This window comes from Pleurodeles waltl, chromosome 1_1 (assembly GCF_031143425.1).
Source record: "Pleurodeles waltl isolate 20211129_DDA chromosome 1_1, aPleWal1.hap1.20221129, whole genome shotgun sequence".
NCBI lineage: Eukaryota > Metazoa > Chordata > Amphibia > Caudata > Salamandridae > Pleurodeles > Pleurodeles waltl.
In genome coordinates, this window is record NC_090436.1 from 678857233 (window position 1) to 679001411 (window position 144179).

The following is a 144179-nucleotide window of genomic DNA, read 5'->3' on the forward strand; positions in this document are numbered from 1 at the left end:
CTTGCGGGGCTCGGACCAGGTTCTGTTACCCAGAATCCTTTGCAAACCTCAGAATTTGGCAAAAAAACACATGTTCCTCACATATCTGTGGCAGAAAGTCCTGGAATCTGAGAGGAGCCACAAATTTCCTTCCACCCAGCGTTCCCCCAAGTCTCCCGATAAAAATGATACCTCACTTGTGTGGGTAGGCCTAGCGCCCGGTACAGGAAACGCCCCAAAGCGCAACGTGGACACATCAAAATTTTTGAAAGAAAACAGTGCCTACCTGTGGATTTTGGCCTGTAGCTCAGCCGGCACCTAGGGAAACCTACCAACCCTGTGCATTTTTGAAAACTAGAGACCTAGGGGAATCAAAGATGGGGTGTCTTGTGGGGCTCGGACCAGGTTCTGTTACCCAGAATCCTTTGCAAACCTCAAAATTTGGCTAAAAAAACACATGTTCGTCATATTTCTGTGGCAGAAAGTTCTGGAATCTGAGAGGAGCCGCAAATTTCCTTCCGCCCAGCGTTCCCCCAAGTCTCCCGATAAAAATGATACCTCACTTGTGTGGGTAGGCCTAGCGCCCGCGACAGGAAACGCCCCAAAGCGCAACGTGGACACATCAAAATTTTTGGAAGAAAACGGGAGGTGTTTTTTGCGAAGTGCCTACCTGTAGATTTTGGCCTCTAGCTCAGCTGGCACCTAGGGAAACCTACCAAACCTGTGCATTTCTGAAAACTAGAGACCTAGGGGAATCCAAGGAGGGGTGATTTGTGGGGCTCGGACCAGGTTCTGTTACCCAGAATCCTTTGCAAACCTCAAAATTTGGCTAAAAAAACACATGTTCCTCACATTTCTGTGGCAGAAAGTTCTGGAATCTGAGAGGAGCCACAAATTTCCTTCCACCCAGCGTTCCCCCAAGTCTCCCGATAAAAATGACACCTCACTTGTGTGGGTAGGCCTAGCGCCCGCGACAGGAAACGCCCCAAAGAGCAACGTGGACACATCCAAATTTTTGGAAGAAAACAGGAGGTGTTTTTTGCGAAGTGCCTACCTGTAGATTTTGGCCTCTCGCTCAGCCGGCACCTAGGGAAACCTACCTAACCTGTGCATTTCTGAAAACTAGAGACCTAGGGGAATCCAAGGAGAGGTGATTTGCAGGGCTCGGACCGGGTTCTGTTACCCAGAATCCTTTGCAAACCTCAAAATTTGGCTAAAAAAACACATGTTCCTCACATTTCTGTGGCAGAAAGTTCTGGAATCTGAGAGGAGCCACAAATTTCCTTCCACCCAGTGTTCCCCCAAGTCTCCCGATAAAAATGATACCTCACTTTTGTGGGTAGTCCTAGCGCCCGCAACAGGAAATGCCCCAAAGCGCAACGTGGACACTTCCAAATTTTTGAAAGAAAACAGTGCCTACCTGTGGATTTTGGCCTGTAGCTCAGCCGGCACCTAGGGAAACCAACTGACCCTGTGCATTTCTGAAAACTAGAGACCTAGGGGAATCCAAGGAGGGGTGACCTGTGGGGCTCGGACCAGGTTCTGTTACCCAGAATCCTTTGCAAACCTCAAAATTTGGCTAAAAAAACACATGTTCCTCACATATCTGTGGCAGAAAGTTCTGGAATCTGAGAGGAGCCACAAATTTCATTCCGCCCAGCGTTCCCCCAAGTCTCCCGATAAAAATGATACCTCACTTGTGTGGGTAGGCTTAGCGCCCGTGACAGGAAACGCCCCAAAGCGCAACGTGGACACATCCACATTTTTGGAAGAAAACAGGAGGTGTTTTTTGCGAAGTACCTACCTGTAGATTTTGGCCTCTAGCTCAGCTGGCACCTAGGGAAACCTACCAAACCTGTGCATTTCTGAAAGCTAGAGACCTAGGGGAATCCAAGGAGGGGTGACTTGCGGGGCTCGGACCAGGTTCTGTTACCCAGAATCCTTTGCAAACCTCAAAATTTGGCTAAAAAAACACATGTTCCTCACATTTCTGTGGCAGAAAGTTCTGGAATCTGAGAGGAGCCACAAATTTCCTTCCACCCAGCGTTCCCCCAAGTCTCCCGATAAAAATTATACATCACTTGTGTGGGTAGGCATAGCGCCCGCGACAGGAAACGCCCCAAAGAGCAACGTGGACACATCCAAATTTTTGGAAGAAAACAGGAGGTGTTTTTTGCGAAGTGCCTACCTGTAGATTTTAGCCTCTAGCTCAGCCGGCACCTAGGGAAACCTACCAAACCTGTGCATTTCTGAAAACTAGAGACCTAGGGGAATCCAAGGGGGGTGACTTGCGGGGCTCGGACCAGGTTCTGTTACCCAGAATCCTTTGCAAACCTCAAAATTTGGCTAAAAAAACACATGTTCCTCACATTTCTGTGGCAGAAAGTTCTGGAATCTGAGAGGAGCCACAAATTTCCTTCCACCCAGCGTTCCCCCTCGTCTCCCGATAAAAATGATACCTCACTTGTGTGGGTAGGCCTAGCGCCCGCGACAGGAAATGCCCCAAAGCGCAACGTGGACACATCCAAATTTTTGAAAGAAAACAGTGCCTACCTGTGGATTTTGGCCTGTAGCTCAGCCGGCACCTAGGGAAACCTACCAACCCTGTTCATTTTTGAAAACTAGAGACCTAGGGGAATCCAAGATGGGGTGACTTGTGGGGCTCGGACCAGGTTCTGTTACCCAGAATCCTTTGCAAACCTCAAAATGTGGCTAAAAAAACACATGTTCCTCACATATCTGTGGCAGAAAGTTCTGGAATCTGAGAGGAGCCACAAATTTCCTTCCACCCAGCGTTCCCACAAGTCTCCCAATAAAAATGATACCTCACTTATGTGGGTAGGCCTAGCGCCCGTGACAGGAAACGCCCCAAAGCGCAACGTGGACACATCCAAATTTTTGAAAGAAAACAGTGCCTACCTGTGGATTTTGGCCTGTAGCTCAGCCGGCACCTAGGGAAACCTACCAACCCTGTACATTTTTGAAAACTAGAGACCTAGGGGAATCCAAGATGGGGTGACTTGCGGGGCTCGGACCAGGTTCTGTTACCCAGAATCCATTGCAAACCTCAAAATTTGGCTAAAAAAACACATGTTCCTCACATTTCTGTGGCAGAAAGTTCTGGAATCTGAGAGGAGCCACAAATTTCCTTCCACCCAGCGTTCCCCCAAGTCTCCCGATAAAAATGATACCTCACTTGTGTGGGTAGGCCTAGCGCCCGCGACAGGAAACGCCCCAAAGCGCAACGTGGACACATCCAAATTTTTGGAAGAAAACAGAGGTGTTTTTTGCGAAGTGCCTAACTGTAGATTTTGGCCTCTAGCTCAGCCGGCACCTAGGGAAATCTACCAAACCTGTGCATTTCTGAAAACTAGAGACCTAGGGGAATCCAAGGAGGGGTGACTTGCGGGGCTCGGACCAGGTTCTGTTACCCAGAATCCTTTGCAAACCTCAAAATTTGGCTAAATAAACACATGTTCTTCACATTTCTGTGGCAGAAAGTTCTGGAATCTGAGAGGAGCCACAAATTTCCTTCCACCCAGCGTTCCCCCAAGTCTCCCGATAAAAATGATACCTCACTTGTGTGGGTAGGCCTAGCGCTCGCGGCAGGAAACGCCCCAAAGCGCAACGTGGACACATCCAAATTTTTGGAAGAAAACAGGAGGTGTTTTTCGCGAAGTGCCTACCTGTAGATTTTGGCCTGTAGCTCAGCCGGCACCTAGGAAAACCTACCAAACCTGTGCATTTCTGAATACTAGAGACCTAGGGGAATCCAAGGAGAGGTGACTTGCGGGGCTCGGACCAGGTTCTGTTACCCAGAATCCTTTGCAAACCTCCAAATTTGGCTAAAAAAACACATGTTCCTCACATTTCTGTGGCAGAAAGTTCTGGAATCTGAGAGGAGCCACAAATTTCCTTCCACCCAGCGTTCCCCCAAGTCTCCTGATAAAAATGATACCTCACTTGTATGGGTAGGCCTAGCGCCCGCGACAGGAAACGCCCCAAAGCGCAACGTGGACACATCCAAAGTTTTGGAAGAAAACAGGAGGTATTTTTTGCAAAGTGCCTACCTGTAGATTTTGGCCTCTAGCTCAGCCGGCACCTAGGGAAACCTACCAAACCTGTGCATTTCTGAAAACTGGAGACCTAGGGGAATCAAAGGAGGGGTGACTTGCGGGGCTCGGACCAGGTTCTGTTACCCAGAATCCTTTGCAAACCTAAGAATTTGGCAAAAAAACACATGTTCCTCACATATCTGTGGCAGAAAGTCCTGGAATCTGAGAGGAGCCACAAATTTCCTTCCACCCAGCGTTCCCCCAAGTCTCCCGATAAAAATGATACCTCACTTGTGTGGGTAGGCCTAGCGCCCGGGACAGGAAACGCCCCAAAGCGCAACGTGGACACATCAAATTTTTTAAAAGAAAACAGTGCCTACCTGTGGATTTTGGCCTGTAGCTCAGCCGGCACCTAGGGAAACCTACCAACCCTGTGCATTTTTGAAAACTAGAGACCTAGGGGAATCCAAGATGGGGTGACTTGTGGGGCTCGGACCAGGTTCTGTTACCCAGAATCCTTTGCAAACCTCAAAATTTGGCTAAAAAAACACATGTTCCTCAAATTTCTGTGGCAGAAAGTTCTGGAATCTGAGAGGAGCCACAAATTTCCTTCCACCCATCGTTCCCCCAAGTCTCCCGATAAAAATGATACCTAACTTGTGTGGGTAGGCCTAGCGCCCGCGACAAGAAACGCCCCAAAGCGCAACGTGGACACATCAAAATTTTTGAAAGAAAACAGTGCCTACCTGTGGATTTTGGCCTGTAGCTCAGCCGGCACCTAGGGAAACCTACCAACCCTGTGCATTTTTTAAAACTAGAGACCTAGGGGAATCCAAGATGGGGAGTCTTGCGGGGCTCGGACCAGGTTCTGTTACCCAGAATCCTTTGCAAACCTCAAAATTTGGCTAAAAAAACACATGTTCCTCACATTTCTGTGGCAGAAAGTTCTGGAATCTGAGACGAGCCACAAATTTCCTTCCACCCAGCGTTCCCCAAGTCTCCCGATAAAAATGATACCTCACTTGTGTGGGTAGGCCTAGCGCCCGCGACAGGAAACGCCCCAAAGCGCAACGTGGACACATCCACATTTTTGGAAGAAAACAGAGGTGTTTCTTGCGAAGTGCCTACCTGTAGATTTTGGCCTCTAGCTCAGCCGGCACCTAGGGAAACCTACCAAACCTGTGCATTTCTGAAAACTAGAGACCTACGGAAATCCAAGGAGGGGTGACTTGCGGGGCTCGGACCAGGTTCTGTTACCCAGAATCCTTTGCAACCCTCAAAATTTGGCTAAAAAAACACATGTTCCTCACATTTCTGTGGCAGAAAGTTCTGGAATCTGAGAGGAGCCACAAATTTCCTTCCTCCCAGCGTTCCCCCTAGTCTCCCGATAAAAATTATACCTCACTTGTGTGGGTAGGCCTAGCGCCCGCAACAGGAAACGCCCCAAAGCGCAACGTAGACACATCCAAATTAATGGAAGAAAACAGGAGGTGTTTTTTGCAAAGTGCCTACCTGTAGATTTTGGCCTCTAGCTCAGCCGGCACCTTGGGAAACCTACCAAACCTGTGCATTTCTGAAAACTGGAGACCTAGGGGAATCCAAGGAGGGGTGACTTGCGGGGCTCGGACCAGGTTCTGTTACCCAGAATCCTTTGCAAACCTCAGAATTTGGCAAAAAAACACATGTTCCTCACATATCTGTGGCAGAAAGTCCTGGAATCTGAGAGGAGCCACAAATTTCCTTCCACCCAGCGTTCCCCCAAGTCTCCCGATAAAAATGATACCTCACTTGTGTGGGTAGGCCTAGTGCCCGGGACAGGAAACGCCCCAAAGCGCAACGTGGACACATCAAAATTTTTGAAAGAAAACAGTGCCCACCTGTGGATTTTGGCCTGTAGCTCAGCCGGCACCTAGGGAAACCTACCAACCCTGTGCATTTTTGAAAACTAGAGACCTAGGGGAATCCAAGATGGGGTGTCTTGTGGGGCTCGGACCAGGTTCTGTTACCCAGAATCCTTTGCAAACCTCAAAATTTGGCTAAAAAAACACATGTTCCTCAAATTTCTGTGGCAGAAAGTTCTGGAATCTGAGAGGAGCCACAAATTTCCTTCCACCCAGCGTTCCCCCAAGTCTCCCGATAAAAATGATACCTCACTTGTGTGGGTAGGCCTAGCGCCCGGGACAGGAAACGCCCCAAAGCACAACGTGGACACATCAACATTTTTGAAAGAAAACAGTGCCTACCTGTGGATTTTGGCCTGTAGCTCAGCCGGCACCTAGGGAAACCTACCAACCCTGTGCATTTTTGAAAACTAGAGACCTAGGGGAATCCAAGATGGGGTGTCTTGTGGGGCTCGGACCAGGTTCTGTTACCCAGAATCCTTTGCAAACCTCAAAATTTGGCTAAAAAAACACATGTTCCTCACATTTCTGTGGCAGAAAGTTCTGGAATCTGAGAGGAGCCACAAGTTTCCTTCCACCCAGCTTTCCCCCAAGTCTCCCGATAAAAATGATACCTCACTTGTGTGGGTAGGCCTAGCGCCCGCGACAGGAAACGCCCCAAAGCGCAACGTGGACACATCCAAATTTTTGAAAGAAAACAGGAGGTGTTTTTTGCGAAGTGCCTCCCTGTAGATTTTGGCCTCTAGCTCAGCTGGCACCTAGAGAAACCTACCAAACCTGTGCATTTCTGAAAACTAGAGACCTAGGGGAATCCAAGGAGGGGTGACTTGCGGGGCTCGGACCAGGTTCTGTTACCCAGAATCCTTTGCAAACCTCAAAATTTGGCTAAAAAAACACATGTTCCTCACATTTCTGTGGCAGAAAGTTCTGGAATCTGAGAGGAGCCACAAATTTCCTTCCACCCAGCGTTCCCCCAAGTCTCCCGATAAAAATGACACCTCACTTGTGTGGGTAGGCCTAGCGCCCGCGACAGGAAACGCCCCAAAGAGCAACGTGGACACATCCAAATTTTTGGAAGAAAACAGGAGGTGTTTTTTGCGAAGTGCCTACCTGTAGATTTTGGCCTCTCGCTCAGCCGGCACCTAGGGAAACCTACCTAACCTGTGCATTTCTGAAAACTAGAGACCTAGGGAAATCCAAGGAGGGGTGATTTGCAGGGCTCGGACCAGGTTCTGTTACCCAGAATCCTTTGCAAACCTCAAAATTTGGCTAAAAAAACACATGTTCCTCACATTTCTGTGGCAGAAAGTTCTGGAATCTGAGAGGAGCCACAAATTTCCTTCCACCCAGTGTTCCCCCAAGTCTCCCGATAAAAATGATACCTCACTTTTGTGGGTAGTCCTAGCGCCCGCAACAGGAAATGCCCCAAAGCGCAACGTGGACACTTCCAAATTTTTGAACGAAAACAGTGCCTACCTGTGGATTTTGGCCTGTAGCTCCGCCGGCACCTAGGGAAACCAACCGACCCTGTGCATTTCTGAAAACTAGAGACCTAGGGGAATCCACGATGGGGTGACTTGCGGGGCTCGGACCAGGTTCTGTTACCCAGAATCCTTTGCAAACCTCAAAATTTGGCTAAAAAAACACATGTTCCTCACATTTCTGTGGCAGAAAGTTCTGGAATCTGAGAGGAGCCACAAATTTCCTTCCACCCAGCGTTCCCCCAAGTCTCCCGATAAAAATGACACCTCACTTGTGTGGGTAGGCCTAGCGCCCGCGACAGGAAATGCCCCAAAGCGCAACGTGGACACATCCAAATTTTTGGAAGAAAACAGGAGGTGTTTTTTGCGAAGTGCCTACCTGTAGATTTTGGCCTCTAGCTCAGCTGGCACGTAGGGAAACCTACCTAACCTGTGCATTTCTGAAAACTAGAGACCTAGGGAAATCCAAGGAGGGGTGATTTGCAGGGCTCGGACCAGGTTCTGTTACCCAGAATCCTTTGCAAACCTCCAAATTTGGCTAAAAAAACACATGTTCCTCACATTTCTGTGGCAGAAAGTTCTGGAATCTGAGAGGAGCCACAAATTTCCTTCCACCCAGTGTTCCCCCAAGTCTCCCGATAAAAATGATACCTCACTTTTGTGGGTAGTCCTAGCGCCCGCAACAGGAAATGCCCCAAAGCGCAACGTGGACACTTCCAAATTTTTGAAAGAAAACAGTGCCTACCTGTGGATTTTGGCCTGTAGCTCAGCCGGCACCTAGGGAAACCAACCGACCCTGTGCATTTCTGAAAACTAGAGACCTAGGGGAATCCACGATGGGGTGACTTGCGGGGCTCGGACCAGGTTCTGTTACCCAGAATCCTTTGCAAACCTCAAAATTTGGCTAAAAAAACACATGTTCCTCACATTTCTGTGGCAGAAAGTTCTGGAATCTGAGAGGAGCCACAAATTTCCTTCCACCCAGCGTTCCCCCAAGTCTCCCGATAAAATTGACACCTCACTTGTGTGGGTAGGCCTAGCGCCCGCGACAGGAAATGCCCCAAAGCGCAACGTGGACACATCCAAATTTTTGGAAGAAAACAGGAGGTGTTTTTTGCAAAGTGCCTACCTGTAGATTTTGGCCTCTAGCTCAGCTGGCACCTAGGGAAACCTACCAAACCTGTGCATTTCTGAAAACTAGAGACCTAGGGGAATCCAAGGAGAGGTAACTTGCGGGGCTCGGACGAGGTTCTGTAACCCAGAATCCTTTGCAAACCTCAAAATTTGGCTAAAAAAACACATGTTCCTCACATTTCTGTGGCAGAAAGTTCTGGAATCTGAGAGGAGCCACAAATTTCCTTCCTCCCAGTGTTCCCCCAAGTCTCCCGATAAAAATGATACCTCACTTGTGTGGGTAGGCCTAGCGCCCGCGACAGGAAACGCCCCAAAGCGCAACGTGGACACATCCAAATTTTTGGAAGAAAACAGGAGGTGTTTTTTGCAAAGTGCCTACCTGCAGATTTTGGCCTCTAGCTCAGCCGGCACCTAGGGAAACCTACCAAACCTGTGCATTTCTGAAAACTAGAGACCTAGGGGAAACCAAGGAGGGGTGACTTGCGCGGCTCGGACCAGGTTCTGTTACCCAGAATCCTTTGCAAACCTCAGAATTTGGCAAAAAAACACATGTTCCTCACATATCTGTGGCAGAAAGTCCTGGAATCTGAGAGAAGCCACAAATTTCCTTCCACCCAGCGTTCCCCAAAGTCTCCCGATAAAAATGATACCTCACTTGTGTGGGTAGGCCTAGTGCCCGGGACAGGAAACGCCACAAAGCGCAACGTGGACACATCAAAAGTTTTGAAAGAAAACAGTGCCCACCTGTGGATTTTGGCCTGTAGCTCAGCCGGCACCTAGGGAAACCTACCAACCCTGTGCATTTTTGAAAACTAGAGACCTAGGGGAATCCAAGATGGGGTGTCTTGTGGGGCTCGGACCAGGTTCTGTTACCCAGAATCCTTTGCAAACCTCAAAATTTGGCAAAAAAAACACATGTTCCTCAAATTTCTGTGGCAGAAAGTTCTGGAATCTGAGAGGAGCCACAAATTTCCTTCCACCCAGCGTTCCCCCAAGTCTCCCGATAAAAATGATACCTCACTTGTGTGGGTAGGCCTAGCGCCCGGGACAGGAAACGCCCCAAAGCGCAACGTGGACACATCAAAATTTTTGAAAGAAAACAGTGCCTACCTGTGGATTTTGGCCTGTAGCTCAGCTGGCACCTAGGGAAACCTACCAACCCTGTGCATTTTTGAAAACTAGAGACCTAGGGGAATCCAAGATGGGGTGTCTTGTGGGGCTCGGACCAGGTTCTGTTACCCAGAATCCTTTGCAAACCTCAAAATTTGGCTAAAAAAACACATGTTCCTCACATTTCTGTGGCAGAAAGTTCTGGAATCTGAGAGGAGCCACAAATTTCCTTCCACCCAGCGTTCCCCCAAGTCTCCCGATAAAAATGACACCTCACTTGTGTGGGTAGGCCTAGCGCCCGCGACAGGAAACGCCCCAAAGAGCAACGTGGACACATCCAAATTTTTGGAAGAAAACAGGAGGTGTTTTTTGCGAAGTGCCTACCTGTAGATTTTGGCCTCTCGCTCAGCCGGCACCTAGGGAAACCTACCTAACCTGTGCATTTCTGAAAACTAGAGACCTAGGGAAATCCAAGGAGGGGTGATATGCAGGGCTCGGACCAGGTTCTGTTACCCAGAATCCTTTGCAAACCTCAAAATTTGGCTAAAAAAACACATGTTCCTCACATTTCTGTGGCAGAAAGTTCTGGAATCTGAGAGGAGCCACAAATTTCCTTCCACCCAGTGTTCCCCCAAGTCTCCCGATAAAAATGATACCTCACTTTTGTGGGTAGTCCTAGCGCCCGCAACAGGAAATGCCCCAAAGCGCAACGTGGACACTTCCAAATTTTTGAACGAAAACAGAGCCTATCTGTGGATTTTGGCCTGTAGCTCAGCCGGCACCTAGGGAAACCAACCGACCCTGTGCATTTCTGAAAACTAGAGACCTAGGGGAATCCACGATGGGGTGACTTGCGGGGCTCGGACCAGGTTCTGTTACCCAGAATCCTTTGCAAACCTCAAAATTTGGCTAAAAAAACACATGTTCCTCACATTTCTGTGGCAGAAAGTTCTGGAATCTGAGAGGAGCCACAAATTTCCTTCCACCCAGCGTTCCCCCAAGTCTCCCGATAAAAATGACACCTCACTTGTGTGGGTAGGCCTAGCGCCCGCGACAGGAAATGCCCCAAAGCGCAACGTGGACACATCCAAATTTTTGGAAGAAAACAGGAGGTGTTTTTTGCAAAGTGCCTACCTGTAGATTTTGGCCTCTAGCTCAGCTGGCACCTAGGGAAACCTACCTAACCTGTGCATTTCTGAAAACTAGAGACCTAGGGAAATCCAAGGAGGGGTGATTTGCAGGGCTCGGACCAGGTTCTGTTACCCAGAATCCTTTGCAAACCTCCAAATTTGGCTAAAAAAACACATGTTCCTCACATTTCTGTGGCAGAAAGTTCTGGAATCTGAGAGGAGCCACAAATTTCCTTCCACGCAGTGTTCCCCCAAGTCTCCCGATAAAAATGATACCTCACTTTTGTGGGTAGTCCTAGCGCCCGCAACAGGAAATGCCCCAAAGCGCAACGTGGACACTTCCAAATTTTTGAAAGAAAACAGTGCCTACCTGTGGATTTTGGCCTGTAGCTCAGCCGGCACCTAGGGAAACCAACCGACCCTGTGCATTTCTGAAAACTAGAGACCTAGGGGAATCCACGATGGGGTGACTTGCGGGGCTCGGACCAGGTTCTGTTACCCAGAATCCTTTGCAAACCTCAAAATTTGGCTAAAAAAACACATGTTCCTCACATTTCTGTGGCAGAAAGTTCTGGAATCTGAGAGGAGCCACAAATTTCCTTCCACCCAGCGTTCCCCCAAGTCTCCCGATAAAAATGACACCTCACTTGTGTGGGTAGGCCTAGCGCCCGCGACAGGAAATGCCCCAAAGCGCAACGTGGACACATCCAAATTTTTGGAAGAAAACAGGAGGTGTTTTTTGCGAAGTGCCTACCTGTAGATTTTGGCCTGTAGCTCAGCTGGCACCTAGGGAAACCTACCAAACCTGTGCATTTCTGAAAACTAGAGACCTAGGGGATTCCAAGGAGAGGTAACTTGCGGGGCTCGGACGAGGTTCTGTAACCCAGAATCCTTTGCAAACCTCAAAATTTGGCTAAAAAAACACATGTTCCTCACATTTCTGTGGCAGAAAGTTCTGGAATCTGAGAGGAGCCACAAATTTCCTTCCTCCCAGTGTTCCCCCAAGTCTCCCGATAAAAATGATACCTCACTTGTGTGGGTAGGCCTAGCGCCCGCGACAGGAAACGCCCCAAAGCGCAACGTGGACACATCCAAATTTTTGGAAGAAAACAGGAGGTGTTTTTTGCAAAGTGCCTACCTGCAGATTTTGGCCTCTAGCTCAGCCGGCACCTAGGGAAACCTACCAAACCTGTGCATTTCTGAAAACTAGAGACCTAGGGGAAACCAAGGAGGGGTGACTTGCGCGGCTCGGACCAGGTTCTGTTACCCAGAATCCTTTGCAAACCTCAGAATTTGGCAAAAAAACACATGTTCCTCACATATCTGTGGCAGAAAGTCCTGGAATCTGAGAGGAGCCACAAATTTCCTTCCACCCAGCGTTCCCCCAAGTCTCCCGATAAAAATGATACCTCACTTGTGTGGGTAGGCCTAGCGCCCGGGACAGGAAACGCCCCAAAGCGCAACGTGGACACATCAAAATTTTTGAAAGAAAACAGTGCCTACCTGTGGATTTTGGCCTGTAGCTCAGCCGGCACATAGGGAAACCTACCAACCCTGTGCATTTTTGAAAACTAGAGACCTAGGGGAATCCAAGATGGGGTGTCTTGTGGGGCTCGGACCAGGTTCTGTTACCCAGAATCCTTTGCAAACCTCAAAATTTGGCTAAAAAAACACATGTTCCTCACATTTCTGTGGCAGAAAGTTCTGGAATCTGAGAGGAGCCACAAATTTCCTTCCACCCAGCGTTCCCCCAAGTGTCCCGATAAAAATGATACCTCACTTGTGTGGGTAGGCCTAGCGCCCGCGACAGGAAACGCCCCAAAGCGCAACGTGGACACATCCAAATTTTTGGAAGAAAACAGGAGGTGTTTTTTGCGAAGTGCCTACCTGTAGATTTTGGCCTCTAGCTCAGCTGGCACCTAGAGAAACCTACCAAACCTGTGCATTTCTGAAAACTAGAGACCTAGGGGAATCCAAGGAGAGGTAACTTGCGGGGCTCGGACGAGGTTCTGTAACCCAGAATCCTTTGCAAACCTCAAAATTTGGCTAAAAAAACACATGTTCCTCACATTTCTGTGGCAGAAAGTTCTGGAATCTGAGAGGAGCCACAAATTTCCTTCCTCCCAGTGTTCCCCCAAGTCTCCCGATAAAAATGATACCTCACTTGTGTGGGTAGGCATAGCGCCCGCGACAGGAAACGCCCCAAAGCGCAACGTGGACACATCCAAATTTTTGGAAGAAAACAGGAGGTGTTTTTTGCAAAGTGCCTTCATGTAGATTTTGGCCTCTAGCTCAGCCGGCACCTAGGGAAACCTACCAAACCTGTGCATTTCTGAAAACTAGAGACCTAGGGGAAACCAAGGAGGGGTGACTTGCGCGGCTCGGACCAGGTTCTGATACCCAGAATCCTTTGCAAACCTCAAAATTTGGCAAGAAAAACAAGTTCCTCACATTTCTGTGGCAGAAAGTTCTGGAATCTGAGAGGAGCCACAAATTTCCTTCCACCCAGCGTTCCCCCAAGTCTCCCGATAAAAATGATACCTCACTTGTGTGGGTAGGCCTAGCGCCCGCGACAGGAAACGCCCCAAAGCGCAACGTGGACACATCCAAATTGTTGAAAGAAAACAGTGCCTACCTGTGGATTTTGGCCTGTAGCTCAGCCGGCACCTAGGGAAAACTACCAACCCTGTGCATTTTTGAAAACTAGAGACCTAGGGAAATCCAAGATGGGGTGACTTGTGGGGCTCGGACCAGGTTCTGTTACCCAGAATCCTTTGCAAACCTGAAAATTTGGCTAAAAAAACACATGTTCCTCAAATTTCTGTGGCAGAAAGTTCTGGAATCTGAGAGGAGCCACAAATTTCCTTCCACCCAGCGTTCCCCCAAGTCTCCCGATAAAAATGATACCTAACTTGTGTGGGTAGGCCTAGCGCCCGCGACAAGAAACGCCCCAAAGCGCAACATGGACACATCAAAATTTTTGAAAGAAAACAGTGCCTACCTGTGGATTTTGGCCTGTAGCTCAGCCGGCACCTAGGGAAACCTACCAACCCTGTGCATTTTTTAAAACTAGAGACCTAGGGGAATCCAAGATGGGGAGTCTTGCGGGGCTCGGACCAGGTTCTGTTACCCAGAATCCTTTGCAAACCTCAAAATTTGGCTAAAAAAACACATGTTCCTCACATTTCTGTGGCAGAAAGTTCTGGAATCTGAGACGAGCCACAAATTTCCTTCCACCCAGCGTTCCCCAAGTCTCCCGATAAAAATGATACCTCACTTGTGTGGGTAGGCCTAGCGCCCGCGACAGGAAACGCCCCAAAGCGCAACGTGGACACATCCAAATTAATGGAAGAAAACAGAGGTGTTTTTTGCGAAGTGCCTACCTGTAGATTTTGGCCTCTAGCTCAGCCGGCACCTAGGGAAACCTACCAAACCTGTGCATTTCTGAAAACTAGAGACCTACGGAAATCCAAGGAGGGGTGACTTGCGGGGCTCGGACCAGGTTCTGTTACCCAGAATCCTTTGCAACCCTCAAAATGTGGCTAAAAAAACACATGTTCCTCACATTTCTGTGGCAGAAAGTTCTGGAATCTGAGAGGAGCCACAAATTTCCTTCCTCCCAGCGTTCCCCCAAGTCTCCCGATAAAAATGATACCTCACTTGTGTGGGTAGGCCTAGCGCCCGCGACAGGAAACGCCCCAAAGCGCAACGTGGACACATCCAAATTAATGGAAGAAAACAGGAGGTGTTTTTTGCAAAGTGCCTACCTGTAGATTTTGGCCTCTAGCTCAGCCGGCACCTAGGGAAACCTACCAAACCTGTGCATTTCTGAAAACTGGAGACCTAGGGAAATCCAAGGAGGGGTGACTTGCGGGGCTCGGACCAGGTTCTGTTACCCAGAATCCTTTGCAAACCTCAGAATTTGGCAAAAAAACACATGTTCCTCACATATCTGTGGCAGAAAGTCCTGGAATCTGAGAGGAGCCACAAATTTCCTTCCACCCAGCGTTCCCCCAAGTCTCCCGATAAAAATGATACCTCACTTGTGTGGGTAGGCCTAGCGCCCGGGACAGGAAACGCCCCAAAGCGTAACGTGGACACAATAAAATTTTTGAAAGAAAACAGTGCCTACCTGTGGATTTTGGCCTGTAGCTCAGCCGGCACCTAGGGAAACCTACCAACCCTGTGCATTTTTGAAAACTAGAGACCTAGGGGAATCAAAGATGGGGTGTCTTGTGGGGCTCGGACCAGGTTCTGTTACCCAGAATCCTTTGCAAACCTCAAAATTTGGCTAAAAAAACACATGTTCGTCATATTTCTGTGGCAGAAAGTTCTGGAATCTGAGAGGAGCCGCAAATTTCCTTCCGCCCACCGTTCCCCCAAGTCTCCCGATAAAAATGATACCTCACTTGTGTGGGTAGGCCTAGCGCCCGCGACAGGAAACGCCCCAAAGCGCAACATGGACACATCCAAATTTTTGGAAGAAAACGGGAGGTGTTTTTTGCGAAGTGCCTACCTGTAGATTTTGGCCTCTAGCTCAGCTGGCACCTAGGGAAACCTACCAAACCTGTGCATTTCTGAAAACTAGAGACCTAGGGGAATCCAAGGAGGGGTGACTTGTGGGGCTCGGACCAGGTTCTGTTACCCAGAATCCTTTGCAAACCTCAAAATTTGGCTAAAAAAACACATGTTCCTCACATTTCTGTGGCAGAAAGTTCTGGAATCTGAGAGGAGCCACAAATTTCCTTCCACCCAGCGTTCCCCCAAGTCTCCCGATAAAAATGACACCTCACTTGTGTGGGTAGGCCTAGCGCCCGCGACAGGAAACGCCCAAAGAGCAACGTGGACACATCCAAATTTTTGGAAGAAAACAGGAGGTGTTTTTTGCGAAGTGCCTACCTGTAGATTTTGGCCTCTCGCTCAGCCGGCACCTAGGGAAACCTACCTAACCTGTGCATTTCTGAAAACTAGAGACCTAGGGGAATCCAAGGAGAGGTGATTTGCAGGGCTCGGACCAGGTTCTGTTACCCAGAATCCTTTGCAAACCTCAAAATTTGGCTAAAAAAACACATGTTCCTCACATTTCTGTGGCAGAAAGTTCTGGAATCTGAGAGGAGCCACAAATTTCCTTCCACCCAGTGTTCCCCCAAGTCTCTCGATAAAAATGATACCTCACTTTTGTGGGTAGTCCTAGCGCCCGCAACAGGAAATGCCCCAAAGCGCAACGTGGACACTTCCAAATTTTTGAAAGAAAACAGTGCCTACCTGTGGATTTTGGCCTGTAGCTCAGCCGGCACCTAGGGAAACCAACCGACCCTGTGCATTTCTGAAAACTAGAGACCTAGGGGAATCCAAGGAGGGGTGACTTGCGGTGCTCGGACCAGGTTCTGTTACCCAGAATCCTTTGCAAACCTCAAAATTTGGCTAAAAAAACACATGTTCCTCACATATCTGTGGCAGAAAGTTCTGGAATCTGAGAGGAGCCACAAATTTCATTCTGCCCAGCGTTCCCCCAAGTCTCCCGATAAAAATGATACCTCACTTGTGTGGGTAGGCTTAGCGCCCGCGACAGGAAACGCCCCAAAGCGCAACGTGGACACATCCAAATTTTTGGAAGAAAACAGGAGGTGTTTTTTGCGAAGTGCCTACCTGTAGATTTTGGCCTCTAGCTCAGCTGGCACCTAGGGAAACCTACCAAACCTGTGCATTTCTGAAAACTAGAGACCTAGGGGAATCCAAGGAGGGGTGACTTGCGGGGCTCGGACCAGGTTCTGTTACCCAGAATCCTTTGCAAACCTCAAAATTTGGCTAAAAAAACACATGTTCCTCACATTTCTGTGGCAGAAAGTTCTGGAATCTGAGAGGAGCCACAAATTTCCTTCCACCCAGCGTTCCCCCAAGTCTCCCGATAAAAATGACACCTCACTTGTGTGGGTAGGCCTAGCGCCCGCGACAGAAAACGCCCCAAAGAGCAACGTGGACACATCCAAATTTTTGGAAGAAAACAGGAGGTGTTTTTTGCGAAGTGCCTACCTGTAGATTTTGGCCTCTCGCTCAGCCGGCACCTAGGGAAACCTACCTAACCTGTGCATTTCTGAAAACTAGAGACCTAGGGGAATACAAGGAGGGGTGATTTGCTGGGCTCGGACCAGGTTCTGTTACCCAGAATCCTTTGCAAACCTCAAAATTTGGCTAAAAAAACACATGTTACTCACATTTCTGTGGCAGAAAGTTCTGGAATCTGAGAGGAGCCACAAATTTCCTTCCACCCAGTGTTCCCCCAAGTCTCCCGATAAAAATGATACCTCACTTTTGTGGGTGGTCCTAGCGCCCGCAACAGGAAATGCCCCAAAGCGCAACGTGGACACTTCCAAATTTTTGAAAGAAAACAGTGCCTACCTGTGGATTTTGGCCTGTAGCTCAGCCGGCACCTAGGGAAACCAACCGACCCTGTGCATTTCTGAAAACTAGAGACCTAGGGGAATCCACGATGGGGTGACTTGCGGGGCTCGGACCATGTTCTGTTACCCAGAATCCTTTGCAAACCTCAAAATTTGGCTAAAAAAACACATGTTCCTCACATTTCTGTGGCAGAAAGTTCTGGAATCTGAGAGGAGCCACAAATTTCCTTCCACCCAGCGTTCCCCCAAGTCTCCCGATAAAAATGACACCTCACTTGTGTGGGTAGGCCTAGCGCCCGCGACAGGAAACGCCCCAAAGCACAACGTGGACACATCCAACTTTTTGGAAGAAAACAGGAGGTGTTTTTTGCGAAGTGCCTACCTGTAGATTTTGGCCTCTAGCTCAGCCGGCACCTAGGGAAACCTACCAAACCTGTGCATTTCTGCAAACTAGAGACCTAGGGGAATCCAAGGATGGGTGACTTGCGGGGCTCGGACCAGGTTCTGTAACCCAGAATCCTTTGCAAACCTCAAAATTTGGCTAAAAAAACACATGTTCCTCACATTTCTGTGGCAGAAAGTTCTGGAATCTGAGAGGAGCCACAAATTTCCTTCCTCCCAGTGTTCCCCCAAGTCTCCCGATAAAAATGATACCTCACTTGTGTGGGTAGGCCTAGCGCCCGCGACAGTAAACGCCCCAAAGCGCAACGTGGACACATCCAAATTTTTGGAAGAAAACAGGAGGTGTTTTTTGCAAAGTGCCTACCTGTAGATTTTGGCCTCTAGCTCAGCCGGCACCTAGGGAAACCTACCAAACCTGTGCATTTCTGAAAACTAGAGACCTAGGGGAAACCAAGGAGGGGTGACTTGCGCGGCTCGGACCAGGTTCTGTTACCCAGAATCCTTTGCAAACCTCAAAATTTGGCTAAAAAAACACATGTTCCTCAAATTTCTGTGGCAGAAAGTTCTGGGATCTGAGAGGAGCCACAAATTTCCTTCCACCCAGCGTTCCCCCAAGTCTCCCGATAAAAATGATACCTAACTTGTGTGGGTAGGCCTAGCGCCCGCGACAAGAAACGCCCCAAAGCGCAACGTGGACACATCAAAATTTTTGAAAGAAAACAGTGCCTACCTGTGGATTTTGGCCTGTAGCTCAGCCGGCACCTAGGGAAACCTACCAACCCTGTGCATTTTTTAAAACTAGAGACCTAGGGGAATCCAAGATGGGGAGTCTTGCGGGGCTCGGACCAGGTTCTGTTACCCAGAATCCTTTGCAAACCTCAAAATTTGGCTAAAAAAACACATGTTCCTCACATTTCTGTGGCAGAAAGTTCTGGAATCTGAGACGAGCCACAAATTTCCTTCCACCCAGCGTTCCCCAAGTCTCCCGATAAAAATGATACCTCACTTGTGTGGGTAGGCCTAGCGCCCGCAACAGGAAACGCCCCAAAGCGCAACGTGGACACATCCACATTTTTGGAAGAAAACAGAGGTGTTTTTTGCGAAGTGCCTACCTGTAGATTTTGGCCTCTAGCTCCGCCGGCACCTAGGGAAACCTACCAAACCTGTGCATTTCTGAAAACTAGAGACCTACGGAAATCCAAGGAGGGGTGACTTGCGGGGCTCGGACCAGGTTCTGTTACCCAGAATCCTTTGCAACCCTCAAAATGTGGCTAAAAAAACACATGTTCCTCATATTTCTGTGGCAGAAAGTTCTGGAATCTGAGAGGAGCCACAAATTTCCTTCCTCCCAGCGTTCCCCCAAGTCTCCCGATAAAAATGATACCTCACTTGTGTGGGTAGGCCTAGCGCCCGCGACAGGAAACGCCCCAAAGCGCAACGTGGACACATCCAAATTAATGGAAGAAAACAGGAGATGTTTTTTGCAAAGTGCCTACCTGTAGATTTTGGCCTCTAGCTCAGCCGGCACCTAGGGAAACCTACCAAACCTGTGCATTTCTGAAAACTGGAGACCTAGGGGAATCCAAGGATGGGTGACTTGCGGGGCTCGGACCAGGTTCTGTTACCCAGAATCCTTTGCAAACCTCAGAATTTGGCAAAAAAACACATGTTCCTCACATATCTGTGGCAGAAAGTCCTGGAATCTGAGAGGAGCCACAAATTTCCTTCCACCCAGCGTTCCCCCAAGTCTCCCGATAAAAATGATACCTCACTTGTGTGGGTAGGCCTAGCGCCCGGGACAGGAAACGCCCCAAAGCGCAACGTGGACACATCAAAATTTTTGAAAGAAAACAGTGCCTACCTGTGGATTTTGGCCTGTAGCTCAGCCGGCACCTAGGGAAACCTACCAACCCTGTGCATTTTTGAAAACTAGAGACCTAGGGGAATCCAAAATGGGGTGTGTTGTGGGGCTCGGACCAGGTTCTGTTACCCAGAATCCTTTGCAAACCTCAAAATTTGGCTAAAAAAACACATGTTCATCATATTTCTGTGGCAGAAAGTTCTGGAATCTGAGAGGAGCCACAAATTTCCTTCCGCCCAGCGTTCCCCCAAGTCTCCCGATAAAAATGATACCTCACTTGTGTGGGTAGGCCTAGCGCCCGCGACAGGAAACGCCCCAAAGCGCAACGTGGACACATCCAAATTTTTGGAAGAAAACGGGAGGTGTTTTTTGCGAAGTGCCTACCTGTAGATTTTGGCCTCTAGCTCAGCTGGTACCTAGGAAAACCTACCAAACCTGTGCATTTCTGAAAACTAGAGACCTAGGGGAATCCAAGGAGGGGTGACTTGCGGGGCTCGGACCAGGTTCTGTTACCCAGAATCCTTTGCAAACCTCAAAATTTGGCTAAAAAAACACATGTTCCTCACATTTCTCTGGCAGAAAGTTCTGGAATCTGAGAGGAGCCACAAATTTCCTTCCACCCAGCGTTCCCCCTCGTCTCCCGATAAAAATGATACCTCACTTGTGTGGGTAGGCATAGCGCCCGCGACAGGAAATGCCCCAAAGCGCAACGTGGACACATCCAAATTTTTGTAAGAAAACAGTGCCTACCTGTGGATTTTGGCCTGTAGCTCAGCCGGCACCTAGGGAAACCTACCAACCCTGTGCATTTTTTAAAACTAGAGACCTAGGGGAATCCAAGATGGGGTGACTTGTGGGGCTCGGACCAGGTTCTGTTACCCAGAATCCTTTGCAAACCTCAAAATTTGGCTAAAAAAACACATGTTCCTCACATATCTGTGGCAGAAAGTTCTGGAATCTGAGAGGAGCCACAAATTTCCTTCCACCCAGCGTTCCCCCAAGTCTCCCGATAAAAATGATACCTCACTTATGTGGGTAGGCCTAGCGCCCGTGACAGGAAACGCCCCAAAGCGCAACGTGGACACATCCAAATTTTTGAAAGAAAACAGTGCCTACCTGTGGATTTTGGCCTGTAGCTCAGCCGGCACCTAGGGAAACCTACCAACCCTGTACATTTTTGAAAACTAGAGACCTAGGGGAATCCAAGATGGGGTGACTTGCGGGGCTCGGACCAGGTTCTGTTACCCAGAATCCATTGCAAACCTCAAAATTTGGCTAAAAAAACACATGTTCCTCACATTTCTGTGGCAGAAAGTTCTGGAATCTGAGAGGAGCCACAAATTTCCTTCCACCCAGCGTTCCCCCAAGTCTCCCGATAAAAATGATACCTAACTTGTGTGGGTAGGCTTAGCGCCCGCGACAAGAAACGCCCCAAAGCGCAACGTGGACACATCAACATTTTTGAAAGAAAACAGTGCCTACCTGTGGATTTTGGCCTGTAGCTCAGCCGGCACCTAGGGAAACCTACCAACCCTGTGCATTTTTTAAAACTAGAGACCTAGGGGAATCCAAGATGGGGTGACTTGTGGGGCTCGGACCAGGTTCTGTTACCCAGAATCCTTTGCAAACCTCAAAATTTGGCAAGAAAAACAAGTTCCTCACATTTCTGTGGCAGAAAGTTCTGGAATCTGAGAGGAGCCACAAATTTCCTTCCACCCAGCGTTCCCCCAAGTCTCCCGATAAAAATGATACCTCACTTGTGTGGGTAGGCCTAGCGCCCGCGACAGGAAACGCCCCAAAGCGCAACGTGGACACATCCAAATTGTTGAAAGAAAACAGTGCCTACCTGTGGATTTTGGCCTGTAGCTCAGCCGGCACCTAGGGAAAACTACCAACCCTGTGCATTTTTGAAAACTAGAGACCTAGGGAAATCCAAGATGGGGTGACTTGTGGGGCTCGGACCAGGTTCTGTTACCCAGAATCCTTTGCAAACCTGAAAATTTGGCTAAAAAAACACATGTTCCTCAAATTTCTGTGGCAGAAAGTTCTGGAATCTGAGACGAGCCACAAATTTCCTTCCACCCAGCGTTCCCCAAGTCTCCCGATAAAAATGATACCTCACTTGTGTGGGTAGGCCTAGCGCCCGCGACAGGAAACGCCCCAAAGCGCAACGTGGACACATCCAAATTTTTGGAAGAAAGCAGAGGTGTTTTTTGCAAAGTGCCTACCTGTAGATTTTGGCCTCTAGCTCAGCCGGCACTTTGGGAAACCCACCAAACCTGTGCATTTCTGAAAACTAGAGACCTAGGGGAATCCAAGGATGGGTGACTTGTGGGGCTCGGACCAGGTTCTGTTACCCAGAATAATTTGGAAACCTCAAAATTTGGCAAAAAAAACACATGTTCCTCACATTTCTGTGGCAGAAAGTTCTGGAATCTGAGAGGAGCCACAAATTTCCTTCCACCCAGCGTTCCCCCAAGTCTCCCGATAAAAATGATACCTCACTAGTGTGGGTAGGCCTAGCGCCCGCGACAGGAAACGCCCCAAAGCGCAACGTGGACACATCCAAATTGTTGAAAGAAAACAGTGCCTACCTGTGGATTTTGGCCTATAGCTCAGCCGGCACCTAGGGAAATCTACCAAACCTGTGCATTTCTGAAAACTAGAGACCTAGGGGAATCCAAGGAGGGGTGACTTGCGGGGCTCGGACCAGGTTCTGTTACCCAGAATCTTTTGCAAACCTCAAAATTTGGCTAAATAAACACATGTTCCTCACATTTCTGTGGCAGAAAGTTCTGGAATCTGAGAGGAGCCACAAATTTCCTTCCACCCAGCGTTTCCCCAAGTCTCCCGATAAAAATGATACCTCACTTGTGTGGGTAGGCCTAGCGCCCGCGACAGGAAACGGCCCAAAGCGCAACGTGGACACATCCAAATTTTTGGAAGAAAACAGAGGTGTTTTTTGCGAAGTGCCTACCTGTAGATTTTGGCCTCTAGCTCAGCCGGCACCTAGGGAAACCTACCAAACCTGTGCATTTCTGAAAACTAGAGACCTAGGGGAATCCAAGGAGGGGTGACTTGCGGGGCTCGGACCAGGTTCTGTTACCCAGAATCCTTTGCAAACTTCAAAATTTGGCTAAATAAACACATGTTCCTCACATTTCTGTGGCAGAAAGTTCTGGAATCTGAGAGGAGCCACAAATTTCCTTCCACCCAGCGTTCCCCCAAGTCTCCCGATAAAAATGATACCTCACTTGTGTGGGTAGGCCTAGCGCCCGCGACAGGAAACGCCCCAAAGCGCAACGTGGACACATCCAAATTTTTGGAAGAAAACAGAGGTGTTTTTTGCAAAGTGGCTACCTGTAGATTTTGGCCTCTAGCTCAGCCGGCACCTAGGGAAATCTACCAAACCTGTGCATTTCTGAAAACTAGAGACCTAGGGGAATCCAAGGAGGGGTGACTTGCGGGGCTCGGACCAGGTTCTGTTACCCAGAATCCTTTGCAAACCTCAAAATTTGGCTAAATAAACACATGTTCCTCACATTTCTGTGGCAGAAAGTTCTGGAATCTGAGAGGAGCCACAAATTTCCTTCCACCCAGCGTTTCCCCAAGTCTCCCGATAAAAATGATACCTCACTTGTGTGGGTAGGCCTAGCGCCCGCGACAGGAAACGCCCCAAAGCGCAACGTGGACACATCCAAATTTTTGGAAGAAAACAGGAGGTGTTTTTTGCGAAGTGCCTACCTGTAGATTTTGGCCTCTAGCTCAGCTGGCACCTAGAGAAACCTACCAAACCTGTGCATTTCTGAAAACTAGAGACCTAGGGGAATCCAAGGAGGGGTGACTTGCGGGGCTCGGACCAGGTTCTGTTACCCAGAATCCTTTGCAAACCTCAAAATTTGGCTAAAAAAACACATGTTCCTCACATTTCTGTGGCAGAAAGTTCTGGAATCTGAGAGGAGCCCCAAATTTCCTTCCACCCAGCGTTCCCCCAAGTCTCACGATAAAAATGATACCTCACTTGTGTGGGTAGGCCTAGCGCCCGCGACAGGAAACACCCCAAAGAGCAACGTGGACACATCCACATTTTTGGAAGAAAACAGGAGGTGTTTTTTGCGAAGTGCCTACCTGTAGATTTTGGCCTCTAGCTCAGCCGGCACCTAGGGAAACCTACCTAACCTGTGCATTTCTGAAAACTAGAGACCTAGGGGAATCCAAGGAGGGGTGATTTGCAGGGCTCGGACCAGGTTCTGTTACCCAGAATCCTTTGCAAACCTCAAAATTTGGCTAAAAAAACACATGTTCCTCACATTTCTGTGGCAGAAAGTTCTGGAATCTGAGAGGAGCCACAAATTTCCTTCCACCCAGTGTTCCCCCAAGTCTCCCGATAAAAATGATACCTCACTTGTGTGGGTAGGCCTAGCGCCCGCGACAGGAAATGCCCCAAAGCACAACGTGGACACATCCAAATTTTTGAAAGAAAACAGTGCCTACCTGTGGATTTTGGCCTGTAGCTCAGCCGGCACCTAGGGAAACCAACCAACCCTGTGCATTTTTGAAAAGTAGAGACCTAGGGGAATCCAAGGAGGGGTGACTTGCGAAGCTCGGACCAGGTTCTGTTACCCAGAATCCTTTGCAAACCTCAAAATTTGGCTAAAAAAACACATGTTCCTCACATATCTGTGGCAGAAAGTTCTGGAATCTGAGAGGAGCCACAAATTTCCTTCCACCCAGCGTTCCCCCAAGTCTCCCGATAAAAATGATACCTCACTTATGTGGGTAGGCCTAGCGCCCGCGACAGGAAACGCCCCAAAGCGCAACGTGGACACATCCAAATTTTTGAAAGAAAACAGTGCCTACCTGTGGATTTTGGCCTGTAGCTCAGCCGGCACCTAGGGAAACCTACCAACCCTGTGCATTTTTGAAAACTAGAGACCTAGGGGAATCCATGATGGGGTGACTTGCGGGGCTCGGACCAGGTTCTGTTACCCAGAATCCATTGCAAACCTCAAAATTTGGCTAAAAAAACACATGTTCCTCACATTTCTGTGGCAGAAAGTTCTGGAATCTGAGAGGAGCCACAAATTTCCTTCCACCCAGCGTTCCCCCTAGTCTCCCGATAAAAATGATACCTCACTTGTGTGGGTAGGCCTAGCGCCCGCGACAGGAAACGCCCCAAAGCGCAACGTGGACACATCCAAATTTTTGGAAGAAAACAGAGGTGTTTTTTGCAAAGTGCCTACCTGTAGATTTTGGCCTCTAGCTCAGCCGGCACCTAGGGAAATCTACCAAACCTGTGCATTTCTGAAAACTAGAGACCTAGGGGAATCCAAGGAGGGGTGACTTGCGGGGCTCGGACCAGGTTCTGTTACCCAGAATCCTTTGCAAACCTCAAAATTTGGCTAAATAAACACATGTTCCTCACATTTCTGTGGCAGAAAGTTCTGGAATCTGAGAGGAGCCACAAATTTCCTTCCACCCAGCGTTCCTCCAAGTCTCCCGATAAAAATGATACCTCACTTGTGTGGGTAGGCCTAGCGCCCGCGACAGGAAACGCCCCAAAGCGCAACGTGGACACATCCAAATTTTTGGAAGAAAACAGAGGTGTTTTTTGCAAAGTGCCTACCTGTAGATTTTGGCCTCTAGCTCAGCCGGCACCTAGGGAAATCTACCAAACCTGTGCATTTCTGAAAACTAGAGACCTAGGGGAATCCAAGGAGGGGTGACTTGCGGGGCTCGGACCAGGTTCTGTTACCCAGAATCCTTTGCAAACCTCAAAATTTGGCTAAATAAACACATGTTCCTCACATTTCTGTGGCAGAAAGTTCTGGAATCTGAGAGGAGCCACAAATTTCCTTCCACCCAGCGTTCCTCCAAGTCTCCCGATAAAAATGATACCTCACTTGTGTGGGTAGGCCTAGCGCCCGCGACAGGAAACGCCCCAAAGCGCAACGTGGACACATCCAAATTTTTGGAAGAAAACAGAGGTGTTTTTTGCAAAGTGCCTACCTGTAGATTTTGGCCTCTAGCTCAGCCGGCACCTAGGGAAATCTACCAAACCTGTGCATTTCTGAAAACTAGAGACCTAGGGGAATCCAAGGAGGGGTGACTTGCGGGGCTCGGACCAGGTTCTGTTACCCAGAATCCTTTGCAAACCTCAAAATTTGGCTAAATAAACACATGTTCCTCACATTTCTGTGGCAGAAAGTTCTGGAATCTGAGAGGAGCCACAAATTTCCTTCCACCCAGCGTTTCCCCAAGTCTCCCAATAAAAATTATTCCTCACTTGTGTGGGTAGGCCTAGCGCCCGCGACAGGAAACGCCCCAAAGCGCAACGTGGACACATCCAAATTTTTGGAAGAAAACAGAGGTGTTTTTTGCGAAGTGCCTACCTGTAGATTTTGGCCTCTAGCTCAGCCGGCACCTAGGGAAACCTACCAAACCTGTGCATTTCTGAAAACTGGAGGCCTAGGGGAATCCAAGGAGGGGTGACTTGCGGGGCTCGGACCAGGTTCTGTTACCCAGAATCCTTTGCAAACCTCAGAATTTGGCAAAAAAAAACATGTTCCTCACATATCTGTGGCAGAAAGTCCTGGAATCTGAGAGAAGCCACAAATTTCCTTCCACCCAGCGTTCCCCCAAGTCTCCCGATAAAAATGATACCTCACTTGTGTGGGTAGGCCTAGCGCTCGCGGCAGGAAACGCCCCAAAGCGCAACGTGGACACATCCAAATTTTTGGAAGAAAACAGGAGATGTTTTTCGCGAAGTGCCTACCTGTAGATTTTGGCCTCTAGCTCAGCCGGCACCTAGGAAAACCTACCAAACCTGTGCATTTCTGAAAACTAGAGACCTAGGGGAATCCAAGGAGAGGTGACTTGCGGGGCTCGGACCAGGTTCTGTTACCCAGAATCCTTTGCAAACCTCTAAATTTGGCTAAAAAAACACATGTTCCTCACATTTCTGTGGCAGAAAGTTCTGGAATCTGAGAGGAGCCACAAATTTCCTTCCACCCAGCGTTCCCCCAAGTCTCCCGATAAAAATGATACCTCACTTTTGTGGGTAGGCCTAGCGCTCGCGACAGGAAACGCCCCAAAGAGCAACATGGACACATCCAAATTTTTGGAAGAAAACAGGAGGTGTTTTTTGCGAAGTGCCTACCTGTAGATTTTGGTCTCTAGCTCAGCCGGCACCTAGGTAAACCTACCAAACCTGGGCATTTCTGAAAACTAGAGACCTAGGGGAATCCAAGGAGGGGTGACTTGCGGGGCTCGGACAAGGTTCTGTTACCCAGAATCCTTTGGAAACCTCAAAATTTGGCTAAAAAAACACATGTTCCTCACATTTCTGTGGCAGAAAGTTCTGGAATCTGAGAGGAGCCACAAATTTCCATCCACCCAGCGTTCCCCCAAGTCTCCTGATAAAAATGATACCTCACTTGTGTGGGTAGGCCTAGCGCCCGCGACAGGAAACGCCCCAAAGCGCAACGTGGACACATCAACATTTTTGAAAGAAAACAGTGCCTACCTGTGGATTTTGGCCTGTAGCTCAGCCGGCACCTAGGGAAACCTACCAACCCTGTGCATTTTTTTAAACTAGAGACCTAGGGGAATCCAAGATGGGGAGTCTTGCGGGGCTCGGACCAGGTTCTGTTACCCAGAATCCTTTGCAAACCTCAAAATTTGGCTAAAAAAACACATGTTCCTCACATTTCTGTGGCAGAAAGTTCTGGAATCTGAGACGAGCCACAAATTTCCTTCCACCCAGCGTTCCCCAAGTCTCCCGATAAAAATGATACCTCACTTGTGTGGGTAGGCCTAGCGCCCGCGACAGGAAACGCCCCAAAGCGCAACGTGGACACATCCAAATTTTTGGAAGAAAGCAGAGGTGTTTTTTGCAAAGTGCCTACCTGTAGATTTTGGCCTCTAGCTCAGCCGGCACCTAGGGAAACCCACCAAACCTGTGCATTTCTGAAAACTAGAGACCTAGGGGAATCCAAGGATGGGTGACTTGTGGGGCTCGGACCAGGTTCTGTTACCCAGAATAATTTGGAAACCTCAAAATTTGGCAAAAAAAACACATGTTCCTCACATTTCTGTGGCAGAAAGTTCTGGAATCTGAGAGGAGCCACAAATTTCCTTCCACCCAGCGTTCCCCCAAGTCTCCCGATAAAAATGATACCTCACTAGTGTGGGTAGGCCTAGCGCCCGCGACAGGAAACGCCCCAAAGCGCAACGTGGACACATCCAAATTGTTGAAAGAAAACAGTGCCTACCTGTGGATTTTGGCCTATAGCTCAGCCGGCACCTAGGGAAATCTACCAAACCTGTGCATTTCTGAAAACTAGAGATTTAGGGGAATCCAAGGAGGGGTGACTTGCGGGGCTCGGACCAGGTTCTGTTACCCAGAATCTTTTGCAAACCTCAAAATTTGGCTAAATAAACACATGTTCCTCACATTTCTGTGGCAGAAAGTTCTGGAATCTGAGAGGAGCCACAAATTTCCTTCCACCCAGCGTTTCCCCAAGTCTCCCGATAAAAATGATACCTCACTTGTGTGGGTAGGCCTAGCGCCCGCGACAGGAAACGGCCCAAAGCGCAACGTGGACACATCCAAATTTTTGGAAGAAAACAGAGGTGTTTTTTGCGAAGTGCCTACCTGTAGATTTTGGCCTCTAGCTCAGCCGGCACCTAGGGAAACCTACCAAACCTGTGCATTTCTGAAAACTAGAGACCTAGGGGAATCCAAGGAGGGGTGACTTGCGGGGCTCGGACCAGGTTCTGTTACCCAGAATCCTTTGCAAACTTCAAAATTTGGCTAAATAAACACATGTTCCTCACATTTCTGTGGCAGAAAGTTCTGGAATCTGAGAGGAGCCACAAATTTCCTTCCAACCAGCGTTCCCCCAAATCTCCCGATAAAAATGATACCTCACTTGTGTGGGTAGGCCTAGCGCCCGCGACAGGAAACGCCCCAAAGCGCAACGTGGACACATCCAAATTTTTGGAAGAAAACAGAGGTGTTTTTTGCAAAGTGGCTACCTGTAGATTTTGGCCTCTAGCTCAGCCGGCACCTAGGGAAATCTACCAAACCTGTGCATTTCTGAAAACTAGAGACCTAGGGGAATCCAAGGAGGGGTGACTTGCGGGGCTCGGACCAGGTTCTGTTACCCAGAATCCTTTGCAAACCTCAAAATTTGGCTAAATAAACACATGTTCCTCACATTTCTGTGGCAGAAAGTTCTGGAATCTGAGAGGAGCCACAAATTTCCTTCCACCCAGCGTTTCCCCAAGTCTCCCGATAAAAATGATACCTCACTTGTGTGGGTAGGCCTAGCGCCCGCGACAGGAAACGCCCCAAAGCGCAACGTGGACACATCCAAATTTTTGGAAGAAAACAGGAGGTGTTTTTTGCGAAGTGCCTACCTGTAGATTTTGGCCTCTAGCTCAGCTGGCACCTAGAGAAACCTACCAAACCTGTGCATTTCTGAAAACTAGAGACCTAGGGGAATCCAAGGAGGGGTGACTTGCGGGGCTCGGACCAGGTTCTGTTACCCAGAATCCTTTGCAAACCTCAAAATTTGGCTAAAAAAACACATGTTCCTCACATTTCTGTGGCAGAAAGTTCTGGAATCTGAGAGGAGCCCCAAATTTCCTTCCACCCAGCGTTCCCCCAAGTCTCACGATAAAAATGATACCTCACTTGTGTGGGTAGGCCTAGCGCCCGCGACAGGAAACACCCCAAAGAGCAACGTGGACACATCCACATTTTTGGAAGAAAACAGGAGGTGTTTTTTGCGAAGTGCCTACCTGTAGATTTTGGCCTCTAGCTCAGCCGGCACCTAGGGAAACCTACCTAACCTGTGCATTTCTGAAAACTAGAGACCTAGGGGAATCCAAGGAGGGGTGATTTGCAGGGCTCGGACCAGGTTCTGTTACCCAGAATCCTTTGCAAACCTCAAAATTTGGCTAAAAAAACACATGTTCCTCACATTTCTGTGGCAGAAAGTTCTGGAATCTGAGAGGAGCCACAAATTTCCTTCCACCCAGTGTTCCCCCAAGTCTCCCGATAAAAATGATACCTCACTTGTGTGGGTAGGCCTAGCGCCCGCGACAGGAAATGCCCCAAAGCACAACGTGGACACATCCAAATTTTTGAAAGAAAACAGTGCCTACCTGTGGATTTTGGCCTGTAGCTCGGCCGGCACCTAGGGAAACCAACCAACCCTGTGCATTTTTGAAAAGTAGAGACCTAGGGGAATCCAAGGAGGGGTGACTTGCGAAGCTCGGACCAGGTTCTGTTACCCAGAATCCTTTGCAAACCTCAAAATTTGGCTAAAAAAACACATGTTCCTCACATATCTGTGGCAGAAAGTTCTGGAATCTGAGAGGAGCCACAAATTTCCTTCCGCCCAGCGTTCCCCCAAGTCTCCCGATAAAAATGATACCTCACTTGTGTGGGTAGGCCTAGCGCCCGCGACAGGAAACGCCCCAAAGCGCAACGTGGACACATCCAAATTTTTGGAAGAAAACAGGAGGTGTTTTTTGCGAAGTGCCTACCTTTAGATTTTGGCCTGTAGCTCAGCCGGCACCTAGGGAAACCTACCAAACCTGTGCATTTTTGAAAACTAGAGACCTAGGGGAATCCAAGATGGGGTGACTTGCGGGGCTCGGACCAGGTTCTGTTACCCAGAATCCTTTGCAAACCTCAAAATTTGGCTAAAAAAACACATGTTCCTCACATATCTGTGGCAGAAAGTTCTGGAATCTGAGAGGAGCCACAAATTTCCTTCCACCCAGCGTTCCCCCAAGTCTCCCGATAAAAATGATACCTCACTTATGTGGGTAGGCCTAGCGCCCGCGACAGGAAACGCCCCAAAGCGCAACGTGGACACATCCAAATTTTTGAAAGAAAACAGTGCCTACCTGTGGATTTTGGCCTGTAGCTCAGCCGGCACCTAGGGAAACCTACCAACCCTGTGCATTTTTGAAAACTAGAGACCTAGGGGAATCCAAGATGGGGTGACTTGCGGGGCTCGGACCAGGTTCTGTTACCCAGAATCCATTGCAAACCTCAAAATTTGGCTAAAAAAACACATGTTCCTCACATTTCTGTGGCAGAAAGTTCTGGAATCTGAGAGGAGCCACAAATTTCCTTCCACCCAGCGTTCCCCCTAGTCTCCCGATAAAAATGATACCTCACTTGTGTGGGTAGGCCTAGCGCCCGCGACAGGAAACGCCCCAAAGCGCAACGTGGACACATCCAAATTTTTGGAAGAAAACAGAGGTGTTTTTTGCAAAGTGCCTACCTGTAGATTTTGGCCTCTAGCTCAGCCGGCACCTAGGGAAATCTACCAAACCTGTGCATTTCTGAAAACTAGAGACCTAGGGGAATCCAAGGAGGGGTGACTTGCGGGGCTCGGACCAGGTTCTGTTACCCAGAATCCTTTGCAAACCTCAAAATTTGGCTAAATAAACACATGTTCCTCACATTTCTGTGGCAGAAAGTTCTGGAATCTGAGAGGAGCCACAAATTTCCTTCCACCCAGCGTTCCTCCAAGTCTCCCGATAAAAATGATACCTCACTTGTGTGGGTAGGCCTAGCGCCCGCGACAGGAAACGCCCCAAAGCGCAACGTGGACACATCCAAATTTTTGGAAGAAAACAGAGGTGTTTTTTGCAAAGTGCCTACCTGTAGATTTTGGCCTCTAGCTCAGCCGGCACCTAGGGAAATCTACCAAACCTGTGCATTTCTGAAAACTAGAGACCTAGGGGAATCCAAGGAGGGGTGACTTGCGGGGCTCGGACCAGGTTCTGTTACCCAGAATCCTTTGCAAACCTCAAAATTTGGCTAAATAAACACATGTTCCTCACATTTCTGTGGCAGAAAGTTCTGGAATCTGAGAGGAGCCACAAATTTCCTTCCACCCAGCGTTTCCCCAAGTCTCCCGATAAAAATTATACCTCACTTGTGTGGGTAGGCCTAGCGCCCGCGACAGGAAACGCCCCAAAGCGCAACGTGGACACATCCAAATTTTTGGAAGAAAACAGAGGTGTTTTTTGCGAAGTGCCTACCTGTAGATTTTGGCCTCTAGCTCAGCCGGCACCTAGGGAAACCTACCAAACCTGTGCATTTCTGAAAACTGGAGGCCTAGGGGAATCCAAGGAGGGGTGACTTGCGGGGCTCGGACCAGGTTCTGTTACCCAGAATCCTTTGCAAACCTCAGAATTTGGCAAAAAAAAACATGTTCCTCACATATCTGTGGCAGAAAGTCCTGGAATCTGAGAGAAGCCACAAATTTCCTTCCACCCAGCGTTCCCCCAAGTCTCCCGATAAAAATGATACCTCACTTGTGTGGGTAGGCCTAGCGCTCGCGGCAGGAAACGCCCCAAAGCGCAACGTGGACACTTCCAAATTTTTGGAAGAAAACAGGAGGTGTTTTTCGCGAAGTGCCTACCTGTAGATTTTGGCCTCTAGCTCAGCCGGCACCTAGGAAAACCTACCAAACCTGTGCATTTCTGAAAACTAGAGACCTAGGGGAATCCAAGGAGAGGTGACTTGCGGGGCTCGGACCAGGTTCTGTTACCCAGAATCCTTTGCAAACCTCTAAATTTGGCTAAAAAAACACATGTTCCTCACATTTCTGTGGCAGAAAGTTCTGGAATCTGAGAGGAGCCACAAATTTCCTTCCACCCAGCGTTCCCCCAAGTCTCCCGATAAAAATGATACCTCACTTTTGTGGGTAGGCCTAGCGCTCGCGACAGGAAACGCCCCAAAGAGCAACATGGAGACATCCAAATTTTTGGAAGAAAACAGGAGGTGTTTTTTGCGAAGTGCCTACCTGTAGATTTTGGTCTCTAGCTCAGCCGGCACCTAGGTAAACCTACCAAACCTGGGCATTTCTGAAAACTAGAGACCTAGGGGAATCCAAGGAGGGGTGACTTGCGGGGCTCGGACAAGGTTCTGTTACCCAGAATCCTTTGGAAACCTCAAAATTTGGCTAAAAAAACACATGTTCCTCACATTTCTGTGGCAGAAAGTTCTGGAATCTGGGAGGAGCCACAAATTTCCATCCACCCAGCGTTCCCCCAAGTCTCCTGATAAAAATGATACCTCACTTGTGTGGGTAGGCCTAGCGCCCGCGACAGGAAACGCCCCAAAGCGCAACATGGACACATCCAAATTTTTGGAAGAAAACAGGAGGTGTTTTTTGCGAAGTGCCTACCTGTAGATTTTGGCCTCTAGCTCAGCCGGCACCTAGGGAAACCTACCAAACCTGTGCATTTCTGAAAACTAGAGACCTAGGGGAATCCAAGGAGGGGTGACTTGCGGGGCTCGGACCAGGTTCTGTTACCCATAATCCTTTGCAAACCTCAAAATTTGGCAAAAAAAACACATGTACCTCACATTTCTGTGGCAGAAAGTTCTGGAATCTGAGAGGAGCCACAAATTTCCTTCCACCCAGCGTTCCCCAAGACTCCCGATAAAAATGATACCTCACTTGTGTGGGTAGGCCTAGCGCCCGCGACAGGAAACGCCCCAAAGCGCAACGTGGACACATCCACATTTTTGGAAGAAAACAGAGGTGTTTTTTGCGAAGTGCCTACCTGTAGATTTTGGCCTCTAGCTCAGCCGGCACCTAGGGAAACCTACCAAACCTGTGCATTTCTGAAAACTAGAGACCTAGGGAAATTCAAGGAGGGGTGACTTGCGGGGCTCGGACCAGGTTCTGTTGCCCAGAATCCTTTGCAAACCTCAAAATTTGGCTATAAAAACACATGTTCGTCATATTTCTGTACCAGAAAGTTCTGGAATCTGAGAGGAGCCGCAAATTGCCTTCCGCACAGCGTTCCCCCAAGTCTCCCGATAAAAATGATACCTCACTTGTGTGGGTAGGCCTAGCGCCCGCGACAGGAAACGCCCCAAAGCGCAACGTGGACACATCCAAATTTTTGGAAGAAAACAGGAGGTGTTTTTTGCGAAGTGCCTACCTGTAGATTTTGGCCTCTAGCTCAGCTGGCACCTAGGGAAACCTACCAAACCTGTGCATTTCTGAAAACTAGAGACCTAGGGGAATCCAAGGAGGGGTGACTTGCGGGGCTCGGACCAGGTTCTGTTACCCAGAATCCTTTGCAAACCTCAAAATTTGGCTAAAAAAACACATGTTCCTCACATTTCTGTGGCAGAAAGTTCTGGAATCTGAGAGGAGCCACAAATTTCCTTCCACCCGGCGTTCCCCCAAGTCTCACGATAAAAATGAAACCTCACTTGTGTGGGTAGGCCTAGCGCCCGCGACAGGAAACGCCCCAAAGAGCAACGTGGACACATCCACATTTTTGGAAGAAAACAGGAGGTGTTTTTTGCGAAGTGCCTACCTGTAGATTTTGGCCTCTAGCTCAGCCGGCACCTAGGGAAACCTACCTAACCTGTGCATTTCTGAAAACTAGAGACCTAGGGGAATCCAAGGAGGGGTGATTTGCAGGGCTCGGACCAGGTTTTGTTACCCAAAATCCTTTGCAAATCTCAAAATTTGGCTAAAAAAACACATGTTCCTCACATTTCTGTGGCAGAAAGTTCTGGAATCTGAGAGGAGCCACAAATTTCCTTCCACCCAGTGTTCCCCCAAGTCTCCCGATAAAAATGATACCTCACTTGTGTGGGTAGGCCTAGCGCCCGCGACAGGAAATGCCCCAAAGCGCAACGTGGACACATCCAAATTTTTGAAAGAAAACAGTGCCTACCTGTGGATTTTGGCCTGTAGCTCAGCCGGCACCTAGGGAAACCAACCAACCCTGTGCATTTTTGAAAAGTAGAGACCTAGGGGAATCCAAGGAGGGGTGACTTGCGAAGCTCGGACCAGGTTCTGTTACCCAGAATCCTTTGCAAACCTCAAAATTTGGCTAAAAAAACACATGTTCCTCACATATCTGTGGCAGAAAGTTCTGGAATCTGAGAGGAGCCACAAATTTCCTTCCGCCCAGCGTTCCCCCAAGTCTCCCGATAAAAATGATACCTCACTTGTGTGGGTAGGCCTAGCGCCCGCGACAGGAAACGCCCCAAAGCGCAACGTGGACACATCCAAATTCTTGGAAGAAAACAGGAGGTGTTTTTTGCGAAGTGCCTACCTGTAGATTTTGGCCTCTAGCTCAGCCGGCACCTAGGGAAACCTACCAAACCTGTGCATTTCTGAAAACTAGAGACCTAGGGGAATCCAAGGAGGGGTGACTTGCGGGGCTCGGACCAGGTTCTGTTACCCAGAATCCTTTGCAAACCTCAAAATTTGGCTAAAAAAACACATGTTCCTCACATTTCTGTGGCAGAAAGTTCTGGAATCTGAGATGAGCCACAAATTTCCTTCCACCCAGCGTTCCCCCACGTCTCCCGATAAAAATGATACCTCACTTGTGTGGGTAGGCCTAGCGCCCGCGACAGGAAATGCCCCAAAGCGCAACGTGGACACATCCAAATTTTTGAAAGAAAACAGTGCCTACCTGTGGATTTTGGCCTGTAGCTCAGCCGGCACCTAGGGAACCTACCAACCCTGTGCATTTTTGAAAACTAGAGACCTAGGGGAATCCAAGATGGGGTGACTTATGGGGCTCGGACCAGGTTCTGTTACCCAGAATCCTTTGCAAACCTCAAAATTTGGCTAAAAAAACACATGTTCGTCATATTTCTGTACCAGAAAGTTCTGGAATCTGAGAGGAGCCGCAAATTTCCTTCCGCCCAGCGTTCCCCCAAGTCTCCCGATAAAAATGATACCTCACTTGTGTGGGTAGGCCTAGCGCCCGCGACAGGAAACACCCCAAAGCGCAACGTGGACACATCCAAATTTTTGGAAGAAAACAGGAGGTGTTTTTTGCGAAGTGCCTACCTGTAGATTTTGGCCTCTAGCTCAGCTGGCACCTAGGGAAACCTACCAAACCTGTGCATTTCTGAAAACTAGAGACCTAGGGGAATCCAAGGAGGGGTGACTTGCGGGGCTCGGACCAGGTTCTGTTACCCAGAATCCTTTGCAAACCTCAAAATTTGGCTAAAAAAACACATGTTCCTCACATTTCTGTGGCAGAAAGTTCTGGAATCTGAGAGGAGCCACAAATTTCCTTCCACCCGGCGTTCCCCCAAGTCTCACGATAAAAATGAAACCTCACTTGTGTGGGTAGGCCTAGCGCCCGCGACAGGAAACGCCCCAAAGAGCAACGTGGACACATCCACATTTTTGGAAGAAAACAGGAGGTGTTTTTTGCGAAGTGCCTACCTGTAGATTTTGGCCTCTAGCTCAGCCGGCACCTAGGGAAACCTACCTAACCTGTGCATTTCTGAAAACTAGAGACCTAGGGGAATCCAAGGAGGGGTGATTTGCAGGGCTCGGACCAGGTTTTGTTGCCCAGAATCCTTTGCAAACCTCAAAATTTGGCTAAAAAAACACATGTTCCTCACATTTCTGTGGCAGAAAGTTCTGGAATCTGAGAGGAGCCACAAATTTCCTTCCACCCAGTGTTCCCCCAAGTCTCCCGATAAAAATGATACCTCACTTGTGTGGGTAGGCCTAGCGCCCGCGACAGGAAATGCCCCAAAGCGCAACGTGGACACATCCAAATTTTTGAAAGAAAACAGTGCCTACCTGTGGATTTTGGCCTGTAGCTCAGCCGGCACCTAGGGAAACCAACCAACCCTGTGCATTTTTGAAAAGTAGAGACCTAGGGGAATCCAAGGAGGGGTGACTTGCGGGGCTCGGACCTGGTTCTGTTACCCAGAATCCTTTGCAAACCTCAAAATTTGGCTAAAAAAACACATGTTCCTCACATTTCTGTGGCAGAAAGTTCTGGAATCTGAGAGGAGCCACAAATTTCCTTCCACCCAGCGTTCCCCCACGTCTCCCGATAAAAATGATACCTCACTTGTGTGGGTAGGCCTAGCGCCCGCGACAGGAAATGCCCCAAAGCGCAACGTGGACACATCCAAATTTTTGAAAGAAAACAGTGCCTACCTGTGGATTTTGGCCTGTAGCTCAGCCGGCACCTAGGGAACCTACCAACCCTGTGCATTTTTTAAAACTAGAGACCTAGGGGAATCCAAGATGGGGTGACTTGTGGGGCTCGGACCAGGTTCTGTTACCCAGAATCCTTTGCAAACCTCAAAATTTGGCTTAAAAAACACATGTTCCTCACATTTCTGTGGCAGAAAGTTCTGGAATCTGAGAGGAGCCACAAATTTCCTTCCACCCAGCGTTCCCCAAAGTCTCCCGATAAAAATGATACCTCACTTGTGTGGGTAGGCCTAGCGCCCGCGACAGGAAACGCCCCAAAGCGCAACGTGGACACATCCAAATTTTTGGAAGAAAACAGAGGTGTTTTTTGCAAAGTGCCTACCTGTAGATTTTGGCCTCTAGCTCAGCCGGCACCTAGGGAAATCTACCAAACCTGTGCATTTCTGAAAACTAGAGACCTAGGGGAATCCAAGGAGGGGTGACTTGCGGGGCTCGGACCAGGTTCTGTTACCCAGAATCCTTTGCAAACCTCAAAATTTGGCTAAATAAACACATGTTCCTCACATTTCTGTGGCAGAAAGTTCTGGAATCTGAGAGGAGCCACAAATTTCCTTCCACCCAGCGTTCCCCCAAGTCTCCCGATAAAAATGATACCTCACTTGTGTGGGTAGGCCTAGCGCTCGCGGCAGGAAACGCCCCAAAGCGCAACGTGGACACATCCAAATTTTTGGAAGAAAACAGGAGGTGTTTTTCGCGAAGTGCCTACCTGTAGATTTTGGCCTCTAGCTCAGCCGGCACCTAGGTAAACCTACCAAACCTGTGCATTTCTGAAAACTAGAGACCTAGGGGAATCCAAGGAGGGGTGACTTGCGGGGCTCGGACCAGGTTCTGTTACCCAGAATCCTTTGCAAACCTCAAAATTTGGCTAAATAAACACATGTTCCTCACATTTCTGTGGCAGAAAGTTCTGGAATCTGAGAGGAGCCACAAATTTCCTTCCACCCAGCGTTCCCCTAAGTCTCCCGATGAAAATGATACCTCACTTATGTGGGTAGGCCTAGCGCCCGCGACAGGAAACGCCCCAAAGCGCAACGTGGACACATCCAAATTTTTGAAAGAAAACAGTGCCTACCTGTGGATTTTGGCCTGTAGCTCAGCCGGCACCTAGGGAAACCTACCAACCCTGTGCAGTTTTGAAAACTAGAGACCTAGGGGAATCCAAGATGGGGTGACTTGCGGGGCTCGGACCAGGTTCTGTTACCCAGAATCCATTGCAAACCTCAAAATTTGGCTAAAAAAACAGATGTTCCTCATATTTCTGTGGCAGAAAGTTCTGGAATCTGAGAGGAGCCACAAATTTCCTTCCACCCAGCGTTCCCCCAAGTCTCCCGATAAAAATGATACCTCACTTGTGTGGGTAGGCCTAGCACCCGCGACAGGAAACGCCCCAAAGCGCAACGTGGACACATCCAAATTTTTGGAAGAAAACAGAGGTGTTTTTTGCGAAGTGCCTACCTGTAGATTTTGGCCTCTAGCTCAGCCGGCACCTAGGGAAACCTACCAAACCTGTGCATTTCTGAAAACTAGAGACCTAGGGGAATCCAAGGAGGGGTGACTTGCGGGGCTCGGACCAGGTTCTGTTACCCAGAATCCTTTGCAAACCTCAAAATTTGGCTAAATAAACACATGTTCCTCACATTTCTGTGGCAGAAAGTTCTGGAATCTGAGAGGAGCCACAAATTTCCTTCCACCCAGCGTTCCCCCAAGTCTCCTGATAAAAATGATACCTCACTTGTGTAGGTAGGCCTAGCGCTCGCGGCAGGAAACGCCCCAAAGCGCAACGTGGACACATCCAAATTTTTGGAAGAAAACAGGAGGTGTTTTTCGCAAAGTGCCTACCTGTAGATTTTGGCCTCTAGCTCAGCAGGCACCTAGGAAAAACTACCAAACCTGTGCATTTCTGAAAACTAGAGACCTAGGGGAATCCAAGGAGAGGTGACTTGCGGGGCTCGGACCAGGTTCTGTTACCCAGAATCCTTTGCAAACCTCTAAATTTGGCTAAAAAAACACATGTTCCTCACATTTCTGTGGCAGAAAGTTCTGGAATCTGAGAGGAGCCACAAATTTCCTTCCACCCAGCGTTCCCCCAAGTCTCCCGATAAAAATGATACCTCACTTTTGTGGGTAGGCCTAGCGCTCGCGACAGGAAACGCCCCAAAGAGCAACGTGGACACATCAAAATTTTTGGAAGAAAACAGGAGGTGTTTTTTGCGAAGTGCCTACCTGTAGATTTTGGTCTCTAGCTCAGCCGGCACCTAGGGAAACCTACCAAACCTGTGCATTTCTGCAAACTAGAGACCAAGGGGAATCCAAGGAGGGGTGACTTGCGGGGCTCGGACCAGGTTCTGTTACCCAGAATCCTTTGGATACCTCAAAATTTGGCTAAAAAAACACATGTTCCTCACACTTCTGTGGCAGAAAGTTCTGGAATCTGAGAGGAGCCACAAATTTCCTTCCACCCAGCGTTCCCCCAAGTCTCCTGATAAAAATGATACCTCACTTGTGTGGGTAGGCCTAGCGCCCGCGACAGGAAACGCCCCAAAGCGCAACATGGACACATCCAAATTTTTGGAAGAAAACAGGAGGTGTTTTTTGCGAAGTGCCTACCTGTAGATTTTGGCCTCTAGCTCAGCCGGCACCTAGGGAAGCCTACCAAACCTGTGCATTTCTGAAAACTACAGACCTAGGGGAATCCAAGGAGGGGTGACTTGCGGGGCTCGGACCAGGTTCTGTTACCCAGAATCCTTTGCAAACCTCAAAATTTGGCTAAATAAACACATGTTCCTCACATTTCTGTGGCAGAAAGTTCTGGAATCTGAGAGGAGCCACAAATTTCCTTCCACCCAGCGTTCCCCCACGTCTCCCGATAAAAATGATACCTCACTTGTGTGGGTAGGCCTAGCGCCCGCGACAGGAAATGCCCCAAAGCGCAACGTGGACACATCCAAATTTTTGAAAGAAAACAGTGCCTACCTGTGGATTTTGGCCTGTAGCTCAGCCGGCACCTAGGGAACCTACCAACCCTGTGCATTTTTGAAAACTAGAGACCTAGGGGAATCCAAGATGGGGTGACTTATGGGGCTCGGACCAGGTTCTGTTACCCAGAATCCTTTGCAAACCTCAAAATTTGGCTAAAAAAACACATGTTCGTCATATTTCTGTACCAGAAAGTTCTGGAATCTGAGAGGAGCCGCAAATTTCCTTCCGCCCAGCGTTCCCCCAAGTCTCCCGATAAAAATGATACCTCACTTGTGTGGGTAGGCCTAGCGCCTGCGACAGGAAACACCCCAAAGCGCAACGTGGACACATCCAAATTTTTGGAAGAAAACAGGAGGTGTTTTTTGCGAAGTGCCTACCTGTAGATTTTGGCCTCTAGCTCAGCTGGCACCTAGGGAAACCTACCAAACCTGTGCATTTCTGAAAACTAGAGACCTAGGGGAATCCAAGGAGGGGTGACTTGCGGGGCTCGGACCAGGTTCTGTTACCCAGAATCCTTTGCAAACCTCAAAATTTGGCTAAAAAAACACATGTTCCTCACATTTCTGTGGCAGAAAGTTCTGGAATCTGAGAGGAGCCACAAATTTCCTTCCACCCGGCGTTCCCCCAAGTCTCACGATAAAAATGAAACCTCACTTGTGTGGGTAGGCCTAGCGCCCGCGACAGGAAACGCCCCAAAGAGCAACGTGGACACATCCACATTTTTGGAAGAAAACAGGAGGTGTTTTTTGCGAAGTGCCTACCTGTAGATTTTGGCCTCTAGCTCAGCCGGCACCTAGGGAAACCTACCTAACCTGTGCATTTCTGAAAACTAGAGACCTAGGGGAATCCAAGGAGGGGTGATTTGCAGGGCTCGGACCAGGTTTTGTTACCCAGAATCCTTTGCAAACCTCAAAATTTGGCTAAAAAAACACATGTTCCTCACATTTCTGTGGCAGAAAGTTCTGGAATCTGAGAGGAGCCACAAATTTCCTTCCACCCAGTGTTCCCCCAAGTCTCCCGATAAAAATGATACCTCACTTGTGTGGGTAGGCCTAGCGCCCGCGACAGGAAATGCCCCAAAGCGCAACGTGGACACATCCAAATTTTTGAAAGAAAACAGTGCCTACCTGTGGATTTTGGCCTGTAGTTCAGCCGGCACCTAGGGAAACCAACCAACCCTGTGCATTTCTGAAAACTAGAGACCTAGGGGAATCCAAGGAGGGGTGACTTGCGGGGCTCGGACCAGGTTCTGTTACCCAGAATCCTTTGCAAACCTCAAAATTTGGCTAAAAAAACACATGTTCCTCACATTTCTGTGGCAGAAAGTTCTGGAATCTGAGAGGAGCCACAAATTTCCTTCCACCCGGCGTTCCCCCAAGTCTCACGATAAAAATGAAACCTCACTTGTGTGGGTAGGCCTAGCGCCCGCGACAGGAAACGCCCCAAAGAGCAACGTGGACACATCCACATTTTTGGAAGAAAACAGGAGGTGTTTTTTGCGAAGTGCCTACCTGTAGATTTTGGCCTCTAGCTCAGCCGGCACCTAGGGAAACCTACCTAACCTGTGCATTTCTGAAAACTAGAGACCTAGGGGAATCCAAGGAGGGGTGATTTGCAGGGCTCGGACCAGGTTTTGTTACCCAGAATCCTTTGCAAACCTCAAAATTTGGCTAAAAAAACACATGTTCCTCACATTTCTGTGGCAGAAAGTTCTGGAATCTGAGAGGAGCCACAAATTTCCTTCCACCCAGTGTTCCCCCAAGTCTCCCGATAAAAATGATACCTCACTTGTGTGGGTAGGCCTAGCGCCCGCGACAGGAAAAGCCCCAAAGCGCAACGTGGACACATCCAAATTTTTGAAAGAAAACAGTGCCTACCTGTGGATTTTGGCCTGTAGCTCAGCCGGCACCTAGGGAAACCAACCAACCCTGTGCATTTTTGAAAAGTAGAGACCTAGGGGAATCCAAGGAGGGGTGACTTGCGAAGCTCGGACCAGGTTCTGTTACCCAGAATCCTTTGCAAACCTCAAAATTTGGCTAAAAAAACACATGTTCCTCACATATCTGTGGCAGAAAGTTCTGGAATCTGAGAGGAGCCACAAATTTCCTTCCGCCCAGCGTTCCCCCAAGTCTCCCGATAAAAATGATACCTCACTTGTGTGGGTAGGCCTAGCGCCCGCGACAGGAAACGCCCCAAAGCGCAACGTGGACACATCCAAATTCTTGGAAGAAAACAGGAGGTGTTTTTTGCGAAGTGCCTACCTGTAGATTTTGGCCTCTAGCTCAGCCGACACCTAGGGAAACCTACCAAACCTGTGCATTTCTGAAAACTAGAGACCTAGGGGAATCCAAGGAGGGGTGACTTGCGGGGCTCGGACCAGGTTCTGTTACCCAGAATCCTTTGCAAACCTCAAAATTTGGCTAAAAAAACACATGTTCCTCACATTTCTGTGGCAGAAAGTTCTGGAATCTGAGAGGAGCCACAAATTTCCTTCCACCCAGCGTTCCCCCACGTCTCCCGATAAAAATGATACCTCACTTGTGTGGGTAGGCCTAGCGCCCGCGACAGGAAATGCCCCAAAGCGCAACGTGGACACATCCAAATTTTTGAAAGAAAACAGTGCCTACCTGTGGATTTTGGCCTGTAGCTCAGCCGGCACCTAGGGAACCTACCAACCCTGTGCATTTTTGAAAACTAGAGACCTAGGGGAATCCAAGATGGGGTGACTTGTGGGGCTCGGACCAGGTTCTGTTACCCAGAATCCTTTGCAAACCTCAAAATTTGGCTTAAAAAACACATGTTCCTCACATTTCTGTGGCAGAAAGTTCTGGAATCTGAGAGGAGCCACAAATTTCCTTCCACCCAGCGTTCCCCAAAGTCTCCCGATAAAAATGATACCTCACTTGTGTGGGTAGGCCTAGCTCCCGCGACAGGAAACGCCCCAAAGCGCAACGTGGACACATCCAAATTTTTGGAAGAAAACAGAGGTGTTTTTTGCAAAGTGCCTACCTGTAGATTTTGGCCTCTAGCTCAGCCGGCACCTAGGGAAATCTACCAAACCTGTGCATTTCTGAAAACTAGAGACCTAGGGGAATCCAAGGAGGGGTGACTTGCGGGGCTCGGACCAGGTTCTGTTACCCAGAATCCTTTGCAAACCTCAAAATTTGGCTAAATAAACACATGTTCCTCACATTTCTGTGGCAGAAAGTTCTGGAATCTGAGAGGAGCCACAAATTTCCTTCCACCCAGCGTTCCCCCAAGTCTCCCGATAAAAATGATACCTCACTTGTGTGGGTAGGCCTAGCGCTCGCGGCAGGAAACGCCCCAAAGCGCAACGTGGACACATCCAAATTTTTGGAAGAAAACAGGAGGTGTTTTTCGCGAAGTGCCTACCTGTAGATTTTGGCCTCTAGCTCAGCCGGCACCTAGGGAAACCTACCAAACCTGTGCATTTCTGAAAACTAGAGACCTAGGGGAATCCAAGGAGGGGTGACTTGCGGGGCTCGGACCAGGTTCTGTTACCCAGAATCCTTTGCAAACCTCAAAATTTGGCTAAATAAACACATGTTCCTCACATTTCTGTGGCAGAAAGTTCTGGAATCTGAGAGGAGCCACAAATTTCCTTCCACCCAGCGTTCCCCTAAGTCTCCCGATGAAAATGATACCTCACTTATGTGGTTAGGCCTAGCGCCCGCGACAGGAAACGCCCCAAAGCGCAACGTGGACACATCCAAATTTTTGAAAGAAAACAGTGCCTACCTGTGGATTTTGGCCTGTAGCTCAGCCGGCACCTAGGGAAACCTACCAACCCTGTGCAGTTTTGAAAACTAGAGACCTAGGGGAATCCAAGATGGGGTGACTTGCGGGGCTCGGACCAGGTTCTGTTACCCAGAATCCATTGCAAACCTCAAAATTTGGCTTAAAAAACACATGTTCCTCACATTTCTGTGGCAGAAAGTTCTGGAATCTGAGAGGAGCCACAAATTTCCTTCCACCCAGCGTTCCCCAAAGTCTCCCGATAAAAATGATACCTCACTTGTGTGGGTAGGCCTAGCGCCCGCGACAGGAAACGCCCCAAAGCGCAACGTGGACACATCCAAATTTTTGGAAGAAAACAGAGGTGTTTTTTGCAAAGTGCCTACCTGTAGATTTTGGCCTCTAGCTCAGCCGGCACCTAGGGAAATCTACCAAACCTGTGCATTTCTGAAAACTAGAGACCTAGGGGAATCCAAGGAGGGGTGACTTGCGAAGCTCGGACCAGGTTCTGTTACCCAGAATCCTTTGCAAACCTCAAAATTTGGCTAAATAAACACATGTTCCTCACAATTCTGTGGCAGAAAGTTCTGGAATCTGAGAGGAGCCACAAATTTCCTTCCGCCCAGCGTTCCCCCAAGTCTCCCGATAAAAATGATACCTCACTTGTGTGGGTAGGCCTAGCGCCCGCGACAGGAAACACCCCAAAGCGCAACGTGGACACATCCAAATTTTTGGAAGAAAACAGGCGGTGTTTTTTGCGAAGTGCCTACCTGTAGATTTTGGCCTCTAGCTCAGCTGGCACCTAGGGAAACCTACCAAACCTGTGCATTTCTGAAAACTAGAGACCTAGGGGAATCCAAGGAGGGGTGACTTGCGGGGCTCGGACCAGGTTCTGTTACCCAGAATCCTTTGCAAACCTCAAAATTTGGCTAAAAAAACACATGTTCCTCACATTTCTGTGGCAGAAAGTTCTGGAATCTGAGAGGAGCCACAAATTTCCTTCCACCCGGCGTTCCCCCAAGTCTCACGATAAAAATGAAACCTCACTTGTGTGGGTAGGCCTAGCGCCCGCGACAGGAAACGCCCCAAAGAGCAACGTGGACACATCCACATTTTTGGAAGAAAACAGGAGGTGTTTTTTGCGAAGTGCCTACCTGTAGATTTTGGCCTCTAGCTCAGCCGGCACCTAGGGAAACCTACCTAACCTGTGCATTTCTGAAAACTAGAGACCTAGGGGAATCCAAGGAGGGGTGATTTGCAGGGCTCGGACCAGGTTTTGTTACCCAGAATCCTTTGCAAACCTCAAAATTTGGCTAAAAAAACACATGTTCCTCACATTTCTGTGGCAGAAAGTTCTGGAATCTGAGAGGAGCCACAAATTTCCTTCCACCCAGTGTTCCCCCAAGTCTCCCGATAAAAATGATACCTCACTTGTGTGGGTAGGCCTAGCGCCCGCGACAGGAAAAGCCCCAAAGCGCAACGTGGACACATCCAAATTTTTGAAAGAAAACAGTGCCTACCTGTGGATTTTGGCCTGTAGCTCAGCCGGCACCTAGGGAAACCAACCAACCCTGTGCATTTTTGAAAAGTAGAGACCTAGGGGAATCCAAGGAGGGGTGACTTGCGAAGCTCGGACCAGGTTCTGTTACCCAGAATCCTTTGCAAACCTCAAAATTTGGCTAAAAAAACACATGTTCCTCACATATCTGTGGCAGAAAGTTCTGGAATCTGAGAGGAGCCACAAATTTCCTTCCGCCCAGCGTTCCCCCAAGTCTCCCGATAAAAATGATACCTCACTTGTGTGGGTAGGCCTAGCGCCCGCGACAGGAAACGCCCCAAAGCGCAACGTGGACACATCCAAATTCTTGGAAGAAAACAGGAGGTGTTTTTTGCGAAGTGCCTACCTGTAGATTTTGGCCTCTAGCTCAGCCGACACCTAGGGAAACCTACCAAACCTGTGCATTTCTGAAAACTAGAGACCTAGGGGAATCCAAGGAGGGGTGACTTGCGGGGCTCGGACCAGGTTCTGTTACCCAGAATCCTTTGCAAACCTCAAAATTTGGCTAAAAAAACACATGTTCCTCACATTTCTGTGGCAGAAAGTTCTGGAATCTGAGAGGAGCCACAAATTTCCTTCCACCCAGCGTTCCCCCACGTCTCCCGATAAAAATGATACCTCACTTGTGTGGGTAGGCCTAGCGCCCGCGACAGGAAATGCCCCAAAGCGCAACGTGGACACATCCAAATTTTTGAAAGAAAACAGTGCCTACCTGTGGATTTTGGCCTGTAGCTCAGCCGGCACCTAGGGAACCTACCAACCCTGTGCATTTTTGAAAACTAGAGACCTAGGGGAATCCAAGATGGGGTGACTTGTGGGGCTCGGACCAGGTTCTGTTACCCAGAATCCTTTGCAAACCTCAAAATTTGGCTTAAAAAACACATGTTCCTCACATTTCTGTGGCAGAAAGTTCTGGAATCTGAGAGGAGCCACAAATTTCCTTCCACCCAGCGTTCCCCAAAGTCTCCCGATAAAAATGATACCTCACTTGTGTGGGTAGGCCTAGCTCCCGCGACAGGAAACGCCCCAAAGCGCAACATGGACACATCCAAATTTTTGGAAGAAAACAGAGGTGTTTTTTGCAAAGTGCCTACCTGTAGATTTTGGCCTCTAGCTCAGCCGGCACCTAGGGAAATCTACCAAACCTGTGCATTTCTGAAAACTAGAGACCTAGGGGAATCCAAGGAGGGGTGACTTGCGGGGCTCGGACCAGGTTCTGTTACCCAGAATCCTTTGCAAACCTCAAAATTTGGCTAAATAAACACATGTTCCTCACATTTCTGTGGCAGAAAGTTCTGGAATCTGAGAGGAGCCACAAATTTCCTTCCACCCAGCGTTCCCCCAAGTCTCCCGATAAAAATGATACCTCACTTGTGTGGGTAGGCCTAGCGACCGCGACAGGAAGCGCCCCAAAGCGCAACGTGGACACATCCAAATTTTTGAAAGAAAACAGTGCCTACCTGTGGATTTTGGCCTGTAGCTCAGCCGGCACCTAGGGAAACCTACCAACCCTGTGCAGTTTTGAAAACTAGAGACCTAGGGGAATCCAAGATGGGGTGACTTGCGGGGCTCGGACCAGGTTCTGTTACCCAGAATCCATTGCAAACCTCAAAATTTGGCTTAAAAAACACATGTTCCTCACATTTCTGTGGCAGAAAGTTCTGGAATCTGAGAGGAGCCACAAATTTCCTTCCACCCAGCGTTCCCCAAAGTCTCCCGATAAAAATGATACCTCACTTGTGTGGGTAGGCCTAGCGCCCGCGACAGGAAACGCCCCAAAGCGCAACGTGGACACATCCAAATTTTTGGAAGAAAACAGAGGTGTTTTTTGCAAAGTGCCTACCTGTAGATTTTGGCCTCTAGCTCAGCCGGCACCTAGGGAAATCTACCAAACCTGTGCATTTCTGAAAACTAGAGACCTAGGGGAATCCAAGATGGGGTGACTTGCGGGGCTCGGACCAGGTTCTGTTACCCAGAATCCATTGCAAACCTCAAAATTTGGCTAAAAAAACACATGTTCCTCACATTTCTGTGGCAGAAAGTTCTGGAATCTGAGAGGAGCCACAAATTTCCTTCCACCCAGCGTTCCCCCAAGTCTCCCGATAAAAATGATACCTCACTTGTGTGGGTAGGCCTAGCACCCGCGACAGGAAACGCCCCAAAGCGCAACGTGGACACATCCAAATTTTTGGAAGAAAACAGGAGGTGTTTTTCGCAAAGTGCCTACCTGTAGATTTTGGCCTCTAGCTCAGCAGGCACCTAGGAAAAACTACCAAACCTGTGCATTTCTGAAAACTAGAGACCTAGGGGAATCCAAGGAGAGGTGACTTGCGGGGCTCGGACCAGGTTCTGTTACCCAGAATCCTTTGCAAACCTCTAAATTTGGCTAAAAAAACACATGTTCCTCACATTTCTGTGGCAGAAAGTTCTGGAATCTGAGAGGAGCCACAAATTTCCTTCCACCCAGCGTTCCCCCAAGTCTCCCGATAAAAATGATACCTCACTTTTGTGGGTAGGCCTAGCGCTCGCGACAGGAAACGCCCCAAAGAGCAACGTGGACACATCCAAATTTTTGGAAGAAAACAGGAGGTGTTTTTTGCGAAGTGCCTACCTGTAGATTTTGGTCTCTAGCTCAGCCGGCACCTAGGGAAACCTACCAAACCTGTGCATTTCTGCAAACTAGAGACCAAGGGGAATCCAAGGAGGGGTGACTTGCGGGGCTCGGACCAGGTTCTGTTACCCAGAATCCTTTGGATACCTCAAAATTTGGCTAAAAAAACACATGTTCCTCACACTTCTGTGGCAGAAAGTTCTGGAATCTGAGAGGAGCCACAAATTTCCTTCCACCCAGCGTTCCCCCAAGTCTCCTGATAAAAATGATACCTCACTTGTGTGGGTAGGCCTAGCGCCCGCGACAGGAAACGCCCCAAAGCGCAACATGGACACATCCAAATTTTTGGAAGAAAACAGGAGGTGTTTTTTGCGAAGTGCCTACCTGTAGATTTTGGCCTCTAGCTCAGCCGGCACCTAGGGAAGCCTACCAAACCTGTGCATTTCTGAAAACTACAGACCTAGGGGAATCCAAGGAGGGGTGACTTGCGGGGCTCGGACCAGGTTCTGTTACCCATAATCCTTTGCAAACCTCAAAATTTGGCTAAAAAAACACATGTTCCTCAAATTTCTGTGGCAGAAAGTTCTGGAATCTGAGAGGAGCCACAAATTTCCTTCCACCCAGCGTTCCCCAAGGCTCCCGATAAAAATGATACCTCACTTGTGTGGGTAGGCCTAGCGCCCGCGACAGGAAACGCCCCAAAGCGCAACGTGGACACATCCACATTTTTGGAAGAAAACAGAGGTGTTTTTTGCGAAGTGCCTACCTGTAGATTTTGGCCTCTAGCTCAGCCGGCACCTAGGGAAACCTACCAAACCTGTGCATTCCTGAAAACTAGAGACCTAGGGGAATCCAAGGAGGGGTGACTTGCGGGGCTCGGACCAGGTTCTGTTACCCAGAATCCTTTGCAAACCTCAAAATTTGGCTAAATAAACACATGTTCCTCACATTTCTGTGGCAGAAAGTTCTGGAATCTGAGAGGAGCCACAAATTTCCTTCCACCCAGCGTTCCCCCAAGTCTCCCGATAAAAATGATACCTCACTTATGTGGGTAGGCCTAGCGCCCGCGACAGGAAACGCCCCAAAGCGCAACGTGGACAGATCCAAATTTTTGAAAGAAAACAGTGCCTACCTGTGGATTTTGGCCTGTAGCTCAGCCGGCACCTAGGGAAACCTACCAACCCTGTGCAGTTTTGAAAACTAGAGACCTAGGGGAATCCAAGGAGGGGTGACTTGCGGGGCTCGGACCAGGTTCTGTTACCCAGAATCCTTTGCAAACCTCAAAATTTGGCTAAATAAAAACATGTTCCTCACATTTCTGTGGCAGAAAGTTCTGGAATCTGAGAGGAGCCACAAATTTCCTTCCGCCCAGCGTTCCCCAAAGTCTCCCGATAAAAATGATACCTCACTTGTGTGGGTAGGCCTAGCGCCCGCGACAGGAAACGCCCCAAAGCGCAACGTGGACACATCCAAATTTTTGGAAGAAAACAGAGGTGTTTTTTGCAAAGTGCCTACCTGTAGATTTTGGCCTCTAGCTCAGCCGGCACCTAGGGAAATCTACCAAACCTGTGCATTTCTGAAAACTAGAGACCTAGGGGAATCCAAGGAGGGGTGACTTGCGAAGCTCGGACCAGGTTCTGTTACCCAGAATCCTTTGCAAACCTCAAAATTTGGCTAAATAAACACATGTTCCTCACAATTCTGTGGCAGAAAGTTCTGGAATCTGAGAGGAGCCACAAATTTCCTTCCGCCCAGCGTTCCCCCAAGTCTCCCGATAAAAATGATACCTCACTTGTGTGGGTAGGCCTAGCGCCCGCGACAGGAAACACCCCAAAGCGCAACGTGGACACATCCAAATTTTTGGAAGAAAACAGGCGGTGTTTTTTGCGAAGTGCCTACCTGTAGATTTTGGCCTCTAGCTCAGCTGGCACCTAGGGAAACCTACCAAACCTGTGCATTTCTGAAAACTAGAGACCTAGGGGAATCCAAGGAGGGGTGACTTGCGGGGCTCGGACCAGGTTCTGTTACCCAGAATCCTTTGCAAACCTCAAAATTTGGCTAAAAAAACACATGTTCCTCACATTTCTGTGGCAGAAAGTTCTGGAATCTGAGAGGAGCCACAAATTTCCTTCCACCCGGCGTTCCCCCAAGTCTCACGATAAAAATGAAACCTCACTTGTGTGGGTAGGCCTAGCGCCCGCGACAGGAAACGCCCCAAAGAGCAACGTGGACACATCCACATTTTTGGAAGAAAACAGGAGGTGTTTTTTGCGAAGTGCCTACCTGTAGATTTTGGCCTCTAGCTCAGCCGGCACCTAGGGAAACCTACCTAACCTGTGCATTTCTGAAAACTAGAGACCTAGGGGAATCCAAGGAGGGGTGATTTGCAGGGCTCGGACCAGGTTTTGTTACCCAGAATCCTTTGCAAACCTCAAAATTTGGCTAAAAAAACACATGTTCCTCACATTTCTGTGGCAGAAAGTTCTGGAATCTGAGAGGAGCCACAAATTTCCTTCCACCCAGTGTTCCCCCAAGTCTCCCGATAAAAATGATACCTCACTTGTGTGGGTAGGCCTAGCGCCCGCGACAGGAAAAGCCCCAAAGCGCAACGTGGACACATCCAAATTTTTGAAAGAAAACAGTGCCTACCTGTGGATTTTGGCCTGTAGCTCAGCCGGCACCTAGGGAAACCAACCAACCCTGTGCATTTTTGAAAAGTAGAGACCTAGGGGAATCCAAGGAGGGGTGACTTGCGAAGCTCGGACCAGGTTCTGTTACCCAGAATCCTTTGCAAACCTCAAAATTTGGCTAAAAAAACACATGTTCCTCACATATCTGTGGCAGAAAGTTCTGGAATCTGAGAGGAGCCACAAATTTCCTTCCGCCCAGCGTTCCCCCAAGTCTCCCGATAAAAATGATACCTCACTTGTGTGGGTAGGCCTAGCGCCCGCGACAGGAAACGCCCCAAAGCGCAACGTGGACACATCCAAATTCTTGGAAGAAAACAGGAGGTGTTTTTTGCGAAGTGCCTACCTGTAGATTTTGGCCTCTAGCTCAGCCGACACCTAGGGAAACCTACCAAACCTGTGCATTTCTGAAAACTAGAGACCTAGGGGAATCCAAGGAGGGGTGACTTGCGGGGCTCGGACCAGGTTCTGTTACCCAGAATCCTTTGCAAACCTCAAAATTTGGCTAAAAAAACACATGTTCCTCACATTTCTGTGGCAGAAAGTTCTGGAATCTGAGAGGAGCCACAAATTTCCTTCCACCCAGCGTTCCCCCACGTCTCCCGATAAAAATGATACCTCACTTGTGTGGGTAGAGCTAGCGCCCGCGACAGGAAATGCCCCAAAGCGCAACGTGGACACATCCAAATTTTTGAAAGAAAACAGTGCCTACCTGTGGATTTTGGCCTGTAGCTCAGCCGGCACCTAGGGAACCTACCAACCCTGTGCATTTTTGAAAACTAGAGACCTAGGGGAATCCAAGATGGGGTGACTTGTGGGGCTCGGACCAGGTTCTGTTACCCAGAATCCTTTGCAAACCTCAAAATTTGGCTTAAAAAACACATGTTCCTCACATTTCTGTGGCAGAAAGTTCTGGAATCTGAGAGGAGCCACAAATTTCCTTCCACCCAGCGTTCCCCAAAGTCTCCCGATAAAAATGATACCTCACTTGTGTGGGTAGGCCTAGCTCCCGCGACAGGAAACGCCCCAAAGCGCAACATGGACACATCCAAATTTTTGGAAGAAAACAGAGGTGTTTTTTGCAAAGTGCCTACCTGTAGATTTTGGCCTCTAGCTCAGCCGGCACCTAGGGAAATCTACCAAACCTGTGCATTTCTGAAAACTAGAGACCTAGGGGAATCCAAGGAGGGGTGACTTGCGGGGCTCGGACCAGGTTCTGTTACCCAGAATCCTTTGCAAACCTCAAAATTTGGCTAAATAAACACATGTTCCTCACATTTCTGTGGCAGAAAGTTCTGGAATCTGAGAGGAGCCACAAATTTCCTTCCACCCAGCGTTCCCCCAAGTCTCCCGATAAAAATGATACCTCACTTGTGTGGGTAGGCCTAGCGACCGCGACAGGAAACGCCCCAAAGCGCAACGTGGACACATCCAAATTTTTGAAAGAAAACAGTGCCTACCTGTGGATTTTGGCCTGTAGCTCAGCCGGCACCTAGGGAAACCTACCAACCCTGTGCAGTTTTGAAAACTAGAGACCTAGGGGAATCCAAGATGGGGTGACTTGCGGGGCTCGGACCAGGTTCTGTTACCCAGAATCCATTGCAAACCTCAAAATTTGGCTTAAAAAACACATGTTCCTCACATTTCTGTGGCAGAAAGTTCTGGAATCTGAGAGGAGCCACAAATTTCCTTCCACCCAGCGTTCCCCAAAGTCTCCCGATAAAAATGATACCTCACTTGTGTGGGTAGGCCTAGCGCCCGCGACAGGAAACGCCCCAAAGCGCAACGTGGACACATCCAAATTTTTGGAAGAAAACAGAGGTGTTTTTTGCAAAGTGCCTACCTGTAGATTTTGGCCTCTAGCTCAGCCGGCACCTAGGGAAATCTACCAAACCTGTGCATTTCTGAAAACTAGAGACCTAGGGGAATCCAAGATGGGGTGACTTGCGGGGCTCGGACCAGGTTCTGTTACCCAGAATCCATTGCAAACCTCAAAATTTGGCTAAAAAAACACATGTTCCTCACATTTCTGTGGCAGAAAGTTCTGGAATCTGAGAGGAGCCACAAATTTCCTTCCACCCAGCGTTCCCCCAAGTCTCCCGATAAAAATGATACCTCACTTGTGTGGGTAGGCCTAGCACCCGCGACAGGAAACGCCCCAAAGCGCAACGTGGACACATCCAAATTTTTGGAAGAAAACAGGAGGTGTTTTTCGCAAAGTGCCTACCTGTAGATTTTGGCCTCTAGCTCAGCAGGCACCTAGGAAAAACTACCAAACCTGTGCATTTCTGAAAACTAGAGACCTAGGGGAATCCAAGGAGAGGTGACTTGCGGGGCTCGGACCAGGTTCTGTTACCCAGAATCCTTTGCAAACCTCTAAATTTGGCTAAAAAAACACATGTTCCTCACATTTCTGTGGCAGAAAGTTCTGGAATCTGAGAGGAGCCACAAATTTCCTTCCACCCAGCGTTCCCCCAAGTCTCCCGATAAAAATGATACCTCACTTTTGTGGGTAGGCCTAGCGCTCGCGACAGGAAACGCCCCAAAGAGCAACGTGGACACATCCAAATTTTTGGAAGAAAACAGGAGGTGTTTTTTGCGAAGTGCCTACCTGTAGATTTTGGTCTCTAGCTCAGCCGGCACCTAGGGAAACCTACCAAACCTGTGCATTTCTGCAAACTAGAGACCAAGGGGAATCCAAGGAGGGGTGACTTGCGGGGCTCGGACCAGGTTCTGTTACCCAGAATCCTTTGGATACCTCAAAATTTGGCTAAAAAAACACATGTTCCTCACACTTCTGTGGCAGAAAGTTCTGGAATCTGAGAGGAGCCACAAATTTCCTTCCACCCAGCGTTCCCCCAAGTCTCCTGATAAAAATGATACCTCACTTGTGTGGGTAGGCCTAGCGCCCGCGACAGGAAACGCCCCAAAGCGCAACATGGACACATCCAAATTTTTGGAAGAAAACAGGAGGTGTTTTTTGCGAAGTGCCTACCTGTAGATTTTGGCCTCTAGCTCAGCCGGCACCTAGGGAAGCCTACCAAACCTGTGCATTTCTGAAAACTACAGACCTAGGGGAATCCAAGGAGGGGTGACTTGCGGGGCTCGGACCAGGTTCTGTTACCCATAATCCTTTGCAAACCTCAAAATTTGGCTAAAAAAACACATGTTCCTCAAATTTCTGTGGCAGAAAGTTCTGGAATCTGAGAGGAGCCACAAATTTCCTTCCACCCAGCGTTCCCCAAGGCTCCCGATAAAAATGATACCTCACTTGTGTGGGTAGGCCTAGCGCCCGCGACAGGAAACGCCCCAAAGCGCAACGTGGACACATCCACATTTTTGGAAGAAAACAGAGGTGTTTTTTGCGAAGTGCCTACCTGTAGATTTTGGCCTCTAGCTCAGCCGGCACCTAGGGAAACCTACCAAACCTGTGCATTCCTGAAAACTAGAGACCTAGGGGAATCCAAGGAGGGGTGACTTGCGGGGCTCGGACCAGGTTCTGTTACCCAGAATCCTTTGCAAACCTCAAAATTTGGCTAAATAAACACATGTTCCTCACATTTCTGTGGCAGAAAGTTCTGGAATCTGAGAGGAGCCACAAATTTCCTTCCACCCAGCGTTCCCCCAAGTCTCCCGATAAAAATGATACCTCACTTATGTGGGTAGGCCTAGCGCCCGCGACAGGAAACGCCCCAAAGCGCAACGTGGACAGATCCAAATTTTTGAAAGAAAACAGTGCCTACCTGTGGATTTTGGCCTGTAGCTCAGCCGGCACCTAGGGAAACCTACCAACCCTGTGCAGTTTTGAAAACTAGAGACCTAGGGGAATCCAAGGAGGGGTGACTTGCGGGGCTCGGACCAGGTTCTGTTACCCAGAATCCTTTGCAAACCTCAAAATTTGGCTAAATAAAAACATGTTCCTCACATTTCTGTGGCAGAAAGTTCTGGAATCTGAGAGGAGCCACAAATTTCCTTCCACCCAGCGTTCCCCCAAGTCTCCCGATAAAAATGATACCTCACTTGTGTGGGTAGGCCTAGCGCTCGCGGCAGGAAACGCCCCAAAGCGCAACGTGGACACATCCAAATTTTTGGAAGAAAACAGGAGGTGTTTTTCGCGAAGTGCCTACCTGTAGATTTTGGCCTCTAGCTCAGCCGGCACCTAGGAAAACCTACCAAACCTGTGCATTTCTGAAAACTAGAGACCTAGGGGAATCCAAGGAGGGGTGACTTGCGGGGCTCGGACCAGGTTCTGTTACCCAGAATCCTTTGGATACCTCAAAATTTGGCTAAAAAAACACATGTTCCTCACATTTCTGTGGCAGAAAGTTCTGGAATCTGAGAGGAGCCACAAATTTCCTTCCACCCAGCGTTCCCCCAAGTCTCCTGATAAAAATGATACCTCACTTGTGTGGGTAGGCCTAGCGCCCGCGACAGGAAACGCCCCAAAGCGCAACATGGACACATCCAAATTTTTGGAAGAAAACAGGAGGTGTTTTTTGCGAAGTGCCTACCTGTAGATTTTGGCCTCTAGCTCAGCCGGCACCTAGGGAAGCCTACCAAACCTGTGCATTTCTGAAAACTACAGACCTAGGGGAATCCAAGGAGGGGTGACTTGCGGGGCTCGGACCAGGTTCTGTTACCCATAATCCTTTGCAAACCTCAAAATTTGGCTAAAAAAACACATGTTCCTCAAATTTCTGTGGCAGAAAGTTCTGGAATCTGAGAGGAGCCACAAATTTCCTTCCACCCAGCGTTCCCTAAGGCTCCCGATAAAAATTATACCTCACTTGTGTGGGTAGGCCTAGCGCCCGCGACAGGAAACGCCCCAAAGCGCAACGTGGACACATCCACATTTTTGGAAGAAAACAGGAGGTGTTTTTTGCAAAGTGCCTACCTGTAGATTTTGGCCTCTAGCTCAGCCGGCACCTAGGGAAACCTACCAAACCTGTGCATTTCTGAAAACTGGAGGCCTAGGGGAATCCAAGGAGGGGTGACTTGCGGGGCTCGGACCAGGTTCTGTTACCCAGAATCCTTTGCAAACCTCAGAATTTTGCAAAAAAACACATGTTCCTCACATATCTGTGGCAGAAAGTCCTGGAATCTGAGAGGAGCCACAAATTTCCTTCCACCCAGCGTTCCCCCAAGTCTCCCGATAAAAATGATACCTCACTTGTGTGGGTAGGCCTAGCGCCCGGGACAGGAAACGCCCCAAAGCGCAACGTGGACACATCCAAATTTTTGAAAGAAAACAGTGCCTACCTGTGTATTTTGGCCTGTAGCTCAGCCGGCACCTAGGGAAACCTACCAACCCTGTGCATTTTTGAAAACTAGAGACCTAGGGGAATCCAAGATGGGGTGTCTTGTGGGGCTCGGACCAGGTTCTGTTACCCAGAATCCTTTGCAAACCTCAAAATTTGGCTAAAAAAACACATGTTCGTCATATTTCTGTGGCAGAAAGTTCTGGAATCTGAGAGGAGCCGCAAATTTCCTTCCGCCCAGCGTTCCCCCAAGTCTCCCGATAAAAATGATACCTCACTTGTGTGGGTAGGCCTAGCGCCCGCGACAGGAAACGCCCCAAAGCGCAACGTGGACACATCCAAATTTTGGGAAGAAAACAGGAGGTGTTTTTTGCGAAGTGCCTACCTGTAGATTTTGGCCTCTAGCTCAGCTGGCACCTAGAGAAACCTACCAAACCTGTGCATTTCTGAAAACTAGAGACCTAGGGGAATCCAAGGAGGGGTGACTTGCGGGGCTCGGACCAGGTTCTGTTACCCAGAATCCTTTGCAAACCTCAAAATTTGGCTAAAAAAACACATGTTCCTCACATTTCTGTGGCAGAAAGTTCTGGAATCTGAGAGGAGCCACAAATTTCCTTCCACCCAGCGTTCCCCCAAGTCTCCCGATAAAAATGATACCTCACTTGTGTGGGTAGGCCTAGCGCCCGCGACAGGAAATGCCCCAAAGCACAACGTGGACACATCCAAATTTTTGAAAGAAAACAGTGCCTACCTGTGGATTTTGGCCTGTAGCTCAGCCGGCACCTAGGGAAACCAACCAACCCTGTGCATTTTTGAAAAGTAGAGACCTAGGGGAATCCAAGGAGGGGTGACTTGCGAAGCTCGGACCAGGTTCTGTTACCCAGAATCCTTTGCAAACCTCAAAATTTGGCTAAAAAAACACATGTTCCTCACATATCTGTGGCAGAAAGTTCTGGAATCTGAGAGGAGCCACAAATTTCCTTCCGCCCAGCGTTCCCCCAAGTCTCCCGATAAAAATGATACCTCACTTGTGTGGGTAGGCCTAGCGCCCGCGACAGGAAACGCCCCAAAGCGCAACGTGGACACATCCAAATTTTTGGAAGAAAACAGGAGGTGTTTTTTGCGAAGTGCCTACCTGTAGATTTTGGCCTGTAGCTCAGCCGGCACCTAGGGAAACCTACCAAACCTGTGCATTTTTTAAAACTAGAGACCTAGGGGAATCCAAGATGGGGTGACTTGCGGGGCTCGGACCAGGTTCTGTTACCCAGAATCCTTTGCAAACCTCAAAATTTGGCTAAAAAAACACATGTTCCTCACATATCTGTGGCAGAAAGTTCTGGAATCTGAGAGGAGCAACAAATTTCCTTCCACCCAGCGTTCCCCCAAGTCTCCCGATAAAAATGATACCTCACTTATGTGGGTAGGCCTAGCGCCCGCGACAGGAAACGCCCCAAAGCGCAACGTGGACACATCCAAATTTTTGAAAGAAAACAGTCCCTACCTGTGGATTTTGGCCTGTAGCTCAGCCGGCACCTAGGGAAACCTACCAACCCTGTGCATTTTTGAAAACTAGAGACCTAGGGGAATCCAAGATGGGGTGACTTGCGGGGCTCGGACTAGGTTCTGTTACCCAGAATCCATTGCAAACCTCAAAATTTGGCTAAAAAAACACATGTTCCTCACATTTCTGTGGCAGAAAGTTCTGGAATCTGAGAGGAGCCACAAATTTCCTTCCACCCAGCGTTCCCCCTAGTCTCCCGATAAAAATGATACCTCACTTGTGTGGGTAGGCCTAGCGCCCGCGACAGGAAACGCCCCAAAGCGCAACGTGGACACATCCAAATTTTTGGAAGAAAACAGAGGTGTTTTTTGCAAAGTGCCTACCTGTAGATTTTGGCCTCTAGCTCAGCCGGCACCTAGGGAAATCTACCAAACCTGTGCATTTCTGAAAACTAGAGACCTAGGGGAATCCAAGGAGGGGTGACTTGCGGGGCTCGGACCAGGTTCTGTTACCCAGAATACTTTGCAAACCTCAAAATTTGGCTAAATAAACACATGTTCCTCACATTTCTGTGGCAGAAAGTTCTGGAATCTGAGAGGAGCCACAAATTTCCTTCCACCCAGCGTTCCCCCTAGTCTCCCGATAAAAATGATACCTCACTTGTGTGGGTAGGCCTAGCGCCCGCGACAGGAAACGGCCCAAAGCGCAACGTGGACACATCCAAATTTTTGGAAGAAAACAGAGGTGTTTTTTGCGAAGTGCCTACCTGTAGATTTTGGCCTCTAGCTCAGCCGGCACCTAGGGAAACCTACCAAACCTGTGCATTTCTGAAAACTAGAGACCTAGGGGAATCCAAGGAGGGGTGACTTGCGGGGCTCGGACCAGGTTCTGTTACCCAGAATCCTTTGCAAACCTCTAAATTTGGCTAAAAAAACACATGTTCCTCACATTTCTGTGGCAGAAAGTTCTGGAATCTGAGAGGAGCCACAAATTTCCTTCCACCCAGCGTTCCCCCAAGTCTCCCGATAAAAATGATACCTCACTTTTGTGGGTAGGCCTAGCGCTCGCGACAGGAAACGCCCCAAAGAGCAACATGGACACATCCAAATTTTTGGAAGAAAACAGGAGGTGTTTTTTGCGAAGTGCCTACCTGTAGATTTTGGTCTCTAGCTCAGCCGGCACCTAGGTAAACCTACCAAACCTGTGCATTTCTGAAAACTAGAGACCTAGGGGAATCCAAGGAGGGGTGACTTGCGGGGCTCGGACAAGGTTCTGTTACCCAGAATCCTTTGGAAACCTCAAAATTTGGCTAAAAAAACACATGTTCCTCACATTTCTGTGGCAGAAAGTTCTGGAATCTGAGAGGAGCCACAAATTTCCATCCACCCAGCGTTCCCCCAAGTCTCCTGATAAAAATGATACCTCACTTGTGTGGGTAGGCCTAGCGCCCGCGACAGGAAACGCCCCAAAGCGCAACATGGACACATCCAAATTTTTGGAAGAAAACAGGAGGTGTTTTTTGCGAAGTGCCTACCTGTAGATTTTGGCCTCTAGCTCAGCCGGCACCTAGGGAAGCCTACCAAACCTGTGCATTTCTGAAAACTAGAGACCTAGGGGAATCCAAGGAGGGGTGACTTGCGGGGCTCGGACCAGGTTCTGTTACCCATAATCCTTTGCAAACCTCAAAATTTGGCTAAAAAAACATATGTTCCTCACATTTCTGTGGCAGAAAGTTCTGGAATCGGAGAGGAGCCACAAATTTCCTTCCACCCAGCGTTCCCCAAGACTCCCGATAAAAATGATACCTCACTTGTGTGGGTAGGCCTAGCGCCCGCGACAGGAAACGCCCCAAAGCGCAACGTGGACACATCCACATTTTTGGAAGAAAACAGAGGTGTTTTTTGCGAAGTGCCTACCTGTAGATTTTGGCCTCTAGCTCAGCCGGCACCTAGGGAAACCTACCAAACCTGTGCATTTCTGAAAACTAGAGACCTAGGGAAATTCAAGGAGGGGTGACTTGCGGGGCTCGGACCAGGTTCTGTTGCCCAGAATCCTTTGCAAACCTCAAAATTTGGCTAAAAAAACACATGTTCCTCACATTTCTGTGGCAGAAAGTTCTGGAATCTGAGAGGAGCCACAAATTTCCTTCCACCCAGCGTTCCCCCACGTCTCCCGATAAAAATGATACCTCACTTGTGTGGGTAGGCCTAGCGCCCGCGACAGGAAATGCCCCAAAGCGCAACGTGGACACATCCAAATTTTTGAAAGAAAACAGTGCCTACCTGTGGATTTTGGCCTGTAGCTCAGCCGGCACCTAGGGAACCTACCAACCCTGTGCATTTTTGAAAACTAGAGACCTAGGGGAATCCAAGATGGGGTGACTTGTGGGGCTCGGACCAGGTTCTGTTACCCAGAATCCTTTGCAAACCTCAAAATTTGGCTTAAAAAACACATGTTCCTCACATTTCTGTGGCAGAAAGTTCTGGAATCTGAGAGGAGCCACAAATTTCCTTCCACCCAGCGTTCCCCAAAGTCTCCCGATAAAAATGATACCTCACTTGTGTGGGTAGGCCTAGCGCCCGCGACAGGAAACGCCCCAAAGCGCAACGTGGACACATCCAAATTTTTGGAAGAAAACAGGAGGTGTTTTTCGCGAAGTGCCTACCTGTAGATTTTGGCCTCTAGCTCAGCCGGCACCTAGGGAAACCTACCAAACCTGTGCATTTCTGAAAACTAGAGACCTAGGGGAATCCAAGGAGGGGTGACTTGCGGGGCTCGGACCAGGTTCTGTTACCCAGAATCCTTTGCAAACCTCAAAATTTGGCTAAATAAACACATGTTCCTCACATTTCTGTGGCAGAAAGTTCTGGAATCTGAGAGGAGCCACAAATTTCCTTCCACCTAGCGTTCCCCCAAGTCTCCCGATAAAAATGATACCTCACTTGTGTGGGTAGGCCTAGCGCTCGCGGCAGGAAACGCCCCAAAGCGCAACGTGGACACATCCAAATTTTTGGAAGAAAACAGGAGGTGTTTTTCGCGAAGTGCCTACCTGTAGATTTTGGCCTCTAGCTCAGCCGGCACCTAGGGAAACCTACCAAACCTGTGCATTTCTGAAAACTAGAGACCTAGGGGAATCCAAGGAGGGGTGACTTGCGGGGCTCGGACCAGGTTCTGTTACCCAGAATCCTTTGCAAACCTCAAAATTTGGCTAAATAAACACATGTTCCTCACATTTCTGTGGCAGAAAGTTCTGGAATCTGAGAGGAGCCACAAATTTCCTTCCACCCAGCGTTCCCCTAAGTCTCCCGATGAAAATGATACCTCACATATGTGGGTAGGCCTAGCGCCCGCGACAGGAAACGCCCCAAAGCGCAACGTGGACACATCCACATTTTTTAAAGAAAACAGTGCCTACCTGTGGATTTTGGCCTGTAGCTCAGCCGGCACCTTGGGAAACCTACCAACCCTGTGCAGTTTTGAAAACTAGAGACCTAGGGGAATCCAAGATGGGGTGACTTGCGGGGCTCGGACCAGGTTCTGTTACCCAGAATCCATTGCAAACCTCAAAATTTGGCTAAAAAAACACATGTTCCTCACATTTCTGTGGCAGAAAGTTCTGGAATCTGAGAGGAGCCACAAATTTCCTTCCACCCAGCGTTCCCCCAAGTCTCCCGATAAAAATGATACCTCACTTGTGTGGGTAGGCCTAGCACCCGCGACAGGAAACGCCCCAAAGCGCAACGTGGACACATCCAAATTTTTGGAAGAAAACAGAGGTGTTTTTTGCGAAGTGCCTACCTGTAGATTTTGGCCTCTAGCTCAGCCGGCACCTAGGGAAACCTACCAAACCTGTGCATTTCTGAAAACTAGAGACCTAGGGGAATCCAAGGAGGGGTGACTTGCGGGGCTCGGACCAGGTTCTGTTACCCAGAATCCTTTGCAAACCTCTAAATTTGGCTAAAAAAACACATGTTCCTCACATTTCTGTGGCAGAAAGTTCTGGAATCTGAGAGGAGCCACAAATTTCCTTCCACCCAGCGTTCCCCCAAGTCTCCCGATAAAAATGATACCTCACTTTTGTGGGTAGGCCTAGCGCTCGCGACAGGAAACGCCCCAAAGAGCAACATGGACACATCCAAATTTTTGGAAGAAAACAGGAGGTGTTTTTTGCGAAGTGCCTACCTGTAGATTTTGGTCTCTAGCTCAGCCGGCACCTAGGTAAACCTACCAAACCTGTGCATTTCTGAAAACTAGAGACCTAGGGGAATCCAAGGAGGGGTGACTTGCGGGGCTCGGACAAGGTTCTGTTACCCAGAATCCTTTGGAAACCTCAAAATTTGGCTAAAAAAACACATGTTCCTCACATTTCTGTGGCAGAAAGTTCTGGAATCTGAGAGGAGCCACAAATTTCCATCCACCCAGCGTTCCCCCAAGTCTCCTGATAAAAATGATACCTCACTTGTGTGGGTAGGCCTAGCGCCCGCGACAGGAAACGCCCCAAAGCGCAACATGGACACATCCAAATTTTTGGCAGAAAACAGGAGGTGTTTTTTGCGAAGTGCCTACCTGTAGATTTTGGCCTCTAGCTCAGCCGGCACCTAGGGAAACCTACCAAACCTGTGCATTTCTGAAAACTAGAGACCTAGGGGAATCCAAGGAGGGGTGACTTGCGGGGCTCGGACCAGGTTCTGTTACCCATAATCCTTTGCAAACCTCAAAATTTGGCTAAAAAAACATATGTTCCTCACATTTCTGTGGCAGAAAGTTCTGGAATCGGAGAGGAGCCACAAATTTCCTTCCACCCAGCGTTCCCCAAGACTCCCGATAAAAATGATACCTCACTTGTGTGGGTAGGCCTAGCGCCCGCGACAGGAAACGCCCCAAAGCGCAACGTGGACACATACACATTTTTGGAAGAAAACAGAGGTGTTTTTTGCGAAGTGCCTACCTGTAGATTTTGGCCTCTAGCTCAGCCGGCACCTAGGGAAACCTACCAAACCTGTGCATTTCTGAAAACTAGAGACCTAGGGAAATTCAAGGAGGGGTGACTTGCGGGGCTCGGACCAGGTTCTGTTGCCCAGAATCCTTTGCAAACCTCAAAATTTGGCTAAAAAAACACATGTTCCTCACATTTCTGTGGCAGAAAGTTCTGGAATCTGAGAGGAGCCACAAATTTCCTTCCACCCAGCGTTCCCCCAAGTCTCCCGATAAAAATGATACCTCACTTGTGTGGGTAGGCCTAGCGCCCGCAACAGGAAACGCCCCAAAGCGCAACGTGGACACATCCAAATTTTTGGAAGAAAACAGAGGTGTTTTTTGCGAAGTGCCTACCTGTAGATTTTGGCCTCTAGCTCAGCCGGCACCTAGCGAAACCTACCAAACCTGTGCATTTCTGAAAACTAGAGACCTAGGGGAATCCAAGGAGGGGTGACTTGCGGGGCTCGGACCAGGTTCTGTTACCCAGAATCCTTTGCAAACCTCAGAATTTGGCAAAAAAACACATGTTCCTCACATATCTGTGGCAGAAAGTCCTGGAATCTGAGAGGAGCCACAAATTTCCTTCCACCCAGCGTTCCCCAAGGCTCCCGATAAAAATGATACCTCACTTGTGTGGGTAGGCCTAGCGCCCGCGACAGGAAACGCCCCAAAGCGCAACGTGGACACATCCACATTTTTGGAAGAAAACAGGAGGTGTTTTTTGCAAAGTGCCTACCTGTAGATTTTGGCCTCTAGCTCAGCCGGCACCTAGGGAAACCTACCAAACCTGTGCATTTCTGAAAACTGGAGTCCTAGGGGAATCCAAGGAGGGGTGACTTGCGGGGCTCGGACCAGGTTCTGTTACCCAGAATCCTTTGCAAACCTCAGAATTTGGCAAAAAAACACATGTTCCTCACATATCTGTGGCAGAAAGTCCTGGAATCTGAGAGGAGCCACAAATTTCCTTCCACCCAGCGTTCCCCCAAGTCTCCCGATAAAAATGATACCTCACTTGTGTGGGTAGGCCTAGCGCCCGGGACAGGAAACGCCCCAAAGCGCAACGTGGACACATCCAAATTTTTGGAAGAAAACAGAGGTGTTTTTTGCAAAGTGCCTACCTGTAGATTTTGGCCTCTAGCTCAGCCGGCACCTAGGGAAATCTGCCAAACCTGTGCATTTCTGAAAACTAGAGACCTAGGGGAATCCAAGGAGGGGTGACTTGCGGGGCTCGGACCAGGTTCTGTTACCCAGAATACTTTGCAAACCTCAAAATTTGGCTAAATAAACACATGTTCCTCACATTTCTGTGGCAGAAAGTTCTGGAATCTGAGAGGAGCCACAAATTTCCTTCCACCCAGCGTTCCCCCTAGTCTCCCGATAAAAATGATACCTCACTTGTGTGGGTAGGCCTAGCGCCCGCGACAGGAAACGGCCCAAAGCGCAACGTGGACACATCCAAATTTTTGGAAGAAAACAGAGGAGTTTTTTGCGAAGTGCCTACCTGTAGATTTTGGCCTCTAGCTCAGCCGGCACCTAGGGAAACCTACCAAACCTGTGCATTTCTGAAAACTAGAGACCTAGGGGAATCCAAGGAGGGGTGACTTGCGGGGCTCGGACCAGGTTCTGTTACCCAGAATCCTTTGCAAACTTCAAAATTTGGCTAAATAAACACATGTTCCTCACATTTCTGTGGCAGAAAGTTCTGGAATCTGAGAGGAGCCACAAATTTCCTTCCACTCAGCGTTCCCCCAAGTCTCCCGATAAAAATGATACCTCACTTGTGTGGGTAGGCCTAGCGCTCGCGGCAGGAAACGCCCCAAAGCGCAACGTGGACACATCCAAATTTTTGGAAGAAAACAGGAGGTGTTTTTCGCGAAGTGCCTACCTGTAGATTTTGGCCTCTAGCTCAGCCGGCACCTAGGAAAACCTACCAAACCTGTGCATTTCTGAAAACTAGAGACCTAGGGGAATCCAAGGAGAGGTGACTTGCGGGGCTCGGACCAGGTTCTGTTACCCAGAATCCTTTGCAAACATCTAAATTTGGCTAAAAAAACACATGTTCCTCACATTTCTGTGGCAGAAAGTTCTGGAATCTGAGAGGAGCCACAAATTTCCTTCCACCCAGCGTTCCCCCAAGTCTCCCGATAAAAATGATACCTCACTTTTGTGGGTAGGCCTAGCGCTCGCGACAGGAAACGCCCCAAAGAGCAACATGGACACATCCAAATTTTTGGAAGAAAACAGGAGGTGTTTTTTGCGAAGTGCCTACCTGTAGATTTTGGTCTCTAGCTCAGCCGGCACCTAGGTAAACCTACCAAACCTGTGCATTTCTGAAAACTAGAGACCTAGGGGAATCCAAGGAGGGGTGACTTGCGGGGCTCGGACAAGGTTCTGTTACCCAGAATCCTTTGGAAACCTCAAAATTTGGCTAAAAAAACACATGTTCCTCACATTTCTGTGGCAGAAAGTTCTGGAATCTGAGAGGAGCCACAAATTTCCATCCACCCAGCGTTCCCCCAAGTCTCCTGATAAAAATGATACCTCACTTGTGTGGGTAGGCCTAGCGCCCGCGACAGGAAACGCCCCAAAGCGCAACATGGACACATCCAAATTTTTGGAAGAAAACAGGAGGTGTTTTTTGCGAAGTGCCTACCTGTAGATTTTGGCCTCTAGCTCAGCCGGCACCTAGGGAAACCTACCAAACCTGTGCATTTCTGAAAACTAGAGACCTAGGGGAATCCAAGGAGGGGTGACTTGCGGGGCTCGGACCAGGTTCTGTTACCCATAATCCTTTGCAAACCTCAAAATTTGGCTAAAAAAACACATGTTCCTCACATTTCTGTGGCAGAAAGTTCTGGAATCTGAGAGGAGCCACAAATTTCCTTCCACCCAGCGTTCCCCAAGACTCCCGATAAAAATGATACCTCACTTGTGTGGGTAGGCCTAGCGCCCGCGACAGGAAACGCCCCAAAGCGCAACGTGGACACATACACATTTTTGGAAGAAAACAGAGGTGTTTTTTGCGAAGTGCCTACCTGTAGATTTTGGCCTCTAGCTCAGCCGGCACCTAGGGAAACCTACCAAACCTGTGCATTTCTGAAAACTAGAGACCTAGGGAAATTCAAGGAGGGGTGACTTGCGGGGCTCGGACCAGGTTCTGTTGCCCAGAATCCTTTGCAAACCTCAAAATTTGGCTAAAAAAACACATGTTCCTCACATTTCTGTGGCAGAAAGTTCTGGAATCTGAGAGGAGCCACAAATTTCCTTCCACCCAGCGTTCCCCCAAGTCTCCCGATAAAAATGATACCTCACTTGTGTGGGTAGGCCTAGCGCCCGCGACAGGAAACGCCCCAAAGCGCAACGTGGACACATCCAAATTTTTGGAAGAAAACAGAGGTGTTTTTTGCGAAGTGCCTACCTGTAGATTTTGGCCTCTAGCTCAGCCGGCACCTAGCGAAACCTACCAAACCTGTGCATTTCTGAAAACTAGAGACCTAGGGGAATCCAAGGAGGGGTGACTTGCGGGGCTCGGACCAGGTTCTGTTACCCAGAATCCTTTGCAAACCTCAGAATTTGGCAAAAAAACACATGTTCCTCACATATCTGTGGCAGAAAGTCCTGGAATCTGAGAGGAGCCACAAATTTCCTTCCACCCAGCGTTCCCCAAGGCTCCCGATAAAAATGATACCTCACTTGTGTGGGTAGGCCTAGCGCCCGCGACAGGAAACGCCCCAAAGCGCAACGTGGACACATCCACATTTTTGGAAGAAAACAGGAGGTGTTTTTTGCAAAGTGCCTACCTGTAGATTTTGGCCTCTAGCTAAGCCGGCACCTAGGGAAACCTACCAAACCTGTGCATTTCTGAAAACTGGAGTCCTAGGGGAATCCAAGGAGGGGTGACTTGCGGGGCTCGGACCAGGTTCTGTTACCCAGAATCCTTTGCAAACCTCAGAATTTGGCAAAAAAACACATGTTCCTCACATATCTGTGGCAGAAAGTCCTGGAATCTGAGAGGAGCCACAAATTTCCTTCCACCCAGCGTTCCCCCAAGTCTCCCGATAAAAATGATACCTCACTTGTGTGGGTAGGCCTAGCGCCCGGGACAGGAAACGCCCCAAAGCGCAACGTGGACACATCCAAATTTTTGAAAGAAAACAGTGCCTACCTGTGTATTTTGGCCTATAGCTCAGCCGGCACCTAGGGAAACCTACCAACCCTGTGCATTTTTGAAAACTAGAGACCTAGGGGAATCCAAGATGGGGTGTCTTGTGGGGCTCGGACCAGGTTCTGTTATCCAGAATCCTTTGCAAACCTCAAAATTTGGCTAAAAAAACACATGTTCGTCATATTTCTGTGGCAGAAAGTTCTGGAATCTGAGAGGAGCCGCAAATTTCCTTCCGCCCAGCGTTCCCCCAAGTCTCCCGATAAAAATTATACCTCACTTGTGTGGGTAGGCCTAGCGCCCGCGACAGGAAACGCCCCAAAGCGCAACGTGGACACATCCTAATTTTTGGAAGAAAACAGGAGGTGTTTTTTGCGAAGTGCCTACCTGTAGATTTTGGCCTCTAGCTCAGCTGGCACCTAGAGAAACCTACCAAACCTGTGCATTTCTGAAAACTAGAGACCTAGGGGAATCCAAGGAGGGGTGACTTGCGGGGCTCGGACCAGGTTCTGTTACCCAGAATCCTTTGCAAACCTCAAAATTTGGCTAAAAAAACACATGTTCCTCACATTTCTGTGGCAGAAAGTTCTGGAATCTGAGAGGAGCCACAAATTTCCTTCCACCCAGCGTTCCCCCAAGTCTCCCGATAAAAATGATACCTCACTTGTGTGGGTAGGCCTAGCGCCCGCGACAGGAAATGCCCCAAAGCACAACGTGGACACATCCAAATTTTTGAAAGAAAACAGTGCCTACCTGTGGATTTTGGCCTGTAGCTCAGCCGGCACCTAGGGAAACCAACCAACCCTGTGCATTTTTGAAAAGTAGAGACCTAGGGCAATCCAAGGAGGGGTGACATGCGAAGCTCGGACCAGGTTCTGTTACCCAGAATCCTTTGCAAACCTCAAAATTTGGCTAAAAAAACACATGTTCCTCACATATCTGTGGCAGAAAGTTCTGGAATCTGAGAGGAGCCACAAATTTCCTTCCGCCCAGCGTTCCCCCAAGTCTCCCGATAAAAATGATACCTCACTTGTGTGGGTAGGCCTAGCGCCCACGACAGGAAACGCCCCAAAGCGCAACGTGGACACATCCAAATTTTTTGAAGAAAACAGGAGGTGTTTTTTGCGAAGTGCCTACCTGTAGATTTTGGCCTGTAGCTCAGCCGGCACCTAGGGAAACCTACCAAACCTGTGCATTTTTTAAAACTAGAGACCTAGGGGAATCCAAGATGGGGTGACTTGCGGGGCTCGGACCAGGTTCTGTTACCCAGAATCCTTTGCAAACCTCAAAATTTGGCTAAAAAAACACATGTTCCTCACATATCTGTGGCAGAAAGTTCTGGAATCTGAGAGGAGCCACAAATTTCCTTCCACCCAGCGTTCCCCCAAGTCTCCCGATAAAAATGATACCTCACTTATGTGGGTAGGCCTAGCGCCCGCGACAGGAAACGCCCCAAAGCGCAACGTGGACACATCCAAATTTTTGAAAGAAAACAGTGCCTACCTGTGGATTTTGGCCTGTAGCTCAGCCGGCACCTAGGGAAACCTACCAACCCTGTGCATTTTTGAAAACTAGAGACCTACGGGAATCCAAGATGGGGTGACTTGCGGGGCTCGGACCAGGTTCTGTTACCCAGAATCCATTGCAAACCTCAAAATTTGGCTAAAAAAACACATGTTCCTCACATTTCTGTGGCAGAAAGTTCTGGAATCTGAGAGGAGCCACAAATTTCCTTCCACCCAGCGTTCCCCCTAGTCTCCCGATAAAAATGATACCTCACTTGTGTGGGTAGGCCTAGCGCCCGCGACAGGAAACGCCCCAAAGCGCAACGTGGACACATCCAAATTTTTGGAAGAAAACAGAGGTGTTTTTTGCAAAGTGCCTACCTGTAGATTTTGGCCTCTAGCTCAGCCGGCACCTAGGGAAATCTACCAAACCTGTGCATTTCTGAAAACTAGAGACCTAGGGGAATCCAAGGAGGGGTGACTTGCGGGGCTCGGACCAGGTTCTGTTACCCAGAATACTTTGCAAACCTCAAAATTTGGCTAAATAAACACATGTTCCTCACATTTCTGTGGCAGAAAGTTCTGGAATCTGAGAGGAGCCACAAATTTCCTTCCACCCAGCGTTCCCCCTAGTCTCCCGATAAAAATGATACCTCACTTGTGTGGGTAGGCCTAGCGCCCGCGACAGGAAACGGCCCAAAGCGCAACGTGGACACATCCAAATTTTTGGAAGAAAACAGAGGTGTTTTTTGCGAAGTGCCTACCTGTAGATTTTGGCCTCTAGCTCAGCCGGCACCTAGGGAAACCTACCAAACCTGTGCATTTCTGAAAACTAGAGACCTAGGGGAATCCAAGGAGGGGTGACTTGCGGGGCTCGGACCAGGTTCTGTTACCCAGAATCCTTTGCAAACTTCAAAATTTGGCTAAATAAACACATGTTCCTCACATTTCTGTGGCAGAAAGTTCTGGAATCTGAGAGGAGCCACAAATTTCCTTCCACTCAGCGTTCCCCCAAGTCTCCCGATAAAAATGATACCTCACTTGTGTGGGTAGGCCTAGCGCTCGCGGCAGGAAACGCCCCAAAGCGCAACGTGGACACATCCAAATTTTTGGAAGAAAACAGGAGGTGTTTTTCGCGAAGTGCCTACCTGTAGATTTTGGCCTCTAGCTCAGCCGGCACCTAGGAAAACCTACCAAACCTGTGCATTTCGGAAAACTAGAGACCTAGGGGAATCCAAGGAGAGGTGACTTGCGGGGCTCGGACCAGGTTCTGTTACCCAGAATCCTTTGCAAACCTCTAAATTTGGCTAAAAAAACACATGTTCCTCACATTTCTGTGGCAGAAAGTTCTGGAATCTGAGAGGAGCCACAAATTTCCTTCCACCCAGCGTTCCCCCAAGTCTCCCGATAAAAATGATACCTCACTTTTGTGGGTAGGCCTAGCGCTCGCGACAGGAAACGCCCCAAAGAGCAACATGGACACATCCAAATTTTTGGAAGAAAACAAGAGGTGTTTTTTGCGAAGTGCCTACCTGTAGATTTTGGTCTCTAGCTCAGCCGGCACCTAGGTAAACCTACCAAACCTGTGCATTTCTGAAAACTAGAGACCTAGGGGAATCCAAGGAGGGGTGACTTGCGGGGCTCGGACAAGGTTCTGTTACCCAGAATCCTTTGGAAACCTCAAAATTTGGCTAAAAAAACACATGTTCATCACATTTCTGTGGCAGAAAGTTCTGGAATCTGAGAGGAGCCACAAATTTCCATCCACCCAGCGTTCCCCCAAGTCTCCTGATAAAAATGATACCTCACTTGTGTGGGTAGGCCTAGCGCCCGCGACAGGAAACGCCCCAAAGCGCAACATGGACACATCCAAATTTTTGGAAGAAAACAGGAGGTGTTTTTTGCGAAGTGCCTACCTGTAGATTTTGGCCTCTAGCTCAGCCGGCACCTAGGGAAACCTACCAAACCTGTGCATTTCTGAAAACTAGAGACCTAGGGGAATCCAAGGAGGGGTGACTTGCGGGGCTCGGACAAGGTTCTGTTACCCAGAATCCTTTGGAAACCTCAAAATTTGGCTAAAAAAACACATGTTCCTCACATTTCTGTGGCAGAAAGTTCTGGAATCTGAGAGGAGCCACAAATTTCCTTCCACCCAGCGTTCCCCAAGGCTCCCGATAAAAATGATACCTCACTTGTGTGGGTAGGCCTAGCGCCCGCGACAGGAAACGCCCCAAAGCGCAACGTGGACACATCCACATTTTTGGAAGAAAACAGGAGGTGTTTTTTGCAAAGTGCCTACCTGTAGATTTTGGCCTCTAGCTCAGCCGGCACCTAGGGAAACCTACCAAACCTGTGCATTTCTGAAAACTGGAGGCCTAGGGGAATCCAAGGAGGGGTGACTTGCGGGGCTCGGACCAGGTTGTGTTACCCAGAATCCTTTGCAAACCTCATAATTTGGCAAAAAAACACATGTTCCTCACATATCTGTGGCAGAAAGTCCTGGAATCTGAGAGGAGCTCAAATTTCCTTCCACCCAGCGTTCCCCCAAGTCTCCCGATAAAAATGATACCTCACTTGTGTGGGTAGGCCTAGCGCCCGGGACAGGAAACGCCCCAAAGCGCAACGTGGACACATCCAAATTTTTGAAAGAAAACAGTGCCTACCTGTGGATTTTGGCCTGTAGCTCAGCCGGCACCTAGGGAAACCTACCAACCCTGTGCATTTTTGAAAACTAGAGACCTAGGGGAATCCAAGATGGGGTGTCTTGTGGGGCTCGGACCAGGTTCTGTTACCCAGAATCCTTTGCAAACCTCAAAATTTGGCTAAAAAAACACATGTTCGTCATATTTCTGTGGCAGAAAGTTCTGGAATCTGAGAGGAGCCGCAAATTTCCTTCCGCCCAGCGTTCCCCCAAGTCTCCCGATAAAAATGATACCTCACTTGTGTGGGTAGGCCTAGCGCCCGCGACAGGAAACGCCCCAAAGCGCAACGTGGACACATCCTAATTTTTGGAAGAAAACAGGAGGTGTTTTTTGCGAAGTGCCTACCTGTAGATTTTGGCCTCTAGCTCAGCTGGCACCTAGAGAAACCTACCAAACCTGTGCATTTCTGAAAACTAGAGACCTAGGGGAATCCAAGGAGGGGTGACTTGCGGGGCTCGGACCAGGTTCTGTTACCCAGAATCCTTTGCAAACCTCAAAATTTGGCTAAAAAAACACATGTTCCTCACATTTCTGTGGCAGAAAGTTCTGGAATCTGAGAGGAGCCACAAATTTCCTTCCACCCAGCGTTCCCCCAAGTCTCCCGATAAAAATGATACCTCACTTGTGTGGGTAGGCCTAGCGCCCGCGACAGGAAATGCCCCAAAGCACAACGTGGACACATCCAAATTTTTGAAAGAAAACAGTGCCTACCTGTGGATTTTGGCCTGTAGCTCAGCCGGCACCTAGGGAAACCAACCAACCCTGTGCATTTTTGAAAAGTAGAGACCTAGGGCAATCCAAGGAGGGGTGACTTGCGAAGCTCGGACCAGGTTCTGTTACCCAGAATCCTTTGCAAACCTCAAAATTTGGCTAAAAAAACACATGTTCCTCACATATCTGTGGCAGAAAGTTCTGGAATCTGAGAGGAGCCACAAATTTCCTTCCGCCCAGCGTTCCCCCAAGTCTCCCGATAAAAATGATACCTCACTTGTGAGGGTAGGCCTAGCGCCCGCGACAGGAAACGCCCCAAAGCGCAACGTGGACACATCCAAATTTTTGGAAGAAAACAGGAGGTGTTTTTTGCGAAGTGCCTACCTGTAGATTTTGGCCTGTAGCTCAGCCGGCACCTAGGGAAACCTACCAAACCTGTGCATTTTTTAAAACTAGAGACCTAGGGGAATCCAAGATGGGGTGACTTGCGGGGCTCGGACCAGGTTCTGTTACCCAGAATCCTTTGCAAACCTCAAAATTTGGCTAAAAAAACACATGTTCCTCACATATCTGTGGCAGAAAGTTCTGGAATCTGAGAGGAGCCACAAATTTCCTTCCACCCAGCGTTCCCCCAAGTCTCCCGATAAAAATGATACCTCACTTATGTGGGTAGGCCTAGCGCCCGCGACAGGAAACGCCCCAAAGCGCAACGTGGACACATCCAAATTTTTGAAAGAAAACAGTGCCTACCTGTGGATTGTGGCCTGTAGCTCAGCCGGCACCTAGGGAAACCTACCAACCCTGTGCATTTTTGAAAACTAGAGACCTACGGGAATCCAAGATGGGGTGACTTGCGGGGCTCGGACCAGGTTCTGTTACCCAGAATCCATTGCAAACCTCAAAATTTGGCTAAAAAAACACATGTTCCTCACATTTCTGTGGCAGAAAGTTCTGGAATCTGAGAGGAGCCACAAATTTCCTTCCACCCAGCGTTCCCCCTAGTCTCCCGATAAAAATGATACCTCACTTGTGTGGGTAGGCCTAGCGCCCGTGACAGGAAACGCCCCAAAGCGCAACGTGGACACATCCAAATTTTTGGAAGAAAACAGAGGTGTTTTTTGCAAAGTGCCTACCTGTAGATTTTGGCCTCTAGCTCAGCCGGCACCTAGGGAAATCTACCAAACCTGTGCATTTCTGAAAACTAGAGACCTAGGGGAATCCAAGGAGGGGTGACTTGCGGGGCTCGGACCAGGTTCTGTTACCCAGAATACTTTGCAAACCTCAAAATTTGGCTAAATAAACACATGTTCCTCACATTTCTGTGGCAGAAAGTTCTGGAATCTGAGAGGAGCCACAAATTTCCTTCCACCCAGCGTTCCCCCTAGTCTCCCGATAAAAATGATACCTCACTTGTGTGGGTAGGCCTAGCGCCCGCGACAGGAAACGGCCCAAAGCGCAACGTGGACACATCCAAATTTTTGGAAGAAAACAGAGGTGTTTTTTGCGAAGTGCCTACCTGTAGATTTTGGCCTCTAGCTCAGCCGGCACCTAGGGAAACCTACCAAACCTGTGCATTTCTGAAAACTAGAGACCTAGGGGAATCCAAGGAGGGGTGACTTGCGGGGCTCGGACCAGGTTCTGTTACCCAGAATCCTTTGCAAACTTCAAAATTTGGCTAAATAAACACATGATCCTCACATTTCTGTGGCAGAAAGTTCTGGAATCTGAGAGGAGCCACAAATTTCCTTCCACTCAGCGTTCCCCCAAGTCTCCCGATAAAAATGATACCTCACTTGTGTGGGTAGGCCTAGCGCTCGCGGCAGGAAACGCCCCAAAGCGCAACGTGGACACATCCAAATTTTTGGAAGAAAACAGGAGGTGTTTTTCGCGAAGTGCCTACCTGTAGATTTTGGCCTCTAGCTCAGCCCGCACCTAGGAAAACCTACCAAACCTGTGCATTTCTGAAAACTAGAGACCTAGGGGAATCCAAGGAGAGGTGACTTGCGGGGCTCGGACCAGGTTCTATTACCCAGAATCCTTTGCAAACCTCTAAATTTGGCTAAAAAAACACATGTTCCTCACATTTCTGTGGCAGAAAGTTCTGGAATCTGAGAGGAGCCACAAATTTCCTTCCACCCAGCGTTCCCCCAAGTCTCCCGATAAAAATGATACCTCACTTTTGTGGGTAGGCCTAGCGCTCGCGACAGGAAACGCCCCAAAGAGCAACATGGACACATCCAAATTTTTGGAAGAAAACAGGAGGTGTTTTTTGCGAAGTGCCTACCTGTAGATTTTGGTCTCTAGCTCAGCCGGCACCTAGGTAAACCTACCAAACCTGTGCATTTCTGAAAACTAGAGACCTAGGGGAATCCAAGGAGGGGTGACTTGCGGGGCTCGGACAAGGTTCTGTTACCCAGAATCCTTTGGAAACCTCAAAATTTGGCTAAAAAAACACATGTTCCTCACATTTCTGTGGCAGAAAGTTCTGGAATCTGAGAGGAGCCACAAATTTCCTTCCACCCAGCGTTCCCCCAAGTCTCCCGATAAAAATGATACCTCACTTGTGTGGGTAGGCCTAGCGCCCGCGACAGGAAATGCCCCAAAGCACAACGTGGACACATCCAAATTTTTGAAAGAAAACAGTGCCTACCTGTGGATTTTGGCCTGTAGCTCAGCCGGCACCTAGGGAAACCAACCAACCCTGTGCATTTTTGAAAAGTAGAGACCTAGGGCAATCCAAGGAGGGGTGACTTGCGAAGCTCGGACCAGGTTCTGTTACCCAGAATCCTTTGCAAACCTCAAAATTTGGCTAAAAAAACACATGTTCCTCACATATCTGTGGCAGAAAGTTCTGGAATCTGAGAGGAGCCACAAATTTCCTTCCGCCCAGCGTTCCCCCAAGTCTCCCGATAAAAATGATACCTCACTTGTGAGGGTAGGCCTAGCGCCCGCGACAGGAAACGCCCCAAAGCGCAACGTGGACACATCCAAATTTTTGGAAGAAAACAGGAGGTGTTTTTTGCGAAGTGCCTACCTGTAGATTTTGGCCTGTAGCTCAGCCGGCACCTAGGGAAACCTACCAAACCTGTGCATTTTTTAAAACTAGAGACCTAGGGGAATCCAAGATGGGGTGACTTGCGGGGCTCGGACCAGGTTCTGTTACCCAGAATCCTTTGCAAACCTCAAAATTTGGCTAAAAAAACACATGTTCCTCACATATCTGTGGCAGAAAGTTCTGGAATCTGAGAGGAGCCACAAATTTCCTTCCACCCAGCGTTCCCCCAAGTCTCCCGATAAAAATGATACCTCACTTATGTGGGTAGGCCTAGCGCCCGCGACAGGAAACGCCCCAAAGCGCAACGTGGACACATCCAAATTTTTGAAAGAAAACAGTGCCTACCTGTGGATTGTGGCCTGTAGCTCAGCCGGCACCTAGGGAAACCTACCAACCCTGTGCATTTTTGAAAACTAGAGACCTACGGGAATCCAAGATGGGGTGACTTGCGGGGCTCGGACCAGGTTCTGTTACCCAGAATCCATTGCAAACCTCAAAATTTGGCTAAAAAAACACATGTTCCTCACATTTCTGTGGCAGAAAGTTCTGGAATCTGAGAGGAGCCACAAATTTCCTTCCACCCAGCGTTCCCCCTAGTCTCCCGATAAAAATGATACCTCACTTGTGTGGGTAGGCCTAGCGCCCGTGACAGGAAACGCCCCAAAGCGCAACGTGGACACATCCAAATTTTTGGAAGAAAACAGAGGTGTTTTTTGCAAAGTGCCTACCTGTAGATTTTGGCCTCTAGCTCAGCCGGCACCTAGGGAAATCTACCAAACCTGTGCATTTCTGAAAACTAGAGACCTAGGGGAATCCAAGGAGGGGTGACTTGCGGGGCTCGGACCAGGTTCTGTTACCCAGAATACTTTGCAAACCTCAAAATTTGGCTAAATAAACACATGTTCCTCACATTTCTGTGGCAGAAAGTTCTGGAATCTGAGAGGAGCCACAAATTTCCTTCCACCCAGCGTTCCCCCTAGTCTCCCGATAAAAATGATACCTCACTTGTGTGGGTAGGCCTAGCGCCCGCGACAGGAAACGGCCCAAAGCGCAACGTGGACACATCCAAATTTTTGGAAGAAAACAGAGGTGTTTTTTGCGAAGTGCCTACCTGTAGATTTTGGCCTCTAGCTCAGCCGGCACCTAGGGAAACCTACCAAACCTGTGCATTTCTGAAAACTAGAGACCTAGGGGAATCCAAGGAGGGGTGACTTGCGGGGCTCGGACCAGGTTCTGTTACCCAGAATCCTTTGCAAACTTCAAAATTTGGCTAAATAAACACATGATCCTCACATTTCTGTGGCAGAAAGTTCTGGAATCTGAGAGGAGCCACAAATTTCCTTCCACTCAGCGTTCCCCCAAGTCTCCCGATAAAAATGATACCTCACTTGTGTGGGTAGGCCTAGCGCTCGCGGCAGGAAACGCCCCAAAGCGCAACGTGGACACATCCAAATTTTTGGAAGAAAACAGGAGGTGTTTTTCGCGAAGTGCCTACCTGTAGATTTTGGCCTCTAGCTCAGCCCGCACCTAGGAAAACCTACCAAACCTGTGCATTTCTGAAAACTAGAGACCTAGGGGAATCCAAGGAGAGGTGACTTGCGGGGCTCGGACCAGGTTCTATTACCCAGAATCCTTTGCAAACCTCTAAATTTGGCTAAAAAAACACATGTTCCTCACATTTCTGTGGCAGAAAGTTCTGGAATCTGAGAGGAGCCACAAATTTCCTTCCACCCAGCGTTCCCCCAAGTCTCCCGATAAAAATGATACCTCACTTTTGTGGGTAGGCCTAGCGCTCGCGACAGGAAACGCCCCAAAGAGCAACATGGACACATCCAAATTTTTGGAAGAAAACAGGAGGTGTTTTTTGCGAAGTGCCTACCTGTAGATTTTGGTCTCTAGCTCAGCCGGCACCTAGGTAAACCTACCAAACCTGTGCATTTCTGAAAACTAGAGACCTAGGGGAATCCAAGGAGGGGTGACTTGCGGGGCTCGGACAAGGTTCTGTTACCCAGAATCCTTTGGAAACCTCAAAATTTGGCTAAAAAAACACATGTTCCTCACATTTCTGTGGCAGAAAGTTCTGGAATCTGAGAGGAGCCACAAATTTCCATCCACCCAGCGTTCCCCCAAGTCTCCTGATAAAAATGATACCTCACTTGTGTGGGTAGGCCTTGCGCCCGCGACAGGAAACGCCCCAAAGCGCAACATGGACACATCCAAATTTTTGGAAGAAAACAGGAGGTGTTTTTTGCGAAGTGCCTACCTGTAGATTTTGGCCTCTAGCTCAGCCGGCACCTAGGGAAACCTACCAAACCTGTGCATTTCTGAAAACTAGAGACCTAGGGGAATCCAAGGAGGGGTGACTTGCGGGGCTCGGACCAGGTTCTGTTACCCATAATCCTTTGCAAACCTCAAAATTTGGCTAAAAAAACACATGTTCCTCACATTTCTGTGGCAGAAAGTTCTGGAATCTGAGAGGAGCCACAAATTTCCTTCCACCCAGCGTTCCCCAAGACTCCCGATAAAAATGATACCTCACTTGTGTGGGTAGGCCTAGCGCCCGCGACAGGAAACGCCCCAAAGCGCAACGTGGACACATACACATTTTTGGAAGAAAACAGAGGTGTTTTTTGCGAAGTGCCTACCTGTAGATTTTGGCCTCTAGCTCAGCCGGCACCCAGGGAAACCTACCAAACCTGTGCATTTCTGAAAACTAGAGACCTAGGGAAATTCAAGGAGGGGTGACTTGCGGGGCTCGGACCAGGTTCTGTTGCCCAGAATCCTTTGCAAACCTCAAAATTTGGCTAAAAAAACACATGTTCCTCACATTTCTGTGGCAGAAAGTTCTGGAATCTGAGAGGAGCCACAAATTTCCTTCCACCCAGCGTTCCCCCAAGTCTCCCGATAAAAATGATACCTCACTTGTGTGGGTAGGCCTAGCGCCCGCGACAGGAAACGCCCCAAAGCGCAACGTGGACACATCCAAATTTTTGGAAGAAAACAGAGGTGTTTTTTGCGAAGTGCCTACCTGTAGATTTTGGCCTCTAGCTCAGCCGGCACCTAGCGAAACCTACCAAACCTGTGCATTTCTGAAAACTAGAGACCTAGGGGAATCCAAGGAGGGGTGACTTGCGGGGCTCGGACCAGGTTCTGTTACCCAGAATCCTTTGCAAACCTCAGAATTTGGCAAAAAAACACATGTTCCTCACATATCTGTGGCAGAAAGTCCTGGAATCTGAGAGGAGCCACAAATTTCCTTCCACCCAGCGTTCCCCCAAGTCTCCCGATAAAAATGATACCTCACTTGTGTGGGTAGGCCTAGCGCCCGGGACAGGAAACGCCCCAAAGCGCAACGTGGACACATCCAAATTTTTGAAAGAAAACAGTGCCTACCTGTGGATTTTGGCCTGTAGCTCAGCCGGCACCTAGGGAAACCTACCAACCCTGTGCATTTTTGAAAACTAGAGACCTAGGGGAATCCAAGATGGGGTGTCTTGTGGGGCTCGGACCAGGTTCTGTTACCCAAAATCCTTTGCAAACCTCAAAATTTGGCTAAAAAAACACATGTTCGTCATATTTCTGTACCAGAAAGTTCTGGAATCTGAGAGGAGCCGCAAATTTCCTTCCGCCCAGCGTTCCCCCAAGTCTCCCGATAAAAATGATACCTCACTTGTGTGGGTAGGCCTAGCGCCCGCGACAGGAAACGCCCCAAAGCGCAACGTGGACACATCCACATTTTTGGAAGAAAACAGGAGGTGTTTTTTGCGAAGTGCCTACCTGTAGATTTTGGCCTCTAGCTCAGCTGGCACCTAGGGAAACCTACCAAACCTGTGCATTTCTGAAAACTAGAGACCTAGGGGAATCCAAGGAGGGGTGACTTGCGGGGCTCGGACCAGGTTCTGTTACCCAGAATCCTTTGCAAACCTCAAAATTTGGCTAAAAAAACACATGTTCCTCACATTTCTGTGGCAAAAAGTTCTGGAATCTGAGAGGAGCCACAAATTTCCTTCCACCCGGCGTTCCCCCAAGTCTCACGATAAAAATGATACCTCACTTGTGTGGGTAGGCCTAGCGCCCGCGACAGGAAACGCCCCAAAGAGCAACGTGGACACATCCACATTTTTGGAAGAAAACAGGAGGTGTTTTTTGCGAAGTGCCTACCTGTAGATTTTGGCCTCTAGCTCAGCCGGCACCTAGGGAAACCTACCTAACCTGTGCATTTCTGAAAACTAGAGACCTAGGGGAATCCAAGGAGGGGTGATTTGCAGGGCTCGGACCAGGTTTTGTTACCCAGAATCCTTTGCAAACCTCAAAATTTGGCTAAAAAAACACATGTTCCTCACATTTCTGTGGCAGAAAGTTCTGGAATCTGAGAGGAGCCACAAATTTCCTTCCACCCAGTGTTCCCCCAAGTCTCCCGATAAAAATGATACCTCACTTGTGTGGGTAGGCCTAGCGCCCGCGACAGGAAATGCCCCAAAGTGCAACGTGGACACATCCAAATTTTTGAAAGAAAACAGTGCCTACCTGTGGATTTTGGCCTGTAGCTCAGCCGGCACCTAGGGAAACCAACCAACCCTGTGCATTTTTGAAAAGTAGAGACCTAGGGGAATCCAAGGAGGCGTGACTTGCGAAGCTCGGACCAGGTTCTGTTACCCAGAATCCTTTGCAAACCTCAAAATTTGGCTAAAATAACACATGTTCCTCACATATCTGTGGCAGAAAGTTCTGGAATCTGAGAGGAGCCACAAATTTCCTTCCGCCCAGCGTTCCCCCAAGTCTCCCGATAAAAATGATACCTCACTTGTGTGGGTAGGCCTAGCGCCCGCGACAGGAAACGCCCCAAAGCGCAACGTGGACACATCCAAATTTTTGGAAGAAAACAGGAGGTGTTTTTTGCGAAGTGCCTACATGTAGATTTTGGCCTCTAGCTCAGCCGGCACCTAGGGAAACCTACCAAACCTGTGCATTTCTGAAAACTAGAGACCTAGGGGAATCCAAGGAGGGGTGACTTGCGGGGCTCGGACCAGGTTCTGTTACCCAGAATCCTTTGCAAACCTCAAAATTTGGCTAAAAAAACACATGTTCCTCACATTTCTGTGGCAGAAAGTTCTGGAATCTGAGAGGAGCCACAAATTTCCCTCCACCCAGCGTTCCCCCACATCTCCCGATAAAAATGATACCTCACTTGTGTGGGTAGGCCTAGCGCCCGCGACAGGAAATGCCCCAAAGCGCAACGTGGACACATCCAAATTTTTGAAAGAAAACAGTGCCTACCTGTGGATTTTGGCCTGTAGCTCAGCCGGCACCTAGGGAACCTACCAACCCTGTGCATTTTTGAAAACTAGAGACCTAGGGGAATCCAAGATGGGGTGACTTGTGGGGCTCGGACCAGGTTCTGTTACCCAGAATCCTTTGCAAACCTCAAAATTTGGCTTAAAAAACACATGTTCCTCACATTTCTGTGGCAGAAAGTTCTGGAATCTGAGAGGAGCCACAAATTTCCTTCCACCCAGCGTTCCCCAAAGTCTCCCGATAAAAATGATACCTCACTTGTGTGGGTAGGCCTAGCGCCCGCGACAAGAAACGCCCCAAAGCGCAACGTGGACACATCCAAATTTTTGGAAGAAAACAGAGGTGTTTTTTGCAAAGTGCCTACCTGTAGATTTTGGCCTCTAGCTCAGCGGGCACCTAGGGAAATCTACCAAACCTGTGCATTTCTGAAAACTAGAGACCTAGGGGAATCCAAGGAGGGGTGACTTGCGGGGCTCGGACCAGGTTCTGTTACCCAGAATCCTTTGCAAACCTCAAAATTTGGCTAAATAAACACATGTTCCTCACATTTCTGTGGCAGAAAGTTCTGGAATCTGAGAGGAGCCACAAATTTCCTTCCACCCAGCGTTCCCCCAAGTCTCCCGATAAAAATGATACCTCACTTGTGTGGGTAGGCCTAGCGCTCGCGGCAGGAAACGCCCCAAAGCGCAACGTGGACACATCCAAATTTTTGGAAGAAAACAGGAGGTGTTTTTCGCGAAGTGCCTACCTGTAGATTTTGGCCTCTAGCTCAGCCGGCACCTAGGGAAACCTACCTAACCTGTGCATTTCTGAAAACTAGAGACCTAGGGGAATCCAAGGAGGGGTGATTTGCAGGGCTCGGACCAGGTTTTGTTACCCAGAATCCTTTGCAAACCTCAAAATTTGGCTAAAAAAACACATGTTCCTCACATTTCTGTGGCAGAAAGTTCTGGAATCTGAGAGGAGCCACAAATTTCCTTCCACCCAGTGTTCCCCCAAGTCTCCCGATAAAAATGATACCTCACTTGTGTGGGTAGGCCTAGCGCCCGCGACAGGAAATGCCCCAAAGCGCAACGTGGACACATCCAAATTTTTGAAAGAAAACAGTGCCTACCTGTGGATTTTGGCCTGTAGCTCAGCCGGCACCTAGGGAAACCAACCAACCCTGTGCATTTTTGAAAAGTAGAGACCTAGGGGAATCCAAGGAGGGGTGACTTGCGAAGCTCGGACCAGGTTCTGTTACCCAGAATCCTTTGCAAACCTCAAAATTTGGCTAAAAAAACACATGTTCCTCTCATATCTGTGGCAGAAAGTTCTGGAATCTGAGAGGAGCCACAAATTTCCTTCCGCCCAGCGTTCCCCCAAGTCTCCCGATAAAAATGATACCTCACTTGTGTGGGTAGGCCTAGCGCCCGCGACAGGAAACGCCCCAAAGCGCAACGTGGACACATCCAAATTTTAGGAAGAAAACAGGAGGTGTTTTTTGCGAAGTGCCTACATGTAGATTTTGGCCTCTAGCTCAGCCGGCACCTAGGGAAACCTACCAAACCTGTGCATTTCTGAAAACTAGAGACCTAGGGGAATCCAAGGAGGGGTGACTTGCGGGGCTCGGACCAGGTTCTGTTACCCAGAATCCTTTGCAAACCTCAAAATTTGGCTAAAAAAACACATGTTCCTCACATTTCTGTGGCAGAAAGTTCTGGAATCTGAGAGGAGCCACAAATTTCCCTCCACCCAGCGTTCCCCCACATCTCCCGATAAAAATGATACCTCACTTGTGTGGGTAGGCCTAGCGCCCGCGACAGGAAATGCCCCAAAGCGCAACGTGGACACATCCAAATTTTTGAAAGAAAACAGTGCCTACCTGTTGATTTTGGCCTGTAGCTCAGCCGGCACCTAGGGAACCTACCAACCCTGTGCATTTTTGAAAACTAGAGACCTAGGGGAATCCAAGATGGGGTGACTTGTGGGGCTCGGACCAGGTTCTGTTACCCAGAATCCTTTGCAAACCTCAAAATTTGGCTTAAAAAACACATGTTCCTCACATTTCTGTGGCAGAAAGTTCTGGAATCTGAGAGGAGCCACAAATTTCCTTCCACCCAGCGTTCCCCAAAGTCTCCCGATAAAAATGATACCTCACTTGTGTGGGTAGGCCTAGCGCCCGCGACAAGAAACGCCCCAAAGCGCAACGTGGACACATCCAAATTTTTGGAAGAAAACAGAGGTGTTTTTTGCAAAGTGCCTACCTGTAGATTTTGGCCTCTAGCTCAGCGGGCACCTAGGGAAATCTACCAAACCTGTGCATTTCTGAAAACTAGAGACCTAGGGGAATCCAAGGAGGGGTGACTTGCGGGGCTCGGACCAGGTTCTGTTACCCAGAATCCTTTGCAAACCTCAAAATTTGGCTAAATAAACACATGTTCCTCACATTTCTGTGGCAGAAAGTTCTGGAATCTGAGAGGAGCCACAAATTTCCTTCCACCCAGCGTTCCCCCAAGTCTCCCGATAAAAATGATACCTCACTTGTGTGGGTAGGCCTAGCGCTCGCGGCAGGAAACGCCCCAAAGCGCAACGTGGACACATCCAAATTTTTGGAAGAAAACAGGAGGTGTTTTTCGCGAAGTGCCTACCTGTAGATTTTGGCCTCTAGCTCAGCCGGCACCTAGGGAAACCTACCAAACCTGTGCATTTCTGAAAACTAGAGACGTAGGGGAATCCAAGGAGGGGTGACTTGCGGGGCTCGGACCAGGTTCTGTTACCCAGAATCCTTTGCAAACCTCAAAATTTGGCTAAATAAACACATGTTCCTCACATTTCTGTGGCAGAAAGTCCTGGAATCTGAGAGGAGCCACAAATTTCCTTCCACCCAGCGTTCCCCTAAGTCTCCCGATAAAAATGATACCTCACTTGTGTGGGTAGGCCTAGCGCCCGCGACAGGAAACGCCCCAAAGCGCAACGTGGACACATCCAAATTTTTGAAAGAAAACAGTGCCTACCTGTGGATTTTGGCCTGTAGCTCAGCCGGCACCTAGGGAAACCTACCAACCCTGTGCAGTTTTGAAAACTAGAGACCTAGGGGAATCCAAGATGGGGTGACTTGCGGGGCTCGGACCAGGTTCTGTTACCCAGAATCCATTGCAAACCTCAAAATTTGGCTAAAAAAACACATGTTCCTCACATTTCTGTGGCAGAAAGTTCTGGAATCTGAGAGGAGCCACAAATTTCCTTCCACCCAGCGTTCCCCCAAGTCTCCCGATAAAAATGATACCTCACTTGTGTGGGTAGGCCTAGCGCCCGCAACAGGAAACGCCCCAAAGCGCAACGTGGACACATCCAAATTTTTGGAAGAAAACAGAGGTGTTTTTTGCGAAGTGCCTACCTGTAGATTTTGGCCTCTAGCTCAGCCGGCACCTAGGGAAACCTACCAAACCTGTGCATTTCTGAAAACTAGAGACCTAGGGGAATCCAAGGAGGGGTGACTTGCGGGGCTCGGACCAGGTTCTGTTACCCAGAATCCTTTGCAAACCTCAAAATTTGGCTAAATAAACACATGTTCCTCACATTTCTGTGGCAGAAAGTTCTGGAATCTGAGAGGAGCCACAAATTTCCTTCCACCCAGCGTTCCCCCAAGTCTCCCGATAAAAATGATACCTCACTTGTGTGGGTAGGCCTAGCGCTCGCGGCAGGAAACACCCCAAAGCGCAACGTGCACACATCCAAATTTTTGGAAGAAAACAGGAGGTGTTTTTCGCAAAGTGCCTACCTGTAGATTTTGGCCTCTAGCTCATCTGGCACCTAGGAAAACCTACCAAACCTGTGCATTTCTGAAAACTAGAGACCTAGGGGAATCCAAGGAGAGGTGACTTGCGGGGCTCGGACCAGGTTCTGTTACCCAGAATCCTTTGCAAACCTCTAAATTTGGCTAAAAAAACACATGTTCCTCACATTTCTGTGGCAGAAAGTTCTGGAATCTGAGAGGAGCCACAAATTTCCTTCCACCCAGCGTTCCCCCAAGTCTCCCGATAAAAATGATACCTCACTTTTGTGGGTAGGCCTAGCGCTCGCGACAGGAAACGCCCCAAAGAGCAACGTGGACACATCCAAATTTTTGGAAGAAAACAGGAGGTGTTTTTTGCGAAGTGCCTACCTGTAGATTTTGGTCTCTAGCTCAGCCGGCACCTAGGGAAACCTACCAAACCTGTGCATTTCTGCAAACTAGAGACCTAGGGGAATCCAAGGAGGGGTGACTTGCGGGGCTCGCACCAGGTTCTGTTACCCAGAATCCTTTGGATACCTCAAAATTTGGCTAAAAAAACACATGTTCCTCACATTTCTGTGGCAGAAAGTTCTGGAATCTGAGAGGAGCCACAAATTTCCTTCCACCCAGCGTTCCCCCAAGTCTCCTGATAAAAATGATACCTCACTTGTGTGGGTAGGCCTAGCGCCCGCGACAGGAAACGCCCCAAAGCGCAACATGGACACATCCAAATTTTTGGAAGAAAACAGGAGGTGTTTTTTCTGAAGTGCCTACATGTAGATTTTGGCCTCTAGCTTAGCCGTCACCTAGGGAAGCCTACCAAACCTGTGCATTTCTGAAAACTACAGACCTAGGGGAATCCAAGGAGGGGTGACTTGCGGGGCTCGGACCAGGTTCTGTTACCCATAATCCTTTGCAAACCTCAAAATTTGGCTAAAAAAACACATGTTCCTCAAATTTCTGTGGCAGAAAGTTCTGGAATCTGAGAGGAGCCACAAATTTCCTTCCACCCAGCGTTCCCCAAGGCTCCCGATAAAAATGATACCTCACTTGTGTGGGTAGGCCTAGCGCCCGCGACAGGAAACGCCCCAAAGCGCAACGTGGACACATCCACATTTTTGGAAGAAAACAGAGGTGTTTTTTGCGAAGTGCCTACCTGTAGATTTTGGCCTCTAGCTCAGCCGGCACCTAGGGAAACCTACCAAACCTGTGCATTTCTGAAAACTAGAGACCTAGGGGAATCCAAGGAGGGGTGACTTGCGGGGCTCGGACCAGGTTCTAATACCCAGAATCCTTTGCAAACCTCAAAATTTGGCTAAAAAAAACATGTTCCTCACATTTCTGTGGCAGAAAGTTCTGGAATCTGAGAGGAGCCACAAATTTCCTTCCACCCAGCATTCCCCCAAGTCTCCCGATAAAAATGATACCTCACTTATGTGGGTAGGCCTAGCGCCCGCGACAGGAAACGCCCCAAAGCGCAACGTGGACAGATCCAAATTTTTGAAAGAAAACAGTGCCTACCTGTGGATTTTGGCCTGTAGCACAGCCGGCACCTAGGGAAATCTACCAACCCTGTGCAGTTTTGAAAACTAGAGACCTAGGGGAATCCAAGATGGGGTGACTTGCGGGGCTCGGACCAGGTTCTGTTACCCAGAATCCATTGCAAACCTCAAAATTTGGCTAAAAAAACACGTGTTCCTCACATTTCTGTGGCAGAAAGTTCTGGAATCTGAGAGGAGCCACAAATTTCCTTCCACCCAGCGTTCCCCCAAGTCTCCCGATAAAAATGATACCTCACTTGTGTGGGTAGGCCTAGCGCCCGCGACAGGAAACGCCCCAAAGCGCAACGTGGACACATCCAAATTTTTGGAAGAAAACCGAGGTGTTTTTTGCGAAGTGCCTACCTGTAGATTTTGGCCTCTAGCTCAGCCGGCACCTAGGGAAACCTACCAAACCTGTGCATTTCTGAAAACTAGAGACCTAGGGGAATCCAAGGAGGGGTGACTTGCGGGGCTCGGACCAGGTTCTGTTACCCAGAATCCTTTGCAAACCTCAAAATTTGGCTAAATAAACACATGTTCCTCACATTTCTGTGGCAGAAAGTTCTGGAATCTGAGAGGAGCCACAAATTTCCATCCACCCAGCGTTCCCCCAAGTCTCCTGATAAAAATGATACCTCACTTGTGTGGGTAGGCCTAGCGCCCGCGACAGGAAACGCCCCAAAGCGCAACATGGACACATCCAAATTTTTGGAAGAAAACAGGAGGTGTTTTTTGCGAAGTGCCTACCTGTAGATTTTGGCCTCTAGCTCAGCCGGCACCTAGGGAAACCTACCAAACCTGTGCATTTCTGAAAACTAGAGACCTAGGGGAATCCAAGGAGGGGTGACTTGCGGGGCTCGGACCAGGTTCTGTTACCCATAATCCTTTGCAAACCTCAAAATTTGGCTAAAAAAACACATGTTCCTCACATTTCTGTGGCAGAAAGTTCTGGAATCTGAGAGGAGCCACAAATTTCCTTCCACCCAGCGTTCCCCAAGACTCCCGATAAAAATGATACCTCACTTGTGTGGGTAGGCCTAGCGCCCGCGACAGGAAACGCCCCAAAGCGCAACGTGGACACATCCACATTTTTGGAAGAAAACAGAGGTGTTTTTTGCAAAGTGCCTACCTGTAGATTTTGGCCTCTAGCTCAGCCGGCACCTAGGGAAACCTACCAAACCTGTGCATTTCTGAAAACTAGAGACCTAGGGAAATTCAAGGAGGGGTGACTTGCGGGGCTCGGACCAGGTTCTGTTGCCCAGAATCCTTTGCAAACCTCAAAATTTGGCTAAAAAAACACATGTTCCTCACATTTCTGTGGCAGAAAGTTCTGGAATCTGAGAGGAGCCACAAATTTCCTTCCACCCAGCGTTCCCCCAAGTCTCCCGATAAAAATGATACCTCACTTGTGTGGGTAGTTCTAGCGCTCGCGACAGGAAACGCCCCAAAGCGCAACGTGGACACATCAAAATTTTTGGAAGAAAACAGAGGTGTTTTTTGCAAAGTTCCTACCTGTAGATTTTGGCCTCTAGCTCAGCCGGCACCTAGGGAAACCTACCAAACCTGTGCATTTCTGAAAACTGGAGGCCTAGGGGAATCCAAGGAGGGGTGACTTGCGGGGCTCGGACCAGGTTCTGTTACCCAGAATCCTTTGCAAACCTCAGAATTTGGCAAAAAAACACATGTTCCTCACATATCTGTGGCAGAAAGTCCTGGAATCTGAGAGGAGCCACAAATTTCCTTCCACCCAGCGTTCCCCCAAGTCTCCCGATAAAAATGATACCTCACTTGTGTGGGTAGGCCTAGCGCCCGGGACAGGAAACGCCCCAAAGCGCAACATGGACACATCCAAATTTTTGAAAGAAAACAGTGCCTACCTGTGGATTTTGGCCTGTAGCTCAGCCGGCACCTAGGGAAACCTACCAACCCTGTGCATTTTTGAAAACTAGAGACCCTGGGGAATCCAAGATGGGGTGTCTTGTGGGGCTCGGACCAGGTTCTGTTACCCAGAATCCTTTGCAAACCTCAAAATTTGGCTAAAAAAACACATGTTCGTCATATTTCTGTACCAGAAAGTTCTGGAATCTGAGAGGAGCCGCAAATTTCCTTCCGCCCAGCGTTCCCCCAAGTCTCCCGATAAAAATGATACCTCACTTGTGTGGGTAGGGCTAGCGCCCGCGACAGGAAACGCCCCAAAGCGCAACGTGGACACATCCAAATTTTTGGAAGAAAACAGGAGGTGTTTTTTGCGAAGTGCCTACCTGTAGATTTTGGCCTCTAGCTCAGCTGGCACCTAGGGAAACCTACGAAACCTGTGCATTTCTGAAAACTAGAGACCTAGGGGAATCCAAGGAGGGGTGACTTGCGGGGCTCGGACCAGGTTCTGTTACCCAGAATCCTTTGCAAACCTCAAAATTTGGCTAAAAAAACACATGTTCCTCACATTTCTGTGGCAGAAAGTTCTGGAATCTGAGAGGAGCCACAAATTTCCTTCCGCCCAGCGTTCCCCCAAGTCTCCCGATAAAAATGATACCTCACTTGTGTGGGTAGGCCTAGCGCCCGCGACAGGAAACGCCCCAAAGCGCAACGTGGACACATCCAAATTTTTGGAAGAAAACAGGAGGTGTTTTTTGCGAAGTGCCTACCTGTAGATTTTGGCCTGTAGCTCAGCCGGCACCTAGGGAAACCTACCAAACCTGTGCATTTTTTAAAACTAGAGACCTAGGGGAATCCAAGATGGGGTGACTTGCGGGGCTCGGACCAGGTTCTGTTACCCAGAATCCTTTGCAAACCTCAAAATTTGGCTAAAAAAACACATGTTCCTCACATATCTGTGGCAGAAAGTTCTGGAATCTGAGAGGAGCCACAAATTTCCTTCCACCCAGCGTTCCCACAAGTCTCCCGATAAAAATGATACCTCACTTATGTGGGTAGGCCTAGCGCCCGCGACAGGAAACGCCCCAAAGCGCAACGTGGACACATCCAAATTTTTGAAAGAAAACAGTGCCTACCTGTGGATTTTGGCCTGTAGCTCAGCCGGCACCTAGGGAAACCTACCAACCCTGTGCAGTTTTGAAAACTAGAGACCTAGGGGAATCCAAGATGGGGTGACTTGCGGGGCTCGGACCAGGTTCTGTTACCCAGAATCCATTGCAAACCTCAAAATTTGGCTAAAAAAACACATGATCCTCACATTTCTGTGGCAGAAAGTTCTGGAATCTGAGAGGAGCCACAAATTTCCTTCCACCCAGCGTTCCCCCAAGTCTCCCGATAAAAATGATACCTCACTTGTGTGGGTAGGCCTAGCGCCCGCGACAGGAAACGCCCCAAAGCGCAACGTGGACACATCCAAATTTTTGGAAGAAAACAGTGGTGTTTTTTGCGAAGTGCCTACCTGTAGATTTTGGCCTCTAGCTCAGCCGGCACCTAGGGAAACCTACCAAACCTGTGCATTTCTGAAAACTAGAGACCTAGGGGAATCCAAGGAGGGGTGACTTGCGGGGCTCGGACCAAGTTCTGTTACCCAGAATCCTTTGCAAACCTCAAAATTTGGCTAAAAAAACACATGTTCGTCATATTTCTGTACCAGAAAGTTCTGGAATCTGAGAGGAGCCGCAAATTTCCTTCCGCCCAGCGTTCCCCCAAGTCTCCCGATAAAAATGATACCTCACTTGTGTGGGTAGGGCTAGCGCCCGCGACAAGAAACGCCCCAAAGCGCAACGTGGACACATCCAAATTTTTGGAAGAAAACAGGAGGTGTTTTTTGCGAAGTGCCTACCTGTAGATTTTGGCCTCTAGCTCAGCTGGCACCTAGGGAAACCTACCAAACCTGTGCATTTCTGAAAACTAGAGACCTAGGGGAATCCAAGGAGGGGTGACTTGCGGGGCTCGGACCAGGTTCTGTTACCCAGAATCCTTTGCAAACCTCAAAATTTGGCTAAAAAAACACATGTTCCTCACATTTCTGTGGCAGAAAGTTCTGGAATCTGAGAGGAGCCACAAATTTCCTTCCGCCCAGCGTTCCCCCAAGTCTCCCGATAAAAATGATACCTCACTTGTGTGGGTAGGCCTAGCGCCCGCGACAGGAAACGCCCCAAAGCGCAACGTGGACACATCCAAATTTTTGGAAGAAAACAGGAGGTGTTTTTTGCGAAGTGCCTACCTGTAGATTTTGGCCTGTAGCTCAGCCGGCACCTAGGGAAACCTACCAAACCTGTGCATTTTTTAAAACTAGAGACCTAGGGGAATCCAAGATGGGGTGACTTGCGGGGCTCGGACCAGGTTCTGTTACCCAGAATCCTTTGCAAACCTCAAAATTTGGCTAAAAAAACACATGTTCCTCACATATCTGTGGCAGAAAGTTCTGGAATCTGAGAGGAGCCACAAATTTCCTTCCACCCAGCGTTCCCACAAGTCTCCCGATAAAAATGATACCTCACTTATGTGGGTAGGCCTAGCGCCCGCGACAGGAAACGCCCCAAAGCGCAACGTGGACACATCCAAATTTTTGAAAGAAAACAGTGCCTACCTGTGGATTTTGGCCTGTAGCTCAGCCGGCACCTAGGGAAACCTACCAACCCTGTGCAGTTTTGAAAACTAGAGACCTAGGGGAATCCAAGATGGGGTGACTTGCGGGGCTCGGACCAGGTTCTGTTACCCAGAATCCATTGCAAACCTCAAAATTTGGCTAAAAAAACACATGTTCCTCACATTTCTGTGGCAGAAAGTTCTGGAATCTGAGAGGAGCCACAAATTTCCTTCCACCCAGCGTTCCCCCAAGTCTCCCGATAAAAATGATACCTCACTTGTGTGGGTAGGCCTAGCGCCCGCGACAGGAAACGCCCCAAAGCGCAACGTGGACACATCCAAATTTTTGGAAGAAAACAGAGGTGTTTTTTGCGAAGTGCCTACCTGTAGATTTTGGCCTCTAGCTCAGCCGGCACCTAGGGAAACCTACCAAACCTGTGCATTTCTGAAAACTAGAGACCTAGGGGAATCCAAGGAGGGGTGACTTGCGGGGCTCGGACCAGGTTCTGTTACCCAGAATCCTTTGCAAACCTCAAAATTTGGCTAAATAAACACATGTTCCTCACATTTCTGTGGCAGAAAGTTCTGGAATCTGAGAGGAGCCACAAATTTCCTTCCACCCAGCGTTCCCCCAAGTCTCCCGATAAAAATGATACCTCACTTGTGTGGGTAGGCCTAGCGCTCGCGGCAGGAAACACCCCAAAGCGCAACGTGCACACATCCAAATTTTTGGAAGAAAACAGGAGGTGTTTTTCGCAAAGTGCCTACCTGTAGATTTTGGCCTCTAGCTCAGCTGGCACCTAGGAAAACCTACCAAACCTGTGCATTTCTGAAAACTAGAGACCTAGGGGAATCCAAGGAGAGGTGACTTGCGGGGCTCGGACCAGGTTCTGTTACCCAGAATCCTTTGCAAACCTCTAAATTTTGCTAAAAAAACACATGTTCCTCACATTTCTGTGGCAGAAAGTTCTGGAATCTGAGAGGAGCCACAAATTTCCTTCCACCCAGCGTTCCCCCAAGTCTCCCGATAAAAATGATACCTCACTTTTGTGGGTAGGCCTAGCGCTCGCGACAGGAAACGCCCCAAAGAGCAACGTGGACACATCCAAATTTTTGGAAGAAAACAGGAGGTGTTTTTTGCGAAGTGCCTACCTGTAGATTTTGGTCTCTAGCTCAGCCGGCACCTAGGGAAACCTACCAAACCTGTGCATTTCTGCAAACTAGAGACCTAGGGGAATCCAAGGAGGGGTGACTTGCGGGGCTCGCACCAGGTTCTGTTACCCAGAATCCTTTGGATACCTCAAAATTTGGCTAAAAAAACACATGTTCCTCACATTTCTGTGGCAGAAAGTTCTGGAATCTGAGAGGAGCCACAAATTTCCTTCCACCCAGCGTTCCCCCAAGTCTCCTGATAAAAATGATACCTCACTTGTGTGGGTAGGCCTAGCGCCCGCGACAGGAAACGCCCCAAAGCGCAACATGGACACATCCAAATTTTTGGAAGAAAACAGGAGGTGTTTTTTGCGAAGTGCCTACCTGTAGATTTTGGCCTCTAGCTCAGCCGGCACCTAGGGAAGCCTACCAAACCTGTGCATTTCTGAAAACTACAGACCTAGGGGAATCCAAGGAGGGGTGACTTGCGGGGCTCGGACCAGGTTCTGTTACCCATAATCCTTTGCAAACCTCAAAATTTGGCTAAAAAAACACATGTTCCTCAAATTTCTGTGGCAGAAAGTTCTGGAATCTGAGAGGAGCCACAAATTTCCTTCCACCCAGCGTTCCCCAAGGCTCCCGATAAAAATGATACCTCACTTGTGTGGGTAGGCCTAGCGCTCGCGGCAGGAAACGCCCCAAAGCGCAACGTGGACACATCCAAATTTTTGGAAGAAAACAGGAGGTGTTTTTCGCGAAGTGCCTACCTGTAGATTTTGGCCTCTAGCTCAGCCGGCACCTAGGAAAACCTACCAAACCTGTGCATTTCTGAAAACTAGAGACCTAGGGGAATCCAAGGAGAGGTGACTTGCGGGGCTCGGACCAGGTTCTGTTACCCAGAATCCTTTGCAAACCTCAAAATTTGGCTAAATAAACACATGTTCCTCACATTTCTGTGGCAGAAAGTTCTGGAATCTGAGAGGAGCCACAAATTTCCTTCCACCCAGCGTTCCCCCTAGTCTCCCGATAAAAATGATACCTCACTTGTGTGGGTAGGCCTAGCGCCCGCGACAGGAAACGCCCCAAAGCGCAACGTGGACACATCCAAATTTTTGGAAGAAAACAGGAGGTGTTTTTTGCGAAGTGCCTACCTGTAGATTTTGGCCTGTAGCTCAGCCGGCACCTAGGGAAACCTACCAAACCTGTGCATTTTTTAAAACTAGAGACCTAGGGGAATCCAAGATGGGGTGACTTGCGGGGCTCGGACCAGGTTCTGTTACCCAGAATCCTTTGCAAACCTCAAAATTTGGCTAAAAAAACACATGTTCCTCACATATCTGTGGCAGAAAGTTCTGGAATCTGAGAGGAGCCACAAATTTCCTTCCACCCAGCGTTCCCACAAGTCTCCCGATAAAAATGATACCTCACTTATGTGGGTAGGCCTAGCGCCCGCGACAGGAAACGCCCCAAAGCGCAACGTGGACACATCCAAATTTTTGAAAGAAAACAGTGCCTACCTGTGGATTTTGGCCTGTAGCTCAGCCGGCACCTAGGGAAACCTACCAACCCTGTGCATTTTTGAAAACTAGAGACCTAGGGGAATCCAAGATGGGGTGACTTGCGGGGCTCGGACCAGGTTCTGTTACCCAGAATCCATTGCAAACCTCAAAATTTGGCTAAAAAAACACATGTTCCTCACATTTCTGTGGCAGAAAGTTCTGGAATCTAAGAGGAGCCACAAATTTCCTTCCACCCAGCGTTCCCCCTAGTCTCCCGATAAAAATGATACCTCACTTGTGTGGGTAGGCCTAGCGCCCGCGACAGGAAACGCCCCAAAGCGCAACGTGGACACATCCAAATTTTTGGAAGAAAACAGAGGTGTTTTTTGCAAAGTGCCTACCTGTAGATTTTGGTCTCTAGCTCAGCCGGCACCTAGGGAAATCTACCAAACCTGTGCATTTCTGAAAACTAGAGACCTAGGGGAATCCAAGGAGGGGTGACTTGCGGGGCTCGGACCAGGTTCTGTTACCCAGAATACTTTGCAAACCTCAAAATTTGGCTAAATAAACACATGTTCCTCACATTTCTGTGGCAGAAAGTTCTGGAATCTGAGAGGAGCCACAAATTTCCTTCCACCCAGCGTTCCCCCTAGTCTCCCGATAAAAATGATACCTCACTTGTGTGGGTAGGCCTAGCGCCCGCGACAGGAAACGGCCCAAAGCGCAACGTGGACACATCCAAATTTTTGGAAGAAAACAGAGGTGTTTTTTGCGAAGTGCCTACCTGTAGATTTTGGCCTCTAGCTCAGCCGGCACCTAGGGAAACCTACCAAACCTGTGCATTTCTGAAAACTAGAGACCTAGGGGAATCCAAGGAGGGGTGACTTGCGGGGCTCGGACCAGGTTCTGTTACCCAGAATCCATTGCAAACTTCAAAATTTAGCTAAATAAACACATGTTCCTCACATTTCTGTGGCAGAAAGTTCTGGAATCTGAGAGGAGCCACAAATTTCCTTCCACTCAGCGTTCCCCCAAGTCTCCCGATAAAAATGATACCTCACTTGTGTGGGTAGGCCTAGCGCTCGCGGCAGGAATCGCCCCAAAGCGCAACGTGGACACATCCAAATTTTTGGAAGAAAACAGGAGGTGTTTTTCGCGAAGTGCCTACCTGTAGATTTTGGCCTCTAGCTCAGCCGGCACCTAGGAAAACCTACCAAACCTGTGCATTTCTGAAAACTAGAGACCTAGGGGAATCCAAGGAGAGGTGACTTGCGGGGCTCGGACCAGGTTCTGTTACCCAGAATCCTTTGCAAACCTCTAAATTTGGCTAAAAAAACACATGTTCCTCATATTTCTGTGGCAGAAAGTTCTGGAATCTGAGAGGAGCCACAAATTTCCTTCCACCCAGCGTTCCCCCAAGTCTCCCGATAAAAATGATACCTCACTTTTGTGGGTAGGCCTAGCGCTCGCGACAGGAAACGCCCCAAAGAGCAACATGGACACATCCACATTTTTGGAAGAAAACAGGAGGTGTTTTTTGCGAAGTGCCTACCTGTAGATTTTGGTCTCTAGCTCAGCCAGCACCTAGGTAAACCTACCAAACCTGTGCATTTCTGAAAACTAGAGACCTAGGGGAATCCAAGGAGGGGTGACTTGCGGGGCTCGGACAAGGTTCTGTTACCCAGAATCCTTTGGAAACCTCAAAATTTGGCTAAAAAAACACATGTTCCTCACATTTCTGTGGCAGAAAGTTCTGGAATCTGAGAGGAGCCACAAATTTCCATCCACCCAGCGTTCCCCCAAGTCTCCTGATAAAAATGATACCTCACTTGTGTGGGTAGGCCTAGCGCCCGCGACAGGAAACGCCCCAAAGCGCAACGTGGACACATCCAAATTTTTGGAAGAAAACAGAGGTGTTTTTTGCGAAGTGCCTACCTGTAGATTTTGGCCTCTAGCTCAGCCGGCACCTAGCGAAACCTACCAAACCTGTGCATTTCTGAAAACTAGAGACCTAGGGGAATCCAAGGAGGGGTGACTTGCGGGGCTCGGACCAGGTTCTGTTACCCAGAATCCTTTGCAAACCTCAGAATTTGGCAAAAAAACACATGTTCCTCACATATCTGTGGCAGAAAGTCCTGGAATCTGAGAGGAGCCACAAATTTCCTTCCACCCAGCGTTCCCCCAAGTCTCCCGATAAAAATGATACCTCACTTGTGTGGGTAGGCCTAGCGCCCGGGACAGGAAACGCCCCAAAGCGCAACGTGGACACATCCAAATTTTTGAAAGAAAACAGTGCCTACCTGTGGATTTTGGCCTGTAGCTCAGCCGGCACCTAGGGAAACCTACCAACCCTGTGCATTTTTGAAAACTAGAGACCTAGGGGAATCCAAGATGGGGTGTCTTGTGGGGCTCGGACCAGGTTCTGTTACCCAGAATCCTTTGCAAACCTCAAAATGTGGCTAAAAAAACACATGTTCGTCATATTTCTGTACCAGAAAGTTCTGGAATCTGAGAGGAGCCGCAAATTTCCTTCCGCCCAGCGTTCCCCCAAGTCTCCCGATAAAAATGATACCTCACTTGTGTGGGTAGGCCTAGCGCCCGCGACAGGAAACGCCCCAAAGCGCAACGTGGACACATCCAAATTTTTGGAAGAAAACAGGAGGTGTTTTTTGCGAAGTGCCTACCTGTAGATTTTGGCCTCTAGCTCAGCTGGCACCTAGGGAAACCTACCAAACCTGTGCATTTCTGAAAACTAGAGACCTAGGGGAATCCAAGGAGGGGTGACTTGCGGGGCTCGGACCAGGTTCTGTTACCCAGAATCCTTTGCAAACCTCAAAATTTGGCTAAAAAAACACATGTTCCTCACATTTCTGTGGCAGAAAGTTCTGGAATCTGAGAGGAGCCACAAATTTCCTTCCACCCGGCGTTCCCCCAAGTCTCACGATAAAAATGATACCTCACTTGTGTGGGTAGGCCTAGCGCCCGCGACAGGAAACGCCCCAAAGAGCAACGTGGACACATCCACATTTTTGGAAGAAAACAGGAGGTGTTTTTTGCGAAGTGCCTACCTGTAGATTTTGGCCTCTAGCTCAGCCGGCACCTAGGGAAACCTACCTAACCTGTGCATTTCTGAAAACTAGAGACCTAGGGGAATCCAAGGAGGGGTGATTTGCAGGGCTCGGACCAGGTTTTGTTACCCAGAATCCTTTGCAAACCTCAAAATATGGCTAAAAAAACACATGTTCCTCACATTTCTGTGGCAGAAAGTTCTGGAATCTGAGAGGAGCCACAAATTTCCTTCCACCCAGTGTTCCCCCAAGTCTCCCGATAAAAATGATACCTCACTTGTGTGGGTAGGCCTAGCGCCCGCGACAGGAAATGCCCCAAAGCGCAACGTGGACACATCCAAATTTTTGAAAGAAAACAGTGCCTACCTGTGGATTTTGGCCTGTAGCTCAGCCGGCACCTAGGGAAACCAACCAACCCTGTGCATTTTTGAAAAGTAGAGACCTAGGGGAATCCAAGGAGGGGTGACTTGCGAAGCTCGGACCAGGTTCTGTTACCCAGAATCCTTTGCAAACCTCAAAATTTGGCTAAAAAAACACATGTTCCTCACATATCTGTGGCAGAAAGTTCTGGAATCTGAGAGGAGCCACAAATTTCCTTCCGCCCAGCGTTCCCCCAAGTCTCCCGATAAAAATGATACCTCACTTGTGTGGGTAGGCCTAGCGCCCGCGACAGGAAACGCCCCAAAGCGCAACGTGGACACATCCAAATTTTTGGAAGAAAACAGGAGGTGTTTTTTGCGAAGTGCCTACATGTAGATTTTGGCCTCTAGCTCAGCCGGCACCTAGGGAAACCTACCAAACCTGTGCATTTCTGAAAACTAGAGACCTAGGGGAATCCAAGGAGGGGTGACTTGCGGGGCTCGGACCAGGTACTGTTACCCAGAATCCTTTGCAAACCTCAAAATTTGGCTAAAAAAACACATGTTCCTCACATTTCTGTGGCAGAAAGTTCTGGAATCTGAGAGGAGCCACAAATTTCCCTCCACCCAGCGTTCCCCCACATCTCCCGATAAAAATGATACCTCACTTGTGTGGGTAGGCCTAGCGCCCGCGACAGGAAATGCCCCAAAGCGCAACGTGGACACATCCAAATTTTTGAAAGAAAACAGTGCCTACCTGTGGATTTTGGCCTGTAGCTCAGCCGGCACCTAGGGAACCTACCAACCCTGTGCATTTTTGAAAACTAGAGACCTAGGGGAATCCAAGATGAGGTGACTTGTGGGGCTCGGACCAGGTTCTGTTACCCAGAATCCTTTGCAAACCTCAAAATTTGGCTAAAAAAACACATGTTCGTCATATTTCTGTACCAGAAAGTTCTGGAATCTGAGAGGAGCCGCAAATTTCCTTCCGCCCAGCGTTCCCCCAAGTCTCCCGATAAAAATGATACCTCACTTGTGTGGGTAGGCCTAGCGCCCGCGACAGGAAACGCCCCAAAGCGCAACGTGGACACATCCAAATTTTTGGAAGAAAACAGGAGGTGTTTTTTGCGAAGTGCCTACCTGTAGATTTTGGCCTCTAGCTCAGCTGGCACCTAGGGAAACTTACCAAACCTGTGCATTTCTGAAAACTAGAGACCTAGGGGAATCCAAGGAGGGGTGACTTGCGGGGCTCGGACCAGGTTCTGTTACCCAGAATCCTTTGCAAACCTCAAAATTTGGCTAAAAAAACACATGTTCCTCACATTTCTGTGGCAGAAAGTTCTGGAATCTGAGAGGAGCCACAAATTTCCTTCCACCCGGCGTTCCCCCAAGTCTCACGATAAAAATGATACCTCACTTGTGTGGGTAGGCCTAGCGCCCGCGACAGGAAACGCCCCAAAGAGCAACGTGGACACATCCACATTTTTGGAAGAAAACAGGAGGTGTTTTTTGCGAAGTGCCTACCTGTAGATTTTGGCCTCTAGCTCAGCCGGCACCTAGGGAAACCTACCTAACTTGTGCATTTCTGAAAACTAGAGACCTAGGGGAATCCAAGGAGGGGTGATTTGCAGGGCTCGGACCAGGTTTTGTTACCCAGAATCCTTTGCAAACCTCAAAATTTGGCTAAAAAAACACATGTTCCTCACATTTCTGTGGCAGAAAGTTCTGGAATCTGAGAGGAGCCACAAATTTCCTTCCACCCAGTGTTCCCCCAAGTCTCCCGATAAAAATGATACCTCACTTGTGTGGGTAGGCCTAGCGCCCGCGACAGGAAATGCCCCAAAGCGCAACGTGGACACATCCAAATTTTTGAAAGAAAACAGTGCCTACCTGTGGATTTTGGCCTGTAGCTCAGCCGGCACCTAGGGAAACCAACCAACCCTGTGCATTTTTGAAAAGTAGAGACCTAGGGGAATCCAAGGAGGGGTGACTTGCGAAGCTCGGACCAGGTTCTGTTACCCAGAATCCTTTGCAAACCTCAAAATTTGGCTAAAAAAACACATGTTCCTCACATATCTGTGGCAGAAAGTTCTGGAATCTGAGAGGAGCCACAAATTTCCTTCCGCCCAGCGTTCCCCCAAGTCTCCCGATAAAAATGATACCTCACTTGTGTGGGTAGGCCTAGCGCCCGCGACAGGAAACGCCCCAAAGCGCAACGTGGACACATCCAAATTTTTGGAAGAAAACAGGAGGTGTTTTTTGCGAAGTGCCTACATGTAGATTTTGGCCTCTAGCTCAGCCGGCACCTAGGGAAACCTACCAAACCTGTGCATTTCTGAAAACTAGAGACCTAGGGGAATCCAAGGAGGGGTGACTTGCGGGGCTCGGACCAGGTTCTGTTACCCAGAATCCTTTGCAAACCTCAAAATTTGGCTAAAAAAACACATGTTCCTCACATTTCTGTGGCAGAAAGTTCTGGAATCTGAGAGGAGCCACAAATTTCCCTCCACCCAGCGTTCCCCCACATCTCCCGATAAAAATGATACCTCACTTGTGTGGGTAGGCCTAGCGCCCGCGACAGGAAATGCCCCAAAGCGCAACGTGGACACATCCAAATTTTTGAAAGAAAACAGTGCCTACCTGTGGATTTTGGCCTGTAGCTCAGCCGGCACCTAGGGAACCTACCAACCCTGTGCATTTTTGAAAACTAGAGACCTAGGGGAATCCAAGATGGGGTGACTTGTGGGGCTCGGACCAGGTTCTGTTACCCAGAGTCCTTTGCAAACCTCAAAATTTGGCTTAAAAAACACATGTTCCTCACATTTCTGTGGCAGAAAGTTCTGGAATCTGAGAGGAGCCACAAATTTCCTTCCACCCAGCGTTCCCCAAAGTCTCCCGATAAAAATGATACCTCACTTGTGTGGGTAGGCCTAGCGCCCGCGACAAGAAACGCCCCAAAGCGCAACGTGGACACATCCAAATTTTTGGAAGAAAACAGGTGTTTTTTGCAAAGTGCCTACCTGTAGATTTTGGCCTCTAGCTCAGCCGGCACCTAGGGAAGCCTACCAAACCTGTGCATTTCTGAAAACTAGAGACCTAGGGGAATCCAAGGAGGGGTGACTTGCGGGGCTCGGACCAGGTTCTGTTACCCAGAATCCTTTGCAAACCTCAAAATTTGGCTAAATAAACACATGTTCCTCACATTTCTGTGGCAGAAAGTTCTGGAATCTGAGAGGAGCCACAAATTTCCTTCCACCCAGCGTTCCCCCAAGTCTCCCGATAAAAATGATACCTCACTTGTGTGGGTAAGCCTAGCGCTCGCGGCAGGAAACGCCCCAAAGCGCAACGTGGACACATCCAAATTTTTGGAAGAAAACAGGAGGTGTTTTTCGCGAAGTGCCTACCTGTAGATTTTGGCCTCTAGCTCAGCCGGCACCTAGGGAAACCTACCAAACCTGTGCATTTCTGAAAACTAGAGACGTAGGGGAATCCAAGGAGGGGTGACTTGCGGGGCTCGGACCAGGTTCTGTTACCCAGAATCCTTTGCAAACCTCAAAATTTGGCTAAATAAACACATGTTCCTCACATTTCTGTGGCAGAAAGTCCTGGAATCTGAGAGGAGCCACAAATTTCCTTCCACCCAGCGTTCCCCTAAGTCTCCCGATAAAAATGATACCTCACTTATGTGGGTAGGCCTAGCGCCCGCGACAGGAAACGCCCCAAAGCGCAACGTGGACACATCCAAATTTTTGAAAGAAAACAGTGCCTACCTGTGGATTTTGGCCTGTAGCTCAGCCGGCACCTAGGGAAACCTACCAACCCTGTGCAGTTTTGAAAACTAGAGACCTAGGGGAATCCAAGATGGGGTGACTTGCGGGGCTCGGACCAGGTTCTGTTACCCAGAATCCATTGCAAACCTCAAAATTTGGCTAAAAAAACACATGTTCCTCACATTTCTGTGGCAGAAAGTTCTGGAATCTGAGAGGAGCCACAAATTTCCTTCCACCCAGCGTTCCCCCAAGTCTCCCGATAAAAATGATACCTCACTTGTGTGGGTAGGCCTAGCGCCCGCGACAGGAAACGCCCCAAAGCGCAACGTGGACACATCCACATTTTTGGAAGAAAACCGAGGTGTTTTTTGCGAAGTGCCTACCTGTAGATTTTGGCCTCTAGCTCAGCCGGCACCTAGGGAAACCTACCAAACCTGTGCATTTCTGAAAACTAGAGACCTAGGGGAATCCAAGGAGGGGTGACTTGCGGGGCTCGGACCAGGTTCTGTTACCCAGAATCCTTTGCAAACCTCAAAATTTGGCTAAATAAACACATGTTCCTCACATTTCTGTGGCAGAAAGTTCTGGAATCTGAGAGGAGCCACAAATTTCCTTCCACCCAGCGTTCCCCCAAGTCTCCCGATAAAAATGATACCTCACTTGTGTGGGTAGGCCTAGCGCTCGCGGCAGGAAACACCCCAAAGCGCAACGTGCACACATCCAAATTTTTGGAAGAAAACAGGAGGTGTTTTTCGCAAAGTGCCTACCTGTAGATTTTGGCCTCTAGCTCAGCTGGCACCTAGGAAAACCTACCAAACCTGTGCATTTCTGCAAACTAGAGACCTAGGGGAATCCAAGGAGGGGTGACTTGCGGGGCTCGCACCAGGTTCTGTTACCCAGAATCCTTTGGATACCTCAAAATTTGGCTAAAAAAACACATGTTCCTCACATTTCTGTGGCAGAAAGTTCTGGAATCTGAGAGGAGCCACAAATTTCCTTCCACCCAGCGTTCCCCCAAGTCTCCTGATAAAAATGATACCTCACTTGTGTGGGTAGGCCTAGCGCCCGCGACAGGAAACGCCCCAAAGCGCAACATGGACACATCCAAATTTTTGGAAGAAAACAGGAGGTGTTTTTTGCGAAGTGCCTACCTGTAGATTTTGGCCTCTAGCTCAGCCGGCACCTAGGGAAGCCTACCAAACCTGTGCATTTCTGAAAACTACAGACCTAGGGGAATCCAAGGAGGGGTGACTTGCGGGGCTCGGACCAGGTTCTGTTACCCATAATCCTTTGCAAACCTCAAAATTTGGCTAAAAAAACACATGTTCCTCAAATTTCTGTGGCAGAAAGTTCTGGAATCTGAGAGGAGCCACAAATTTCCTTCCACCCAGCGTTCCCCAAGGCTCCCGATAAAAATGATACCTCACTTGTGTGGGTAGGCCTAGCGCCCGCGACAGGAAACGCCCCAAAGCGCAACGTGGACACATCCACATTTTTGGAAGAAAACAGAGGTGTTTTTTGCGAAGTGCCTACCTGTAGATTTTGGCCTCTAGCTCAGCCGGCACCTAGGGAAACCTACCAAACCTGTGCATTTCTGAAAACTAGAGACCTAGGGGAATCCAAGGAGGGGTGACTTGCGGGGCTCGGACCAGGTTCTAATACCCAGAATCCTTTGCAAACCTCAAAATTTGGCTAAATAAACACATGTTCCTCACATTTCTGTGGCAGAAAGTTCTGGAATCTGAGAGGAGCCACAAATTTCCTTCCACCCAGCGTTCCCCCAAGTCTCCCGATAAAAATGATACCTCACTTATGTGGGTAGGCCTAGCGCCCGCGACAGGAAACGCCCCAAAGCGCAACGTGGACAGATCCAAATTTTTTAAAGAAAACAGTGCCTACCTGTGGATTTTGGCCTGTAGCACAGCCGGCACCTAGGGAAATCTACCAACCCTGTGCAGTTTTGAAAACTAGAGACCTAGGGGAATCCAAGATGGGGTGACTTGCGGGGCTCGGACCAGGTTCTGTTACCCAGAATCCATTGCAAACCTCAAAATTTGGCTAAAAAAACACGTGTTCCTCACATTTCTGTGGCAGAAAGTTCTGGAATCTGAGAGGAGCCACAAATTTCCTTCCACCCAGCGTTCCCCCAAGTCTCCCGATAAAAATGATACCTCACTTGTGTGGGTAGGCCTAGCGCCCGCGACAGGAAACGCCCCAAAGCGCAACGTGGACACATCCAAATTTTTGGAAGAAAACAGAGGTGTTTTTTGCGAAGTGCCTACCTGTAGATTTTGGCCTCTAGCTCAGCCGGCACCTAGGGAAACCTACCAAACCTGTGCATTTCTGAAAACTAGAGACCTAGGGGAATCCAAGGAGGGGTGACTTGCGGGGCTCGGACCAGGTTCTGTTACCCAGAATCCTTTGCAAACCTCAAAATTTGGATAAATAAACACATGTTCCTCACATTTCTGTGGCAGAAAGTTCTGGAATCTGAGAGGAGCCACAAATTTCCATCCACCCAGCGTTCCCCCAAGTCTCCTGATAAAAATGATACCTCACTTGTGTGGGTAGGCCTAGCGCCCGCGACAGGAAACGCCCCAAAGCGCAACATGGACACATCCAAATTTTTGGAAGAAAACAGGAGGTGTTTTTTGCGAAGTGCCTACCTGTAGATTTTGGCCTCTAGCTCAGCCGGCACCTAGGGAAACCTACCAAACCTGTGCATTTCTGAAAACTAGAGACCTAGGGGAATCCAAGGAGGGGTGACTTGAGGGGCTCGGACCAGGTTCTGTTACCCATAATCCTTTGCAAACCTCAAAATTTGGCTAAAAAAACACATGTTCCTTACATTTCTGTGGCAGAAAGTTCTGGAATCTGAGAGGAGCCACAAATTTCCTTCCACCCAGCGTTCCCCAAGACTCCCGATAAAAATGATACCTCACTTGTGTGGGTAGGCCTAGCGCCCGCGACAGGAAACGCCCCAAAGCGCAACGTGGACACATCCACATTTTTGGAAGAAAACAGAGGTGTTTTTTGCAAAGTGCCTACCTGTAGATTTTGGCCTCTAGCTCAGCCGGCACCTAGGGAAACCTACCAAACCTGTGCATTTCTGAAAACTAGAGACCTAGGGAAATTCAAGGAGGGGTGACTTGCGGGGCTCGGACCAGGTTCTGTTGCCCAGAATCCTTTGCAAACCTCAAAATTTGGCTAAAAAAACACATGTTCCTCACATTTCTGTGGCAGAAAGTTCTGGAATCTGAGAGGAGCCACAAATTTCCTTCCACCCAGCGTTCCCCCAAGTCTCCCGATAAAAATGATACCTCACTTGTGTGGGTAGTTCTAGCGCTCGCGACAGGAAACGCCCCAAAGCGCAACGTGGACACATCAAAATTTTTGGAAGAAAACAGGAGGTGTTTTTTGCAAAGTTCCTACCTGTAGATTTTGGCCTCTAGCTCAGCCGGCACCTAGGGAAACCTACCAAACCTGTGCATTTCTGAAAACTGGAGGCCTAGGGGAATCCAAGGAGGGGTGACTTGCGGGGCTCGGACCAGGTTCTGTTACCCAGAATCCTTTGCAAACCTCAGAATTTGGCAAAAAAACACATGTTCCTCACATATCTGTGGCAGAAAGTCCTGGAATCTGAGAGGAGCCACAAATTTCCTTCCACCCAGCGTTCCCCCAAGTCTCCCGATAAAAATGATACCTCACTTGTGTGGGTAGGCCTAGCGCCCGGGACAGGAAACGCCCCAAAGCGCAACATGGACACATCCAAATTTTTGAAAGAAAACAGTGCCTACCTGTGGATTTTGGCCTGTAGCTCAGCCGGCACCTAGGGAAACCTACCAACCCTGTGCATTTTTGAAAACTAGAGACCCTAGGGAATCCAAGATGGGGTGTCTTGTGGGGCTCGGACCAGGTTCTGTTACCCAGAATCCTTTGCAAACCTCAAAATTTGGCTAAAAAAACACATGTTCGTCATATTTCTGTACCAGAAAGTTCTGGAATCTGAGAGGAGCCACAAATTTCCTTCCGCCCAGCGTTCCCCCAAGTCTCCCGATAAAAATGATACCTCACTTGTGTGGGTAGGGATAGCGCCCGCGACAGGAAACGCCCCAAAGCGCAACGTGGACACATCCAAATTTTTGGAAGAAAACAGGAGGTGTTTTTTGCGAAGTGCCTACCTGTAGATTTTGGCCTCTAGCTCAGCTGGCACCTAGGGAAACCTACCAAACCTGTGCATTTCTGAAAACTAGAGACCTAGGGGAATCCAAGGAGGGGTGACTTGCGGGGCTCGGACCAGGTTCTGTTACCCAGAATCCTTTGCAAACCTCAAAATTTGGCTAAAAAAACACATGTTCCTCACATTTCTGTGGCAGAAAGTTCTGGAATCTGAGAGGAGCCACAAATTTCCTTCCGCCCAGCGTTCCCCCAAGTCTCCCGATAAAAATGATACCTCACTTGTGTGGGTAGGCCTAGCGCCCGCGACAGGAAACGCCCCAAAGCGCAACGTGGACACATCCAAATTTTTGGAAGAAAACAGGAGGTGTTTTTTGCGAAGTGCCTACCTGTAGATTTTGGCCTGTAGCTCAGCCGGCACCTAGGGAAACCTACCAAACCTGTGCATTTTTTAAAACTAGAGACCTAGGGGAATCCAAGATGGGGTGACTTGCGGGGCTCGGACCAGGTTCTGTTACCCAGAATCCTTTGCAAACCTCAAAATTTGGCTAAAAAAACACATGTTCCTCACATATCTGTGGCAGAAAGTTCTGGAATCTGAGAGGAGCCACAAATTTCCTTCCACCCAGCGTTCCCACAAGTCTCCCGATAAAAATGATACCTCACTTATGTGGGTAGGCCTAGCGCCCGCGACAGGAAACGCCCCAAAGCGCAACGTGGACACATCCAAATTTTTGAAAGAAAACAGTGCCTACCTGTGGATTTTGGCCTGTAGCTCAGCCGGCACCTAGGGAAACCTACCAACCCTGTGCAGTTTTGAAAACTAGAGACCTAGGGGAATCCAAGATGGGGTGACTTGCGGGGCTCGGACCAGGTTCTGTTACCCAGAATCCATTGCAAACCTCAAAATTTGGCTAAAAAAACACATGTTCCTCACATTTCTGTTGCAGAAAGTTCTGGAATCTGAGAGGAGCCACAAATTTCCTTCCACCCAGCGTTCCCCCAAGTCTCCCGATAAAAATGATACCTCACTTGTGTGGGTAGGCCTAGCGCCCGCGACAGGAAACGCCCCAAAGCGCAACGTGGACACATCCAAATTTTTGGAAGAAAACAGAGGTGTTTTTTGCGAAGTGCCTACCTGTAGATTTTGGCCTCTAGCTCAGCCGGCACCTAGGGAAACCTACCAAACCTGTGCATTTCTGAAAACTAGAGACCTAGGGGAATCCAAGGAGGGGTGACTTGCGGGGCTCGGACCAGGTTCTGTTACCCAGAATCCATTGCAAACCTCAAAATTTGGCTAAATAAACACATGTTCCTCACATTTCTGTGGCAGAAAGTTCTGGAATCTGAGAGGAGCCACAAATTTCCTTCCACCCAGCGTTCCCCCAAGTCTCCCGATAAAAATGATACCTCACTTGTGTGGGTAGGCCTAGCGCTCGCGGCAGGAAACACCCCAAAGCGCAACGTGCACACATCCAAATTTTTGGAAGAAAACAGGAGGTGTTTTTCGCAAAGTGCCTACCTGTAGATTTTGGCCTCTAGCTCAGCTGGCACCTAGGAAAACCTACCAAACCTGTGCATTTCTGAAAACTAGAGACCTAGGGGAATCCAAGGAGAGGTGACTTGCGGGGCTCGGACCAGGTTCTGTTACCCAGAATCCTTTGCAAACCTCTAAATTTTGCTAAAAAAACACATGTTCCTCACATTTCTGTGGCAGAAAGTTCTGGAATCTGAGAGGAGCCACAAATTTCCTTCCACCCAGCGTTCCCCCAAGTCTCCCGATAAAAATGATACCTCACTTTTGTGGGTAGGCCTAGCGCTCGCGACAGGAAACGCCCCAAAGAGCAACGTGGACACATCCAAATTTTTGGAAGAAAACAGGAGGTGTTTTTTGCGAAGTGCCTACCTGTAGATTTTGGTCTCTAGCTCAGCCGGCACCTAGGGAAACCTACCAAACCTGTGCATTTCTGCAAACTAGAGACCTAGGGGAATCCAAGGAGGGGTGACTTGCGGGGCTCGCACCAGGTTCTGTTACCCAGAATCCTTTGGATACCTCAAAATTTGGCTAAAAAAACACATGTTCCTCACATTTCTGTGGCAGAAAGTTCTGGAATCTGAGAGGAGCCACAAATTTCCTTCCACCCAGCGTTCCCCCAAGTCTCCTGATAAAAATGATACCTCACTTGTGTGGGTAGGCCTAGCGCCCGCGACAGGAAACGCCCCAAAGCGCAACATGGACACATCCAAATTTTTGGAAGAAAACAGGAGGTGTTTTTTGCGAAGTGCCTACCTGTAGATTTTGGCCTCTAGCTCAGCCGGCACCTAGGGAAGCCTACCAAACCTGTGCATTTCTGAAAACTACAGACCTAGGGGAATCCAAGGAGGGGTGACTTGCGGGGCTCGGACCAGGTTCTGTTACCCATAATCCTTTGCAAACCTCAAAATGTGGCTAAAAAAACACATGTTCCTCAAATTTCTGTGGCAGAAAGTTCTGGAATCTGAGAGGAGCCACAAATTTCCTTCCACCCAGCGTTCCCCAAGGCTCCCGATAAAAATGATACCTCACTTGTGTGGGTAGGCCTAGCGCCCGCGACAGGAAACGCCCCAAAGCGCAACGTGGACACATCCACATTTTTGGAAGAAAACAGAGGTGTTTTTTGCGAAGTGCCTACCTGTAGATTTTGGCCTCTAGCTCAGCCGGCACCTAGGGAAACCTACCAAACCTGTGCATTTCTGAAAACTAGAGACCTAGGGGAATCCAAGGAGGGGTGACTTGCGGGGCTCGGACCAGGTTCTAATACCCAGAATCCTTTGCAAACCTCAAAATTTGGCTAAATAAACACATGTTCCTCACATTTCTGTGGCAGAAAGTTCTGGAATCTGAGAGGAGCCACAAATTTCCTTCCACCCAGCGTTCCCCCAAGTCTCCCGATAAAAATGATACCTCACTTATGTGGGTAGGCCTAGCGCCCGCGACAGGAAACGCCCCAAAGCGCAACGTGGACAGATCCAAATTTTTGAAAGAAAACAGTGCCTACCTGTGGATTTTGGCCTGTAGCACAGCCGGCACCAAGGGAAATCTACCAACCCTGTGCAGTTTTGAAAACTAGAGACCTAGGGGAATCCAAGATGGGGTGACTTGCGGGGCTCGGACCAGGTTCTGTTACCCAGAATCCATTGCAAACCTCAAAATTTGGCTAAAAAAACACGTGTTCCTCACATTTCTGTGGCAGAAAGTTCTGGAATCTGAGAGGAGCCACAAATTTCCTTCCACCCAGCGTTCCCCCAAGTCTCCCGATAAAAATGATACCTCACTTGTGTGGGTAGGCCTAGCGCCCGCGACAGGAAACGCCCCAAAGCGCAACGTGGACACATCCAAATTTTTGGAAGAAAACCGAGGTGTTTTTTGCGAAGTGCCTACCTGTAGATTTTGGCCTCTAGCTCAGCCGGCACCTAGGGAAACCTACCAAACCTGTGCATTTCTGAAAACTAGAGACCTAGGGGAATCCAAGGAGGGGTGACTTGCGGGGCTCGGACCAGGTTCTGTTACCCAGAATCCTTTGCAAACCTCAAAATTTGGATAAATAAACACATGTTCCTCACATTTCTGTGGCAGAAAGTTCTGGAATCTGAGAGGAGCCACAAATTTCCATCCACCCAGCGTTCCCCCAAGTCTCCTGATAAAAATGATACCTCACTTGTGTGGGTAGGCCTAGCGCCCGCGACAGGAAACGCCCCAAAGCGCAACATGGACACATCCAAATTTTTGGAAGAAAACAGGAGGTGTTTTTTGCGAAGTGCCTACCTGTAGATTTTGGCCTCTAGCTCAGCCGGCACCTAGGGAAACCTACCAAACCTGTGCATTTCTGAAAACTAGAGACCTAGGGGAATCCAAGGAGGGGTGACTTGCGGGGCTCGGACCAGGTTCTGTTACCCATAATCCTTTGCAAACCTCAAAATTTGGCTAAAAAAACACATGTTCCTCACATTTCTGTGGCAGAAAGTTCTGGAATCTGAGAGGAGCCACAAATTTCCTTCCACCCAGCGTTCCCCAAGACTCCCGATAAAAATGATACCTCACTTGTGTGGGTAGGCCTAGCGCCCGCGACAGGAAACGCCCCAAAGCGCAACGTGGACACATCCACATTTTTGGAAGAAAACAGAGGTGTTTTTTGCAAAGTGCCTACCTGTAGATTTTGGCCTCTAGCTCAGCCGGCACCTAGGGAAACCTACCAAACCTGTGCATTTCTGAAAACTAGAGACCTAGGGAAATTCAAGGAGGGGTGACTTGCGGGGCTCGGACCAGGTTCTGTTGCCCAGAATCCTTTGCAAACCTCAAAATTTGGCTAAAAAAACACATGTTCCTCACATTTCTGTGGCAGAAAGTTCTGGAATCTGAGAGGAGCCACAAATTTCCTTCCACCCAGCGTTCCCCCAAGTCTCCCGATAAAAATGATACCTCACTTGTGTGGGTAGTTCTAGCGCTCGCGACAGGAAACGCCCCAAAGCGCAAAGTGGACACATCAAAATTTTTGGAAGAAAACAGGAGGTGTTTTTTGCAAAGTTCCTACCTGTAGATTTTGGCCTCTAGCTCAGCCGGCACCTAGGGAAACCTACCAAACCTGTGCATTTCTGAAAACTGGAGGCCTAGGGGAATCCAAGGAGGGGTGACTTGCGGGGCTCGGACCAGGTTCTGTTACCCAGAATCCTTTGCAAACCTCAGAATTTGGCAAAAACACACATGTTCCTCACATATCTGTGGCAGAAAGTCCTGGAATCTGAGAGGAGCCACAAATTTCCTTCCACCCAGCGTTCCCCCAAGTCTCCCGATAAAAATGATACCTCACTTGTGTGGGTAGGCCTAGCGCCCGGGACAGGAAACGCCCCAAAGCGCAACATGGACACATCCAAATTTTTGAAAGAAAACAGTGCCTACCTGTGGATTTTGGCCTGTAGCTCAGCCGGCACCTAGGGAAACCTACCAACCCTGTGCATTTTTGAAAACTAGAGACCCTGGGGAATCCAAGATGGGGTGTCTTGTGGGGCTCGGACCAGGTTCTGTTACCCAGAATCCTTTGCAAACCTCAAAATTTGGCTAAAAAAACACATGTTTGTCATATTTCTGTACCAGAAAGTTCTGGAATCTGAGAGGAGCCGCAAATTTCCTTCCGCCCAGCGTTCCCCCAAGTCTCCCGATAAAAATGATACCTCACTTGTGTGGGTAGGGCTAGCGCCCGCGACAGGAAACGCCCCAAAGCGCAACGTGGACACATCCAAATTTTTGGAAGAAAACAGGAGGTGTTTTTTGCGAAGTGCCTACCTGTAGATTTTGGCCTCTAGCTCAGCTGGCACCTAGGGAAACCTACCAAACCTGTGCATTTCTGAAAACTAGAGACCTAGGGGAATCCAAGGAGGGGTGACTTGCGGGGCTCGGACCAGGTTCTGTTACCCAGAATCCTTTGCAAACCTCAAAATTTGGCTAAAAAAACACATGTTCCTCACATTTCTGTGGCAGAAAGTTCTGGAATCTGAGAGGAGCCACAAATTTCCTTCCGCCCAGCGTTCCCCCAAGTCTCCCGATAAAAATGATACCTCACTTGTGTGGGTAGGCCTAGCGCCCGCGACAGGAAACGCCCCAAAGCGCAACGTGGACACATCCAAATTTTTGGAAGAAAACAGGAGGTGTTTTTTGCGAAGTGCCTACCTGTAGATTTTGGCCTGTAGCTCAGCCGGCACCTAGGGAAACCTACCAAACCTGTGCATTTTTTAAAACTAGAGACCTAGGGGAATCCAAGATGGGGTGACTTGCGGGGCTCGGACCAGGTTCTGTTACCCAGAATCCTTTGCAAACCTCAAAATTTGGCTAAAAAAACACATGTTCCTCACATATCTGTGGCAGAAAGTTCTGGAATCTGAGAGGAGCCACAAATTTCCTTCCACCCAGCGTTCCCACAAGTCTCCCGATAAAAATGATACCTCACTTATGTGGGTAGGCCTAGCGCCCGCGACAGGAAACGCCCCAAAGCGCAACGTGGACACATCCAAATTTTTGAAAGAAAACAGTGCCTACCTGTGGATTTTGGCCTGTAGCTCAGCCGGCACCTAGGGAAACCTACCAACCCTGTGCATTTTTGAAAACTAGAGACCTAGGGGAATCCAAGATGGGGTGACTTGCGGGGCTCGGACCAGGTTCTGTTACCCAGAATCCATTGCAAACCTCAAAATTTGGCTAAAAAAACACAAGTTCCTCACATTTCTGTGGCAGAAAGTTCTGGAATCTGAGAGGAGCCACAAATTTCCTTCCACCCAGCGTTCCCCCTAGTCTCCCGATAAAAATGATACCTCACTTGTGTGGGTAGGCCTAGCGCCCGCGACAGGAAACGCCCCAAAGCGCAACGTGGACACATCCACATTTTTGGAAGAAAACAGAGGTGTTTTTTGCAAAGTGCCTACCTGTAGATTTTGGCCTCTAGCTCAGCCGGCACCTAGGGAAATCTACCAAATCTGTGCATTTCTGAAAACTAGAGACCTAGGGGAATCCAAGGAGGGGTGACTTGCGGGGCTCGGACCAGGTTCTGTTACCCAGAATACTTTGCAAACCTCAAAATTTGGCTAAATAAACACATGTTCCTCACATTTCTGTGGCAGAAAGTTCTGGAATCTGAGAGGAGCCACAAATTTCCTTCCACCCAGCGTTCCCCCTAGTCTCCCGATAAAAATGATACCTCACTTGTGTGGGTAGGCCTAGCGCCCGGGACAGGAAACGCCCCAAAGCGCAACGTGGACACATCCAAATTTTTGAAAGAAAACAGTGCCTACCTGTGGATTTTGGCCTGTAGCTCAGCCGGCACTTAGGGAAACCTACCAACCCTGTGCATTTTTGAAAACTAGAGACCCTGGGGAATCCAAGATGGGGTGTCTTGTGGGGCTCGGACCAGGTTCTGTTACCCAGAATCCTTTGCAAACCTCAAAATTTGGCTAAAAAAACACATGTTCGTCATATTTCTGTACCAGAAAGTTCTGGAATCTGAGAGGAGCCGCAAATTTCCTTCCGCCCAGCGTTCCCCCATGTCTCCCGATAAAAATGATACCTCACTTGTGTGGGTAGGCCTAGCGCCCGCGACAGGAAACGCCCCAAAGCGCAACGTGGACACATCCAAATTTTTGGAAGAAAACAGGAGGTGTTTTTTGCGAAGTGCCTACCTGTAGATTTTGGCCTCTAGCTCAGCTGGCACCTAGGGAAACCTACCAAACCTGTGCAGTTCTGAAAACTAGAGACCTAGGGGAATCCAAGGAGGGGTGACTTGCGGGGCTCGGACCAGGTTCTGTTACCCAGAATCCTTTGCAAACCTCAAAATTTGGCTAAAAAAACACATGTTCCTCACATTTCTGTGGCAGAAAGTTCTGGAATCTGAGAGGAGCCACAAATTTCCTTCCGCCCAGCGTTCCCCCAAGTCTCCCGATAAAAATGATACCTCAATTGTGTGGGTAGGCCTAGCGCCCGCGACAGGAAACGCCCCAAAGCGCAACGTGGACACATCCAAATTTTTGGAAGAAAACAGGAGGTGTTTTTTGCGAAGTGCCTACCTGTAGATTTTGGCCTGTAGCGCAGCCGGCACCTAGGGAAACCTACCAAACCTGTGCATTTTTTAAAACTAGAGACCTAGGGGAATCCAAGATGGGGTGACTTGCGGGGCTCGGACCAGGTTCTGTTACCCAGAATCCTTTGCAAACCTCAAAATTTGGCTAAAAAAACACATGTTCCTCACATATCTGTGGCAGAAAGTTCTGGAATCTGAGAGGAGCCACAAATTTCCTTCCACCCAGCGTTCCCACAAGTCTCCCGATAAAAATGATACCTCACTTATGTGGGTAGGCCTAGCGCCCGCGACAGGAAACGCCCCAAAGCGCAACGTGGACACATCCAAATTTTTGAAAGAAAACAGTGCCTACCTGTGGATTTTGGCCTGTAGCTCAGCCGGCACCTAGGGAAACCTACCAACCCTGTGCATTTTTAAAAACTAGAGACCTTGGGGAATCCAAGATGGGGTGACTTGCGGGGCTCGGACCAGGTTCTGTTACCCAGAATCCATTGCAAACCTCAAAATTTGGCTAAAAAAACACATGTTCCTCACATTTCTGTGGCAGAAAGTTCTGGAATCTGAGAGGAGCCACAAATTTCCTTCCACCCAGCGTTCCCCCTAGTCTCCCGATAAAAATGATACCTCACTTGTGTGGGTAGGCCTAGCGCCCGCGACAGGAAACGCCCCAAAGCGCAACGTGGACACATCCAAATTTTTGGAAGAAAACAGAGGTGTTTTTTGCAAAGTGCCTACCTGTAGATTTTGGTCTCTAGCTCAGCCGGCACCTAGGGAAATCTACCAAACCTGTGCATTTCTGAAAACTAGAGACCTAGGGGAATCCAAGGAGGGGTGACTTGCGGGGCTCGGACCAGGTTCTGTTACCCAGAATACTTTGCAAACCTCAAAATTTGGCTAAATAAACACATGTTCCTCACATTTCTGTGGCAGAAAGTTCTGGAATCTGAGAGGAGCCACAAATTTCCTTCCACCCAGCGTTCCCCCTAGTCTCCCGATAAAAATGATACCTCACTTGTGTGGGTAGGCCTAGCGCCCGCGACAGGAAACGGCCCAAAGCGCAACGTGGACACATCCAAATTTTTGGAAGAAAACAGAGGTGTTTTTTGCGAAGTGCCTACCTGTAGATTTTGGCCTCTAGCTCAGCCGGCACCTAGGGAAACCTACCAAACCTGTGCATTTCTGAAAACTAGAGACCTAGGGGAATCCAAGGAGGGGTGACTTGCGGGGCTCGGACCAGGTTCTGTTACCCAGAATCCTTTGCAAACTTCAAAATTTAGCTAAATAAACACATGTTCCTCACATTTCTGTGGCAGAAAGTTCTGGAATCTGAGAGGAGCCACAAATTTCCTTCCACTCAGCGTTCCCCCAAGTCTCCCGATAAAAATGATACCTCACTTGTGTGGGTAGGCCTAGCGCTCGCGGCAGGAAACGCCCCAAAGCGCAACGTGGACACATCCAAATTTTTGGAAGAAAACAGGAGGTGTTTTTCGCGAAGTGCCTACCTGTAGATTTTGGCCTCTAGCTCAGCCGGCACCTAGGAAAACCTACCAAACCTGTGCATTTCTGAAAACTAGAGACCTAGGGGAATCCAAGGAGAGGTGACTTGCGGGGCTCGGACCAGGTTCTGTTACCCAGAATCCTTTGCAAACCTCAAAATTTGGCTAAATAAACACATGTTCCTCACATTTCTGTGGCAGAAAGTTCTGGAATCTGAGAGGAGCCACAAATTTCCTTCCACCCAGCGTTCCCCCTAGTCTCCCGATAAAAATGATACCTCACTTGTGTGGGTAGGCCTAGCGCCCGCGACAGGAAACGCCCCAAAGCGCAACGTGGACACATCCAAATTTTTGGAAGAAAACAGGAGGTGTTTTTTGCGAAGTGCCTACCTGTAGATTTTGGCCTGTAGCTCAGCCGGCACCTAGGGAAACCTACCAAACCTGTGCATTTTTTAAAACTAGAGACCTAGGGGAATCCAAGATGGGGTGACTTGCGGGGCTCGGACCAGGTTCTGTTACCCAGAATCCTTTGCAAACCTCAAAATTTGGCTAAAAAAACACATGTTCCTCACATATCTGTGGCAGAAAGTTCTGGAATCTGAGAGGAGCCACAAATTTCCTTCCACCCAGCGTTCCCACAAGTCTCCCGATAAAAATGATACCTCACTTATGTGGGTAGGCCTAGCGCCCGCGACAGGAAACGCCCCAAAGCGCAACGTGGACACATCCAAATTTTTGAAAGAAAACAGTGCCTACCTGTGGATTTTGGCCTGTAGCTCAGCCGGCACCTAGGGAAACCTACCAACCCTGTGCATTTTTGAAAACTAGAGACCTAGGGGAATTCAAGATGGGGTGACTTGCCGGGCTCGGACCAGGTTCTGTTACCCAGAATCCATTGCAAACCTCAAAATTTGGCTAAAAAAACACATGTTCCTCACATTTCTGTGGCAGAAAGTTCTGGAATCTAAGAGGAGCCACAAATTTCCTTCCACCCAGCGTTCCCCCTAGTCTCCCGATAAAAATGATACCTCACTTGTGTGGGTAGGCCTAGCGCCCGCGACAGGAAACGCCCCAAAGCGCAACGTGGACACATCCAAATTTTTGGAAGAAAACAGAGGTGTTTTTTGCAAAGTGCCTACCTGTAGATTTTGGTCTCTAGCTCAGCCGGCACCTAGGGAAATCTACCAAACCTGTGCATTTCTGAAAACTAGAGACCTAGGGGAATCCAAGGAGGGGTGACTTGCGGGGCTCGGACCAGGTTCTGTTACCCAGAATACTTTGCAAACCTCAAAATTTGGCTAAATAAACACATGTTCCTCACATTTCTGTGGCAGAAAGTTCTGGAATCTGAGAGGAGCCACAAATTTCCTTCCACCCAGCGTTCCCCCTAGTCTCCCGATAAAAATGATACCTCACTTGTGTGGGTAGGCCTAGCGCCCGCGACAGGAAACGGCCCAAAGCGCAACGTGGACACATCCAAATTTTTGGAAGAAAACAGAGGTGTTTTTTGCGAAGTGCCTACCTGTAGATTTTGGCCTCTAGCTCAGCCGGCACCTAGGGAAACCTACCAAACCTGTGCATTTCTGAAAACTAGAGACCTAGGGGAATCCAAGGAGGGGTGACTTGCGGGGCTCGGACCAGGTTCTGTTACCCAGAATCCTTTGCAAACTTCAAAATTTAGCTAAATAAACACATGTTCCTCACATTTCTGTGGCAGAAAGTTCTGGAATCTGAGAGGAGCCACAAATTTCCTTCCACTCAGTGTTCCCCCAAGTCTCCCGATAAAAATGATACCTCACTTGTGTGGGTAGGCCTAGCGCTCGCGGCAGGAAACGCCCCAAAGCGCAACGTGGACACATCCAAATTTTTGAAGAAAACAGGAGGTGTTTTTCGCGAAGTGCCTACCTGTAGATTTTGGCCTCTAGCTCAGCCGGCACCTAGGAAAACCTACCAAACCTGTGCATTTCTGAAAACTAGAGACCTAGGGGAATCCAAGGAGAGGTGACTTGCGGGGCTCGGACCAGGTTCTGTTACCCAGAATCCTTTGCAAACCTCTAAATTTGGCTAAAAAAACACATGTTCCTCTTATTTCTGTGGCAGAAAGTTCTGGAATCTGAGAGGAGCCACAAATTTCCTTCCACCCAGCGTTCCCCCAAGTCTCCCGATAAAAATGATACCTCACTTTTGTGGGTAGGCCTAGCGCTCGCGACAGGAAACGCCCCAAAGAGCAACATGGACACATCCAAATTTTTGGAAGAAAACAGGAGGTGTTTTTTGCGAAGTGCCTACCTGTAGATTTTGGTCTCTAGCTCAGCCAGCACCTAGGTAAACCTACCAAACCTGTGCATTTCTGAAAACTAGAGACCTAGGGGAATCCAAGGAGGGGTGACTTGCGGGGCTCGGACAAGGTTCTGTTACCCAGAATCCTTTGGAAACCTCAAAATTTGGCTAAAAAAACACATGTTCCTCACATTTCTGTGGCAGAAAGTTCTGGAATCTGAGAGGAGCCACAAATTTCCATCCACCCAGCGTTCCCCCAAGTCTCCTGATAAAAATGATACCTCACTTGTGTGGGTAGGCCTAGCGCCCGCGACAGGAAACGCCCCAAAGCGCAACATGGACACATCCAAATTTTTGGAAGAAAACAGGAGGTGTTTTTTGCGAAGTGCCTACCTGTAGATTTTGGCCTCTAGCTCAGCCGGCACCTAGGGAAACCTACCAAACCTGTGCATTTCTGAAAACTAGAGACCTAGGGGAATCCAAGGAGGGGTGACTTGCGGGGCTCGGACCAGGTTCTGTTACCCATAATCCTTTGCAAACCTCAAAATTTGGCTAAAAAAACACATGTTCCTCACATTTCTGTGGCAGAAAGTTCTGGAATCTGAGAGGAGCCACAAATTTCCTTCCACCCAGCGTTCCCCAAGACTCCCGATAAAAATGATACCTCACTTGTGTGGGTAGGCCTAGCGCCCGCGACAGGAAACGCCCCAAAGCGCAACGTGGACACATCCACATTTTTGGAAGAAAACAGAGGTGTTTTTTGCGAAGTGCCTAACTGTAGATTTTGGCCTCTAGCTCAGCCGGCACCTAGGGAAACCTACCAAACCTGTGCATTTCTGAAAACTAGAGACCTAGGGAAATTCAAGGAGGGGTGACTTGCGGGGCTCGGACCAGGTTCTGTTGCCCAGAATCCTTTGCAAACCTCAAAATTTGGCTAAAAAAACACATGTTCCTCACATTTCTGTGGCAGAAAGTTCTGGAATCTGAGAGGAGCCACAAATTTCCTTCCACCCAGCGTTCCCCCAAGTCTCCCGATAAAAATGATACCTCACTTGTGTGGGTAGTTCTAGCGCTCGCGACAGGAAACGCCCCAAAGCGCAACGTGGACACATCAAAATTTTTGGAAGAAAACAGGAGGTGTTTTTTGCAAAGTTCCTAACTGTAGATTTTGGCCTCTAGCTCAGCCGGCACCTAGGGAAACCTACCAAACCTGTGCATTTCTGAAAACTGGAGGCCTAGGGGAATCCAAGGAGGGGTGACTTGCGGGGCTCGGACCAGGTTCTGTTACCCAGAATCCTTTGCAAACCTCAGAATTTGGCAAAAAAACACATGTTCCTCACATATCTGTGGCAGAAAGTCCTGGAATCTGAGAGGAGCCACAAATTTCCTTCCACCCAGCGTTCCCCCAAGTCTCCCGATAAAAATGATACCTCACTTTTGTGGGTAGGCCTAGCGCTCGTGACAGGAAACGCCCCAAAGAGCAACATGGACACATCCAAATTTTTGGAAGAAAACAGGAGGTGTTTTTTGCGAAGTGCCTACCTGTAGATTTTGGTCTCTAGCTCAGCCAGCACCTAGGTAAACCTACCAAACCTGTGCATTTCTGAAAACTAGAGACCTAGGGGAATCCAAGGAGGGGTGACTTGCGGGGCTCGGACAAGGTTCTGTTACCCAGAATCCTTTGGAAACCTCAAAATTTGGCTAAAAAAACACATGTTCCTCACATTTCTGTGGCAGAAAGTTCTGGAATCTGAGAGGAGCCACAAATTTCCATCCACCCAGCGTTCCCCCAAGTCTCCTGATAAAAATGATACCTCACTTGTGTGGGTAGGCCTAGCGCCCGCGACAGGAAACGCCCCAAAGCGCAACATGGACACATCCAAATTTTTGGAAGAAAACAGGAGGTGTTTTTTGCGAAGTGCCTACCTGTAGATTTTGGCCTCTAGCTCAGCCGGCACCTAGGGAAACCTACCAAACCTGTGCATTTCTGAAAACTAGAGACCTAGGGGAATCCAAGGAGGGGTGACTTGCGGGGCTCGGACCAGGTTCTGTTACCCATAATCCTTTGCAAACCTCAAAATTTGGCTAAAAAAACACATGTTCCTCACATTTCTGTGGCAGAAAGTTCTGGAATCTGAGAGGAGCCACAAATTTCCTTCCACCCAGCGTTCCCCAAGACTCCCGATAAAAATGATACCTCACTTGTGTGGGTAGGCCTAGCGCCCGCGACAGGAAACGCCCCAAAGCGCAACGTGGACACATCCACATTTTTGGAAGAAAATAGAGGTGTTTTTTGCGAAGTGCCTACCTGTAGATTTTGGCCTCTAGCTCAGCCGGCACCTAGGGAAACCTACCAAACCTGTGCATTTCTGAAAACTAGAGACCTAGGGAAATTCAAGGAGGGGTGACTTGCGGGGCTCGGACCAGGTTCTGTTGCCCAGAATCCTTTGCAAACCTCAAAATTTGGCTAAAAAAACACATGTTCCTCACATTTCTGTGGCAGAAAGTTCTGGAATCTGAGAGGAGCCACAAATTTCCTTCCACCCAGCGTTCCCCCAAGTCTCCCGATAAAAATGATACCTCACTTGTGTGGGTAGTTCTAGCGCTCGCGACAGGAAACGCCCCAAAGCGCAACGTGGACACATCAAAATTTTTGGAAGAAAACAGGAGGTGTTTTTTGCAAAGTTCCTACCTGTAGATTTTGGCCTCTAGCTCAGCCGGCACCTAGGGAAACCTACCAAACCTGTGCATTTCTGAAAACTGGAGGCCTAGGGGAATCCAAGGAGGGGTGACTTGCGGGGCTCGGACCAGGTTCTGTTACCCAGAATCCTTTGCAAACCTCAGAATTTGGCAAAAAAACACATGTTCCTCACATATCTGTGGCAGAAAGTCCTGGAATCTGAGAGGAGCCACAAATTTCCTTCCACCCAGCGTTCCCCCAAGTCTCCCGATAAAAATGATACCTCACTTGTGTGGGTAGGCCTAGCGCCCGGGACAGGAAACGCCCCAAAGCGCAACGTGGACACATCCAAATTTTTGAAAGAAAACAGTGCCTACCTGTGGATTTTGGCCTGTAGCTCAGCCGGCACCTAGGGAAACCTACCAACCCTGTGCATTTTTGAAAACTAGAGACCTAGGGGAATCCAAGATGGGGTGTCTTGTGGGGCTCGGACCAGGTTCTGTTACCCAGAATCCTTTGCAAACCTCAAAATTTGGCTAAAAAAACACATGTTCGTCATATTTCTGTACCAGAAAGTTCTGGAATCTGAGAGGAGCCGCAAATTTCCTTCCGCCCAGCGTTCCCCCAAGTCTCCCGATAAAAATGATACCTCACTTGTGTGGGTAGGCCTAGCGCCCGCGACAGGAAACGCCCCAAAGCGCAACGTGGACACATCCAAATTTTTGGAAGAAAACAGGAGGTGTTTTTTGCGAAGTGCCTACCTGTAGATTTTGGCCTCTAGCTCAGCTGGCACCTAGGGAAACCTACCAAACCTGTGCATTTCTGAAAACTAGAGACCTAGGGGAATCCAAGGAGGGGTGACTTGCGGGGCTCGGACCAGGTTCTGTTACCCAGAATCCTTTGCAAACCTCAAAATTTGGCTAAAAAAACACATGTTCCTCACATTTCTGTGGCAGAAAGTTCTGGAATCTGAGAGGAGCCACAAATTTCCTTCCACCCGGCGTTCCCCCAAGTCTCACGATAAAAATGATACCTCACTTGTGTGGGTAGGCCTAGCGCCCGCGACAGGAAACGCCCCAAAGAGCAACGTGGACACATCCACATTTTTGGAAGAAAACAGGAGGTGTTTTTTGCGAAGTGCCTACCTGTAGATTTTGGCATCTAGCTCAGCCGGCACCAAGGGAAACCTACCTAACCTGTGCATTTCTGAAAACTAGAGACCTGGGGGAATCCAAGGAGGGGTGATTTGCAGGGCTCGGACCAGGTTTTGTTACCCAGAATCCTTTGCAAACCTCAAAATTTGGCTAAAAAAACACATGTTCCTCACATTTCTGTGGCAGAAAGTTCTGGAATCTGAGAGGAGCCACAAATTTCCTTCCACCCAGTGTTCCCCCAAGTCTCCCGATAAAAATGATACCTCACTTGTGTGGGTAGGCCTAGCGCCCGCGACAGGAAATGCCCCAAAGCGCAACGTGGACACATCCAAATTTTTGAAAGAAAACAGTGCCTACCTGTGGATTTTGGCCTGTAGCTCAGCCGGCACCTAGGGAAACCAACCAACCCTGTGCATTTTTGAAAAGTAGAGACCTAGGGGAATCCAAGGAGGGGTGACTTGCGAAGCTCGGACCAGGTTCTGTTACCCAGAATCCTTTGCAAACCTCAAAATTTGGCTAAAAAAACACATGTTCCTCACATATCTGTGGCAGAAAGTTCTGGAATCTGAGAGGAGCCACAAATTTCCTTCCGCCCAGCGTTCCCCCAAGTCTCCCGATAAAAATGATACCTCACTTGTGTGGGTAGGCCTAGCGCCCGCGACAGGAAACGCCCCAAAGCGCAACGTGGACACATCCAAATTTTTGGAAGAAAACAGGAGGTGTTTTTTGCGAAGTGCCTACCTGTAGATTTTGGCCTCTAGCTCAGCCGGCACCTAGGGAAACCTACCAAACCTGTGCATTTCTGAAACTAGAGACCTAGGGGAATCCAAGGAGGGGTGACTTGCGGGGCTCGGACCAGGTTCTGTTACCCAGAATCCTTTGCAAACCTCAAAATTTGGCTAAAAAAACACATGTTCCTCACATTTCTGTGGCAGAAAGTTCTGGAATCTGAGAGGAGCCACAAATTTCCTTCCACCCAGCGTTCCCCCACGTCTCTCGATAAAAATGATACCTCACTTGTGTGGGTAGGCCTAGCGCCCGCGACAGGAAATGCCCCAAAGCGCAACGTGGACACATCCAAATTTTTGAAAGAAAACAGTGCCTACCTGTGGATTTTGGCCTGTAGCTCAGCCGGCACCTAGGGAACCTACCAACCCTGTGCATTTTTGAAAACTAGAGACCTAGGGGAATCCAAGATGGGGTGACTTGTGGGGCTCGGACCAGGTTCTGTTACCCAGAATCCTTTGCAAACCTCAAAATTTGGCTAAATAAACACATGTTCCTCACATTTCTGTGGCAGAAAGTTCTGGAATCTGAGAGGAGCCACAAATTTCCTTCCACCCAGCGTTCCCCCAAGTCTCCCGATAAAAATGATACCTCACTTGTGTGGGTAGGCCTAGCGCTCGCGGCAGGAAACGCCCCAAAGCGCAACGTGGACACATCCAAATTTTTGGAAGAAAACAGGAGGTGTTTTTCGCGAAGTGCCTACCTGTAGATTTTGGCCTCTAGCTCAGCCGGCACCTAGGGAAACCTACCAAACCTGTGCATTTCTGAAAACTAGAGACCTAGGGGAATCCAAGGAGGGGTGACTTGCGGGGCTCGGACCAGGTTCTGTTACCCAGAATCCTTTGCAAACCTCAAAATTTGGCTAAATAAACACATGTTCCTCACATTTCTGTGGCAGAAAGTTCTGGAATCTGAGAGGAGCCACAAATTTCCTTCCACCCAGCGTTCCCCTAAGTCTCCCGATAAAAATGATACCTCACTTATGTGGGTAGGCTTAGCGCCCGCGACAGGAAACGCCCCAAAGCGCAACGTGGACACATCCAAATTTTTGAAAGAAAACAGTGCCTACCTGTGGATTTTGGCCTGTAGCTCAGCCGGCACCTAGGGAAACCTACCAACCCTGTGCAGTTTTGAAAACTAGAGACCTAGGGGAATCCAAGATGGGGTGACTTGCGGGGCTCGGACCAGGTTCTGTTACCCAGAATCCATTGCAAACCTTAAAATTTGGCTAAAAAAACACATGTTCCTCACATTTCTGTGGCAGAAAGTTCTGGAATCTGAGAGGAGCCACAAATTTCCTTCCACCCAGCGTTCCCCCAAGTCTCCCGATAAAAATGATACCTCACTTGTGTGGGTAGGCCTAGCGCCCGCGACAGGAAACGCCCCAAAGCGCAACGTGGACACATCCAAATTTTTGGAAGAAAACAGAGGTGTTTTTTTTGCGAAGTGCCTACCTGTAGATTTTGGCCTCTAGCTCAGCCGGCACCTAGGGAAACCTACCAAACCTGTGCATTTCTGAAAACTAGAGACCTAGGGGAATCCAAGGAGGGGTGACTTGCGGGGCTCGGACCAGGTTCTGTTACCCAGAATCCTTTGCAAACCTCAAAATTTGGCTAAATAAACACATGTTCCTCACATTTCTGTGGCAGAAAGTTCTGGAATCTGAGAGGAGCCACAAATTTCCTTCCACCCAGCGTTCCCCCAAGTCTCCCGATAAAAATGATACCTCACTTGTGTGGGTAGGCCTAGCGCTCGCGGCAGGAAACACCCCAAAGCGCAACGTGGACACATCCAAATTTTTGGAAGAAAACAGGAGGTGTTTTTCGCAAAGTGCCTACCTGTAGATTTTGGCCTCTAGCTCAGCTGGCACCTAGGAAAACCTACCAAACCTGTGCATTTCTGAAAACTAGAGACCTAGGGGAATCCAAGGAGAGGTGACTTGCGGGGCTCGGACCAGGTTCTGTTACCCAGAATCCTTTGCAAACCTCTAAATTTGGCTAAAAAAACACATGTTCCTCACATTTCTGTGGCAGAAAGTTCTGGAATCTGAGAGGAGCCACAAATTTCCTTCCACCCAGCGTTCCCCCAAGTCTCCCGATAAAAATGATACCTCACTTTTATGGGTAGGCCTAGCGCTCGCGACAGGAAACGCCCCAAAGAGCAACGTGGACACATCCAAATTTTTGGAAGAAAACAGGAGGTGTTTTTTGCGAAGTGCCTACCTGTAGATTTTGGTCTCTAGCTCAGCCGGCACCTAGGGAAACCTACCAAACCTGTGCATTTCTGCAAACTAGAGACCTAGGGGAATCCAAGGAGGGGTGACTTGCGGGGCTCGGACCAGGTTCTGTTACCCAGAATCCTTTGGATACCTCAAAATTTGGCTAAAAAAACACATGTTCCTCACATTTCTGTGGCAGAAAGTTCTGGAATCTGAGAGGAGCCACAAATTTCCTTCCACCCAGCGTTCCCCCAAGTCTCCTGATAAAAATGATACCTCACTTGTGTGGGTAGGCCTAGCGCCCGCGACAGGAAACGCCCCAAAGCGCAACATGGACACATCCAAATTTTTGGAAGAAAACAGGAGGTGTTTTTTGCGAAGTGCCTACCTGTAGATTTTGGCCTCTAGCTCAGCCGGCACCTAGGGAAGCCTACCAAACCTGTGCATTTCTGAAAACTACAGACCTAGGGGAATCCAAGGAGGGGTGACTTGCGGGGCTCGGACCAGGTTCTGTTACCCATAATCCTTTGCAAACCTCAAAATTTGGCTAAAAAAACACATGTTCCTCAAATTTCTGTGGCAGAAAGTTCTGGAATCTGAGAGGAGCCACAAATTTCCTTCCACCCAGCGTTCCCCAAGGCTCCCGATAAAAATGATACCTCACTTGTGTGGGTAGGCCTAGCGCCCGCGACAGGAAACGCCCCAAAGCGCAACGTGGACACATCCACATTTTTGGAAGAAAACAGAGGTGTTTTTTGCGAAGTGCCTACCTGTAGATTTTGGCCTCTAGCTCAGCCGGCACCTAGGGAAACCTACCAAACCTGTGCATTTCTGAAAACTAGAGACCTAGGGGAATCCAAGGAGGGGTGACTTGCGGGGCTCGGACCAGGTTCTAATACCCAGAATCCTTTGCAAACCTCAAAATTTGGCTAAATAAACACATGTTCCTCACATTTCTGTGGCAGAAAGTTCTGGAATCTGAGAGGAGCCACAAATTTCCTTCCACCCAGCGTTCCCCCACGTCTCCCGATAAAAATGATACCTCACTTGTGTGGGTAGGCCTAGCGCCCACGACAGGAAATGCCCCAAAGCGCAACGTGGACACATCCAAATTTTTGAAAGAAAACAGTGCCTACCTGTGGATTTTGGCCTGTAGCTCAGCCGGCACCTAGGGAACCTACCAACCCTGTGCATTTTTGAAAACTAGAGACCTAGGGGAATCCAAGATGGGGTGACTTGTGGGGCTCGGACCAGGTTCTGTTACCCAGAATCCTTTGCAAACCTCAAAATTTGGCTAAATAAACACATGTTCCTCACATTTCTGTGGCAGAAAGTTCTGGAATCTGAGAGGAGCCACAAATTTCCTTCCACCCAGCGTTCCCCCAAGTCTCCCGATAAAAATGATACCTCACTTGTGTGGGTAGGCCTAGCGCTCGCGGCAATAAACGCCCCAAAGCGCAACGTGGACACATCCAAATTTTTGGAAGAAAACAGGAGGTGTTTTTCGCGAAGTGCCTACCTGTAGATTTTGGCCTCTAGCTCAGCCGGCACCTAGGGAAACCTACCAAACCTGTGCATTTCTGAAAACTAGAGACCTAGGGGAATCCAAGGAGGGGTGACTTGCGGGGCTCGGACCAGGTTCTGTTACCCAGAATCCTTTGCAAACCTCAAAATTTGGCTAAATAAACACATGTTCCTCACATTTCTGTGGCAGAAAGTTCTGGAATCTGAGAGGAGCCACAAATTTCCTTCCACCCAGCGTTCCCCTAAGTCTCCCGATAAAAATGATACCTCACTTATGTGGGTAGGCCTAGCGCCCGCGACAGGAAACGCCCCAAAGCGCAACGTGGACACATCCAAATTTTTGAAAGAAAACAGTGCCTACCTGTGGATTTTGGCCTGTAGCTCAGCCGGCACCTAGGGAAACCTACCAACCCTGTGCAGTTTTGAAAACTAGAGACCTAGGGGAATCCAAGATGGGGTGACTTGCGGGGCTCGGACCAGGTTCTGTTACCCAGAATCCATTGCAAACCTCAAAATTTGGCTAAAAAAACACATGTTCCTCACATTTCTGTGGCAGAAAGTTCTGGAATCTGAGAGGAGCCACAAATTTCCTTCCACCCAGCGTTCCCCCAAGTCTCCCGATAAAAATGATACATCACTTGTGTGGGTAGGCCTAGCGCCCGCGACAGGAAACGCCCCAAAGCGCAACGTGGACACATCCAAATTTTTGGAAGAAAACAGAGGTGTTTTTTGCGAAGTGCCTACCTGTAGATTTTGGCCTCTAGCTCAGCCGGCACCTAGGGAAACCTACCAAACCTGTGCATTTCTGAAAACTAGAGACCTAGGGGAATCCAAGGAGGGGTGACTTGCGGGGCTCGGACCAGGTTCTGTTACCCAGAATCCTTTGCAAACCTCAAAATTTGGCTAAATAAACACATGTTCCTGACATTTCTGTGGCAGAAAGTTCTGGAATCTGAGAGGAGCCACAAATTTCCTTCCACCCAGCGTTCCCCCAAGTCTCCCGATAAAAATGATACCTCACTTGTGTGGGTAGGCCTAGCGCTCGCGGCAGGAAACACCCCAAAGCGCAACGTGGACACATCCAAATTTTTGGAAGAAAACAGGAGGTGTTTTTTGCGAAGTGCCTACCTGTAGATTTTGGCCTCTAGCTCAGCTGGCACCTAGGAAAACCTACCAAACCTGTGCATTTCTGAAAACTAGAGACCTAGGGGAATCCAAGGAGAGGTGACTTGCGGGGCTCGGACCAGGTTCTGTTACCCAGAATCCTTTGCAAACCTCTAAATTTGGCTAAAAAAACACATGTTCCTCACATTTCTGTGGCAGAAAGTTCTGGAATCTGAGAGGAGCCACAAATTTCCTTCCACCCAGCGTTCCCCCAAGTCTCCCGATAAAAATGATACCTCACTTTTGTGGGTAGGCCTAGCGCTCGCGACAGGAAACGCCCCAAAGAGCAACGTGGACACATCCAAATTTTTGGAAGAAAACAGGAGGTGTTTTTTGCGAAGTGCCTACCTGTAGATTTTGGTCTCTAGCTCAGCCGGCACCTAGGGAAACCTACCAAACCTGTGCATTTCTGCAAACTAGAGACCTAGGGGAATCCAAGGAGGGGTGACTTGCGGGGCTCGGACCAGGTTCTGTTACCCAGAATCCTTTGGATACCTCAAAATTTGGCTAAAAAAACACATGTTCCTCACATTTCTGTGGCAGAAAGTTCTGGAATCTGAGAGGAGCCACAAATTTCCTTCCACCCAGCGTTCCCCCAAGTCTCCTGATAAAAATGATACCTCACTTGTGTGGGTAGGCCTAGCGCCCGCGACAGGAAACGCCCCAAAGCGCAACATGGACACATCCAAATTTTTGGAAGAAAACAGGAGGTGTTTTTTGCGAAGTGCCTACCTGTAGATTTTGGCCTCTAGCTCAGCCGGCACCTAGGGAAGCCTACCAAACCTGTGCATTTCTGAAAACTACAGACCTAGGGGAATCCAAGGAGGGGTGACTTGCGGGGCTCGGACCAGGTTCTGTTACCCATAATCCTTTGCAAACCTCAAAATTTGGCTAAAAAAACACATGTTCCTCAAATTTCTGTGGCAGAAAGTTCTGGAATCTGAGAGGAGCCACAAATTTCCTTCCACCCAGCGTTCCCCAAGGCTCACGATAAAAATGATACCTCACTTGTGTGGGTAGGCCTAGCGCCCGCGACAGGAAACGCCCCAAAGCGCAACGTGGACACATCCAAATTTTTGGAAGAAAACAGAGGTGTTTTTTGCGAAGTGCCTACCTGTAGATTTTGGCCTCTAGCTCAGCCGGCACCTAGGGAAACCTACCAAACCTGTGCATTTCTGAAAACTAGAGACCTAGGGGAATCCAAGGAGGGGTGACTTGCGGGGCTCGGACCAGGATCTAATACCCAGAATCCTTTGCAAACCTCAAAATTTGGCTAAATAAACACATGTTCCTCACATTTCTGTGGCAGAAAGTTCTGGAATCTGAGAGGAGCCACAAATTTCCTTCCACCCAGCGTTCCCCCAAGTCTCCCGATAAAAATGATACCTCACTTATGTGGGTAGGCCTAGCGCCCGCGACAGGAAACGCCCCAAAGCGCAACGTGGACAGATCCAAATTTTTGAAAGAAAACAGTGCCTACCTGTGGATTTTGGCCTGTAGCTCAGCCGGCACCTAGGGAAATCTACCAACCCTGTGCAGTTTTGAAAACTAGAGACCTAGGGGAATCCAAGATGGGGTGACTTGCGGAGCTCGGACCAGGTTCTGTTACCCAGAATCCATTGCAAACCTCAAAATTTGGCTAAAAAAACACATGTTCCTCACATTTCTGTGGCAGAAAGTTCTGGAATCTGAGAGGAGCCACAAATTTCCTTCCACCCAGCGTTCCCCCAAGTCTCCCGATAAAAATGATACCTCACTTGTGTGGGTAGGCCTAGCGCCCGCGACAGGAAACGCCCCAAAGCGCAACGTGGACACATCCAAATTTTTGGAAGAAAACCGAGGTGTTTTTTGCGAAGTGCCTACCTGTAGATTTTGGCCTCTAGCTCAGCCGGCACCTAGGGAAACCTACCAAACCTGTGCATTTCTGAAAACTAGAGACCTAGGGGAATCCAAGATGGGGTGACTTGCGGGGCTCGGACCAGGTTCTGTTACCCAGAATCCATTGCAAACCTCAAAATTTGGCTAAAAAAACACATGTTCCTCACATTTCTGTGGCAGAAAGTTCTGGAATCTGAGAGGAGCCACCAATTTCCTTCCACCCAGCGTTCCCCCAAGTCTCCCGATAAAAATGATACCTCACTTGTGTGGGTAGGCCTAGCGCTCGCGGCAGGAAACACCCCAAAGCGCAACGTGGACACATCCAAATTTTTGGAAGAAAACAGGAGGTGTTTTTCGCAAAGTGCCTATCTGTAGATTTTGGCCTCTAGCTCAGCTGGCACCTAGGAAAACCTACCAAACCTGTGCATTTCTGAAAACTAGAGACCTAGGGGAATCCAAGGAGAGGTGACTTGCGGGGCTCGGACCAGGTTCTGTTACCCAGAATCCTTTGCAAACCTCTAAATTTGGCTAAAAAAACACATGTTCCTCACATTTCTGTGGCAGAAAGTTCTGGAATCTGAGAGGAGCCACAAATTTCCTTCCACCCAGCGTTCCCCCAAGTCTCCCGATAAAAATGATACCTCACTTTTGTGGGTAGGCCTAGCGCTCGCGACAGGAAACGCCCCAAAGAGCAACGTGGACACATCCAAATTTTTGGAAGAAAACAGGAGGTGTTTTTTGCGAAGTGCCTACCTGTAGATTTTGGTCTCTAGCTCAGCCGGCACCTAGGGAAACCTACCAAACCTGTGCATTTCTGCAAACTAGAGACCTAGGGGAATCCAAGGAGGGGTGACTTGCGGGGCTCGGACCAGGTTCTGTTACCCAGAATCCTTTGGATACCTCAAAATTTGGCTAAAAAAACACATGTTCCTCACATTTCTGTGGCAGAAAGTTCTGGAATCTGAGAGGAGCCACAAATTTCCTTCCACCCAGCGTTCCCCCAAGTCTCCTGATAAAAATGATACCTCACTTGTGTGGGTAGGCCTAGCGCCCGCGACAGGAAACGCCCCAAAGCGCAACATGGACACATCCAAATTTTTGGAAGAAAACAGGAGGTGTTTTTTGCGAAGTTCCTACCTGTAGATTTTGGCCTCTAGCTCAGCCGGCACCTAGGGAAGCCTACCAAACCTGTGCATTTCTGAAAACTACAGACCTAGGGGAATCCAAGGAGGGGTGACTTGCGGGGCTCGGACCAGGTTCTGTTACCCATAATCCTTTGCAAACCTCAAAATTTGGCTAAAAAAACACATGTTCCTCAAATTTCTGTGGAGGAAAGTTCTGGAATCTGAGAGGAGCCACAAATTTCCTTCCACCCAGCGTTCCCCAAGGCTCCCGATAAAAATGATACCTCACTTGTGTGGGTAGGCCTAGCGCCCGCGACAGGAAACGCCCCAAAGCGCAACGTGGACACATCCACATTTTTGGAAGAAAACAGAGGTGTTTTTTGCGAAGTGCCTACCTGTAGATTTTGGCCTCTAGCTCAGCCGGCACCTAGGGAAACCTACCAAACCTGTGCATTTCTGAAAACTAGAGACCTAGGGGAATCCAAGGAGGGGTGACTTGCGGGGCTCGGACCAGGTTCTAATACCCAGAATCCTTTGCAAACCTCAAAATTTGGCTAAATAAACACATGTTCCTCACATTTCTGTGGCAGAAAGTTCTGGAATCTGAGAGGAGCCACAAATTTCCTTCCACCCAGCGTTCCCCCAAGTCTCCCAATAAAAATGATACCTCACTTATGTGGGTAGGCCTAGCGCCCGCGACAGGAAACGCCCCAAAGCGCAACGTGGACAGATCCAAATTTTTGAAAGAAAACAGTGCCTACCTGTGGATTTTGGCCTGTAGCTCAGCCGGCACCTAGGGAAATCTACCAACCCTGTGCAGTTTTGAAAACTAGAGACCTAGGGGAATCCAAGATGGGGTGACTTGCGGGGCTCGGACCAGGTTCTGTTACCCAGAATCCATTGCAAACCTCAAAATTTGGCTAAAAAAACAAATGTTCCTCACATTTCTGTGGCAGAAAGTTCTGGAATCTGAGAGGAGCCACAAATTTCCTTCCACCCAGCGTTCCCCCAAGTCTCCCGATAAAAATGATACCTCACTTGTGTGGGTAGGCCTAGCGCCCGCGACAGGAAACGCCCCAAAGCGCAACGTGGACACATCCAAATTTTTGGAAGAAAACCGAGGTGTTTTTTGCGAAGTGCCTACCTGTAGATTTTGGCCTCTAGCTCAGCCGGCACCTAGGGAAACCTACCTAACCTGTGCATTTCTGAAAACTAGAGACCTAGGGAAATCCAAGGACGGGTGATTTGCAGGGCTCGGACGAGGTTTTGTTACCCAGAATCCTTTGCAAACCTCAAAATTTGGCTAAAAAAACACATGTTCCTCACATTTCTGTGGCAGAAAGTTCTGGAATCTGAGAGGAGCCACAAATTTCCTTCCACCCAGTGTTCCCCCAAGTCTCCCGATAAAAATGATACCTCACTTGAGTGGGTAGGCCTAGCGCCCGCGACAGGAAATGCCCCAAAGCGCAACGTGGACACATCCAAATTTTTGAAAGAAAACAGTGCCTACCTGTTGATTTTGGCCTGTAGCTCAGCCGGCACCTAGGGAAACCAACCAACCCTGTGCATTTCTGAAAAGTAGAGACCTAGGGGAATCCAAGGAGGGGTGACTTGCGGGGCTCGGACCAGGTTCTGTTACCCAGAATCCTTTGCAAACCTCAAAATTTGGCTAAATAAACACATGTTCCTCACATTTCTGTGGCAGAAAGTTCTGGAATCTGAGAGGAGCCACAAATTTCCTTCCACCCAGCGTTCCCCCAAGTCTCCCGATAAAAATGATACCTCACTTGTGTGGGTAGGCCTAGCGCTCGCGGCAGGAAACACCCCAAAGCGCAACGTGGACACATCCAAATTTTTGAAAGAAAACAGTGCCTACCTGTGGATTTTGGCCTGTAGCTCAGCCGGCACCTAGGGAACCTACCAACCCTGTGCATTTTTGAAAACTAGAGACCTAGGGGAATCCAAGATGGGGTGACTTGTGGGGCTCGGACCAGGTTCTGTTACCCAGAATCCTTTGCAAACCTCAAAATTTGGCTAAATAAACACATGTTCCTCACATTTCTGTGGCAGAAAGTTCTGGAATCTGAGAGGAGCCACAAATTTCCTTCCACCCAGCGTTCCCCCAAGTCTCCCGATAAAAATGATACCTCACTTGTGTGGGTAGGCCTAGCGCTCGCGGCAATAAACGCCCCAAAGCGCAACGTGGACACATCCAAATTTTTGGAAGAAAACAGGAGGTGTTTTTCGCGAAGTGCCTACCTGTAGATTTTGGCCTCTAGCTCAGCCGGCACCTAGGGAAACCTACCAAACCTGTGCATTTCTGAAAACTAGAGACCTAGGGGAATCCAAGGAGGGGTGACTTGCGGGGCTCGGACCAGGTTCTGTTACCCAGAATCCTTTGCAAACCTCAAAATTTGGCTAAATAAACACATGTTCCTCACATTTCTGTGGCAGAAAGTTCTGGAATCTGAGAGGAGCCACAAATTTCCTTCCACCCAGCGTTCCCCTAAGTCTCCCGATAAAAATGATACCTCACTTATGTGGGTAGGCCTAGCGCCCGCGACAGGAAACGCCCCAAAGCGCAACGTGGACACATCCAAATTTTTGAAAGAAAACAGTGCCTACCTGTGGATTTTGGCCTGTAGCTCAGCCGGCACCTAGGGAAACCTACCAACCCTGTGCAGTTTTGAAAACTAGAGACCTAGGGGAATCCAAGATGGGGTGACTTGCGGGGCTCGGACCAGGTTCTGTTACCCAGAATCCATTGCAAACCTCAAAATTTGGCTAAAAAAACACATGTTCCTCACATTTCTGTGGCAGAAAGTTCTGGAATCTGAGAGGAGCCACAAATTTCCTTCCACCCAGCGTTCCCCCAAGTCTCCCGATAAAAATGATACATCACTTGTGTGGGTAGGCCTAGCGCCCGCGACAGGAAACGCCCCAAAGCGCAACGTGGACACATCCAAATTTTTGGAAGAAAACAGAGGTGTTTTTTGCGAAGTGCCTACCTGTAGATTTTGGCCTCTAGCTCAGCCGGCACCTAGGGAAACCTACCAAACCTGTGCATTTCTGAAAACTAGAGACCTAGGGGAATCCAAGGAGGGGTGACTTGCGGGGCTCGGACCAGGTTCTGTTACCCAGAATCCTTTGCAAACCTCAAAATTTGGCTAAATAAACACATGTTCCTGACATTTCTGTGGCAGAAAGTTCTGGAATCTGAGAGGAGCCACAAATTTCCTTCCACCCAGCGTTCCCCCAAGTCTCCCGATAAAAATGATACCTCACTTGTGTGGGTAGGCCTAGCGCTCGCGGCAGGAAACACCCCAAAGCGCAACGTGGACACATCCAAATTTTTGGAAGAAAACAGGAGGTGTTTTTTGCGAAGTGCCTACCTGTAGATTTTGGCCTCTAGCTCAGCTGGCACCTAGGAAAACCTACCAAACCTGTGCATTTCTGAAAACTAGAGACCTAGGGGAATCCAAGGAGAGGTGACTTGCGGGGCTCGGACCAGGTTCTGTTACCCAGAATCCTTTGCAAACCTCTAAATTTGGCTAAAAAAACACATGTTCCTCACATTTCTGTGGCAGAAAGTTCTGGAATCTGAGAGGAGCCACAAATTTCCTTCCACCCAGCGTTCCCCCAAGTCTCCCGATAAAAATGATACCTCACTTTTGTGGGTAGGCCTAGCGCTCGCGACAGGAAACGCCCCAAAGAGCAACGTGGACACATCCAAATTTTTGGAAGAAAACAGGAGGTGTTTTTTGCGAAGTGCCTACCTGTAGATTTTGGTCTCTAGCTCAGCCGGCACCTAGGGAAACCTACCAAACCTGTGCATTTCTGCAAACTAGAGACCTAGGGGAATCCAAGGAGGGGTGACTTGCGGGGCTCGGACCAGGTTCTGTTACCCAGAATCCTTTGGATACCTCAAAATTTGGCTAAAAAAACACATGTTCCTCACATTTCTGTGGCAGAAAGTTCTGGAATCTGAGAGGAGCCACAAATTTCCTTCCACCCAGCGTTCCCCCAAGTCTCCTGATAAAAATGATACCTCACTTGTGTGGGTAGGCCTAGCGCCCGCGACAGGAAACGCCCCAAAGCGCAACATGGACACATCCAAATTTTTGGAAGAAAACAGGAGGTGTTTTTTGCGAAGTGCCTACCTGTAGATTTTGGCCTCTAGCTCAGCCGGCACCTAGGGAAGCCTACCAAACCTGTGCATTTCTGAAAACTACAGACCTAGGGGAATCCAAGGAGGGGTGACTTGCGGGGCTCGGACCAGGTTCTGTTACCCATAATCCTTTGCAAACCTCAAAATTTGGCTAAAAAAACACATGTTCCTCAAATTTCTGTGGCAGAAAGTTCTGGAATCTGAGAGGAGCCACAAATTTCCTTCCACCCAGCGTTCCCCAAGGCTCACGATAAAAATGATACCTCACTTGTGTGGGTAGGCCTAGCGCCCGCGACAGGAAACGCCCCAAAGCGCAACGTGGACACATCCAAATTTTTGGAAGAAAACAGAGGTGTTTTTTGCGAAGTGCCTACCTGTAGATTTTGGCCTCTAGCTCAGCCGGCACCTAGGGAAACCTACCAAACCTGTGCATTTCTGAAAACTAGAGACCTAGGGGAATCCAAGGAGGGGTGACTTGCGGGGCTCGGACCAGGATCTAATACCCAGAATCCTTTGCAAACCTCAAAATTTGGCTAAATAAACACATGTTCCTCACATTTCTGTGGCAGAAAGTTCTGGAATCTGAGAGGAGCCACAAATTTCCTTCCACCCAGCGTTCCCCCAAGTCTCCCGATAAAAATGATACCTCACTTATGTGGGTAGGCCTAGCGCCCGCGACAGGAAACGCCCCAAAGCGCAACGTGGACAGATCCAAATTTTTGAAAGAAAACAGTGCCTACCTGTGGATTTTGGCCTGTAGCTCAGCCGGCACCTAGGGAAATCTACCAACCCTGTGCAGTTTTGAAAACTAGAGACCTAGGGGAATCCAAGATGGGGTGACTTGCGGAGCTCGGACCAGGTTCTGTTACCCAGAATCCATTGCAAACCTCAAAATTTGGCTAAAAAAACACATGTTCCTCACATTTCTGTGGCAGAAAGTTCTGGAATCTGAGAGGAGCCACAAATTTCCTTCCACCCAGCGTTCCCCCAAGTCTCCCGATAAAAATGATACCTCACTTGTGTGGGTAGGCCTAGCGCCCGCGACAGGAAACGCCCCAAAGCGCAACGTGGACACATCCAAATTTTTGGAAGAAAACCGAGGTGTTTTTTGCGAAGTGCCTACCTGTAGATTTTGGCCTCTAGCTCAGCCGGCACCTAGGGAAACCTACCAAACCTGTGCATTTCTGAAAACTAGAGACCTAGGGGAATCCAAGATGGGGTGACTTGCGGGGCTCGGACCAGGTTCTGTTACCCAGAATCCATTGCAAACCTCAAAATTTGGCTAAAAAAACACATGTTCCTCACATTTCTGTGGCAGAAAGTTCTGGAATCTGAGAGGAGCCACCAATTTCCTTCCACCCAGCGTTCCCCCAAGTCTCCCGATAAAAATGATACCTCACTTGTGTGGGTAGGCCTAGCGCTCGCGGCAGGAAACACCCCAAAGCGCAACGTGGACACATCCAAATTTTTGGAAGAAAACAGGAGGTGTTTTTCGCAAAGTGCCTATCTGTAGATTTTGGCCTCTAGCTCAGCTGGCACCTAGGAAAACCTACCAAACCTGTGCATTTCTGAAAACTAGAGACCTAGGGGAATCCAAGGAGAGGTGACTTGCGGGGCTCGGACCAGGTTCTGTTACCCAGAATCCTTTGCAAACCTCTAAATTTGGCTAAAAAAACACATGTTCCTCACATTTCTGTGGCAGAAAGTTCTGGAATCTGAGAGGAGCCACAAATTTCCTTCCACCCAGCGTTCCCCCAAGTCTCCCGATAAAAATGATACCTCACTTTTGTGGGTAGGCCTAGCGCTCGCGACAGGAAACGCCCCAAAGAGCAACGTGGACACATCCAAATTTTTGGAAGAAAACAGGAGGTGTTTTTTGCGAAGTGCCTACCTGTAGATTTTGGTCTCTAGCTCAGCCGGCACCTAGGGAAACCTACCAAACCTGTGCATTTCTGCAAACTAGAGACCTAGGGGAATCCAAGGAGGGGTGACTTGCGGGGCTCGGACCAGGTTCTGTTACCCAGAATCCTTTGGATACCTCAAAATTTGGCTAAAAAAACACATGTTCCTCACATTTCTGTGGCAGAAAGTTCTGGAATCTGAGAGGAGCCACAAATTTCCTTCCACCCAGCGTTCCCCCAAGTCTCCTGATAAAAATGATACCTCACTTGTGTGGGTAGGCCTAGCGCCCGCGACAGGAAACGCCCCAAAGCGCAACATGGACACATCCAAATTTTTGGAAGAAAACAGGAGGTGTTTTTTGCGAAGTTCCTACCTGTAGATTTTGGCCTCTAGCTCAGCCGGCACCTAGGGAAGCCTACCAAACCTGTGCATTTCTGAAAACTACAGACCTAGGGGAATCCAAGGAGGGGTGACTTGCGGGGCTCGGACCAGGTTCTGTTACCCATAATCCTTTGCAAACCTCAAAATTTGGCTAAAAAAACACATGTTCCTCAAATTTCTGTGGAGGAAAGTTCTGGAATCTGAGAGGAGCCACAAATTTCCTTCCACCCAGCGTTCCCCAAGGCTCCCGATAAAAATGATACCTCACTTGTGTGGGTAGGCCTAGCGCCCGCGACAGGAAACGCCCCAAAGCGCAACGTGGACACATCCACATTTTTGGAAGAAAACAGAGGTGTTTTTTGCGAAGTGCCTACCTGTAGATTTTGGCCTCTAGCTCAGCCGGCACCTAGGGAAACCTACCAAACCTGTGCATTTCTGAAAACTAGAGACCTAGGGGAATCCAAGGAGGGGTGACTTGCGGGGCTCGGACCAGGTTCTAATACCCAGAATCCTTTGCAAACCTCAAAATTTGGCTAAATAAACACATGTTCCTCACATTTCTGTGGCAGAAAGTTCTGGAATCTGAGAGGAGCCACAAATTTCCTTCCACCCAGCGTTCCCCCAAGTCTCCCAATAAAAATGATACCTCACTTATGTGGGTAGGCCTAGCGCCCGCGACAGGAAACGCCCCAAAGCGCAACGTGGACAGATCCAAATTTTTGAAAGAAAACAGTGTCTACCTGTGGATTTTGGCCTGTAGCTCAGCCGGCACCTAGGGAAATCTACCAACCCTGTGCAGTTTTGAAAACTAGAGACCTAGGGGAATCCAAGATGGGGTGACTTGCGGGGCTCGGACCAGGTTCTGTTACCCAGAATCCATTGCAAACCTCAAAATTTGGCTAAAAAAACAAATGTTCCTCACATTTCTGTGGCAGAAAGTTCTGGAATCTGAGAGGAGCCACAAATTTCCTTCCACCCAGCGTTCCCCCAAGTCTCCCGATAAAAATGATACCTCACTTGTGTGGGTAGGCCTAGCGCCCGCGACAGGAAACGCCCCAAAGCGCAACGTGGACACATCCAAATTTTTGGAAGAAAACCGAGGTGTTTTTTGCGAAGTGCCTACCTGTAGATTTTGGCCTCTAGCTCAGCCGGCACCTAGGGAAACCTACCTAACCTGTGCATTTCTGAAAACTAGAGACCTAGGGAAATCCAAGGACGGGTGATTTGCAGGGCTCGGACGAGGTTTTGTTACCCAGAATCCTTTGCAAACCTCAAAATTTGGCTAAAAAAACACATGTTCCTCACATTTCTGTGGCAGAAAGTTCTGGAATCTGAGAGGAGCCACAAATTTCCTTCCACCCAGTGTTCCCCCAAGTCTCCCGATAAAAATGATACCTCACTTGAGTGGGTAGGCCTAGCGCCCGCGACAGGAAATGCCCCAAAGCGCAACGTGGACACATCCAAATTTTTGAAAGAAAACAGTGCCTACCTGTGGATTTTGGCCTGTAGCTCAGCCGGCACCTAGGGAAACCAACCAACCCTGTGCATTTCTGAAAAGTAGAGACCTAGGGGAATCCAAGGAGGGGTGACTTGCGAAGCTCGGACCAGGTTCTGTTACCCAGAATCCTTTGCAAACCTCAAAATTTGGCTAAAAAAACAAATGTTCCTCACATATCTGTGGCAGAAAGTTCTGGAATCTGAGAGGAGCCACAAATTTCCTTCCGCCCAGCGTTCCCCCAAGTCTACCGATAAAAATGATACCTCACTTGTGTGGGTAGGCCTAGCGCCCGCGACAGGAAACGCCCCAAAGCGCAACGTGGACACATCCAAATTTTTGGAAGAAAACAGGAGGTGTTTTTTGCGAAGTGCCTACCTGTAGATTTTGGCCTCTAGCTCAGCCGGCACCTAGGGAAACCTACCAAACCTGTGCATTTCTGAAAACTAGAGACCTAGGGGAATCCAAGGAGGGGTGACTTGCGGGGCTCGGACCAGGTTCTGTTACCCAGAATCCTTTGCAAACCTCAAAATTTGGCTAAAAAAACACATGTTCCTCACATTTCTGTGGCAGAAAGTTCTGGAATCTGAGAGGAGCCACAAATTTCCTCCCACCCAGCGTTCCCCCATGTCTCCCGATAAAAATGATACCTCACTTGTGTGGGTAGGCCTAGCGCCCGCGACAGGAAATGCCCCAAAGCGCAACGTGGACACATCCAAATTTTTGAAAGAAAACAGTGCCTACCTGTGGATTTTGGCCTGTAGCTCAGCCGGCACCTAGGGAACCTACCAACCCTGTGCATTTTTTAAAACTAGAGACCTAGGGGAATCCAAGATGGGGTGACTTGTGGGGCTCGGACCAGGTTCTGTTACCCAAAATCCTTTGCAAACCTCAAAATTTGGCTTAAAAAACACATGTTCCTCACATTTCTGTGGCAGAAAGTTCTGGAATCTGAGAGGAGCCAAAAATTTCCTTCCACCCAGCGTTCCCCAAAGTCTCCCGATAAAAATGATACCTCACTTGTGTGGGTAGGCCTAGCGCCCGCGACAGGAAACGCCCCAAAGCGCAACGTGGACACATCCAAATTTTTGGAAGAAAACAGAGGTGTTTTTTGCAAAGTGCCTACCTGTAGATTTTGGCCTCTAGCTCAGCCGGCACCTAGGGAAATCTACCAAACCTGTGCATTTCTGAAAACTAGAGACCTAGGGGAATCCAAGGAGGGGTGACTTGCGGGGCTCGGACCAGGTTCTGTTACCCAGAATCCTTTGCAAACCTCAAAATTTGGCTAAAAAAACACATGTTCCTCACATTTCTGTGGCAGAAAGTTCTGGAATCTGAGAGGAGCCACAAATTTCCTTCCACCCAGCGTTCCCCCAAGTCTCCCGATAAAAATGATACCTCACTTGTGTGGGTAGGCCTAGCGCTCGCGGCAGGAAACGCCCCAAAGCGCAACGTGGACACATCCAAATTTTTGGAAGAAAACAGGAGGTGTTTTTCGCGAAGTGCCTACCTGTAGATTTTGGCCTCTAGCTCAGCCGGCACCTAGGGAAACCTACCAAACCTGTGCATTTCTGAAAACTAGAGACCTAGGGGAATCCAAGGAGGGGTGACTTGCGGGGCTCGGACCAGGTTCTGTTACCCAGAATCCTTTGCAAACCTCAAAATTTGGCTAAATAAACACATGTTCCTCACATTTCTGTGGCAGAAAGTTCTGGAATCTGAGAGGAGCCACAAATTTCCTTCCACCCAGCGTTCCCCTAAGTCTCCCGATAAAAATGATACCTCACTTATGTGGGTATGCCTAGCGCCCGCGACAGGAAACGCCCCAAAGCGCAACGTGGACACATCCAAATTTTTGAAAGAAAACAGTGCCTACCTGTGGATTTTGGCCTGTAGCTCAGCCGGCACCTAGGGAAACCTACCAACCCTGTGCAGTTTTGAAAACTAGAGACCTAGGGGAATCCAAGATGGGGTGACTTGCGGGGCTCGGACCAGGTTCTTTTACCCAGAATCCATTGCAAACCTCAAAATTTGGCTAAAAAAACACATGTTCCTCACATTTCTGTGGCAGAAAGTTCTGGAATCTGAGAGGAGCCACAAATTTCCTTCCACCCAGCGTTCCCCCAAGTCTCCCGATAAAAATGATACCTCACTTGTGTGGGTAGGCCTAGCGCCCGCGACAGGAAACGCCCCAAAGCGCAACGTGGACACATCCAAATTTTTGGAAGAAAACAGAGGTGTTTTTTGCGAAGTGCCTACCTGTAGATTTTGGCCTCTAGCTCAGCCGGCACCTAGGGAAACCTACCAAACCTGTGCATTTCTGAAAACTAGAGACCTAGGGGAATCCAAGGAGGGGTGACTTGCGGGGCTCGGACCAGGTTCTGTTACCCAGAATCTTTTGCAAACCTCAAAATTTGGCTAAATAAACACATGTTCCTCACATTTCTGTGGCAGAAAGTTCTGGAATCTGAGAGGAGCCACAAATTTCCTTCCACCCAGCGTTCCCCCAAGACTCCCGATAAAAATGATACCTCACTTGTGTGGGTAGGCCTAGCGCTCGCGGCAGGAAACACCCCAAAGCGCAACGTGGTCACATCCAAATTTTTGGAAGAAAACAGGAGGTGTTTTTCGCAAAGTGCCTACCTGTAGATTTTGGCCTCTAGCTCAGCTGGCACCTAGGAAAACCTACCAAACCTGTGCATTTCTGAAAACTAGAGACCTAGGGGAATCCAAGGAGAGGTGACTTGCGGGGCTCGGACCAGGTTCTGTTACCCAGAATCCTTTGCAAACCTCAAAATTTGGCTAAATAAACACATGTTCCTCACATTTCTGTGGCAGAAAGTTCTGGAATCTGAGAGGAGCCACAAATTTCCTTCCACCCAGCGTTCCCCCAAGACTCCCGATAAAAATGATACCTCACTTTTGTGGGTAGGCCTAGCGCTCGCGACAGGAAACGCCCCAAAGAGCAACGTGGACACATCCAAATTTTGGGAAGAAAACAGGAGGTGTTTTTTGCGAAGTGCCTACCTGTAGATTTTTGTCTCTAGCTCAGCCGGCACCTAGGGAAACCTACCAAACCTGTGCATTTCTGCAAACTAGAGACCTAGGGGAATCCAAGGAGGGGTGACTTGCGGGGCTCGGACCAGGTTCTGTTACCCAGAATCCTTTGGATACCTCAAAATTTGGCTAAAAAAACACATGTTCCTCACATTTCTGTGGCAGAAAGTTCTGGAATCTGAGAGGAGCCACAAATTTCCTTCCACCCAGCGTTCCCCCAAGTCTCCTGATAAAAATGATACCACACTTGTGTGGGTAGGCCTAGCGCCCGCGACAGGAAACGCCCCAAAGCGCAACATGGACACATCCAAATTTTTGGAAGAAAACAGGTTTTTTTTGCGAAGTGCCTACCTGTAGATTTTGGCCTCTAGCTCAGCCGGCACCTAGGGAAGCCTACCAAACCTATGCATTTCTGAAAACTACAGACCTAGGGGAATCCAAGGAGGGGTGACTTGCGGGGCTCGGACCAGGTTCTGTTACCCATAATCCTTTGCAAACCTCAAAATTTGGCTAAAAAAACACATGTTCCTCAAATTTCTGTGGCAGAAAGTTCTGGAATCTGAGAGGAGCCACAAATTTCCTTCCACCCAGCGTTCCCCAAGGCTCCCGATAAAAATGATACCTCACTTGTGTGGGTAGGCCTAGCGCCCGCGACAGGAAACGCCCCAAAACGCAACGTGGACACATCCACATTTTTGGAAGAAAACAGAGGTGTTTTTTGCGAAGTGCCTACCTGTAGATTTTGGCCTCTAGCTCAGCCGGCACCTAGGGAAACCTACCAAACCTGTGCATTTTTGAAAACTAGAGACCTAGGGGAATCCAAGGAGGGGTGACTTGCGGGGCTCGGACCAGGTTCTGTTACCCAGAATCCTTTGCAAACCTCAAAATTTGGCTAAATAAACACATGTTCCTCACATTTCTGTGGCAGAAAGTTCTGGAATCTGAGAGGAGCCACAAATTTCCTTCCACCCAGCGTTCCCCCAAGTCTCCCGATAAAAATGATACCTCACTTGTGTGGGTAGGCCTAGCGCCCGCGACAGGAAACGCCCCAAAGCGCAACGTGGACACATCCAAATTTTTGGAAGAAAACCGAGGTGTTTTTTGCGAAGTGCCTACCTGTAGATTTTGGCCTCTAGCTTAGCCGGCACCTAGGGAAACCTACCAAACCTGTGCATTTCTGAAAACTAGAGACCTAGGGGAATCCAAGGAGGGGTGACTTGCGGGGCTCGGACCAGGTTCTCTTACCCAGAATCCTTTGCAAACCTCAAAATTTGGAGAAATAAACACATGTTCCTCACATTTCTGTGGCAGAAAGTTCTGGAATCTGAGAGGAGCCACAAATTTCCATCCACCCAGCGTTCCCCCAAGTCTCCTGATAAAAATGATACCTCACTTGTGTGGGTAGGCCTAGCGCCCGCGACAGGAAACGCCCCAAAGCGCAACATGGACACATCCAAATTTTTGGAAGAAAACAGGAGGTGTTTTTTGCGAAGTGCCTACCTGTAGATTTTGGCCTCTAGCTCAGCCGGCACCTAGGGAAACCTACCAAACCTGTGCATTTCTGAAAACTAGAGACCTAGGGGAATCCAAGGAGGGGTGACTTGCGGGGCTCGGACCAGGTTCTGTTACCCATAATCCTTTGCAAACCTCAAAATTTGGCTAAAAAAACACATGTTCATCACATTTCTGTGGCAGAAAGTTCTGGAATCTGAGAGGAGCCACAAATTTCCTTCCACCCAGCGTTCCCCAAGACTCCCGATAAAAATGATACCTCACTTGTGTGGGTAGGCCTAGCGCCCGCGACAGGAAACGCCCCAAAGCGCAACGTGGACACATCCACATTTTTGGAAGAAAACAGAGGTGTTTTTTGCGAAGTGCCTACCTGTAGATTTTGGCCTCTAGCTCAGCCGGCACCTAGGGAAACCTACCAAACCTGTGCATTTCTGAAAACTAGAGACCTAGGGAAATTCAAGGAAGGGTGACTTGCGGGGCTCGGACCAGGTTCTGTTGCCCAGAATCCTTTGCAAACCTCAAAATTTGGCTAAAAAAACACATGTTCCTCACATTTCTGTGGCAGAAAGTTCAGGAATCTGAGAGGAGCCACAAATTTCCTTCCACCCAGCGTTCCCCCAAGTCTCCCGATAAAAATGATACCTCACTTGTGTGGGTAGGCCTAGCGCTCGCGGCAGGAAACGCCCCAAAGCGCAACGTGGACACATCCACATTTTTGGAAGAAAACAGGAGGTGTTTTTCGCGAAGTGCCTACCTGTAGATTTTGGCCTCTAGCTCAGCCGGCACCTAGGGAAACCTACCAAACCTGTGCATTTCTGAAAACTAGAGACCTAGGGGAATCCAAGGAGGGGTGACTTGCGGGGCTCGGACCAGGTTCTGTTACCCAGAATCCTTTGCAAACCTCAAAATTTGGCTAAATAAACACATGTTCCTCACATTTCTGTGGCAGAAAGTTCTGGAATCTGAGAGGAGCCACAAATTTCCTTCCACCCAGCGTTCCCCTAAGTCTCCCGATAAAAATGATACCTCACTTATGTGGGTATGCCTAGCGCCCGCGACAGGAAACGCCCCAAAGCGCAACGTGGACACATCCAAATTTTTTAAAGAAAACAGTGCCTACCTGTGGATTTTGGCCTGTAGCTCAGCCGGCACCTAGGGAAACCTACCAACCCTGTGCAGTTTTGAAAACTAGAGACCTAGGGGAATCCAAGATGGGGTGACTTGCGGGGCTCGGACCAGGTTCTGTTACCCAGAATCCATTGCAAACCTCAAAATTTGGCTAAAAAAACACATGTTCCTCACATTTCTGTGGCAGAAAGTTCTGGAATCTGAGAGGAGCCACAAATTTCCTTCCACCCAGCGTTCCCCCAAGTCTCCCGATAAAAATGATACCTCACTTGTGTGGGTAGGCCTAGCGCCCGCGACAGGAAACGCCCCAAAGCGCAACGTGGACACATCCAAATTTTTGGAAGAAAACAGAGGTGTTTTTTGCGAAGTGCCTACCTGTAGATTTTGGCCTCTAGCTCAGCCGGCACCTAGGGAAACCTACCAAACCTGTGCATTTCTGAAAACTAGAGACCTAGGGGAATCCAAGGAGGGGTGACTTGCGGGGCTCGGACCAGGTTCTGTTACCCAGAATCCTTTGCAAACCTCAAAATTTGGCTAAATAAACACATGTTCCTCACATTTCTGTGGCAGAAAGTTCTGGAATCTGAGAGGAGCCACAAATTTCCTTCCACCCAGCGTTCCCCCAAGACTCCCGATAAAAATGATACCTCACTTGTGTGGGTAGGCCTAGCGCTCGCGGCAGGAAACACCCCAAAGCGCAACGTGGACACATCCAAATTTTTGGAAGAAAACAGGAGGTGTTTTTCGCAAAGTGCCTACCTGTAGATTTTGGCCTCTAGCTCAGCTGGCACCTAGGAAAACCTACCAAACCTGTGCATTTCTGAAAACTAGAGACCTAGGGGAATCCAAGGAGAGGTGACTTGCGGGGCTCGGACCAGGTTCTGTTACCCAGAATCCTTTGCAAACCTCTAAATTTGGCTAAAAAAACACATGTTCCTCACATTTCTGTGGCAGAAAGTTCTGGAATCTGAGAGGAGCCACAAATTTCCTTCCACCCAGCGTTCCCCCAAGTCCCCCGATAAAAATGATACCTCACTTTTGTGGGTAGGCCTAGCGCTCGCGACAGGAAACGCCCCAAAGAGCAACGTGGACACATCCACATTTTTGGAAGAAAACAGGAGGTGTTTTTTGCGAAGTGCCTACCTGTAGATTTTGGTCTCTAGCTCAGCCGGCACCTAGGGAAACCTACCAAACCTGTGCATTTCTGCAAACTAGAGACCTAGGGGAATCCAAGGAGGGGTGACTTGCGGGGCTCGGACCAGGTTCTGTTACCCAGAATCCTTTGGATACCTCAAAATTTGGCTAAAAAAACACATGTTCCTCACATTTCTGTGGCAGAAAGTTCTGGAATCTGAGAGGAGCCACAAATTTCCTTCCACCCAGCGTTCCCCCAAGTCTCCTGATAAAAATGATACCTCACTTGTGTGGGTAGGCCTAGCGCCCGCGACAGGAAACGCCCCAAAGCGCAACATGGACACATCCAAATTTTTGGAAGAAAACAGGAGGTGTTTTTTGCGAAGTGCCTACCTGTAGATTTTGGCCTCTAGCTCAGCCGGCACCTAGGGAAGCCTACCAAACCTGTGCATTTCTGCAAACTACAGACCTAGGGGAATCCAAGGAGGGGTGACTTGCGGGGCTCGGACCAGGTTCTGTTACCCATAATCCTTTGCAAACCTCAAAATTTGGCTAAAAAAACACATGTTCCTCAAATTTCTGTGGCAGAAAGTTCTGGAATCTGAGAGGAGCCACAAATTTCCTTCCACCCAGCGTTCCCCAAGGCTCCCGATAAAAATGATACCTCACTTGTGTGGGTAGGCCTAGCGCCCGCGACAGGAAACGCCCCAAAACGCAACGTGGACACATCCACATTTTTGGAAGAAAACAGAGGTGTTTTTTGCGAAGTGCCTACCTGTAGATTTTGGCCTCTAGCTCAGCCGGCACCTAGGGAAACCTACCAAACCTGTGCATTTCTGAAAACTAGAGACCTAGGGGAATCCAAGGAGGGGTGACTTGCGGGGCTCGGACCAGGTTCTAATACCCAGAATCCTTTGCAAACCTCAAAATTTGGCTAAATAAACACATGTTCCTCACATTTCTGTGGCAGAAAGTTCGTGAATCTGAGAGGAGCCACAAATTTCCTTCCACCCAGCGTTCCCCCAAGTCTCCCGATAAAAATGATACCTCACTTATGTGGGTAGGCCTAGCGCCCGCGACAGGAAACGCCCCAAAGCGCAACGTGGACAGATCCAAATTTTTGAAAGAAAACAGTGCCTACCTGTGGATTTTGGCCTGTAGCTCAGCCGGCACCTAGGGAAATCTACCAACCCTGTGCAGTTTTGAAAACTAGAGACCTAGGGGAATCCAAGATGGGGTGACTTGCGGGGCTCGGACCAGGTTCTGTTACCCAGAATCCATTGCAAACCTCAAAATTTGGCTAAAAAAACACATGTTCCTCACATTTCTGTGGCTGAAAGTTCTGGAATCTGAGAGGAGCCACAAATTTCCTTCCACCCAGCGTTCCCCCAAGTCTCCCGATAAAAATGATACCTCACTTGTGTGGGTAGGCCTAGCGCCCGCGACAGGAAATGCCCCAAAGCGCAACGTGGACACATCGAAATTTTTGGAAGAAAACCGAGGTGTTTTTTGCGAAGTGCCTACCTGTAGATTTTGGCCTCTAGCTCAGCCGGCACCTAGGGAAACCTACCAAACCTGTGCATTTCTGAAAACTAGAGACCTAGGGGAATCCAAGGAGGGGTGACTTGCGGGGCTCGGACCAGGTTCTGTTACCCAGAATCCTTTGCAAACCTCAAAATTTGGCTAAATAAACACATGTTCCTCACATTTCTGTGGCAGAAAGTTCTGGAATCTGAGAGGAGCCACAAATTTCCTTCCACCCAGCGTTCCCCCAAGTCTCCCGATAAAAATGATACCTCACTTGTGTGGGTAGGCCTAGCGCTCGCGGCAGGAAACGCCGACAAAGCGCAACGTGGACACATCCAAATTTTTGGAAGAAAACAGGAGGTGTTTTTCGCTAAGTGCCTACCTGTAGATTTTGGCCTCTAGCTCAGCCGGCACCTAGGAAAACCTACCAAACCTGTGCATTTCTGAAAACTAGAGACCTAGGGGAATCCAAGGAGCGGTGACTTGCGGGGCTCGGACCAGGTTCTGCTACCCAGAATCCTTTGCAAACCTCTAAATTTGGCTAAAAAAACACATGTTCCTCACATTTCTGTGGCAGAAAGTTCTGGAATCTGAGAGGAGCCACAAATTTCCTTCCACCCAGCGTTCCCCCAAGTCTCCCGATAAAAATGATACCTCACTTTTGTGGGTAGGCCTAGCGCTCGCGACAGGAAACGCCCCAAAGAGCAACGTGGACACATCCAAATTTTTGGAAGAAAACAGGAGGTGTTTTTTGCGAAGTGCCTACCTGTAGATTTTGGTCTCTAGCTCAGCCGGCACCTAGGGAAACCTACCAAACCTGTGCATTTCTGCAAACTAGAGACCTAGGGGAATCCAAGGAGGG